Below are 118,995 nucleotides of genomic sequence, written 5' to 3'. Positions count from 1 at the left end.
AGGGAACAGATTAAAGGATGTGAATTTCGTTAAAAGCAGACTTTACTGTTCTACCACAAGACTCACCGACATGTAAAAACCACTGCTAATACCAATACACTAGTTTTGTAGAGACAGCACGGTGGCTGTTAGCGCCGAAGTGATGATGTGGAAGTATTTAGTACGTACAGTACGAGGACTGATGACCCTCAGCGAACGGACTTTCTGTGCCCAGAGTCGTGCACACACACACACACACACACACACACACACACACACACACACACACACACACACACACACACACATATATATATATATATATATATATATATATATGCTACAGTACATACATCCACACATACATACATACTTTATCAATCTTACTAGAGACCAAAGGCCTTGTTCTACATACCCACATCACTTATTAATATTATTGTTCTCGAGATGTTCAGATAAGAGCCATGCCAATAAATGAATTTGAATCACATCCTTCATGTCTTTGGTTTTGCTCCAGATGTCACCAGATCGCATATGGCAGCAGTGAAATTCATAAAAATTCTCGTGTCAAATACTACGAGAAATCGCATTCCCCATTCTCCAAATACTGGACCTAGCCCTGCATTCTGAACCCGTTCCTTCTCAATACCGATGCATCATTTGCTTCTAAGTATTAAGTAACTTATAAATAATATACTCATGGTCACTTCAGTTCCATAAACCCTGGGCCCTTATATTTATCTTACCGACCCTGGATGCTGTAATTTAATTTGCATTTATCAATGAGTGTACTAAATTGCATAAGACATTTATAACCATTGTTCAAGAACAACACAAACACAGACAAAGAGAAAAAGAGGAAGGAGGGGAAAATGAGATGTTCTTTCCCCCAACCCCTTCCCTCTCATTTTCTCCGCACACACACCCTATCCCTCATTTCCGCTTCCCTTACCCACACACGAGGTGGGGGGGGGGGTGTCCCGAACTACTAATTCACACACACACACACACACACACACACACGCACTTCGGGCGGTGTCGACAGCCATCCCCTTCCTATTTACCTATCTGTCTATTGCCAGACGCCATAATCTCATAAGGGGTGGCCATTTGACTTTGAGTTATTTGTTTTACGGGGAGGGGCACAAACCCTCCACCGACCCACTTGTTGACACGTAGGGAGCACGTATGGTTTGGTTATATGGTTACCACCCAGCGTTGTAAGTGGTTTCTTAGCTTACAGGAAACCATTTGCCTTGTCACTCAATGTAAAGCCATCTGTAAAGGAAAGAAAAGCAATAGGACGTGACAGGAAAGATAAGAGAAATATTCTAGGCACGGAAAAAGAATGATAAAGGCTAAGGAAGAAGTAGGAGGCACTATATCAAGTGAGTGGATGATGGTCGCCTTCTTACTTTCAATTAATTACACCTCTAACTGCAATGACTGTTTGTACACTCTGGGATGACAACCGTATCTTACTAGCGTTATACCCAGACGAGTTGTATTCAAATGCGATGTCAACAGCGCTGCTCTTCCCATTTCCAGTTATACATTTCCTTACCTGAAAACTTTTCTTTATCTTATTCACGCTGGGGATGGTGGTGTGGTGGTGTGGCATTTTCCTTATTCAGTCGTGCTACCGCCTTACGATACTCTTCAACTTACGGGGCATTGTGTTGACAGTTCTTTCTGTTTCCCAAGCATACTCACTCTGTGCTTTAGCGCAGGATGCCTAGCCAGCGGTCCGTAGGCCGTAACCTATTTCGTCTGCTGCAATCTCTGCCCGGTCTCTCCACTAGCATCCAAATCTTATTTGATAATAGGGAGTAATATATACTTCACTGCTGTTGAAATGTTCAGTGACTAGAGCAATATGTTAGCTGTTGCAGTCATGTTGGTAACCATAACTAAAAGAACAGTGTAACAGCTTATAGCAAATATAGGTTTCATTGGCCTTGGCAGGGATATTAAGTATACACCAGTGTTCATCGAAGATGTCTCACGTCACCTCACAATTTTATTATTGTCGTTCGGCTGCCCAGTCATTCGTAATGTACGGTATTTTTCGGTCCTGTTGGGCACCCCTGCTTTTGGCGGCAAGTAGGATCTAGGACGAGGATGGTCGTGAGGAGGAGGATGAAGCGGCGTCTATTAAAGTCGGGTATTCTACCGCCATTTAAAGGACAGATTATAAAATTAATGTCGACAAAATTCTTATCTCTTATACTGTTGCAACCACCATGTGATTTTATTCAGATTGGGATTAGAATGTCATCTAAGGGTGGCTGATAGCCTACTCCCCAGAAATCCCGTAACGACGACAGAAATCTTAAGCATTATAGTTTAGTCACCGCCAAGCGATTTATGAAACTAATGAATAACCTTTCACCCTTTGAAGGGCTTGTCTCTTCACTCTAATATTATAATTCTTAAAACTTTTGCTACTTTCAGACGATACTCTTCAGCTTCAGAGACAGTTTTCGATTAGGGAGAAGCTAGATATACAGTAGCCTTCATTATCCACTTTATTACGAGAAGCCTTTCCTGAGTTAATTAAAAGCGTCTGGTGAAGTAAATTTCAGTCCGATGACGTAATTTTTTGTTTTATTCTTGCTATCTCCAGACGACTTGCTCAGTTTAAAAGATATATCTGGAAATGGAGGAGATAGATAACCTTCATTAAGCTTGATAATACAAAATGATTCCCTCGAGCTAAATAAAATTGTCTAGGGGTAGCAAGAATAAAACACGCAACACAGTCTCCGGTTGAAGTGTTTAACATCATGAATCCGGTAACGCATAACCTTAATTTAGTCTTGCTACATCCAGACAGTTTTATTCACTTTGGGGAGATCTTTAGCAAGGAAGGTCAGTGAAAGCAATATCAAACTTTCCTAGTTCCAAAAATCTCTCCTAAACAAAATCGTCTGAAAATAGAATAATGTATGAAATAAATCACCAGAGTGACGTGGAATCGACCACTGTTGCCCCATCGTGATTTCTCCCACACGGCAAGTATTCTCCCTGTCACGATAAATATTCTTCTTCGGTGCTCAGGGAATCTCCTGATATTTTGGCAGTCATGTGAATCGAAATTGTATATACGTGGTGCTTCTGACTGTCGATACGTTTTGTGGCCACGGGGAAAGAGAGGAGGGGTGGAGCTGGTGACAGATTTCTTCACATCCCTTCCTGCCACTTCCCACTTCGCTGCCGGCTCTCTCTCTCTCTCTCTCTCTCTCTCTCTCTCTCTCTCTCTCTCTCTCTCTCCAGCATGATGACATCTTGTATATTTTATTCTTGCTAGTGCCCAGATGGTTTATTTAGCTTAGCAGAGAACCATTTACCCCTTCACCCCCGTCGCGCCACTTCCCAAGACGTCTTCCTTCCTACTGAGACGGGGAAACACTCCTGATCCAAGTAAAATTATCTGGCGGCAATAGGGATTAAATTGATAAGCTATTTGCTATCGTCAGATGGGTAAATTTCTGTGATTAGCAGGTATGGTAAATCTTTATATTACTATTAAGGCCCAACCATCCATAGTTTATTCACCTTACGAGTACCTTAGCGATTTTCGCCCATTTGTGGCTTTCCCCCCGTAGTTCAGTGGCAGAATCGGACAAGGCTGTGGCCCTGCTTTCTTTTCAAAGCGCTTCCTCATGACTATACCATATTCTAGTGTTAATCTCTTCTTGTAGTACAACATTCAAGATGGAGATATGGCAATTCTATGCCTAATTAAAATTTAGAGTATAGGATGTACTGTACCTCTCTCTCTCTCTCTCTCTCTCTCTCTCCATCTGTGTGTGTGTGTGTGTGTGTGTGTGTGTGTGTGTGTGTGTGTGTGTTTGGAGTGGTGTGATAAGGTGGAGGTGTGGTTGCGGTGTAGCAGAGATCGTGGTGTAGTTTGGTAGTGGGATGGTGTGAAGGATGGTGTGTTGTTATGTGGTATCTTAGAGTGGATGTGTGGTTAGGAAAATGGTATTGTGGGTGTGGTGGTATGAATGGTATGGTGTGACGGGTAGCGGTATGAGTGGTGATGTGGTGGTGTGATGGTATGTAGTTGTGGTGGTGTAGTAGGGATGGTGGTATGGCAAAGATGTTGGTTTGATATTGGTGTGTTAAAGTGGTAAGTGTGGTGATGTATTAGATGCTGGTGTGGTAGTGTGAAGGTGTGGTAATATAGTGACTTGGTAGGATGGTGGTTTGTCGTAGAGGTGGTGGTGGCTTAATGGTATGGAAGAGGTACAGCAGCGTGTAATAGAGGTAGTGGTATGGTACTAGAGTGGTGGCATGATATATACTGTGGTACGGTAATATGGTGGTATTTGGTGGAGGGGTGGGGTGGTAGTTGTTTAGTGGGGGTGGTAGGGAGGTTTGGTTTGGTGGTAGAGGTGGTAATGGTGAGAGGAAAGGTTACGGTGAGAATATAAACTGGAAAGGTAACCACATGGACCATTTTACCTGCATCCCAAGATCCCAGGTATAGGAGCGCGAGACGTGCTATCAGTCCTGTTCGTTTTATTATTGTTTACCGCCCCTTTCCTCCCTCCCTCTTATCTTCCTCTTCCCTGCATCTTAATCTTCCTCTTCTTGCTTGCCTGCCAGCCTTGTGATATTCTATCTGTCTATTTCCTGTCTCCCTGTCTGTCACCTAATCATTCTCTGCCTGTCTGTGAATCTTCCTCTGCCTTCCTCCTGATCTTCTGCCTGCCTGCTTGACCGTCTACCTGTGCCTGCCAATCGGCGTACCGTACCTTCCTTCCTTCTGTTCTTCCTTTGCCTGCTTGCCATCCTTTTGATCTTCATCTGCCTGCCTTCTCGCCTTCCTCTTGATCTTTCTATGCCTGTCTTCCTCCTGATCTTCCTCAACTTTCCTGCCTGCCTTCCTTCCGATTTTCTTCCGCCTGTCTGTTTTCAAATATTTTCTGTCTGCCTGTCAGCCTCCTGATCTTCCTCTGTGGACGCGCCCCTTTTCATTTTCAGTTTTCGTTGTTGTTGGTTCCACTGCATACCAAATACTGTAAGCTCTTATTTTTCTGCAGGTCTTTCACAGTCAGCCATTTCATCTATTGCTGCCGTAATCATCCCTAATTATACTGGATATCTATCATTACCTGCCATTTCTTCTTGCTCCAGACAAGATTCATATTCACCTATTACTATCTACTATTTCTCATAAGTCATTCTCTCTCACGTTTCCTCCTCCACCCCGGCTGTCTGTCTGTCTGTCTGCATGTCTCTCTGTTTTTCTTTCTCTGTCTACCTGTCTCTATCTGTGTGTCTCTACTCTGTCTGTCTGTCTACTTGTCTGTGTCTGTCTGTCACACACACACACACACACACACACACACACACACACACACACACACACACACACACACACACACACACACACACACACACACACACACACACACACACAGCTTGTTCCCACTCCTGTCGCCACCCTTATTTCTACTGTCCCTGAGGAGTTTCCCACCAGTTCCCACATTTCCCATTCCCTCAATTTACCGACAAGTTTTAGCTGATTTATCAGCTAGTTTTAGCTCAAACTTGCATTTTCCCCCGCATTGTACAGCCCATTTTTAGCAAATACTCATAAATGTCAACCTTGGAGTGCTACATTTCCCTGCCAGATATGAACTGAATTCGCCCAGTTTATCCCATTCCCGCAGCCACTGATTCCCGCGCATCCTGCCGTTCTCCCTCTCAGCTCCTTCCCGCTCCTGTTCCCACCCTTGTTTCCCACGCTGTATTTGGAAGTTCCCGCGTTCTCAGACGTAGTTGGATATATTAGCTCGTACGCATTTTCACGCTGTTAGTTTATTACCATAAATTTGCGCCAATAGCAGATTTTTCAGTCTAATACTCGTATTAGGTGATTCCCGCACTTTCTGCCAATGCTGTGCATATTCCCGCCATTCAGGGTACCCTTGCTACCATTGTTCCCGCTCCCCTCCTCTCTCTTGTTTCCCGCTCTGTCACTTCTTTCAGTCTGAGTACGTAAGATTGATTTTTTTTCTTACTGCCACTAGATTCACCTTAAGGGAGATCTCTTGCCCTGAAGAGGTTAATGATGGCTGTATCTAATCCTTCATAAAAAAAAAAAAACTAATAGTCTGAGAGAAATCGTCTATAATAACCAAGGCTAACAGAAAAAAAAATGCACGTCCTACGTTTAAACTTTTTTTTTTTTTTTTTTTTAGCTAGCCAGTTTCCACATTTCCCACCAAATTTAAGTCGATTCCCACATCTACCTTTACCCAATTTCTACATTTTTCTACCAAATTAGCAGCTGATTTCGGCATCATCCTATCAAATTCTAGTTGATCCCACAATTTCTCATCAAATTTTGGCAGATTCCCACATTTCACAGCCACAACTTCAGCTGGTCTCCTCATTTTCCAGGCAGCAGCCTGCATCTTTCTGCCAAAAGTTTAGCTGACCCCCGCATTGATCCATCAAATTTTAGTTGAATCCAGTATTTCCCACAAGTTTTTAGCTTATTCTGCGTCTCTTCATCAACTAATTAGTCGAATCCCTAATTTTTCTGTCATATTGTTATTTCCGCTAGTTTTACCTGATTCTCTTGCATTCCCAACTTGTCATCCTCTTGATTCCCACTCTTACTTACGAGGTAGTAGAGGGTTACAGTATTTTAGCAAATTCCTATCTTTATTATGATTAGTTGATAACAGCATTTTCCCGCCAATATTGGATGATCCCCACGCAATCTGTACCACTTGTGCATGCAGCTTGTTCACACTTTTGCCTCCTTCCTCTCCCCCACCCTAATTTCCCACGCTGTCCCTCAAAGAATTTCTTGCCATAATTAGTGGTAGAATACATTCAATACTCGCCCATTATAGTTGATTATAGTCAATTTCAGCTAATTCACGTGAGTTTCAGTTGATTCCCACACGTTTCTGACCGCGCCTTCTCTCCATCCTCTCCACCCCTTTGCTTGTCCCCTCTCCTCCTCTCCCCATCCCCTACCCACTAGGGCTCTTCCACTACAGTCACCTTGTATTTCTCATATTTCTCGCTTCTTACCAGTTCCTTCCTGTTCCCACGTATTCCCAGCCACCTCAGCTGCCATTCCTCTGCACCAGCCTTGCGTGCCCGCTCTGGGCTCTCTCCTATCGTCCCTCACCTCCCCCCCCCCCAACACACTCGCGCGCGGTTTCCCACAATCACGTAAGTGCTTACTATTATAGTGAGTTATAATATTTCAGAAGTAAGTATCCGTATTTTCCTGCTCAGTTACAGGTGATTCTTTGCTTTTTTTTTTTTTTTTTTTTTTTTTTTTTAAGGATGTCACACTAGCATAGGCCAATTGGCCTACTGCAGTTATTCTTTCTTCTTATTGTCCTATATGATCTGATTCCTTTGTATACCCGACCACTCCCAGCTATCCCTCATTCCTTTCACACAAAGCCATCTCCCTCATGTCCCCTTTACCCCCTCCCCATTTATGCTTTCTCAGTAGCAGTGAAGTATGGTATGGTAACGGCAGTTATCAGCATTCTTTCGCCCTAATTCTATTCTCTTGACCTAGCTTTCGCCAATCTGAACCGATTCCCGCGCATTCCCAATCACCTACAACTGTCACCACTCCTTCCCCACTCCCGCCCATCCCTTGGGTCCAACCATGTTGCTGAAAAGGTTTTCGCGTTCTTAGTATTAGTGCAACGCACACAATGTTTAGCCGATTTCCGCATTTTCCCGCAAACTTATAGCTGATTCCCGTCAATTTTTGATGATTTCCGCGCATTCCTGACCAGATAGCTGTGTCTTCTCTCCAGTCACTTGTTTGTTCCCGCTTCAGTCTCACCTTAGCACCACCCTGCCAATTTTAGATGATTTCCCTACATTATCTTCCACCCTCAGATGCCCCTTCTCTCCACCCCATGGCTTGTCCCCTTTCTTCTCTGCCCATCAACCCTCTCCCCGCTAGGTTTCCCACTGTTTAAAATGTTCCCGTGCTCACGGTAACACTGAGCGTGGGCAGAGTATTCTCCCTCACTTTCTCCTTCCTTCATTATTGCATTAAGATATACAGTAGTTTTGTTTACGTCATATATTTTTAGGCGGACGTTTAAGAATTTTGTGCGTTCGTTTACTCTGACACTTATTTTTTATGCTCATATCCTCTTCACTGCTAGAGATATAAGATGGATAAAATCGTCTTTCCCATAGGAGTAAAATTTAAGATGTTCTCGTATTAGTGGCCAGAGTAAGGTATATTCCCCCTCAGCTTTCCCCCTCCTTCACGATATATATAAATTGTTTCCATTATTTATTGTCATTTATTTTTGTACACACGTTTGCGTTGATTAGTGACTATCCATTTCAATTATATTTACAGGTATACTTTATTCTTTTTTATAATTATTTTTCTACAACGAAGGAAGGACTCTTAGTGGTTGGGTCAGGAAGTCTCCTGTTAGTCCTTTCACTAGAATGATAATGGTACCTTAGTCTTAGACAATTGTTTTTAATTACTGTAATAAATTCATTTAGTTATTTTCCATAGCTTAAAAATGACCTCTTGTAGCGACAGGATTAAGAAATTTTTATTTTATTATTATTTTTTTTTTCTCTCTCCCAGGCTTTCCTTATGCTCGGAACAGTCTGGTCATAACCAACACCATTTTACAGAGCTTCACTGCAGACTACACTGCACCAGTACATTGAACCACCATGCTACAATAGACATCATAGTACACCATGCACAAGACATACACCATGCTTCACCAGAAATACATCACATTACTGTATACCCGACCTCAGTTTTTTCTTTAAACAGACATCAATAGCAGTGACAAATATACCAGCAATAACAAAAAGCGCGTGGCGAGAGAGGGCCTTCTTTGGCATCCTTCTCTTCTATTAGTGATCTATAGTCCCTCTCTTCCAGGAGTTACCTAGCATGGAACAACCCTCTTGTTGCAGTTATCTTTTTTTCTAACCCTTTTGTTGCAGTTATCATCTTTTCTCTCTTTTCTAACCCTCCTGTTGCAGTTGTCATCTTTTTTCTCTTTTCTAGTGTTATTAAAATGTCCGGCAAGGATGAATGACATGAATCAAGGACAATTACCAAGTCCAAGTAATAGCTGGAACCCCGAGCGAAGATGAACGACACTGACGACAAAAACAAAAACCCTGTGACCGTTGAAAGCCCGGAAAAAGATGAATGACATTGACAGTAGCAAAAACCACGTAATAGTAAAAAACCCACACAAAGATGGAGACAACAATAACAAAAAGCACGTGATAGTTAAAAGCCCGAGCGAAAGCGAAGGACATTGGCAACAATAACTAAAACACGTGATAGTTAATAGCTCGCACAAAGGTGAATGGCATTGAAATCAGTAACAGAAACACGTGCTTATTAAAAGTCCGTGCAAAAATCAGGGAGCTCTTATAGAAAATTAATACCACATAACAGTTAAAAGCCTGAGTAAAGATGAACGACACTTATTTTGAATACTAACAGAAAGCACGTGGTAGTGTAAAGCCTTCACTGAGATGAGTGACATTAATTAGAAACAACATAACCGCAGTGTCTAGAAAAGCTCGCACAAACGTGAATGGGAAAGCGGGGAAGATGGCCGGTGTCAGTGAAAAACGCGCGGGAGATGTGTGACGATAGCCTGCATTTATTTACTACTGATATTCATTGTCTTCTTTGACTATCTTCATTCTCTGTGTATAACTGATTTTCAACAGCTGTCTTGATTTGTATGAATATCATTTTTGTGTTTTCTTGCAATTGCAGGAGAGAGAGAGAGAGAGAGAGAGAGAGAGAGAGAGAGAGAGAGAGAGAGAGAGGAAGGGGTGAGAGCTGAGGGAGGTTTAGGGGGGTAAAGGAGGGAGATGAGGATGGGTAACGAAAGGGGGGTGGGGGGGAAGAGGAGGAGGCTGTGTGAGTTTGAGCCGCACTGACAGCCACTGAGGTTTTCACAAGCTATCTAACCAAACCTGTACCATACCACTGCCTATTGCTGTCTTCTGCTTCACCGTCTGTGCCTTATCTCTATTCTTCCCTTCTCCATACCCCCTCTGACTTTACCCCTTGAGATGGAGGGTGATAAAAAGTGGTAGGTTGGAATGACAAGGGAGGGAAGGGAGGGGGGATGAGGAGGGAGGGACGGGAAGGGGCTAGAAGTGAGGAGCGTTAGAAACGGATTAGTGCCATTTACACACGTACACGCACACTCAAGCACACACACACACACACACACACGTCACGCTCAAGCACACACGCCCCAAAAGGATCACACACCTACTCACCCACCCACACACAAACACCATGTCTAGATATGTAAAGAATGTCAGATTATACGAGTACAACAAACCCTTCCGTCTACATGTCGACTTAGTACCAAGACTGGTCAAATAGAATCGTATCCAAATGCAAAAACTGAGGATTGGGAAAATAAGCTTCAACCCACCCTGGCCTTGTTGTTTCTTCACATTAAAAGTTTTCCTTCACGTCTGCATCCATCATGGCATTAAACAAATCAAACAGAATTTATGGTAGCAGAAAAAAGGGAACAAAAACAAAACAATTAACGACAGCAAATCATACTAGAAATAAACAACCGGATCCGTAATCATTATCATGGGACACAGTAATAAAAAAAAAGGTGGTGGTGGTGATGGTGGAGCGTAATGATGGTGGTGATTGTGGTAGTGTGCGCGGTGACAGTGGTGGAGAATGGTGATAATAATGATGAAGTGTGGTATGTTGGAGGGTGGTGATGGGAAGTATCAGCGGTGGTGAATGTGATGGAACATGGTGGTGGTGGAAGTGATAGAGAATTGTGATGATGATAGTGGAAGTGATAGGGCATGATGGTGATGGTGGAGCGTTGTGGTGGAATGGTGGAAGTGATTATAGAGCGTAGTGGTGAGGGTGGATGTGATGGAGTATGATGATGGAGATGGTGAGTGATGACGCGTAGTGTGGTGGAGACGATGGTAGTGATGGAGCATGGCGAAGATGGTGGAAGCAATAGAGCGCAGTGATGAAGATGTTGGAGGAGATAGAGCCTGGTGGTGGAGATGGTGGAAGTGATGGAGCGTTGTTGTGGAAATGACAGATAGAGCGTTGTGGTGGAGATGGTGGAAGTGAAGGAGCGTAGTGGTGGAGGTGGTGAAAGTGAAGGAGCGTAGTGGTGGAGGTGGTGGAAGTGAAGGAGCGTAGTGGTGGAGGTGGTGGAAGTGATGGAGCGTAGTAGTGGAGGTGGTGGAAGTGATGGAGCGTAGTGGTGGAGGTGGTGGAAGTGAAGGAGCGTAGTGGTGGAGGTGGTGGAAGTGATGGAGCGTAGTGGTGGAGGTGGTGGAAGTGATGGAGCGTAGTGGTGGAGGTGGTGGAAGTGATGGAGCGTAGTGGTGGAGGTGGTGGAAGTGATGGAGCGTAGTGGTGGAGGTGGTGGAAGTGATGGAGCGTAGTGGTGGAGGTGGTGGAAGTGATGGAGCTTGGTGTCGTGACGGTTGAGCGTACAGTAGTAGTGCTGCGTCATCTCACCCTAGCCGCGCTGTTCCCCCCCCCCTCCCTCCCACACCCTATCCTTCCCTCTCCCCTCTCCCTACCCTTTCCCTCTCCTGCCTTCTCCCTCCCCTCTACCCTTCCCTCTCCTCCCTGCCCTGCCCTTTTTCTACCTTACTTTCATCCTGCTCTAACCCTTCCCTCCCCTGCACGGTTCTTTCAAATTCAACTTCTTTCTCTCTGCCTCCCTTACCCTCCCATGCCCCTTCTCTCCTATCCTCTCTCCTACTTCTCCCTCCCCTCCCCTCCCTTGCGTTCTCCCTACCCCTCCCCTTCCCTCCCCTCTCCTACTTCTCTTTCTCCTCCCCTGCGTTCTCACTGCCCCTCTCCTGCGTTCTCCCTACCCCTCCCCTTCCCTCCCCTCTCCTACTCCTCTTTCTCCGGCCCTGCGTTCTCTCTATCCCTCTCCTGCGTTCCCCCTACCCCTCTCCTTCCCTCCCCTCTCCTACTCCTCTTCCTCCGCCCTTGCGTTCTCTCTACCCCTCCCCTCCCCTCAGTATCCCACCCTTTCCTTCCCGACTTCCCATTCCCTGCTTTTTCTCTTCTTTGCCTTTCTGTTGCTTGCCCATTCTTTGCTCTTCTACCCTGCTTTGAATCTCTCTCTCTCTCTCTCTCTCTCTCTCTCTCCTTGCTCTGACATTTCCTACCGTGTTTTACCCCTGATTTGGCATTTCCTCCTTTCATCCTGTTATTTTCTATCCTCATCATATACAGTATTTGTTTACCCTCGTCCTTCCGTTTCCTACTATACCCTGCCCTTTCTCAGTCTCGATCCGTCCTAACCCTACTGTTTTATCTGCCATTTCGTGTCTCTGTTTATCCTTATCCTATCAATAACCTTTCCCTATCACTGGCCTTGTTCTGCCCTTTCCTACCATAGGCTACCCTTTCCCCACCCCCATTTGCCCTCGTCCTGACTTATAGCTGCTGTTTCCCTGCCCTTTTTATCACTGTCCTATCCTTTACCCCTTCCGTGTTTCTGCCTATTCTTGTCTTATCCTTTTCTCCTTTCATATCGGTCTATCCTTGTCAAACTCTACAGTTTTCATTCCCTGTCCCGATCTATCCCTGTCTTACCCTCTCCATTTTTGTCTTTTATTTGTCACTCGTCTCAATCTATCCTTGTCATTCACTATCCTTGTCCTGTCTTCTACCTGTTATTTCCTATCCCTGTCTGTCTTTGTCGTCATTCCACGTTCTCTTCTTTATCTGCCATGCTCTATCCGTGTCTATCCTTGTCCCTACCTTGACCTCTTATCTGCCCCGTGCTTTCTTTCCTCTGCCTTCCTGTCTCTTTTCTATCATATTCCTTTTCCTCTCCCACATTATCACTCCTGTTTTTCTGTTCCCCTTTCCATTTTCTCACTTCATCAGTCATCTTTCTTTTCCATCCCTTTTTTCTTTCTCTCACCCTGTCTCTCCCGCTTTCCCTCCCTTTTCTCGTTTTCCCTTTTCGTTCCCTCCCTCATTGTTCATCTCTTTTTGCATAAGAAATAAATGGATAAATACTTAAGAGAATATCGTTAGGCAGAAAAAATCGCTAAGATAATGGTGCTACGAAGCCTATACTAGCGATAAATACGCCCATTTGTCTTGTCCGTCTCCCGTCCTTTGTTCTCATGCTTGCGACCTATAGTCTAGTTTGTCCTCTCTGTCTGTCTGTCTGTCTCTTCGCAATTGTTGTTGTCCTGTACAGTACATGATCATACCCATTTTTTTTTTTTTTTTTTTTTTAATGCTACCCACTCGTTAACTCTCCATTCCTTCCGTACCCCATCTACCATACTCTCCTTTTCTACTTGCGACCCTCCTGTCTTCCATCCTGTCCTACCATGCCTCTTACTCCTCTGCTCATTATTATTTTTTTTCCTCTTGTTTCTTATGCACTTCTCTTCATTCTGATCACTTCCCTTTTTTTCCTTTTCAGTAACTACTTTTCCCTGCTTTACTTCTCTACGGCAGCTTGTTAAAAATTTTCTAACCCAGCAATATCCCCGGCCAATAATAATAATAATAATAATAATAATAATAATAACGGTGATGATGATGATGATGATGATGATGATAATGATGAGGCTATATTTTAGAAGTCTGCGCCTTCTAACCAGCACACATGTTCTGTTCAACTTGCCTCGAATGAAATCAACCACTAATTTACTGCAATTCAATCACACCTCCAGTTGTGAAATATGGGTCGGGCAGCTCTCCATGCAACACACACACACACACACACACACACACACACACACACACACAATCTTGAACGCGTAATAGGCCATGTGTTGCAAAGTTCATTAGGCTATGGATATTTATCATATACGCACATATTTAAGTACCTCAAACACGAAACTAACTCGGTTTGGACAATCTAGCACAGAAAAATTATAAGTCAGATGAATCATGAATTAGCAAAGTAAAAAAAAAAAAAAAGAAAAGAGGGAGAGGAGAATTTGTTGCTAAGCGGAGCCTCAGGAAGCATAATTGTTATTACAAGTCGATATTTAAACAACGGCAACACTTAATAATCAGAAAAACAGTAAAAATAGACAATTTGGAGAGAAGATAAAATCAATACTAGTCTGCCTTTGTACGTGCTTGGTGGCCACATCGTTTTCTCTTGCATTTAAAACTATGCAATTTCCTATTAGCACCTTCCACTGTCACCACACAAATCGTGGATCATGGACATTTACGTTAGGTATGAATTGTTAAGAAACTGAATGACTTTAGCCAGATGTATGAGACTGAAAGTTCAAGGGCACTAATGGTATTCAGACTGGGTGTGGGGCCAAGGGCGGTATTTATAGATTCCAGCTGTGTATAAAATTGCTGGTATATATGCATTTGACTTCACTCGTACAGTCAACTACCAGGCAATTCATAATTAAATTATAGTGAATATTAAAGCAACGCAACGGCACACGAGAAATAAACACGTTACTACAGTCTAATTTCACTGTTACGAAGAACTGTTTATCGTAAAAATTAGACTATAAATACATGTTTAGATAAGGGTGCGAATTGTCAAGCGCAACTCGTTTATCGACGTCAGGGTTCATGATTTATGAAGGAACTTGATATTATTGAAGTAAGACGTTGCAGAAATAAGACCACAACTGCTCTTTTTCGTACTTTTTTGTTTTTAATATTAACTCTGCTTTGGTTGTGAATCGAATTGTTGCTGTACAAGTGAAGAATCAAGTATAGACTATTACTCAATCCTAAGAAATTTCGTAATATAGTTCTAGAGGCACTGAGTCGTTGACCGGATGCTCGTGGTGTTTAAGTGGATAGATCAGTGCACTTATTTTATCGTTAAATATCCTATTTATTAATAAATAGGTCGTGGTAGGATTAATGAAAATTATTTGTTGCATCAACCAGCTCATCAGTATTCTCTTAAAACAATTTTAGGGGGAGTACATGGCGTAATAATAATATTAAATAATAATAATAGTAATAATAATAATAATATTAAATGTATTCCTATATTTCTGATTATTTTTCAGCTATAGTAGCCTACGAAGTTGAGTGAGAACGCTACAAATATTTGCATGATTTTTACGTTACTTAATTTATCATAAACTACGAACTCTCTGTTGGTAGAACTTCGATTTAAGGGCAACTGCACTTACCATCGTTGTCAAAAACACAGGTCCTTTTAGGGAACAAAGAAACAAAAACCGCGAACTTAATATATATTTACTCTCGAGACGGCAACACATACGGTGTTGCCAGATCTCTGACGATTTGTTATTTCTCCAAACCCAGCTTCCTGGATTTGATGTCGGTAGAAACTGAATCTGTATACTTCAATCTACATGGTTAACTGACTAATAAAAACTGCCATAGCGACAGACTGTGTTAAGAAAATAATTGTTTGCAAACTGGCTAGCTTCGAGCACAAAGGGCGTATGCATCAGTGGATCGAGGTGGACGCCCACCCGCATACACAAACCCACGCACATACGCACTCACTAACCGTCACAGGCACAACACACGCATAGTTGCAAGCACACCCACTGGTGTGGATAACAAGGTCAAAGTACGCAGAGAAGATCCAGCACGTATTATAGATGGCTGGAAATGACATGCTCGCTTGAGATATTACCCTTCATATCCATAGTATTACCCGTATGTGTAACATTACTGTTACAAACAGTACTGTGCCGTCTGTCAACTATAAGTCTGTTTTCGTTAATATTATCTCGTATTATGATTGTTATTATTACATATAGGAACTCTTATCGTAAGAACTACCTTTAGTACATGAGTAGTACAAGTAAAATATTATTTTGCCACAAGTACTTCAGTAACATTTTTGCAGATCAGAATATAACTGGCTTAGATAATTGTTGTAATTCAATCATCACCATTGTTATCTTAATCCAGCCTGTTCCGCTTGTTTTGTCACTCGTGAAAAGGAATATTAATCTTAGCGAAGTGTCTTGTACTGAATTGATGGAGGTTTTGTCCAAATCTTTGTTTGAAAAATCACTCCAGAACTAAATAATAAAATTCATGGAGGTGCCAGTAAATGTCAAACGTCCTCGAGCTGAAGGGTAAAGAACATGGACGTCATACAAAAAAATACGTAAATCTGTTGGAGGCCTATAGAAGTGTTGTGGGGATGAATATTTACTCAGCCAGCTGTTGCCTTGGGCTTGAATACACAAAATTGCAACAGTTTTTCAGTAGTAACGATGATGAGTTTGCATTTGTACGGGCAAGGAAATGATAGTGCAGACTCTCCCTGTCTTGCCAAATTCTTCATAAACAAATATTAACCATGAGAGGGAATTGATTTCGTTTGCGAATCTGGGCGATAATCTAGACCATAAGTGTTAGATATTACAGACCTGCAGAGGCGAGAACAAAAATAACAAGCACTAAGTCACTCGTTAGCCTTGCTTTTTTGAACAGATGTTGGAAACCTAAGCCCGAATTCTCATTGGTTAAGGAAGTTCCTTCAATGCATCTTCCCCACAACAAACAGCCACGAAAAGGCCAACACGTATACTACTGTTTGCTTTCCTTTGTACTTTCTGAACTGCTCTTCCATACCTGCTATTTTTGTACGTTAATGTATTCTTATGTTACTTATGCCATCTGTGATAATAAATAAGATACCCTCTAAGTAAGATGTGTTAAGAGCGCCTAGTAATCGAACAAGAATACAGCTTATGGACACTAATGCAGTACCAGCTATATATTTTTTCCTACTCCCAACACAGGAAGCGAAGTGATGCTTTCTCTTCTTGTCTGTAGAAATACTGTCTGTATAATGTTATTCCTCTCAGTGCCACGGCAAAGCCCTTTATGGCATCAAGGTCATGTCAAGTGTGGCTCTGAAACATGCATGCATTTACACGTAATTTAACGCATCAAGTACCATGGTTAATTTGGGATGCGACGTCAGTGACAGTAATACGAAATGACAATGATCTTACGATTTGCCACTTCTCAGCTTCAGTTGTTTGGAATTTATCAGTCAGGCTCCTATAAATTACTCAGCTATTCAGTGCTAATACTGTACTTCTGGATTAGCTAATGACATACAATTCTGCTTCAGTTAATCCAAGACAATCTTAGCTGAGAATGAATTATAAGTTAAGCACATGCAGTAGTACTTATAACACTCATATAACTCACCTAAGTTCCTACCTGTAAGTTCCTTCCTGTTCGATAGCAGTGATGGAATAAAATGCTTGTCTGGAGTGTCAAACTCATCCTGCGTAGGCCTGTACAGTATTGCTATTTTTTATCTTTATCAATGCTAATGATTTACTAATATTATTTTTAAGTGACATTAACCCTTCCTTTATCGGCATGTCTAGTATTTAATTCCAGATAACACCAGACGATTATATTCAGCTGAGAGTGAGTCATAGGAGCCTGGGAGTTGATACTGTAACCACTAAACCTCTCATGATCGGGGTAACTATGGTAGCCTTTTCCATTCCAACTACCACCATATGAATATATTCAGTTGAATGAGTCATAGGAAATTTAGTGTTAATTTCTAACATACAAACACGCACATGCATAGTAGTAGAAAAATAGTAATGCAAATATTTCTTCATACCTAAAACCCATACATATGGGTGGGACGCATTTTGCAGTCCCAGTCTACCTCCATAGTGCAATGTATAGTAATAACGCCCTTTTCTATGTACCCAAATTTCTTGCCAGATAGATGTCTATGCACGTTATTGTATGAGTACGTGATATGCAGGTGAACAGAATATTAAAAATGCTTTCATTAGTCGTCAAGGAAGTTATCAAGTGCAACACGCCTAACCTATAACGTGGCAGGGGAACTTGGTCTCTAAGACAAACGCCCCTTTCTCATTGCACAGACTGTTTTCTCGTTCTTTGTTAATGTTTAAATGTAACTTTTATAACTAATAGCTAGAGCGATTTTTTACAGACATTATGACTGAAAGAAACTGTGAAGCCATTCATAAAAAGAGAGAAAAGCAACGGCAAATATCTTTGAAAAATGCAGGTCGTGCTTCTCATACTGCTGTCGAGCGCTTCCTACTGAGGGCCCCGAAAATCAAGCTATTTTTTTCAGCTATCAAGTTTATTTACAAGCTCTAAATATATATAAGAGCCAAAATTGACCTTTCCCTTCTCCTTGTAGGTAAATAGACCAGTAATTCAATAAATTAATTACACAGTAGGGAGTAGCATAGACATATCTTGGTTGTGTCTGACGACACACGGAGCTCTGAGTCACGGGGAGCAGGCCATAGAGACAAGAATTATTTGATGAAAATATAAATAATTCATACATATTTAGACTTACTTATACTTTATATAAGTGTCAGTGCATATACTCTAGTTTAATATCAAGTAAAAACAGCTGTCATGTCTTAATTAATGTAATAATAGGGACAATATAACCAAGGATCGTGGGTGATGTCGACATGGCGAAGAGCCAGGAGCTTGTGTTAGTTCCGTTTACTTTGATTGCTTTATATGAAAGTCCAAGATTTTGATATCTTACAATGATTGCCCTGTTGAAAGAGTAATTATTACTCTTCAAGGTGATACAATAAACAAATCAATTGAGCGTATGATACGAGAATTATATATTTTTTACTCAACATAGGTAGTGCACTCAAGACGCACATTCTGCAGAAATCTTTCATTTATTTCGGTGTTATAGATCGCACGTGATTGATACCACTGCATATAGAAAGCTGAACCTGTTGTTGTTAAGCCCTCAACACTGTAACGTCATATAAGAAAAGACAAGATGGTAAATCTATTGACAAAGTAATCGTAACAAACACAGATGCCTTAGTGCGGCCCGTGAAACTCACCGAAAACGGGCGCGAGAACTGTCATGATACTTTTGCGTCCGCATCGCTCTCATATATACCCCGAGGCCCCAAATAACAACACCAATCGTTCTCAGGCCGCGGCAGGCGTTGTAGGTCACTGATCATCGTTCCTGCAAAACACCTGTTACAATGGCTGACTCTGCACCTGCTACACCTGCCAAGAAGTCCAAGAAGGGTCCTAAGAAGGCTGCGTCCCATCCCAAGTGGTCTGTGATGATCAACGCTGCTATCAATGGGCTGAAAGAACGCAATGGTTCTTCACGCCAAGCAATCTTGAAGTACATCGTGTCTCACTACAAGGTGGAAGAGAAGTACGCTGGGACCCAGTTGAAGCTTGCCCTGAGGCGTCTTGTTGCAGCCAAAGCCCTAAAGCAGGTTAAGGGCTCGGGTGCTTCCGGCTCCTTCAGAATTAACAAGCCTGACGATGCTCCCAAGAAGGTTGCAAAGAAGGTACCTAAGAAGGCCGCAAAGAAGCCTGCCGCTAAGAAGTCTCCCAAGAAGCCAGCAGTCAAGAAAGCAAAGAAACCTGCTGCCAAGAAGACTCCGAAGAAGCCCGCTGCTAAGAAGGCGCCCAAAAAGCCCGCCGCTAAGAAAGCTGCCAAGAAGCCCGCCGCCAAGAAAGCGAAGAAACCAGCAGCAAAGAAGGCCGCGAAGAAGTAGTGCACAAGTGATCTGACAGCTAATATTAATCTGACGTCCAAAGATGGAATTTTATATTTAACTCCGTTGGAGTGTTTGTATAGGTAGATTAATATTTTATATGTACCTGACAAGCTCTTTTATGTAGAGCAGGAGACTCTTGTATATGAAAAATTTTTTAGTAAATTTTTTTTTAATGCACGGTTGTATCATTATCTTTTCAGCTTAAGTGAATGGAAATGAAGGTTTATGAGTTGGAGGTCTGGGAAACTGATTAACATAAAGGGAGGGTATGGAGGTTTTACATTGGGGAACTTGTAGTGATGGTAGTAAGGATTATAACTTTATTTTTTCGAGGCGAAGGTGATAGGTTGGTGATTATTGGCTACATTGTAATTGCTGCTTGACATTATAGACGACACATCTAAGGGAAATTTTGGGTTAATAGATGACTTTGCATTCAGCCGATTATCACCAACCTGCCAAATGCATCTCCGCCTCCAAAAAAACAAAAAATGGTATGGAATGAAATGCCGAGTTGAATATTGGTTATAATGTTAAACCTGGCAATGGTTGACAGGCAAGTGGGTGAAGTTTGACGTAATGGGAAATTCAAATTTTTCTTGGAAAACCAATGAACCACACAGTGCGGCATACATCCACGTCATGTGCGAAGTATAATTGACGTTACATAAACGTTGGGTGTACCTTAAAGCATAGTGCTGTAGATATTAATTTTCAGCATTACGCTGACTTTGTGAACGACGCCCAGAATTCTTAAATGTTTTGCCAGCACTTGTAAGCGTTTATAAAATGTTCCATGTTAAATTGAGTAAGCCTCTAATCCAAGTGGTGGTTGGAAGTGTTTAAAAGATACACCTGCACTAGAATAAGCAGATGGTTAAATTGTTTTAGGTTATAAAGGGGAAGTGTCTTGACCAGGTTGCTGGCGAATAATTCGGCTCATCGGATTTGTATGCTGATGTAGTCGTTTAATGCTTTCAGAATTGATTCTCGCACCCATTAAAAAATAACGACAGTATCTTAATACATGAATTTCGAAAAAAGTGAACACAAAATAAAATGTGATCCGGATCGATTGTTAGCCGGATTAACCTTTTCAAATAAAGCAGCGCAGTCTGTAATGTCAACACTCAACACAGCCTAATAACTACGAGTTTGGGTAGGTTAGTTATTCCGATGAAGTCTAACGATGCTCTGCAGTTTGCGTACTTTGTTGATTTGTAGCGGTAATTGTTTATATAGGGCAATGTTAGTCTTGATCGGAGAATTTTGTATTGACCGTAGAATGGATATGTCTTCAGGTCAGTTCCAGACTCCCAAGAGTCAGCTGTGAGTTTTAAAAGAATTTTCAAGTTATCGACTTTTAAAGGATTTCTTGTTGCCAGCCATTGTTTCACATTGTACTAACATATCCCCTGAAACATGGTAACAAAATGAGTTTAACTAGGTCAGTTACAGAGTTAGCTGTGACAAAAGATTTTTCGATATAATGTTGCCATGGAACAGTTATCAACACTGGGAATGCCCTTTTGCAAGTCATTGTTTTACAGTGTATTAGCTTATCCCCTGAAACATGGCCACAAGTTAATATTAAACTGTAGTGAATCTTTTGTTGAAAAAATCCGTTGAAACTTCCGACGGTGTATGGTAGTAAAGCACAAATTGACCAGTTTTTCAATAGGAAATCCTACCAAGTAACCAGTAGGAGTGTTATATGTATTATCTTGATACGTCAAGGAAAACATGTTAAACTTGGGAGGGAGGACACTGTGAGTGAAAAACACTGCATCTTTTCATGTATTTGGTCAGTACAATACTGTGTTGATAATAGATCCTCTTTTTTTTGCTTGTTACTCTATGGATTTGTGTTTTTGTGGGTACGTTACATGATACCGTACTGATAACCTCATTTTACAATTGGAATGTGCTACAGGAAAACTTTATTGAATAAATCTATCATAAGTCAGGCTCATTATAGTAGGGGTTAAATAGAGGGCAACCACACAACATAACGGTATGCATAAAGATAAGTTTCCAGCTTGCATAACGGTGGCATAAAGTAGTAGTTACTGTTTTTCATATTACTACACTTCAGTTGGTGCTTCATCTCCATCACCACACTATTGTTGAATCACTGACACTGACACATCTGAGCAAGTTCAAAGGCCATCTTGGAACAGATAAATGACTGTAGGCTGGCAACCACTGAAGCATCGTAGTGATCGTATAAATGAAAGGAGTGACTGTACTTCGAAGAAAATTGTACTAAGATTGTAAGATCACACAGTATAAACGAATAATTATTTATTGGTTGGTTGTAAAACAAAGTCTGCATGTACTATCTATCTATCTATTGCCAGACGCCTCAATCCCGTTTGGGGTGGCCACAAACAAATCGCCTCCAAGTCGCCCTGTCCCCCGCCATTTCACTGCCCTGCTCCCAACTCACACCCCCCTCTCTCATATACCTCTTCAATTTTTCGCTTCAATTTTTCGCATCCATGCATAATACATATTACAAGATGGGAGAAGTGTTTTGGTTGGGGATGTAGATTGCTGTTTCTGAGTATGATCTTTATTAATGACAGTAATTATCTTCAGCTCTAATCTGTAGGGTGGGTTAGAGTAGGATAGTGGTTCCCAACCATTTCCTCTCTATGGGAGCTCAGACAAAATTCCGTAACATGTATGGCCACTGGCCCCATCTACATCTTTTTCCGAGTAAGTAGACAAAGCAGCAGCACTAGAATGAAAAAGCAGAATGTGAAATTACTGTATAACAATTCGGGTGATTAAAAACAGATATGTGTACACTCAGAATGCTCAAACTAAATTGAAAATTAGTAACACTGTATAGCTCATGTTACAATTTTGCTGCCACTTTAGGTACCGGTATCAGTGGTTGGTCATCATATACATGGGCATAGAAGAGGTCACTTTTCAGTTAAATGGGTAAAATTATCGATTCAACTCCTAACAATTACGAGATTTTTTTTTTTTTTTTTTTTTTTTTTTTTTTTTTTTTAGACAATTCTAAGACACTTTTCTTCTATGGCATTTTTGTTGCAAATTATTTTTATTTTACTCTTGAACATAACCTAACCTAACCTAACCCAACCTAACCTTCAGGAGTGAAATAAAAATAATTTGTAACAAAAATTTCATAGAAAAGTTCCCCAGAATTTTCTAAAATACCAAAAAAATGGATCAAAAACTTGTAATTCTGTTAGGGGTTGAAATGATACTAGAACCGTTAAATGCTTAACAGCTTGGAAAATTCAACTTCACAGGCATAGTTTGATGAAATTGATATAAACACCCAAGCAGCCAATTTCATAATGCTGTACAGTAATAGGATTACATCTCATTCCCACAAATCATCCATGAAGCTCATCTCTGCATTTGTGACTTTGGAAAAAGGTTTGGTGAATGAATTTGGGACAGTGTGTAGGAGGAGGAAGCTGAAAGTTAATGTAAACAAAAGTAAAGTTATGGTGTTTAAGAGGAATGAAGTCACAGAGTGTGCAATGAGGTTGGATGGTGAGGATATGGATAATGTGAGTGCATTCAAGTACTTGGGTAGTGTGATGAGTAAGGATGGAACTTTGGGGGATAAGTACGTGAAAGGGTACAGCAGGGAAGAAAGGTTGTTGGTACACTGAAAGCAGTGATGAGAAATAGGGAGGTGAGTATGGAAGTTAAGAAGTCACTGCATGATGGTATTGTGATCCCTACCCTGACGTATGGAAGCGAGGCGTGGACCTTGCAAGAGGGGAACAAGTCAAGAGTGAGAGCAGTGGAAATGAGTTACTTGAGAGGAGCATGTGGAGTGACATGGAGGGACAGGTTGACGAATGAAGAAGTGAAGGAACGTTGTGGGGTAGATGTGGATGTGGTTGAAAAGATTAGGAGAAATACACTGAGGTGGTTTGGACATGTGGAGAGAATGGAGAATGAAAGACTGACTAAGAGGGTGTATGTAGGTGAGGTGGAGGGAGGGAGAGGGAGGGGTAGACCGAGGATGAGGTGGAGGGAGGGGTAGACCGAGGATGAGGTGGAGGGAGGGAGAGGGAGGGGTAGACCGAGGATGAGGTGGAGGGATGGAGTTGAGAGGTATATGAGGGAGGGGGGGGTGAGTTGGGAGGAGGGGAGTCAAATGGTGGGTGACAGAGTGACTTGGAGGCTTTTTGTCTGCGGCCACCCTTTGCGGGATTAGGGTGTCGGGCTATAGGTAGATAGATAGATAGGAAAAAGAAATAATTTGTGGTGTGACAAAATACTGAATCAACGGTCATTTACTGAATTGGCACTTTTAATAGGAAAATATAATTTTTATCACCATATAGGTTCATGCATCAAGTGAGTGGATGATGCCAGCTTTTTCCTTCATCTTATCATTCTTTTTCTGCATCTGCCCACCTCTCCTCCAATTTCTCCCATCTTTCCTGTTACTTTTTATTACTCTGCTTTCCTTTTCAGGTGGCTTTACATTGAGCGACAAGGCTAATGGTTTCCAGAAGCCAGGAAACCATTTAAAATGTCAGGTGGCAACCGTTTAACTGTTAATGAAAAATCAGGATTCAGAGCACAAAAGAGCTAATGTTAGTGGGTCTTTCCGTTTTAGATTGCCAACATGCCTTGACAGACTTCTGTTTTGCATAAATGTTGGTTTACAGCACAAATAAATGTACCATACATAGCTTCATGCTAAGTCAATATTTATACAGTACATACAACAAGTCTGTCAAGGCAGGTTGTTGAGCTAAAGGCGAAAAACTTCCTCCAACATTAACTATTTTTCGCTCTGAATCTTGATTTTTTTTTTTTTTTTTTTTTTTTTTTTTTAATGAACAGTTAAACAAAATTTTGACTGGATTTCAGATAATTGGGTATGTATGGTGATAAAAATTATAAAACCGAATATTTTCCAGTTAAAAGTGCAGATTTGGCAAATGACTGTCGATTCAGTATTTCGTTGCATCTGTTACTTTGACGTACAGTACTGTATCAGGAGTTCAACAACCATTCCCTGTAGGTATGGTAGTTTATGCTTTGTATGATATGGTTGACAAACACAATTCCACAAATTTTTAGTCTACAATATGTGTACAGATATACAGTACTGTACAGTACAGTACAGGTGTTTTAATCATTGTCCTCTGCCATCTGGCTGCCCTCTTTCCATCTCACACCTCATCTCTTAACTCTGTCTCTCCATCACACCCTTGCTCTTCTACTCTCCCTCACCACTTCACTCATTCACTCATATGCACTTCCCTAGTCAGCCTTTTGTATTCCATTCTCTCCACATGGCCAAATCATGTCAAACATTGTCTTTTCATGTCTCCTAGCATAACCTAGCTGATGTTGATTCTCAGTCGGTGGCTCATTTTGCATGTAGTAGAGACTGTCCACTTATAATTTCTCGCAGGAATAGATTAATGGAAAACACCTACACTGTCTACTCAAAAAAACTGATACCGATAAACCTCCCCCTTGAGTCAGTCAGAACTCTGTCTACTAAACATTCATTCCATTTAAAATAAGATCAACTGTATTAATGAACTTTTAAATCAGCGTGAGGTTGACATTTTGTGTATGACTGAAACTGGGTTGTGTGAATCTGATGTTAATGTTTGCAGTGCTTTGTCTAAGATACATTCCATAATATGTGTTCCTAGGCCTGCTGCTGACCATTCAGGTGGAGTTCTAGCACTCACCTGCTCCATGATGCTCACAAATGTTGCTTATAAAAATTTTTACTTGATTCCATCCTTCTATGTATATATAAGTACTGTATTTAATAACTTTTGGGGAAGGTGGTGGCTGAATCGGTAGAGAGGCGGCCTGCGGTTCTAATGGACCCAGGTTCGAATCCCGGCTGGAGCAGGGAACAGTTAGAGGATTTGAATTTCATAAAAGCAGACTTTCCTGATCTACCAGAAGACCCGTTGACGTGTCGTAAATGAATCCCTGCTAATACCAATACACCAGTCCTGAATGAGACAGTCCTAGCTTGTATTCAATATGGACAGTGGGTGTTAGTGCCGAAGTGGTGACATGTGGAGGTGCAGGAGGACTACTGGGCCTCGGGATAGGCCACTGCCCCCGAGAAATAGGCCCTGAAGCCTTTGCCCAGAGTCGGATACATTAAAAAAAAAAAAAAAAAAAAAAAAAGTAAACTACCGGTATTAGAATTGAATTTGATTATATGACCAGGCCCCATCCTGGTACAGATATGGTTTTATGGAGGAGTTTGGCCAGTTTCTGGAGGCTGTTTCTCCTGAATCTGATGGACTGATTATTTTGTGGTGATTTAAGTTATGGGATTGATAACCCACAGTTAAAACGTTTTTCATAAGAATTCCTTGAATTGATTAACAAGAATAACTTTTTCAGTCACATGTATTGGTAGACTACTAGACTCACATCTTGAGACATGTTCTTGATTTGATTTATCCACTTTGATTGCAGTTGCATATTAGATATGGAGGTTGATTCATTTGATCCCATCATCTCTGACCATGCTTTGATTACTTATGGGTTTGAAATCCTATTATTCTCATCTTATAAAAAGACCGTCAGGCTTAGAAATTGCTGGACTATTGACCATCATCTGATGTGAAGTTGACCAGCATTTAAACAATATATATATATATTTTTTCTGATGATTTGGTGAATACTGTGTATATAATAATGAGCTTGAGTCCATCTTTGACCATCATATTCCTGAAATAGTAAGAAGAATCATTTTAGCTACATGATAATTCTCAGTGGTATGGTTCATCTGTCACTTCGTCACATACAGTAAAGCCCCAAGTTTCGCGCCTAATTGTTTCCGTGAAAAGTACCACAACCCATGAAACTGCTAGTGTTGGGATCATATGGGAAATTGGCTAATTGGTTCTGGTTCCCATGCCAGCTCCCTCTAAAACCCATTTATGCAATGTAAAATTTACTTATCACACCTGAGGAGAAACTAGTATTAATACAAAGTACATAATAGGCATTTAAGCAACGTTGGGCCTGGTTAGTACTTGGATAGGTGACCGCCTGGGAACACCAGATGCTGTTGGCATCCCTACGTGTCAAGTGGGGTTGGTGGAGGATTAGTGCCCCTCCCTGTAAAACAATTAACTCTAAGCCATTGGCCACCCCGTCTGGGATACATGGCATCTGGCAATGAATAAAAAAAAAAAAAAACATAATAGGCAGGGAAACGCACTTGGAAGGCTGGAGTGAGGTGCTTAATAGAAGGGATGGGGGTGTAATTTCCGAGGCAAGTGATGAAGCCTCTGTGCCATGCCACCTCTGGCACCTCCACCCTCCTCGGCCTTAACTGCCTCCGCCTCTTCACGCAACTCATCCTTCCAGTGCTGCATCTCTTATGAGGCAATTGTGGCGAACAAGTGAAGATTGCTTTCCGTGCACGCGGTTTGTTTATGTTTTCTCACAGCAAACGGAGGGGTTTTTGCAAAAAACCTGTGTTTGGGAATATTTGCAGGCCACCGCTAACCATGAAACCGCGAATGAAGATGTTGCTAAACTTGGGGCTTTACTGGGAAAGCAGAACGTGAATGGTGCTTGCATCTGACCGAACAGAGTCATTTGCGTTGTTTGTTGGCGAGAAGGGTGGTTGTCCTTACTGTAAAAACCCAGAAGGCAAAGTATTACAGTATCAAGATAAAGTTGACATGTGGTAGTGATGAAAAAATAAGAGCTGGCTTCAGCTATGAATAATCTGCTTGGTTAGCATAATATAACTGATAAACTTTATCTGTATCTGATGCCCAGCTGATTTCTGACTTTGTTTCATTTGACACAGGTAAGACATTACACATACAAAATGAATTAGACAGTGCGTTTGTCAGTGAGGAATTCTTAGTTGAATTCCAGTCGTGTTGCAAAAGAAGCCATGCACTTTCATCATTTCATCCATTGGATGTGAATAAAGTTAAATGTTATATCAGAGATCTTAATAAAACATTGCCCACTTGATCCTTTCACTGTGTCAGAATTGTCAGGTGTCGGAAAAGATGCGGCAGACTATTTGTGATATAGTTAACATGTGCTGCCTCCAGCCCCAACTCAAGAAGCTTTGTGTCGATGTTGAGAGCATCGACTTGTGTTTCTTGTCCAAGATTATTGAGTTGTCTGTAGATCAACTTTTACCATTACCTAAATGTAACAAAGTTCTCCCTCCTTGTCAGTCAGTATATAGGAAACACCACTCAGCTGAAACTGCACTATCAAAGATTCACAAGAGCTTGGTGCTGAACACCAGCAATAGGATGTCCTCTCTCTTGGTTCTTTTAGAGCAGTCTGCGGCTTTCAGCTTAGTAGATAATGAGCTGCTGCTAATGGCCAACATTTTTATGGTGTCTCTGATGATATTCTTTCGCTCCTTAAGTGATATGTGTCTGACAGATCTCAAAGATTAGTTGTGGACAACACTATTTCTTGTGCTTCTGTTTTAAAGTTCATCAAGGATCTGTTTTAGGTCCCATTCTATTCACAGTTTATTTGAGTAGTTTATCATATTTATTTGATGTTGTATATGTGATGTGTCCTGTTATATTTATGATGCTGACATTCAGCTTAATGTATGTTAAGATGGCAAATATTAATGATTCCAAGAATAAGCTAGCATCCTTGATGACTTATGTTAAAACTGGACGGTAAATACTGTAGGAAAGTTAAGCTAAATAATGGTAAAATGCTGCCTACTTCTTCCTTGGCCTTTATCATTCTTTTTCTGTGCCTGCCCTCCTCTCTTCCTACATCTCCCATCTTTCCTGTCACTTCGTATTACTTTTCTTTCCTTTACAGGTGGCTTTACATTGAGTGACAAGGCAAATGGTTTCCTGTAAGCCTAGAAACCATTTATAACGCTGGGTGGTAACCATACTGTATAACCAAACCATACGTGCTCCCTTTGTGTCAACAAGTGGGTTGGTAGAGGGTTAGTGTCCCTCCCCGTAAAAGAAATAACTCAAAGTCAAATGGCTACCCCTTACGGGATTATGGCATCTGGCAGTAGATAGATAGATAGGAATTCATCATTATTCAAGGAAAAGGGAGGGATGATGATGCTGAAGATTGTCAAGTCACAACACCTTCCAGTTTGATTTGTCTGAAACATGGGTTTATAATTTCAAAAGTAAATTGCAATATAAAGAAAATATTAATCAAGTTGTGAGAGTTGTAATCTGCACCCAAGAAACCTGTTCAGTCAGGCCTATGTATATGTCAGTTTGGTATGGGATGGATCATTAGAACAGTGAATTGAAACTTATACTGCATTCAGTTTTGTGATAATGATGGTGAAATTCTTGCGTATGATAATTGTGGTGGCTGTGTACAACAATCACGTTCATACGTAGTACCTCCCACTCAAGCTGATAGTCTGAAGTTTGAGCTAAGATGGCTGCCCATTGTTTATAATCACTGTGATTGTTGTCCTTTCATTCCATTTCATGTGAGCAAGGCCATTGAAACACCACTGATGTCGGCAGAGAACAGTGTAAGTATGCAGTGTGTGAAATACATACAGTTGTGACTTGGAAACCATGTCTGTCAAGGATTTTACCCCTAGTGGAATTCGTGGTGCTACTGAGGGTGCTGAGGGCCCCATCTCTATTCCCATTGTGCCCATGTTACATCGACCTTGGTACTGTGTACGATATATCGTTGTATGATGAGTTTTCACTCGACATAACCTCATTGTAAACTGAGGCGTGACTGTACCATCTGAGACGGGTGCTGAATAGACGTTGTCTTTTAACACAGGTATATGCTATGGTCTTGTCTTGTGTTGATTATAGAATTGTTATTTGTTTTACACTGACCTTCCAGTTAATTTTTTGGTTCAGTCTGTGTTGAACAGCATACCAAGGCTTATCTTTGGCCACCCCCAAGAACCCTGACCACCTCATTTCTAATTGAGTTGCACTGGTTGCCAGTAAAAGGCTAGAATTGAACGTAAACTGTCATATTACTTTCAAGGTTCTAAAGTTCGGCAAACCAGAGTATCTTGCTGAACTGTTAAAACTTCAGCCAGCATGCTCAGGTGTGATATTAAGAAGTGAAAATGATCCCTTCTACCATAATGAGCCAGCAACCGTTCTTCAGTTTCCTTTCTCTGATCAGTCTTTCACCTATACGGCCGCATGTTTATACATGACAATAAATATCCATTATTCATGAAAAATTGAGTTTTGTTGAATCAGTTAAAGGGCAGTTCAAAGCCTCTCCCTTCTGAAGAAGCAGTGGGGAGAGGTGTTGTGATAGAAGATTATAGGGTTTAATTGCTGTCACTTTATTGTTTTTTCCGATGCAGTTTATATTGAATATGAGTGATACTGTATTGAAATTCTTGTGATTGTATTATTATTATTATTATTATTATTGGTAGGGGGCATTCACCATCCACTTATTTGATGTAGTGCTGCTTTGGGTGTGTGCCCTTTCCTCTCTTCCTTTCTTCCTCGTCTGTCTTTCCCTTGTTCTTTCCTCTTCCTTCTGCTTATGAGTGACATTACACTCCCTCTTCTTCTTTCATTCCTTCATTCTTTCTTCTTCCATCTGCCTGTGGGTAACTGTACATTGAGCGACAAGCCATATGGTTCCCTATACACCGGGAAACCATTTACTGTGCTGGGTGGTAACCACATAACCAAAATATGGCACCTAGTGGTTTAGTGGGTAATTAAGGTTCTCCAGTTGGATTGAGCCTGTTTAGGTATCCGTGGGGTGGTTGGGGTTTATTGCTCTCATAATGCCACTCAGGGATGAGTGAGACTGGTCACTCAGATAAATGTCAGGACCAACTTGCCTAGCCCCGGGCTCCTGCGCTTCTTATGGGGCAGTGTAGAATTGGATGATGGATGAATGGATGGCTAATTAATATTATTATTATTATTATTTTTTTTTTTACTTATTATTTTTATTTTTATTATAATTAATATTATTGTTATTGTTATTATTCATGGTATGGTGTGTTACGGTACAGTGTAGGAGAAAAGTGCATTACCTTTACTTGTATGTCATGAATTGGTTGGCTCTTTTCAGATGATTGTCTTGTCTCAACACATCAACTGTGAGCAGTGAGATAAGACTACAGAAGTATGAGAAAGCAAGGTCTGGAGTTATGTTAATACGTACTGCTGCAACCTAGTATGTTGATGACCATGGACAAAGAAGATGTTTATGAAGTGAAGGAAGGTTCATGGACTGGACACCAAGCAGAATTATCCCAGAGCAGTGGTGTACTCTCCCTTCCTTCTGGAAACAGGCTTGCAGATATAAGTCTTACCTCAGACATGACTGATTCAGATATTGAACATGAGGACACAGTCTTAGGACATAATAGACATGCACAGTTGGAAGATTCAGATATATTGGTTAATAATTACAGCATCAACAGTACTACAGGTGATCATAAAATTTCTGCAGTGAATGGACAGTGGGTAAATGATAAAATTTCTTCAGTGAATGGACAGTGGGTAAATGATAAAAATGTTGAAGTTAAACCAACTTCCAATAACCCTGCATCAGATTGCAGTATGCCGTCAGTCAGTCAGAGTCATATGTTCCCATCAGGGATAAAAAATGCCACTCGGTCTGGGAAAGAAAGAGAACTTAGTGTATCTAGTCTCTCGCTTGGGGATGTGAAAGAGACGCTTCAAGAAAATGGGGACTTATTTACTGACCAGCATTTCCTGGATGATCTCCTCAGATCTTTGGATAAGATAATGCACCAAGAGTTGGTTTTAGATTCAAAGAACTTTATTGGTAGAAATAACAGTTGTGCTTTGCCAAATGTTGAACCCAACAGGGACCCTGGTCTCAGTGTGGATTTTAAACAGGGTCTAAAAAAAAGCATTGGTAAGGTGATGGGCACTGAACATGATGCCTCAGATGTACAAATAGTCAAAGAGCCATTTTCATTTGGCCGGCTTCCCATTTCAAATAGTTCTAGTATCATGCATGAGTGTGAAGATTCAGATGGCATTGAGCAAGATGTGAAGAAAAGTGCTATTCACTGTGACACATCCGGGTTACATGTAGTTAATGCTGAAGACATACCATCTTGTATTTCAGCTGAAGAGAAACATGTAAAGTTTGAGGATTCCACAGATGATTTGCCTGTGCAGGATAAAGCAAATGACCATGAGAAGCTGCAGTTTCTTCCCATGTATTCTGCACTGAGCCATAATATTATAAGGTATGTTCTGTTGATAGATCCGTTTTCATGCTTTTCCTTGTTGTATGGACCCTACCTCACTGTCTTCTGATGGGACAAAGGTTAGGGTAATGAAGATAAAATTGAGTCTAGTACAGAGTATGAAATGTACCATGTGATAAAGTGATGAAATTAATTTACATTAGTAGAGACAGTTGATAAGTTTATTTACAAATGCATGATGGCACTGCCATTGATGTTGTGTTAGTATTCACCATTCATTGGAACGTTTTTCAGCTCCACTGTTTGGGAGTTTAGTTTTAAAACAGAATTTTGTTGCTGGTACTGTACAGTAATATAATGCTGAAGTTGACTTCTATCTATCTATCTATCTATCTATTGCCAGACGCCTCAATCCTGTACGGGGTGGCCGCAAACAAATCGCCTCCACGTTGTCCTGTCCCTTGCCATTTCACTGCCCTGTTCCCAACTCACACCCCCCTCTCTCATATACCTCTCCACCCCATCCCTCCATCTCATTCTCAGCCTCCCCCTCCCTCTCCCCCCCCTCACCTCACTCACATACACTCTCCTCGTCAGTCTCTCTCTCTCTCCATCCTCTCCACATGGCCAAACCACCTCAGTGTGTTCCTCCTAATGCTTCCTATCACATCCACATCCACATCACAACACTTCTTTATATCCTCATTTGTCAGCCTGGCTCTCCATGTGGCTCCACAGGCTCCTCTTAAATAACTCATTTCCACTGCTCTCACTCTTGACTTGTGTCCTTCAGCAATGTCCAAGCTTCACTTCCATAAGTTAGAGTTGGTATCACAATACTGTCATGTAATAACTTTTTCACTTCCATGCTCACTTCTCTGTTTCTTATCACTGCTTTTAAGGAACCAGCAACCTTTCTTCCCTGTTGTACCCTTTCAATCACTTCACCCTCCAAACTTCTATCCTTACTCATCACACTACCCAAGTACTTAAACGTACTCACATTTTCCATTTCCTTACCATCCAACCTCACTGTACATTCACTGACTTCACCTCTCTCAAAGACCATCTCTTGACTCTTCCCTGCATTCACCTTTAGATTCCGTTTCTTACATACTCTCCCAGACTCATCCACCAAGCCTTGCAGCTCCCCTTCATCTTCACTCAACAACACAGTGTCATCTGCAAACAACAGTACAGGGAGTTTCCAAACACTACCCTCTCACCAGGGCCACTCCAACACCCACTGCCCTACCTTGTACTTCTTTTATTACCCATCCATGTACAAATTGAGCAACCATGGAGACATGACACATCCCTGTTTCAACCCAACTTTCAAAGAGAAAAATTCACTCAGTTCACCATCCACACGCACTGCAGCCTTAGCACCATCATACATACTCTTCACAGCATTCAACAACTTCCCATCTACTCCATATATTCTTAATACTTTCCACAATCCTTGTCTATCCACCCTGTCATATGCTTTCTCCAAATCCATGAAAGCCGCATACAACTTCATTCTCTTCTCTAGAAACTTTTCCATTAAAGATCTAAGAATGAATATCTGATCTACACAACCTCTTCCCTTCCTAAAGCCTCCCTGTTCTTCTCCAACTAATTCCTCTGTTCTTTCCTTAACTCTGTCAATGAGAATCCTACCATACACTTTTCCTATTACACTAAGAAGACAAATGCCCCCATGATTACCACACACTTCTTTTTCCCCTTTTTCTTTGTACAAGGGAATAATTATACCTGACTTACAATCCTTCGGGACTCTACTTTCCTCCCAGGCCAATCTGCACATCCTCCACAACCATTCTACTACTATCTCTCCCCCATGCTTCAGCATTTCACCACACACTCCATCAATTCCTGGGGCTTTCCCCAATTTGACTTTCTTCATTGCTTCCACAACATCTATCCTACTGATTTCTTCCTGTCTTCTCACCTTCCTCCTTCTCCCAGCCATTCCCCAGCCACTTATACTCGCATTCCTTCCATCCTATATGTTCAACAATTCCTTAAAGTGTTCTCTCCATCTGCTCACTTTTTCTCCCTTGTCCACTAGTAATCTACCATTTTTATCTTTCACTCCCCTCCTAACTTCACTACCACCCTGACTACTGTGTTTGATAAATGCAGTACAGTACAGTACAGTTTTGCAGTGTGTTGGATGTTCTGAACCATTAGTTTACAATACATTAAGTCCTTATTGTAAACTGCTGTTTTCATTTTCTTTTTGCTATTGAATTCACAGTAAATTACAAAATACCTACCTACTCAGGATCTGTAGGTAGCTGTAAAGTTGATACTGTATACCAATTGCCGTGATAAATAGTAGCTACCAGTTTTATAGAAAAAGGTGAAATATTTTAGAGTACATCCAGGACTTAGGCTGCAATGAAGACTGCCACTTCCAAACTCGTAATCTTTCAGACAACTCTCTGGTGTGCGCTGGCGGTTGGAGGGTTGGGAGGAGGTGGCCGCCAACCCTCCGGCTGAAGGCACTAGCCCTCTCCCCATCCTCCACCAGCTACTACAGAGGCTGAAAGTTCTCCAGCTGGAAAAGAAGGTAAGAGTTGGCACAAGATTTTGCTTTGGTAATTTTAGCCCAGCCCTGTTCCAGATTCAGTACACCCTTGATATGACAAACTAATTGGTACCAGACCCTTGACATTAAAGCTGAACATCATGCTGTTTGGTAATTTCCAAGGCGTTGTGGCTTGTATCGAACAAAGGCTGTTAAATATAGAGCGTCATTTGGCCTTACAGTCGTACATAGTAACATACAGCAAGATCTAAATAGCTCTTTTTCTCAATAAATGCTCCATTAATGGCTCCTCTCATGATGCTGATCACCCAGAGACTGATGCAGCATTCTGTGGGATGCAGAGGAGGATGGGTGTGTATGTTTGTGCATGCATGTGTGTGTGTATGGGTGCTGGTTCACCCAAACGCTGGTGCGGCATTTTGCAGGATGGGGAGGAGCACATGTGTGTGTGTGTGTGTAGGGATGCAGGTCATCCAGAGGCTGATGCGATGTTTTGGGGGATGTGGAGGAGCACGTGTGTGTGTGTGTAAGGAAGTCAAGCTGGTTGGTGTTTCCTGCGTGTCCATTCGTTTTCGTAGGCCGCAGCATGCTTGCATGTGTTGGCCTTGGTCACCTAATGGCAGTCCATTCTTTTCCTGAATGAAAATTCATTAAATGAACATAATGTTTGGCCAACTTAAGGTGGTCGTTAAAGCAAAAATTTGTTAAAAGAAGGTTCTGTATACTGAGGGTTTTCTGTATTGTACTGTACTGATTCTCTGTTTTCCTTTGTACTGGACTATATTGTGTTTTCTCTCCACTGTAGGTAGGTGCTACAGGTCATCCACTCACTGGATCCATTGCTGCCCTCAGGTTGACTGTTCACTGAGTGATAAGCCATGTATTGCTACTGAATTACCTAGTCGTTACATTAAATATTTCTGTGTAAAAATACACTGAAGATTTTCTTAGTTCATGTTATCATTAGGTAGACCATTGATAAAATATTGTTGTATGCCTTTGTTTTTTTTTCCAGTCTTTAGAACAGGAAAGAATGCTACTCAGACAATGTGTTTTGCAGTAATAGTAATGAAGGGAGAAACCTGTACTGTACACAGGAAAAATCATCTGGTAAATTACCAATATGCTGGGAATCGAACCAGGGACTCTCAGATAAGAGCCAGGCAGCATACCACTACACCACGACCAGGTAAAAGTTAACTCACGTTGTCACAATCTTGTAACCAACGTCCCTCCGCCCCCACTGTGGGCATCAAGAGGATGAGTTAACCCCCTGGCACTCGGGCAAGTAGATGCTTTTAATCTATCCCAAGCACTTACGGCAAGTCAGAATGAAGGGAGAAACCTGTACTGTACACAGGAAAAATCATCTGGTAAATTACCAATATGCTGGGAATCGAACCAGGGACTCTCAGATAAGAGCCAGGCAGCATACCACTACACCACGACCAGGTAAAAGTTAACTCACGTTGTCACAATCTTGTAACCAACGTCCCTCCGCCCCCACTGTGGGCATCAAGAGGATGAGTTAACCCCCTGGCACTCGGGCAAGTAGATGCTTTTAATCTATCCCAAGCACTTACGGCAAGTCAGAATGAAGGGAGAAACCTGTACTGTACACAGGAAAAATCATCTGTGTACAGTACAGGTTTCTCCCTTCATTCTGACTTGCTGTAAGTGCTTGGGATAGATTAAAAGCATCTACTTGCCCGAGTGCCAGGGGGTTAACTCATCCTCTTGATGCCCACAGTGGGGGCGGAGGGACGTTGGTTACAAGATTGTGACAACGTGAGTTAACTTTTACCTGGTCGTGGTGTAGTGGTATGCTGCCTGGCTCTTATCTGAGAGTCCCTGGTTCGATTCCCAGCATATTGGTAATTTACCAGATGATTTTTCCTGTGTACAGTACAGGTTTCTCCCTTCATTCTGACTTGCCGTAAGTGCTTGGGATAGATTAAAAGCATCTACTTGCCCGAGTGCCAGGGGGTTAACTCATCCTCTTGATGCCCACAGTGGGGGCGGAGGGACGTTGGTTACAAGATTGTGACAACGTGAGTTAACTTTTACCTGGTCGTGGTGTAGTGGTATGCTGCCTGGCTCTTATCTGAGAGTCCCTGGTTCGATTCCCAGCATATTGGTAATTTACCAGAAGAAAGTAATAGTAATATTGCAACCTCAGGCTCATCTAGATATGAACCCAGTGGACACAGGAAACTAAAGATGCTGTTTACCATCCTCCATTTGAGAGGTGCGGGAGTGGGAGTTGTGGGGTGTGTTTTCCTGGGTGCATCATTGCCACTGCTGGAATGCATCTTTCTCTTGCGCAAGTGTGTCTTGTGAAGTGAGCATATGAGATGGGAGTGGGGACTACCCAGATGCCATTTTGTCTTAGCAGAAGGATGTGGTGACCCTGCAGTCCTGTGCTGTTAAGTAGGTTCTTATCTCTTGCAGCACAGGAGGTTGGGAAATGGTACCCAGTGCTTCTGTTCTTCAGTGATGCATATTCCCAGAGATTCTGACTCATTCACCACAATGGCATATTAGTTTAGTTTATATGTGCTATACCTGGTAGCACTTTCAGACTGTTATATTCAGCTTATGAAAAGCATCCTAAGCTAAATATAATTGTCTGGAAGTTATATTGATAAAGTAAAGAATATGTCATTTGATCGAAGGGGTTAAAGAGCTGCGCCATGTATATGCTTCTCCATGCAAAATTGGATAAGGGTGACGTTGTAGATATATTGATGATGGTATTTCTGGTGGTGGTGATGATGATGATGATAATGATGCTGATGATGATTGTAATTATTATTATTATTATTATTATTATTATTATTATTATCGTGATTATCATTATTATTATTATTATTGCAGCACTTGGAGAATGAGGTGGCTGCATGCAAAGCAGCACTGCAGGAGTTGCATAATGCAAGTGCAGTAGAACGTGGGCTACATGGACAGAGAGAGGCAAGGCTAGTAGCAGTGAGCCGGGAGCTTGGGGACCTACAAAAGGAATGGGTTGTGGCTCAGAATACAGCTTTTGCTCAGCTCGCCACACTCAAGGACCAGTGTCAGCGACTGAGGGAGGTAATTGTCAAGGGGTATAATTTTTTCCCATCTTTCAGTCTCACCACCTTAGAATATGGTGGTTAGTAAGTGGTGGTGACCACCATCCACTCATTTGGTGCACTGCTGCCTACTTCGTACTTTCCTCTTTCTCCTTCTGTTTCTGTGTCTGTCCTCCTCTTCTATTTCTTCCTTTGTTTCCTTTCACTTTCTATTCCTCACATCACTTTCGGTGGCTCTGCACGATGTGACACACCTGAGAGTTTCCTGTAACCCAATAAACCATTTACAATGCTGGGTGGCAACCACATAACCAGATAATGGGCTGAAGTAGAGCTTGCTATGATGCCCTTGTTAACTGGGTGGAAAGGCACAAATGTAATATCCATTCAGGAACCAAGCCTTCACATTACTGTGAAGCCTTACTATGGCGAGGTGTTATCAGCCGCAAGAGAACATCAGTTCACTGCACAGGATGGCCCATCAGGGGCAGTTGCTTGCATGCAATTGATAGGTCTGGTTGGCCAGACAGACTGGGGTTGATTGCCAGCATCAGCAGCTTTAGATTATTTTGTAGCCAGTTGCAGAATGCTACTGTAAGTCTTGCAAGTTTGCAGTTAACAGTGGAGAATTGAGTCAATAAAATTGTATTTGTCAGTGTTATGGTGAGAGATTTCAGTGCAAAAGTAGATTTTGTAATTGCTTAAGGTCTCTGAAATAAGTACTCTGAACGTAGAATAGGAAAAAAAATTTGAAACAAGGAATGAAAGATATCATCCTCTGACATCATCATCATTGTCATTATCATGATATATTTCCAATGCCAGTTGTCTTCTTGGAAACCTTGAAACAGGATCATTGTGACAGCTGTCTCTAATTACCTATTCCAAGGAGGTTATGTTTTTGCCGGCATTATTTTGTTTGTTTGTTCATCTGTCTGTCTGTCTGTTATCAGGATTACTCAAGTTGTGAACAGATTTTGGTGAAATTTTGTGGAAGGGTGGGCCATGGGCCAAGGAAGAAATGATTGAATCCATATCTGGAGTATCCCACACAATATTTCCAAAAGTTCTCAGTGAATTTCAATGAAACTTTGTGGAGAGGTGGGCCATGGACCAAGAAAAAATTTTATTAAATTTTGGGGCAGATCCGGACCCTAATCCAGATCCTGTATCCACGAATCTGTTAGCAAAATTACTCAAAAAGTTATGAATGGATTTTGATGAAATTTTGTGCAAGGGTGAGCCATGGGCCAAGGAAGAAATTATAAAATTTTGGAGTGGATCCGGATCCAAAGTATCCCACACAATATCTCCAAAAGTTCCCTGAGAATTTCAATGAAATTTTGTGGAAAGTTGGGCCATACACCATGAAAGAATTGATTTAATTTGGGGGCAGATCTGGATCTAGATCCTTTTTTATGGCAATGACATTTGTGGAGGTATGTGCTTTCTGAGTACTTTGAAGTTTACATTGTCTATACTTCTCTCACCCTTTCAGTCTCTCCTTTTCCCCAATGTACCAGAACACTGATGTGCCCTCTTTCTTTCTTTTTTTTTTTTTTTTTTTTTTTTTTTTTTTGTGTCCGACTCTGGGCAAAGGCTTCAGGGCCTATATCTTGGGGGCAGTAGCCTATCCCAAGGCCCAGTAGTCCTCCTACACCTCCACATGTCACCACTTCGGCGCTAACACCCACCGTCCATATTGAATACATGCTAGGGCTGTCTCATACAGGACTGGTGTATTGGTATTAGCGGGGGTATTTTTACGACATGTCGGCGGGTCATCTGGTAGATCAGGAAAGTCTGCTTTTTATGAAATTCAAATCCTTAAACTGTCCCCTGCCCCAGCCAGGATTCGAACCTGGGTCCATCAGGACTGCAAGCCGCCTCTCTACCGATTCAGCCACTGTTCTCTTCCATTGGCACCTGGCATCATGTCTCACTTTACTAGACTTTAGCCTCCTTGTGTGTACTTTCTTTGAATATTTTCATGTCACCTGAATGTAAACTTCCTTTTTCAGTTCATCAGTGCCACATGCCGTATCTAGAGCATTTTTTTCACTTCATTGTTATATTTTCTGGTGTTGTACATATGCCATCCATACTACTTATTCCTGCAGCTGTAACCTGAAAATTGTCAGTTGTTCATAGTCTCTATTTCATTTGCGTGTGTCAACAACAGCACACTCTTGCATGGTCCTCTTCACCTAGAAAGTAAGAATTTTGTATTCTAGATTCTCTAGTTACTTATGACCTTTTGCTATTGCTCTTCTGCTTTCCTCTGGTGATGGGGGGGAGGGGGGAAGAACACTTAGCCAGGATCCCTGCTTGTTATAAGAGATGTCTAAAAGTGGCCTTTTAGTCTCCAGTCTTTCCATACTGTCCTCTTCTCTTCTCTGCAACCTTTCTTGATATTTCCCTGTTTCTTCTGGTCTTTATAATGTCTCTACTCCTGTCATTAAAGACATTTGATTTCATGGCATGAATAAGTAAAGGTCTTCCCATTGATGTCATGTCAACCAATCCTCCCTTCCTGGGTCAAGCCTCTCAACCAACTGACCAGTCAGACCACATCATCATCCAAGTCACATTTTCGCCCAACCACATGGTTGCCAAGTCACTTCAGTGTCAAGACCACTTCAGTGCCAAGACCACTTCAGTGCCAAGACCACATCAATGTCAAGACCACTTCAATGCCAAGACCACTTCAGTGCCAAGACCACCTTAATACCAAGACCACTTCAATACCAAGACCACTTAATCACTAAGACCACTTCAGTGCCAAGACTACATCAGTGCCAAGACCACTTCTGTGCCAAGACCAGTTCAATGCCTAGATCACTTTAATGCCAAATGTAAATCAATGCCAAGGCCACTTTTACCCCAGGATTACTTTTACACCAACACCACTTTTACACCAAGATCACTTCAATGCCAAGACAACTTCAGTGCCAAGACAACTTCAACACCAAGACCACTTCAATGCTATGACCACTTCTACACAAAGCCCACTTCAATGCCAAAACAATTTCTACACCTCCCTCCCCATTTCTTTTCCAATACTAGTCACATACTTGCTTTTGAATTATTACAATATGGTCTTTGATACCAGACACTAGGAATCCATTATTCAGTTTAATTCCAGGTCTGTTTTTATGTACCAGTGTGTGGTAGGTGGGGGCACTCACCATCCACTCACCCAATGTAGTTTTTTTTTTTTTTTATGTGAGGAAGAAGGAACCACAGGCCACAAGCCTGCAATAACTGTTCCCTCCTACAGAGAAACAAAATACAAGAGACAGCCAAATTCAATATCCAATAATTTCGAGATGCCTGGACACACTGCGTTTGAAAGACTGAAGATCATAGGAAGCCGGAAATACAGACAGAGGGAGACAGTTCCAGAGTTGACCTGTTGCATAAATGAAGGACTGGGAGTAACAGTTAACTCTTGCATTAGAGAGTTGGACAGAAAAGGGATGAGAGTTTGCTGTTAGGAAGGTGCTACGCGTCCGTCATAGAGGTGGAGGAATGCATGCAGACAGTTCAGAGGAGCAGTGACCATTGAAGTAGCGATAGAAAAGAGATAAAGATGCAACAGTGTGGTGAAGAGACAGAGGTTGAAGGGAGTCAGTAAGAGGAGGAGAGTTAATGAGATGAAAAGCCTTTGACTCCACCCTATTGAGAAGAGCTGTATGTGGGGAACCTCCCCACACATGAGAGTTGTACTCCACACAGGGGCGGATAAAACCCAGGTATAGAGTCAACAATTGTGCAGGGGTAAAGAAGGAACGGAGTTGGCTTAGCACACCTAATCTCTTAGAAGCAGATTTTACAAGAGATGTAATATGATCTTTCCAAGACAAGTCCCGAGTAAATGAAACCCCAAGCAAGTTCAAGGATGATGCAGGATTAAGCTGAATATTATTAAACACTAGTGGGTACACCTGTGGAAGATTTTGTCGGGTTGATAGGTGTAAGAACTGAGTCTTTGATGCATTAAAAACAGCAAGATTATTTTTGCCCCAGTCAGAGATACAAGCCAAGTCAGACACTAGGTGTGCCATAGCCTCACCCCCTGTTTGTTGAAGTAACTGCTGAGATGGATGTTGCAGGAACCGAATGGAAAGGTGAAGGGTGGAGTCATCAGCGTATGAGTGGATAGGGTTAGATGTACAGCTTAGAAGGTCATTGATGAATAAAAGGAAGAGAGTTGGTGATAGGACAGAGCCCTGAGGAACACCACTGTTGAAAGATCTAGGAGAAGAACGATGGCCGTCTACAGCAGCGGCTATAGAACGACCAGAAAGGAAGCTAGAGATGAAGGCACAGATAGAAGGATAGAAACTGTAAGAGGGCAGTTTGGAAATTAAAGATTTATGCCAGACTCGATTGAAAGCCTTTGAGATGTCAAGTGCAATGGCAAAGCTTTCGCCAAAGTCCCGAAATGAGGATGACCAGGAGTCTGAAAGGTAGGTGAGAAGATCGCCAATGGAGCATCCCTGACAGAACTCGTACTGACGATCAGGTTGTGAAAGGAAAGAATTGACTCAAAAACTTTTGAGATACGGGATGTTAAAGCAATTGGACGATAGTTAGAGGGTTGGGAATGGTCACTCGTCTTTGGAACTGGCTGAATGAGAGCAAACTTCCAGCAAGAAGGAAAGGTACAAGTTGGTAGACAAAAGTGAGAGTTTGCCTAGGCAGGGTGTAAACACAGAAGCACAGTTCTTGAGGACAACAGGAGGGACTCCATCAGGCCCATATGCCTTGTTAGTATTGAGGCCTGTGATGGCAGAAAATACACCAGGTGAAGAAATTTTAATGACAGCCATGAGGAAGTCAGAGGGGGGAAGTGATGGAGGAACAGTACCGGAATCGTCTAAGGTAGAACTGGAGGAGAAAGTCTGAGCAAAGAGATCTGCTTTATCAGTAGAAGAAATAGTTACAGAGCCATCAGAGTAGAAAAGAGGAGGGAAGGATGTTGAGGTAAAGTTGTTAGAAAGGTTTTTGGCAAGGTGCCCGAAGGAGCGAGAAGAATTCGAGTTGGAGAGTTGAGAGCATTTAGTGTGGATGAAATTATTTTTAGCAGAGCGAAGAACAGACTTAGCACGATTCCGGGCAGAAACATATAAAAGATGTGATTCAGGGGTGGGTTGGCTCCGATACCTTTATAGGTCCTCTCCTTGTTGTGGACAGCATTAGAACAAGCGTGATTAAACCAAGGCTTTCTTGCATTAGTCAAAGGATTTGAGAAAGGATTGTATGCTTCCATGCCCGAGAGAATAACCTCCGTAATGCACAAGGCACACTCAGATGGCTCCCGGCCATGGAAGCAATAATCATTCCAGGGAAAATCAAAGAGGTACTGCTTTCGGGTGTCTGCCCTTTCCTCTCCTCCATCCTTCTTTCCTTCCGTCCTCTTCTGTCTTTCTTTCCTTCATTCTTTCCTCGCCCTTCTGCCCACGAGTGACTTAACACTGCTTCTTCTGTCTTTCTTTCCTTCATTCTTTCCTCTTCCTTCCACTTGTGGGTGACTCTACTCTGAGTGACAAGCCAAATGGTTTCCTGTACACCAGGAAATTATTTACTACGCTGGGTGGTAACCATATAGCCAGATTTTGGCGCATGGTGGTCTAGTGGGTAATTACGGCGCTCCAGTCGGATTAAGTTAGTAAGGGTTTATAATGAGGGGGTTGTTGGGGTTTATTGCTCACATGATGCCACACAGGGATGAGTGAGGCTGGTCACTCTCATCTTAAATGTCAGGACCAACTTACCTAGCCCCGGGCTTCTATGCTTCTCATGGGGCAACGTAGGATCAGATGGATGGATGGCCAGTCTGTATCCAGTTATAGTACTCTTCCATTCAAATCATATCCTGTTATGCTTCATTTAACATACTGTATGTGATCATTCCCTAGACCACGCAGTTTGCTTAACCATGTTTACACATGATTTTCAGTTGTATCTAGAACCATAAATCATCTCAAACATTTCACTTTCACTTGTACTGTGTGAGTTCAATTGCTTTATCTATAATTTACTTTCTATTAGCAGATATTCAGTAAAAATGGACGAGTTGCATTATTTAAAGCCGATGTATATTTCTATAGGCCTGTTTCTTTTGAAATTAATAATAAAGGCAATTAGTGTACTGTACTTTGTGTGTTTGTAATTCGAGGCAGATAAAAAATGAAGCAATGCCATTTGTAATCTGATAGTTCTCAGATTAGTTTGGTAATATGAAATGCATATACTGTATGTGAATTGTTATGCCTCTGAGGTGGAGTCAGGATTCCAAGATTCTGAATGGTTAGTTAATAAGTATGTTGCTCATTTATTTGGGAATCCTGTTGATTAGTTCTCGCTCTGTCGGGTTTTCTCCTTTCTTGCTTTCTGATCCCTGCCTTACCTATTTGTAGGTGGTAAAAGGGGCAGGATGATGATGATGATGATGATGAACTAAATTATTGTGGCTGCTGTTAATTGATCAGGTTAGTATCCTTGTCCCAGATAGTGATTATGGGACAGGGATAGTGCATGCAGTTTAGATTTTGTAAAGTTACTTGTATATGAGTAGAAAAGACATCAAAGGCAGAAAGCTTTGGGAAGAAATGTACTTTTCATTGAAGGTTCTTTTGACTGATGCAACATCAGTAAGTGCATATTACTGTTGTTTCAGTTATGCTTTTTGTAATAGTATGCTGTGTGTAATAAATTCATAGACATTTTTCCCTTTACCCCATTTTTTGTGTGACTGACATACCTAAACTCTTTCCTGCAGGTCCTGGTTCTAGCCGGCAGTGCACTACATTATTTATGCACGTCATGGTGCTTTGAAATGTATTGTATATTTAGCCTTAGTAAATCTTTACTGATTCTTTGTAGAATTAAGTACAGTATAGCATTATTATTTTATGTAAAATATTTTTTTAGTAAAAGTTTTAACCAACAGGAGAAGGGAATCAGGCAGAAGGAAGTATTATCCTTGAAAAGTGAAGTGGCAAGGCTGAGAGAAACTGTTAAGGATTATGACAAGCTAAAGGTAAGATGTGGCTGATATTGTTATAATACCTTATGAGTGGTACTACCATTTATCATTGTTATCCAAACTATAATTTTTAAAACTTAAATCAGAGATGGATGTCTCCTTTGCATCCTGCCTTGTGTACTGTATTGTTGGAGCTGCAGTAATGTGACTGCCCTCACCAAAAGTTGCAGTATACAGAAGGGAAGTTGCCAGTCCCTTGTTCTTGCCAATTCGTCTCACATTCATTGTTTCTAAAGAAAATGGTTAGCAGTTATTGTGGTTGCTCTGTAGCTTTATCTGCATACCTCAAATCACAGATTTAAAATAATTACTCTAAACACTTAATCATCTTTGCCCTCTTTCCATCATGCCCATTATGCACTGAACAACCATGAGAATGTCACACATAATTTTCTCATTGTAACCATAAGAACATGACACATACCCTTGCCTCATGTAAAAAATCACAGTAGGAAATGATGGACATTATGTATTTTCTGCTAGAGTATCCTTGAACAGATTGGTAACAGCAAGAATGAGTTATTGAAATTGTCTTGAATGATGGATTTAAAGAAGATTATTAAGCCCTTCAGCCGGAGAACATGTACAGTTTTCCCAGTTTATTGCTAGATAAAGGATGTTCCTAAAAAATGTAGTATAATGGAAATTGTTTTAAGTGAGGGTAGATTCAAGCAAGAAGTACTAGCCTCTTAAATGTTTAGAAACTCATATTCAGGGCCACAAATAAACATTGAGGTTTATATTAAGTCGTGACTTGTTATGTATGTATGCATTAAAAGCCAAAGTTCATAATGAGTGTAAAGAAAAAAGTTCCAGATTTAGATGAATATTACTGAAATCTGTATTAACCCTGACCATTCATTGCACATCTTGACTGCTTATTAATGAACAGTCACTCTGTATGTGAAAAGCATTCCTATTTTGAAACTGTACAATGCTTTGTAGTAAAAAAAAAAAAAAAAGTAAAAGCATGCCAGATGAGGAGTTCCTGTACTGGGGATTTTTATTTTTATTTTTATAATTTACAACAGACAGTTTTATTCAGATTAGGGAGGACTTTTAAAACTGGAGAGGTTAGATGTAGCTCATGTAAACCCCTCTGCTACAAGATATCTCTTGTCCATGGATCGTCTGGTGTTCACCTGGGAAAAAGGAAAATTAGCAGTGTTATTGGATTGAAGGGGTTAATGCTTTCTGCAAGGGTGGGCCATTTTGAGCTGAATATAAGTGTCTAATGGTACCTAGCATAAACCATTTGTGCTGTCATTGCTCAAGGGGTTAAATGTCTTAAGAGCTGTTGTAGCAGTTTATATGGAATTTTGATCCTAAAAGCCATAGTCAGTACAGTATACAGTAGGTGAGTCCTGTCATTCTGCTGTACTTGTGCATAAATCCTGATATAGTGATTATTCTCATCCTTAATGTTACTTTTGTAAGTACAGATGTTAAATTATATAGCAGAGCAAAGTTAGTGGCTGTTTTATTTCTTTCAGGGCATTAACAGGGAGTAGTAGTGGAAGTACAGTAGAGTAGTTGTAACCCTAAGTTCATCTGATTGTGAAATCAGTAGACTGCATGCTGAAGTTGCTCCCCTCCTACAGTTCATCATCCCCTTTTAAGGGGATAGGGAAGGAGTTGAGGGATGTTTGTATATCCAGGCAATGGAGCTGCCCAGCTGTATCAGTACCACTGCACAAAGACACCCCTCTCCAGCTGTAAGAAAAAGAAAATACAAGTTGATCTCTTTCTGAGGTCACTGGAGCAATTACTGTACTTTGCATGCCTCACAGATAGTGAACATTGAAGTTGTCACATCGAGCACAAACAGAGATATATGTAGTTGTCTTTCAGTTATCCGTCGTATTCGTAGTGGCCAAGGAAGTAATGGAAATCGATGTACTGATAGAGATTGATGTGGTACTCCCAAAACCTTCCCAAAGGAGGTCTAGCCCCTTATAAAACCCCATACAGGTAGGTCCTGTCATATGACCACTCAATATACGAGAAACTGATGATATGACCTGAGCAAATTAGGGACTATTTTCGATATACAATCTCGAAAATCCAATGATATGACATTCAGTCTGGAGCGAGGTGTGAGGATTCTAACTCAGTCATCCCAGCAAACGCAGTCACTGCCGTTTTCTCTCAACCTTGGAGAAAAGTAGCGGGACTGGTCAGCTGCAGCGTTGCCAGACGTGCTATAATTATCACAATGCGATATTTTGGCAGACATTGCTATGTGCAATAGCGTGCATGTAATAATGCGATAACTTTCATAATTTCATAATCAGAAAAATAAATCGGGGATTGCAATATTAACTAGTCTACTGTAAGACTGGTCCAACAGTAGGATTTAGTAACTCTTACGATAACCAGTATTATAATCCGGTAGGTACTTAATAGCTAACAAATTCAGTAACGTTAATTAATCACTCCACGTATAAATATGTTAATTCCACAGTAATTACCAATTTATGTGAAGAAATGCCGTTGTTTATGAGTGCGATAATTTTGATAAAAAAGCGATAAAGGTATGATAATATGGGTTTGGGAATCTGGCAGTGCTGCTCCGCTGGTGACCACCAAGCCAACTTCCCACCTTCAACACAACATTGCGACCTATAGATGAGTGTTATGCATGTTTTTTATGTTTAATTAATGTGCAGGCATGTTATTTGCATACTATTTGCTCTTTTAGGTTGCTTTCTCTAAAGTTCAGTTATATACTGTACGTATGTTTGTTGCATTTGGTATCGTATATTTTAGCTTGGAAACATACCTTTGATGTGGTCCTTGAACCCAACCAATATTTTACCACTAGTTACGTGTTTCGTCATACGAGAATTCATTATACAACTATGCCAAATGGAACCTAACTGCTCGAATCTTCGGAACCTCCCTGTATAACTGTTCAGACGTAGAAAAACACCCTCATATCTATCTGTCTATGTGTCTATTGCCAGATGCCATAATCCTGTAAGGGGTGGCCACTTGACTTTTGAGTTATATTGTTTTATGGGGAGGGGCACTAACCCTCCACCAACCCAATTGTTGACATGTAGGGAGCACGTGTGGTTTGGTTATATGGTTACCACCCAGCATTGTAAATGGTTTCTAGGCTTACAGGAAACCATGTGGATTGTCACTCAATGTAAATCTACCTGTTCAGGGAAGAAAAGCAATAAGAAGTGATAGGAAAGATGGGAGAAATAGGAAGAGAGGAGGGCAGGCAACAAATGATAAAGGCTAAGGAAGATGTAGGCAGCACTATATCAAGTGAGTGGATGATGGTTGTGACCACCTACACCCTCATATACTGTGCTGTAAAAAAGATAATAAAATGTCATTGTACTGTAGTGTATGTTGTACATCCACTCTATGCCCGACTCCTGGGGACAGTTCTAGCAGGGTGAGGCAGATTAGCAAGGCAGACAGAAAGAGGATAACTAGACCTAGGTGAGGCATGAGTGACAGAAATAAAACAGAAGACGGGGAATATTCTCACCGAGGAGTAGCAAGATAGGTCTTGATAAATCTTGTGTAGGTAGTGGCAGGACATGCATAAGCACAGGGATTACAACAAAAGTGAGGAACTCCATCATTAGCAGAGCCACATCGTGATAGTATGGCTGCTATGTAATGTGTTGGTTAGAGAGTTGGGCCCTATAGGGGAGGGGGTGGGAGACCAACACTTTGTCAACCATTTTGCAACAAGATGCATGAGGGGAAAAACAGTATGAAATTAATGTGGAGGCAGGATATGCACATTTATTACACTGTAACCAATTTTGAAGAAAGATTTAGTTAATCAAGATTTTATTATGGTTTTGGTGAATTTTGACTCGCTGATTAAGAAAATGCTCTTTCTTTGTCTGTAGTGTCAGTTTTAACCTGAGTGCGTCAGTTTTTTACCTGAATGCAACGTTACATAACCGAACTTGTACATTTATCAAGTTTCTGTGGCACCATCCCATTGTTTCTTGAATGTTACATAGAGCTTGAACTGTATCCACATATCGTGATATTTATTATTCATACAAACAATACATCAACATCACATCTGATGGGTAAGTGACATTCAGAAATGCACGGTCTTTATAGCTTTTCGCTTACGTTCGCCATCATCTTCTCAGCAAATTCCATACCGTATGTAATCTCCGATCATGTTTGCTCCCAACGTCCCCTGATACCTCTGTTCCATCTCAAGAATATCTTGGTGAAACCTTTCACCATGCTTGTCGCTTACAGCTTCCATGTTGTCATTAAAGAAGTCCAAATGTGAGTGCGGCATGTGCATTTTCAGGGACATTCTACATTCAAATTCCTTATAATGCTTCATCAGCTTGATGATCAGGTCTTCGTAGTCTGCACCCCTCATGTTGCCTAGAAAATTCTCGACCACGTCACGGAATGAAGTCTAGGCATTCTTCTCCTTTTCTGTAATTTTTGCGTGGAGCTGTCCAGATTTGAGGAGTTCACGTATCTGCGGTCCGTTGAAGATTCTGCCATTCACTTTGGCTTCTGACAAATGTGGAAACATTTCACGAATGTATTTCAGAGGCTCAACATGAATATCCAAAGCTTTTATGAGCTGCATTGCCAAACCAAGCTTTATGTGCAATGGAGGCATGAGGACTTTCTCCGACTCAACAAGAGGAGTATTCTTAATGTTCAGCTGGCCGGGAGTGAAGTCGCTTTGAGGGGACTACTTTCGCCTGCTGTAATGTTAAGTTGTTGCTTGACTCTCCTATAGACATATAAAGGATGAGTACTTTGTGTAACCAGCCTGCAAACCCTTAAAAAACGCGATCGTTTGAAGTCTCCGCAGACCTGCCACCGATATTCGTTGTACCTGATGGCGAAAAGCAAGTCCTTCACAAATTCGTAATCCTCCTTCATATGCAGCGAGTGCACAATCGGTATGGAGAGGAATCTGTTTCTGTTGTGTAGGAGAACACCCGTCAAACTTCTTGACGAACGCAGTGAACAAACGCCAATCTTCTGGGGTGTGTGTGACATTCATTGCATCGAATAGTCCTGTTATGTCGTGACAGTAGCATAATGAACCAATGTTGGAAAAATACACTGAAAATCTCTCATGTCTCTTCCTTGAGAGGGTTGACTGACAGCTGGCATCCAGTAAGTTCCATTGTTTCATCCTAGATATCAACAGTTCATCGTTTGATTTCGAAAGTCTGAGGTCTCTGATCAAATAATTCATTTCTTCCTGATTCAGGAAATGCGGAGACATCATCATCTTGACACACGTAACCCTCATCCACTCCCATGTTGCTCTCTTCACTTTCTGACTGAGCTTCTTGTGGAAGAAGTGACAGCTTGGGTATCAGAAGCTCATCGCTATGTTCAACTGGAGCAGTGGATGATGGAATATTCGGATACACAATGTCACGCCTGTTCTTCACTTTCTTGAACCCGGATATGTCAACCATACAAAAATAGCGGTCTGTGGAATAATTTGTTGGCTTCCTCCAGATGCAGGGTATGGCGAATGGCATGGATTTGCTCTCTCCACTCATCCATCCCTCCAAGTTTGATCAGGTACCACAGATCACATGGGGTGCCCAAGCCTTGTCTCGGTTGCCTGTTTTCATGCCGAAGTACATCTTGTTGGCTACTGAAGAACCTGGACTAATTTTATTCTGTATCTCTTTAGGACCAATGTAGAAGCCACAGACATAGCAGAAGGAATCAGAAGCGTGTCTGTACTTTCTAGAAGTCATTACACATCAATACCAGTCTGAAACAGAACAAGCCATCTGTGAGAAGGATCCAGTGCATACATACATCCTATACCAGTGGTTTAGAATGTGTACATATGTGAGACATATATGATATTTATGTGTGGCATATGCCACATTGTACTTTGTGGCATGTGGCTTGAACAAAACACATTTATGCACGAGTGTAATATGATGCATGATTGTGCATATTGTGCGCATGTGTCAAACCTATGTAAGACATGTGATCTGGGTATTAGCCAGTGAACATTACTGTTAGGATTTTGACATTTAGGAAAAAATATTGCCACGTCATAGTATCAAATAACTAGATAACATCGAAATGAGCAAAAAAAGCACTTAACTAATTTCTGTGTTATTTAATGTGAGCAAGTGAAAGATAGGGACATACAATTAAGAATTTACAAAAAGTAAAGCCATCTGCAGTGAGATAAACTGCAGGCTATGATAGGCTGCCAAATTTGGCAACATCAAAAGCAGTGTTTTGGTCGCGAGATTGATTCTTCAGCTTTCAGTACTGCACTGTACTTTTTATTGAATATTCAGCTTCAAACATAAAAAATAAAAGGAAGGATGATACAAGTAAGAAATTAGAACAAAACTAAGCCATTTTTTGCGAGTCAGAATTCCAAGTTACAAGTAGAGCTGCCAGGAAATTGTGTTTGGTGACAAGATGAATGGTATGGATTTCGATTTTTGGTCTTTCCAGGAAATTTTATTGATCTCAGTTGTTCGTTGTAATGGATAATGATGTACCGTATGCTGTATAATGTGCTGACGGATAATTGAGAGTTAACTGTATGTGGTTTGTACTTTATTCTTTCTTACTGCATCACGGGGAATTAATGTTGAGAGAAAATATAAAATAAGCTGGTAGTTTTCCTAATAAGGTGGAGCCAGGATTTTGTGGACTTTAGTGATATTGTGACCCATTCCACTGAGAATGCTGTTTGATTGTTCTCCTACTTTTGTGTTTTCTCTTTGTTTTGGGATCTTATTCCACCTTATCTTGTAGGTGGGAACTAGCATTGGGATGTTGATGTGCAGTGTTTTCATGACAATTACAGTATACTTTATATTACCAAGAATTTGTTTTGACTTTCAGCCAGACAAACCCAGTCAAATGAATGCAGAAATCAAGATGAAGTTGTAAAAAGGATATTTTAATTAAAGTCATTATAGCTTGAGTTAAATCAAACTCATCTTGACATTTGCTCTTGACTTTCAGTTTGTAATCAAGCCTCAAGTTGCCAGATCCATGTGCTATGTTGTATATTATGTAACATTAATAATGGTCATCATCATCATCACCATCATCCAAACCTCCTTTCCCACCCTAGGTCAGGGTGAGGAGTAGCAACGTCCAGACAGTCCAAATTAGCCCAGTCCAATGGGTCATGCTTCCATTCACTCATTATTCAAGCCCCTGGAATGCTGGCTCTATCTATCTATCTATCTATCTATAGCCCGACGCCCTAATCCCGCAAAGGGTGGCCGCAGACAAAACGCCTCCAAGTCACTCTGTCACCCACCATTTGACTCCCCTCCCCCCAACTCACTCCCCCCTCCCTCATATACCTCTCATCTCCTTCCCTCCACCTCATCCTCGGTCTACCCCTCCCTCTCCCTCCCTCCACCTCACCTACATACACCCTCTTAGTCAGTCTTTCATTCTCCATCCTCTCCACATGTCCAAACCACCTCAGTGTATTTCTCCTAATCTTTTCAACCACATCCACATCTACCCCACAACGTTCCTTCACTTCTTCATTCGTCAACCTGTCCCTCCATGTCACTCCACATGCTCCTCTCAAGTAACTCATTTCCACTGCTCTCACTCTTGACTTGTTCCCCTCTTGCAAGGTCCACGCCTCGCTTCCATACATCAGGGTAGGGATCACAATACCATCATGCAGTGACTTCTTAACTTCCATACTCACCTCCCTATTTCTCATCACTGCTTTCAGTGTGCCAACAACCTTCCTTCCCTGCTGTACCCTTTCACGTACTTCATCCCCCAAAGTTCCATCCTTACTCATCACACTACCCAAGTACTTGAATGCACTCACATTCTCCATATCCTCACCATCCAACCTCACTGCACACTCTGTGACTTCATTCCTCTCAAACACCATAACTTTACTTTTGTTTACATTAACTTTCAGCTTCCTCCTCCTACACACTGTCCCAAATTCATTCTATCTGATACGTCAAAAACATTCACCACATTCTGTAGCTCCTCATAAACGTACCCGATATAGCCAGTCAGGATGCTTTCACGTTAAAAAGTGGTGCCAAATCCCTTATCATGCACCATTCAACATTCATCCAGCCAGTCCTATCTCTTGTCAGTCCCCAGGCATCACCAACTTCCATTCCTCTCTTCCTCACACATTCACCCACCATATCCCTCCACCTTCTCCTTGGCCTACCTCGCCTCCCCCCTCCTTCAAATTCGCTCAGATGTACCTTTTTCACCACTCTATTGTTATCCATTCTCTCCACATGACCATACCATCTCAATACACTCTCTTCGATTCTGGTATCCACAGACTTCCTCACTCCACATCTTTCACAAATCACATTATATCGTATCCTATCCACCCTCTGTACTCCACGTACATTCCCCAGCAGTCCCATCTCCACTGCTGTCACTTTTGACTTTTCATTTTCATGCCACACCTTAGTCTCACATCCAAATGTTAAAGTTGGCACTAACACTTCTTTATGTAGGCCTTGTGCAGCTGCAACACTCAAGCCTCCGTTTCTTATCAAGGCCTTCATAGCACCAACTACTTTCCTTCCTTGTGTCTCTACTTTCCACTTCTTTTGCACATTTTCCTCTCTTTTGTATCATTGTACCCAGGTATTTGAACTCTCTCACCAATTCCAGTCTCCGTCCATTCACTGTAACATTACACTGGGAGTCACCTTCTCTCTCAACGGCCATCACTTTACTCTTTTCTACATTGACTATCAAGGCACGACGCTAACAGGCATCAGCAAAACTCTGCACTAGTCTACTAAATTCTTGTCAGGTATTTGCAAGTAGTACTGTATCATCAGCATACAATAAATTTGAGATATTCCATCCATCACCACATAGCACATGGATCTGGCAACTTGAGGCTTGATTACAAACTGAAAGTCAAGAGCAAATGTCAAGATGAGTTTGATTTAACTCAAGCTATAATGACTTTAATTAAAATATCCTTTTTACAACTTCATCTTGATTTCTGCATTCATTTGACTGGGTTTGTCTGGCTGAAAGTCAAAACAAATTCATGGTAATATAAAGTATACTGTAATTGTCATGAAAACACTGCACATCAACATCCCAATGCTAGTTCCCACCTACAAGATAAGGTGGAATAAGATCCCAAAACAAAGAGAAAACACAAAAGTAGGAGAACAATCAAACAGCATTCTCAGTGGAATGGGTCACAATATCACTAAAGTCCACAAAATCCTGGCTCCACCTTATTAGGAAAACTACCAGCTTATTTTATATTTTCTCTCAACATTAATTCCCCGTGATGCAGTAAGAAAGAATAAAATACAAACCACATACAGTAAACTCTCAATTATCCGTCAGCTCATTATACAGCATACGGTACATCATTATCCATTACAACGAACAACTGAGATCAATAAAATTTCCTGGAAAGACCAAGAATCGAAAATCCATACCATTCATCTTGTCACCAAACACAATTTCCTGGCAGCTCTACTTGTAACTTGGAATTCTGACTCACAAAAAATGGCTTAGTTTTGTTCTAATTTCTTACTTGTATCATCCTTCCTTTTATTTTTTATGTTTGAAGCTGAATATTCAATAAACAGTACAGTGCAGTACTGAAAGCTGAAGAATCAATCTCGCGACCAAAACACTGCTTTTGATGTTGCCAAATTTGGCAGCCTATCATAGCCTGCAGTTTATCTCACTGCAGATGGCTTTACTTTTTGTAAATTCTTAATTGTATGTCCCTATCTTTCACTTGCTCACATTAAATAACAGAAATTAGTTAAGTGCTTTTTTTGCTCATTTCGATGTTATCTAGTTATTTGATACTATGACGTGGCAATATTTTTTCCTAAATGTCAAAATCCTAACAGTAATGTTCACTGGCTAATACCCAGATCACATGTCTTACATAGGTTTGACACATGTGCACAATATGCACAATCATGCATCATATTACACTCGTGCACAAATGTGTTTTGTTCAAGCCACATGCCACAAAGTACAATGTGGCATATGCCACACATAAATATCATATATGTCTCACATATGTACACATTCTAAACCACTGGTATAGGATGTATGTATGCACTGGATCCTTCTCACAGATGGCTTGTTCTGTTTCAGACTGGTATTGATGTGTAATGACTTCTAGAAAGTACAGACACGCTTCTGATTCCTTCTGCTATGTCTGTGGCTTCTACGTTGGTCCTAAAGAGATACAGAATAAAATTAGTCCAGGTTCTTCAGTAGCCAACAAGATGTACTTCGGCATGAAAACAGGCAACCGAGACAAGGCTTGGGCACCCCATGTGATCTGTGGTACCTGATCAAACTTGGAGGGATGGATGAGTGGAGAGAGCAAATCCATGCCATTCGCCATACCCTGCATCTGGAGGAAGCCAACAAATTATTCCACAGACCGCTATTTTTGTATGGTTGACATATCCGGGTTCAAGAAAGTGAAGAACAGGCATGACATTGTGTATCCGAATATTCCATCATCCACTGCTCCAGTTGAACATAGCGATGAGCTTCTGATACCCAAGCTGTCACTTCTTCCACAAGAAGCTCAGTCAGAAAGTGAAGAGAGCAACATGGGAGTGGATGAGGGTTACGTGTGTCAAGATGATGATGTCTCCGCATTTCCTGAATCAGGAAGAAATGAACTATTTGATCAGAGACCTCAGACTTTCGAAATCAAACGATGAACTGTTGATATCTTCCTATGATCTCCAGTCTTTCAAACGCTGTGTGTTTGGGCATCGCAAAATGAACAGATCTTGAACCATTTTTTTTTTCTTTTTTTTTTTTTTTTTTTTTTTTTTAAGGAATGGTTTGTGGGCTCCTGGCCTTTGGTTCCTTCATGATCATCATCTGGACCTCCTTTCCCACCTTAGGGGAGGGTGAGGAGTAGCAATATCCAGATAGCCCAAATTTGCCCAGTCCAGTGGGCCATGCTTCCATTCACTCACCATTCAAGCCCCCTGGATCCTGGCTTTATTAGATATGCCAAAAACATTCTCATTCTGTAGCTTGACATACACGTATCTGAATGAGTCAGTCCTTGCATTTAAAAAAAAAAAAAAAAAAAAAAAAAAAAAAATATCGGTATTAATAATACCGTAACATCAGGCAACATAACAATATACATTGATCCATTTTAGCAGGGCCTCCCTGGACCTCCAATGCATGTGATGATGAACGTAACCAGAAAAAGCAGTACTGTACATATTTTCAAGCCTACATCCTGAGTGCATAGTAAACCTTCACCATTTCAGATCTGCATGGAAGAAACTGAGGAGCAAATTGCTGCCAGTAGGAGGCAGGTAACAGAGATAGCTGAGGAAAATTCCCGAGTGAACCTGTCCCTTCAGGAGAGAGAGCAACGATTGAAACAGTTGGAAGAGGTAGGCCACCTTGTTTTCTGACTTACATGTTCATCATCATCATCATCATCATCCGGACGTCCATTCCCACCTTAGGGCAGGGTGAGGAATAGCATTGTCCAGACAGCCAAAATTTGCCCAGTCCAATGGGCCACACATCCATTCATTCACCATTCAAGCCCCCGGAATCCTCGCTGTATCTGATACGCCAATAACATTCACCATGTTCTGTAGCTTCACATACACATATCCGACAGAGTCATTGTCATTGCACTCACATTCTCCATATCCTCACCATCCAACCTCACAATATACATATATATATATATATATATATATATATATATATATATATATATATATATATTCATATATATATATATATTCATATATATATATATATATATATATATATATATATATATATATATTCATATATATATATATATTCATATATTATATTCGTATATATGTATATATTTATATATATATATATATATATATATATATATATATATATATATATAATATATATGTATATTGTTTTCGTTTTTAAAGGCTCCAACATGCTTGCATGTGTTGGCCTTGGTCACCTAATGGCGGCTCTTCACGCCGCACGATCCATTGCAGCCTCCCTGTTCAGTCCCTTAACCCTGAGGTCACACAATGACCTCGTCCCATGTCTTTCTCGGTCTACTCCTCATAACCCCACCCCCAATATTAACACTTCTCACCTTTCTCACCCAACTATCATCCCCCATCCTCTTCACATGTACAAACTATCTCAATCTACCTCTCCTCATCACAACACCAATACAATCCAGTCCCATCCTACCTCTCAACTCTTCCATCATAAACCCAGCCCCTCCAGGCCTTGGACGCAGGGACGCACTGCACATCCACCTAATCATTGTCATTTCTTTACGTCTGAGCCGGCGAATATCTTCCTCCTTCACTGCCCAGGTCTTACTACCATACAGCATTACACTGCTAACATGCTGCAAACAAAGACCCCTTAGCACGTACGGAGAGTCCTCTCAATGTCAGGAGAGGCAAGAGCTCCCTGAACTTCTTCCAACCATTTCTCACCCTAGCCACAAAGCTAGCTCCAGCCCCACCTCTGGCACACAACATGTCTCCCAAATAACAAAACTCTTCCACACACTCAAGAGAATCACCAACAAGTTCAATCCTTTCACGTCTGACAATCTCCATCTGCTCACCCCGACACGCTGTACACATAAAATCAGCATTATCTCGCAGTCTACCTCTGATACCACTACATTTCTTATGCACCCATTTATCACACACCCTGCACAAGATGGAATTACTTCCCACGCCCTTGTGGCAAACTGCACATGGCCACTCTCTCACATCTTTGACAGTCCCGCCACCAACCCTAGATATCATCACTTTTGTTTTATCTGCATTTACCCTTAAACCCTAGTGCCCCATACCATCTCTCCACTTCCTAAACCTTTCCTCCGCCTCCCTTTCGTTCTCTGCAGTCAACACCAAATCATCAGCATACAACAACTCCCACGGGAGTCCGTTTCTAAAGTCACGTGAAAGGGCTTCAAGTACCATGATAAACAACATGGGACTCAAGACTGACCCCTGATGCACACCAACATTCACGGAAAACTCATCACTCAAATCTCCATGCACTCTTACCTGGGTGTGAGCACCCACATACATAGCCATAACCACCCTAACCAGCCACTCCTCCAACCCAAGCTTTCTCATTCCCCACTTCACCACCTCCCTAGGGACTCTGTCAAAGGCCTTTTCCAAATCAACAAAAACAAAATAAAGATCCCTTCTCCTACCAATATATTTTTCCTGAAACTGTCAAACAATGAATATAGCATCAATGGTCCCCCTACCTGGCATAAACCCAAACTGCATCTCATCAATATTCACTCTTTCTCTAATCATACCTTCTAAAACTCTCTCCATTACCTTCATTAACTGATCTGAAAGCTTTATACCTTTATAATTTCCTCTTTCCAGGGCATCACCCTTCCCTTTATACACATTTACAATTACACTCTTCAGCTAATCATCTGAGACAACACACTCATAAGTAATGCTATTTATTAGGTCAGTGACTAAACTCACCCCTATATCGCCTGAGGTCTTCAACATTTCGGCAGTCAACTCAGACACACCTGCTGCCTTCCCCACCCTCATCCTGCCTATTGCCTCACTCACAGTAGCAGTATCAATCAAAGGCCAAGGGCCAGACACTGGATCTGCTGGCTCCAAACCTTCCCTGTCCCAGTCAAACTCCTCATTCAACAACCAGTTATAATGCTCTCTCCATGCATCTTTAATATCCTCACTGTTCACCACTACCCTTCCTTCATCATTCTTCACACACTGCTCACCTATAATAATATCTTGATTATCCCTCTTCACTTGACCTGCCACCCTAAATATCATATTTTTCCTTTCCCCATGATTTAGGTTATCAAGTAATAGTCTCTGTGACTCAGACTTTGCCCTGTATACCTCTCTTCTAGCCCTACGCTTGGCAGCCAAATATTCCTCTTTGCTACCACCCTTCTTCCATTCCTGGAAATTCCTTCTTTTCTCCTTAACTGCAGCTTCTACACCCTCATCCCACCACCAAGTTACTTTATGTCTTGGTGGTCCTCTTGTCCAACAGCATGTTACATCAGTAACTCTCAAGAAATTGTTCTATAGGGCTCTGTACTGTTCATTAACGCCTCTGTCTACAGCTCCCTGTTCAGCCACCACTCTCCTCAACTCACTATAGAAGGCATCTCTTACTACTTGGTTTTTCAGCTTCCATATTTTCCTCCTAGGTTCATAAGTCCTCTTTTTCATCACTTGTTCTTTAAGCACCATATCACAAATCAGTAGTTTGTGCTGCTGCACACACTCCTCACTTCCTATAACTTTAACATCCCTCACTAACCTCCCATCGGCCATCCTAACCAGAAAATAAGCTATCTGACTGCTATTTCCCCCAGACTCATACGTAATTAACCTACTGTCTCTTTTCCTAAAATAGGTGTTGCACACAATCATGTCTGTTGCCTCTCCAAACTCGAGAATCCTTTCCCCTTCTGCATTCCTTAGACATTACACACATCCCCCATGCACTCCTTCATAACCTTGTGCTGCTTCACTTACATGACCATTTAATTCCCCTCCCAAAATCACTATCTCATCATCCCGCATACCACCCACTACATGTATTAAATCATCCCAAAATATATATATATATATATATATATATATATATGTATGTATGTATGTATATATACAGTATATATATATGTATGTATGTATGTATATATATATATATATATATATATATATATATATATATATAAGTAATCCCTCTAATATCCGAACGCCCAATATCCGAACATCCCCACTAACCGGACATAATCATCCTGGGATCCAATATTCCCAAAATAGGCCAAAAAACGCAAAAAATTCGAAAAAAATCTGACTTTTTTCCCACCCGTAATTTGAAATTGCCGCCTGGCGCTGAACAGCTGTTACACCATGGTCCCTTCACCCCTTCCTTCCTCCCCCCTCCCCTGTCAGGGTTGGCATTTGGTATTTTTCATTACCAAGTGTGGGCCAATTTGGTAATGAAAAATTCGTTTGGTAATGAATCAGAATAATGCATTACCAGATGGATTTTTCACATGTATGAGGATACACAGGATGGAGATGGTGGATCGTTTGCTCTCTCTGATTAATCTGCTACCCTACATAGCGTGAAAATAATCAACATGGTGTTAATTATAAGGAGAGTGATTACATGTATTTCCACTTGTACATATATTTAGTGAAGAATAAATGCTAGCTTTATAAATTTGGTAATGAAAAGTTAAATTTGGTAATGAAAGTTGAGGAGATTGGTAATGTGGCCATTGCGATCTGGCAACTCTGTTACCCCGCCATCATCAACAGTCACAGCTTAACTCAGTTCGAGAGCAGATGCTCATAGCAGTGCAAGCCACAGGTGCTTGTTTTTTGTGAATAAACAGTGAATAAACTGCAATACCTCGCCACTAGAACACACAGGAATTTACAGTGTTGTGCAGTGTTAAGAAATTAGAATTTAGAGTGCAGAGGATTAACTGTGGACTGCAAACTGGCGGTTCAAACCAGTCCAGTAGCCAGGGACTTGTAAGTACCCAGAATGTTTAATATTGTATAAACTCACCTCTAAAACCTCATTTTATGGTTCTTTTGCATTTATTTCAGTCTTTTATGTCCCTTATTGGTGTGATTTGGGTCTTAAATAGGTGCTATGCATGTCCAGAGGGAGTTGTATAGGTGTTTCTCTGAGTCAGGGTCCATAAGTACAAGTCCATAAGCTGGGGCCCAATATCCGGACAGGACCACTATCCGGACCTGCCTATGGCCCTATTACGTCGGATATTGGAGGGATTACTGTATATAATATATCACATCACTCAGCCTCTCTCCTCTCTCCACTCTCGTAATTATGTCCACTTTGGATTCCATTGTAATTGCATGCCGTTATCTCCTGTTACAATCACCACTTTCACTACTTTTCCATTTCTGAGACATTTTTGGGGATATAATTAAGTCTAAATGACAAAAATCGCAGCTAATCCTGCTTGTGTTGATAACAACAATGCTCTGGGCTTCCAAGCAGGAGGTAGGCAGGAGCGCACGTTTGGCATCTGTTGGGGGCCACGGACTTGTACTTGGTGCCCAGTTTGAATCGGTAAAGTACGTTTTTCTTACTATTTTACCCCTGCAAATTATTATACTGTACAGTATATATATATATATATATATATATATATACAGTATATCTATCTATCTATCTACTGTATATACCTAGGCTGCTTCCCCCAAGGAAAGGGAGGTAGCCGAGACAGGACGACACACTCCCCATTTATTCATTCATTCAAACACATTCATTCGTATCTTAGCCCCAAAGGGGAGAATGGACAGATCCTCACCGCACCACACCGCGCAAGGGTCAACTGTGCAATGCAATCAGTGACATCCGCAGCAGGGCCCAACAGCAGAGCTGGTTTACCCCTGCCACATCATAACAGACCCATCCCCTTACCCGCACCTGACCTGATCAGCTAATCAGACCATATACATATATATATATATATATATATATATATATATATATATATATATATATATTTGTGGTAAGTGGGGGCACTCACCATCCACTCACTCAGTGTAGTGCAGCTGTCAGGTGTCTGCCCTTTCCTCTCCTCTCTCCATTCCTTCCATCCTCTTCCGTCTTCCTTTACTTCATTCTTTTCCTGTCCTTCTGCCTACGGGTAACTTTACATTTCCTCTTCTGTCTTTCTTTCCTTCATTCTTTCCTCTTCCTTCTGCCAGTGGGTGACTCTACACTGAGTGACAAGCCAAATGGTTTCCTATACACCAGGAACCCATTTACTACACTGGGTGGTAACCATATAACCAAATTTTGGCGCCTGGTGGTTTAGTGAGTAATTATTGCGCTCCAATCGGATTGAGCCGGTGAAGGTTTATATCCAAGGGGTGGTTGGGGTTGATTGCTCATGTAAAGCCACTCAGGGATGAGTGAGGTTGGGCACTCTTATCTTAAATGTCAGGACCAATTGCCTAGCCCCGGGCCCCTGCGCTCCTCATGGGGCAACGTAGCATTGGATGATGGATGGATTTTTCATGTTTGTATGAGTAATGAATATTGAACAGAACGGAATGACAACCTTGTGCATTTGCACTACTGTACTGTAAGAGTGCTAGGATGTGTGCTGTGTCCATTGGGCATGTTCAAGAGGAGGTAGTGTTTCAAGTGAAACTTGTGCAGCTCCGGATATGAGTGGTGAGTACTGTACGTACTGTACAGTAGACTAGCATTATAACGGACCATGATATAATGGATGTAGGATTTAACGAATACCTTAAAGCCCACCACGTTTTGTTGACTATAATGAACATTTGCTGTTAAATTGGGTGCGATGGGGGTGCACTACATGTGCTTCCTACTCTTTTTACTCTGACCTGGCCTGAGATTGCCCTCTACCCAATGTGATTTCTGAGTTGTACACTAATAACAGATTATAGTAATGCTTCACTAGTCATGAAGAAGTGCTATAACAAGGATGTGAAATAAGCTGCAAAAGGGTGAAATTATGGACCAGGTTAGTGTAAAATGGGTATAGTTTTCATTTGCAGTACTAGAATATGATATTTTACTCATTTATTTTCAGACATGTGCATGAGTTCCCATTTGAAAGGTAGACTGTTGGATTTAATGAACTTTCACCTTTAATAAACCTGACTTCCCCTCAGTTAGTCTGTTACAGAGAGGGTCTGCTGTACTGAAGTGATATGGCATATGTACTGTACATAAGAGTATGGCGTGTCAGATATCTAGGAAAAATCAGTAACTGAGAAGGTAAATTCTCCAAGCTTTCCAGTTAACTGGGATTGTACATTATATGGAAGCTATCAGTCTCATCGTATTATTGCTGCTTTGTAAGGAGTGGTAGATCAGTACCTGTACTGACCATTTTCATTGCAGGTTAGAGTGCCTGAACTTGTGCGAGGGGTGGAAGATGCAAGGCAGGAAGTTAGGAAGTTGGATGATGCTAATAATCAGCTGGTCCGAGCCAAACGGGTTGTGGTTGATGAGCTACGAATACTCAAGCTGCAGCACCAGGCTCTTCTTGCCAGAGTGGTTGCAGAGGAGCAGGAGAAGGAGACAGTTGGCAAGCAGAAAGTTAGTACTTTATACATCTTGGTTTGAATTTTCCAGAGAATCAGTATATGTACAGTATTTTTTTTTTTTTTTTTTTTTTTTTTTTTTTTTATAAATCAGCTTCAGTAGTGGTAGGTGGGGGCACTCACCATCTACTCACTCGATGTAGTGCTGTTCTTGGGTGTCTGCCCTTTCCTCTCCTCCATCCTATGTTCCTTCTATCCTCTTCTGTCTTTCTTGCCTTCATTCATTCCTCATCCTTCTACTTAGGGGTGACTTTACGCTCCCTCTTCTGTCTTTCTTTCCTTCATTTTTTCCTCTTCATTCTGCCTGTGGGTGACTCTACACTGAGTGACAAGCCAAATGGTTTCCTGTACAGCAAGAAACCAATTACTACGCTGGATGGTAACCATATAACCAAATTTTGGGGCCTGGTGGTTTAGTGGGTAATTAGGGTGCTCCAATCGGATTGAGCCAGTGAAGGTCTATATCCAAGGGGTGGTTGGGGTTTATTGCTCACGTAATGCCACTCAGGGATGAGTGAGGCTGGTCACTTTCATCTTAAATGTCAGGACAGACTTGCCTAGCCCCGGGCTTCTACGCTTCGCATGGGGCAATGTAGGATTAGGTGATGGATGGATGGATGGATCAGCTTCAGTATACTGTATAATAAATGCAAACTGAACAGCTTCATTGTATAATTAATGCAAACTTTAGAGCTTCAGTACAGTATATAATAAATGCATTTAGACAGCCTCATATAGGTGTGTGTTCAGTGTGAAAGTTGTGAATATCAGTGAGAGGTACTTTTCTGAATGTGTCCAAAGATTATGAGATAGTACTGGGTAAGACCAAGACAGAATGGGTTGCAGTGGATAAATAGGAAGGTATGATATATGTAAGGTCAGTTGTGAATATGCATAGGCATACTAAAGAGGGTTGCTTTGTTGGTGAACTGAATAGCAGAGAGGAATGAAAAATTAAAAATTTATCATCTTGAGGAGGGCATATGTCAAGTTTAAGGTGGTGGCAGTGGCAGTGAACATTGCATTTGTACCTTGAAATGGAAGGGATGACGAAGAAAGAGGTAGCTTCTGGGACCGGTTTTATTTTGTCCATCTTCCTTTGGGAGAGATTTTTGCCATTTTGCAGCAAGTATCTTGTAATTCAGTGGTGGAAATACCGATACTATGGTTCTATATCCTCTCTATAATAATTTTTATGATTTGCACCCTACTTAATTAATCTCTTGTTACAGTTCAGCATTCAAGATGAAAGAACAGTAATTTTAGTCCGTATAAGAGGATGGAATATGGATGAAGTGAATGGTGATGTGCCAGTGAATGGGAGAAGCACTAAAGACTGTAGTGAAGAAATTCTGAATGGATGAACATATACATCATTTTTGTTTTCGTTTTTGAAGACTCCATCATGCTTGCATGCATTGGCCTTGGTCATCTAATGGCGGCTCTCCTTGCTGCATGATATGTTGCAGCCTCCCTGTTCAGTCCCTTAACCCTGAGGTCACACTTAATGACCTCGTCCCATGTCTTTCTTGGTCTGCCCCTCACAACCCCACCTCCAATATTAACACTTCTCACCTTCTGCACCCAAGTATCATCCTCCATCCTCTCCACATGCCCAAACCATCTCAACTCTTCCATTGTAAACCCAGCCCCCCCAGGCCTTGCACACAAGGATGCACTGCACATCCACCTAATCATTGTCATTTCTGTACGTCTGAGCCTGCGAATATCCTCCTCCTTCACTGCCCAGGTCTCACTACCATACAGCATTACACTCCTAACACATGCTGCATACAAAGACCCCTTAGCACATAGGGAGAGTCCTCTCAGTGTCAGGAGAGACAACAGCTTCCTGAACTTCTTCCAACCACTTCTCACCCTAGCCACAGAGCTAGCTCCAGCCTCACCTTCAGCATACAACATGTCTCCCAAATAACAAAACTCTTTCACACACTCAAGAGACTCACCAGCAAGTTCAATCCTTTCACGCCTGACAATCTCCACCTGCTCTCCCCGACACACTGCGCACATAAAATCAGCATTATCTCGCAGTGTACCTCTGATACCACTACATCTCTTGTGCATCCATTTATCACAAACACTGCACAAGATGGAATTACTTCCCATGCCCTTGTGGCAAACTGCATATGGCCACTCTCCCTCGTCTTTGACAGTACCGCCACCAACCCTAGATATCATCACTTTTGATTTATCTGCATTTACCCTGAAGTCCTTGTGCTCCATACCATCTCTCCACTTCCTAAATCTTTCCTCTGCCTCCCTTTCATTCTCTGCAATCAACACCAAATCATCAGCATACAACAACTCCCACTGGAGTCCATTTCTGAAGTCACGTGAGAGGGCTTCAGGTATCATGATAAACAACATGGGACTCAAAACTGACCCATGATGCACACCAATGTTTACAGAAAACTCATCACTCAAATCTCCGTTCACTCTGACATGGGTGTGAGCACACACATACATAGCCATAACCACCCTAACCAGCTACTCCTCCAACCCAAGCTTTCTCATTGCCCACTTCACCTCTCTAGGGACTCTGTAAAAGGCATTTTCCAAATCAACAAAAATAAAATACAGATCCCTTTTCTTCCCAATATAGTTTTCCTGAAGCTGTCGAACAGTGAATATGACATCAGTGGTCCACCTGCCTGGCATAAAACCCAAACTGCATCTCATCAATATTCACTCTTTCTCTAATCATACCTTCTAGAACTCTCTCCATTACATGACACTATTAAAACATGGATATGGTTGTCACTGCTGAGGCTGCTGGAATATCATTTGTATTGAAAAAAAAATAATAATATTTTTCTCTTGGCTGATGGTAGTTTCCCTGTGAAATATTATCTTGGTGTGTGTGTGTGTGTGTTTTTTTTTTGGGGGGGGGGGTGATATAAGAAGGCATAATTGACATTGCTTGAATATTGAGATTGAATTGACTGAGAGTCAGTTAGCATGGCACACCATGCATTATTTCTTAACACTGTAAATCTGATCCTAAAAACTACGTCCATACCCTGTTATCCAGGGCATTGATAACCAGTGCTTCGCTAGACCGGACACAAGAAATAGGGGAACGTTACCGCTATCTGAACAATTTGAATGTCCGTCGCCTTGCTAGTCCGACACCCCGCGTCTCCCTAGTTTTGAAACGACACTCTCCTGGTCCTCCGTCTTCCTTCCATCCCCTCTCTTCTCCCCTCCTCCATGTCCCTTCTCTATCCCCCACCATGCTCAGCACTGCCAGGCTTGTCTCCCTTCCTGTCCCCCTGCCCTCCCACAGCCCTGGCTGTCTCCCTCTCCATCCCCCCACCCTTCACCAACCCCGCTTGTCTCCCGTGTGTGTGTGTGTGTTCTTACCTAATTGTATCTTTACAGGATTGAGTCAAGCTCGTACTGTCCCGTGTCTTAAACCATATTTATCGTACATATCCTTAAAATTGTGAATTGTTTTGGCACACACTATTTCATTCGGTAGTGCATTCCATTGATCAATTGCTCTGTTTGGGAAACTGAATTTCCTTATGTCTTTATCACCTCTCTTCTTATGCAGTTTTTTGCAGTGTCCTCTTGCTGATGCTTCTCCATATGTTAAGTAATCATTTATGTCTATTTTCTCCTTCCCTGATATGCACTTATATAGCATTATCATGTCACCTCTTTTCCTTCTCTCCTGTAGTGTTGGTAGATTCAGTTTATTTAGTCTTTCTTCGTAGCTTAGGTCCCTTAAGCTTGATATCCATCTTGTAGCGGCCCTTTGAACTTTTTCAATCTTGTCTATGTGCTTTTTGAGATGAGGACTCCAGACTACTGACGCATATTCCAGGGTTGGTCTAATGAATGATGTTATTATCCTTCTTAGCATGTCTTCATTTATGTATGTGAATGCTATTCTCATATTTGCAAGCAGTGTATACATGTTCTGTACCTTCTCGCTGATGTGGTCAGCCGGAGATAGTCTGTTATTGATAATCGCACCTAGGTCTGTCTCACTTTCTGATGTGAATAGGGTTTTATTTCCTAACTTATAATCCCAATCAGGTCTTTTTCCACTTTTACCAAACTTGATTACATGACACTTGTCCACATTGAATTCCATTTGCCATGTACTACTCCATTCTTGAAGTTTATTTAATTCTTCTTGTAGCTCTTTACAAGAGTCTGTGTTAGTAATTCTCCTTTGTATTTTTGCATCATCTGCAAACATATTCAGATAGCTCTCATTTCCAGTGTTACTGTTTATATCATTTATATACACTAAAAACATGATTGGTGCCAGCACTGAACCTTGTGGTACTCCACTAGTCACTTCTTTCCATGATGAGTAGTTTCCTCTTAGTACTGTTCTCATTTCTCATTTTATGAGAAAGTCTTGCATCCAACAAAACAGTTTGCCTCGAATTCCTCCTTGATGGTACAGTTTCCATAAAAGTCTTTGGTGTGGTACTGTGTCAAAAGCTTTCTTGAAATCTAAATAGATACTGTCCAGTCCACCCATCCTTCCCTTTCCTGTATTGTGTTTGTTGCTCTGTCATAGTAGCTCAACAGATTAGTAACACATGATTTTCCTTTTCTGAAACCAAACTGTCTTTCTGTTATCATACTGTGTTCTTCTAGATGATTTACCCAAGCTTTTCTTATAAGCTTTTCTAATACCTTGCTTACAACACTGGTCAGTGATACTGGTCGGTAGTTGAGTGGATTTTGTCTGTTTCCTTTCTTGAATAAGGGGACAATATTTGCTTTTTTCCAAATATCAGGTAGTTTACCTTGACTCAAGGATTTCTTGAAAATTAAAAATAATGATTTACTTAACTCCTTTGCACATTCTCGTAGTACCCAACATGAAATTTCATCAGGACCACTTGCTTTTCCTCTGTCTAATCTACTTAACTCCTCCTGTATTACTTTTTCTGCTATTTGTATATCTGGTAGTATGTGTGGACATGCATGTTCCACATAGTCCCTCTCAAAATTTTTTTCTCCTGTAAAAACTAATTGGAAATTCTTATTTAGTGCTTCACAAATATCTTTCTCCTGTGTATAAGTGATTCCCTCATCCGTAATTGATTGTATTATATCTTTTACTTTGGTTTTGCTTCTGATATAGCTGTAAAACAGCTTTGGTTGATCACTACTTTTATTTATTATATCCTCCTCAAACTGTTTTTGGGCTTCCCTCCTTATTCTTGTATAATCGTTTCTTGCCTGTTTGTAATTATTATACGCCCTTTCACTATTATGTCTTCTGTATCTATTCCACAACAAATCTCTTCTTTCTTTTGATTTTTTACATTCTGTATTAAACCATTTCTGTATTTTCTTATCTGCTTCTTTGTGCGGTGGGATGTACTTCTGGACTCCTATTTCATAAAATTCACGGAATTTTTTATATACAGCATTTAAATCTTGTCCTCTAAGTTCATTTTCCCAATCACCTTCTAAGAAATACTTCTTTAGGTCTTGATAATTTCCCTTTTTATAGTTTAGGCTGTTTTTGTAACTGTCATTGCTGTTTACTATGTCATATGCTATCCTGAAGTTATAATTTAGTACTGCATGATCGCTTTTGCCGAGTGGGGGGTGATATATTAAACTGTCAATATCATTTTCTTGCCTAGTAAATATTAGATCTAGCACTGAAGGTACATCAAGTCCTCTTTTTCTGGTGGTTTCCCTCACATGTTGCGTTAGGAAGAACTCTTGTACGAGATCCAGGAGCTTTTGGTCCCAACTGCTTTCTTGGCTAATTATATCTAGTGTATTCCAATTTATATTTGTATTGAAATCCCCAGTTAGTATAATTCTTTCTGATTTCTCTTCCATTTTATATAGTAATGATCTTAAACTCTGAATTGTACTCTCTGCCAGGTCCTCATATTCATCTCTTTCCCATGTGTTTGATCTGGGTGGCATGTGTGTGTGTGTGTGTGTGTGTGTGTGTGTGTGTGTGTGTGTGTGTGTGTGAGAGAGAGTGAGTGAGAATGGTGAGTGTGAGTGAGTGAGAGTGGTGAGTGAGTGGCTGAGAGTGAGTGAATGAGTGAGAGAGTAGGAGGGGGGTATAGGACTGTTTGGCTTTCTTGTCTCCTTCTGTGTGAGGAGTGGGGTATAGGGCTGTTTGGCTTTCTTGTCTCCTTCTGTGTGCCCCTGACCTCCCTTCCCCATCCTTGCTTGTCTCCCTCCCCATCCCGCCGCCCTCCCCCACCCCCGCTTGGTGCACTGTCAGCTGCCAGCCTGGCTGTTTAGTTGCCCTGAAGCATTTCAACACCACATGTCACACCGCCCTACCCTCCTGCATGTGATGTTTGATGTGCCTTTTTTGAACGGTGGTGTTGTTTATGAGGATACATTACCTGTGGTGTTTCTGTGTCAGTCTTTATTGATTAAGGTATATGAGAGTTTGAGTTTGGGTCTGGAACACATCTCTGGCTTTTCTTCAGTATCTTATGGGAATAATTGCTTCGATATCCGACATACTCGCTGACTGAACACTCCCATTGGTACACAACACTGCCAGATATCAGGGTATGGGTGTACTGTGTTAAGTGAAATTCATTTTCAGTGAGGGTCAGGTTCCTACAGTCTGTAAAAGGTTTAAAGAAACAAGTAATATGCTGAAATTGCTTAATATATATAATGTTTATTATTTTTATATATTCCAACTTTAGGTGACTTTGCACTGAGTGACAAGCTCAGGAAACCATTTACTGTGCTAGGTGGTAACCATATAACCAAAAAGACTGTAAGTGGTCAAGTGAGTTAAGGTGCTTCAGCTGGACATGGCCTATAATAGTTTGCATTTGTCCTACAGTTGGGGGTTATTTCTCATGTAATGTCACTTGGGCGAGCAACTGGTCACTATCTATCTATCTATCCATTCCCACACGCCTTTATCCCATACGAGATGGCCACAAGCAAATCGCCTCCACATCACCCCGTCCCCCGCCATTTCACTGCCCTGCTCCCAGCTCACACCCCTGTCTCTCATATACCTCTCCACTCCAACCCTTCATCTCTTCATTTCATCCTGGTCACCCTTACCTCAAATGTCAGGACCGAGTAGTCATGGGCTCCTATAGTTCTTATGGAACTGTAAAGGATTGGCTGATAGATAAACAGATAGATAGATAGATGGCATATTGTAGAAGCTAGAGCACTTTACAGTACCCAAAAGTAACAGTACAGTACCAATGAAGAGATTAAGCAGTATTTCTACTTTTTGGTTGTGATATATACAATGTGTACTTCACTTTTTTCTTTTTTTTCCCCCCCCCACCTTTCTTTTGCTGAACTCATAGATTAACTGCATATCACAACAACCTCAGGCAGTGCTGGAGAGTGAGGTGAAGCAGGCTAGAGAGGAGGTGGTTACACTGAAGAAAGAGATCCACCAACACTATCAGAGTCAGATGGAGGTTCTGGTGGCTCAGAAAACTGCCCAACTCCAGGTACAGTTTTTGTCTCCATTGATTCTGTCTTCTTTTATTTAGTGAGGTTCATGTGGGTTCACTGTGAAACTTATAATATCATGTTAACCACTCTGTGGCCGAAGGCTCGGAATTTTCCGTGCATGCCAGGCCAACACCAAAGTTTCAAAAATTGATTTTTTTTTCTTGCCATATTGAAGAGAAAGTTCAGATGCACCTAACAGTGCAAATCCCAGCTTCCTAGACATTCTGTGGCTTGCAATGGAGCGCGAAAGTTGCAGAAATATCGGCAACCAATATCCGCCACCCAGGGGCACTGCCGCAACGCAACTGGGCAGGTGTTGTTGTTGTTGTTGTTTTTTTTTACCTCCCAAAACAATGCAAATGGTGCTGAAATGTGTATATATGAGATATGATGATATTGAATGATTTCAGTACATAATCTGTTATGAATACTTTTTCACCTTTTGGATATAAAATATGATTATGGTACTTTTGAGTTATTTTTTAAGTTATCGTTGTGCCCATGCTTGGAAAAGGGAGCAAAAGAGTTGAATTTTCAGTCCTAAATGAGAAAACTGCATGTCCTCCAAGGCTAGACTGCTATGGGAGAATAAAGTGGAGGGTCAGATCCGATTAGCAATATGGAAGTTGAGTCGCAACTTCGAGCCCCCACACCACGAGCATAGCTAAAAATAGAATCGTAATGTAGTTTTAGAACTAAGAATAAGTCTAATTATTACGAATACAGATACAAAACAGAAATAAATACGTTTACAGAAGGGGGAAAACGTATTTTTTGCGTAATAACATGTTCATCTTTATCATTTTACCTTGATATTTTCACAATATATATTGCTGTCTCGTAAACAGGGTGGTTGTGTGTGTTTTGCGAGGGAGGCAAAAGATTGTATTATCTGTCTGGGTCGAGATAATGGGTGTAACTATGTGTTTTTAGGCATGGCCACGAGCAAAAAAATGTACATCCACTCATCACGACAGCAGGTGGTGAACTGACAGATGATATGTTTGAGGGTGAAGTCAAGGTCAGTCTCATGTCCCAGATTTTCGTTCACTTCCCGAAAGTTTTCACAGTTTTCTACAAGTTGCACCGCGTCAAATGATCCAAACCATTACAGCAAACCTGATCAAATAGGTAAAGATACCAAGACAAAAATGTATTTTTCACTTATTATCATGTCTTTTTTGTATGTGCCGGTATTACTTCATAATTGTAAACAGATGGTGGTTTGTGTTTTGCAAGAGAGGACAAAAATTATATGTTCTGCCTTGGTCGAGATAATGGGTGTAGTTGTGCTTGTTTAGGCATGGCCAGGAGTGAAATAATAAAAAATCCACTCATCACAGCAGCAGGCTCTGAACTGCTTGATGAGGTGTATGGGTGTGTAGTGTAGGTCAGTGTGAAGACGTTCAGAACGTTCATTCACTTCCCAAAAATTTTTGCAGTTTTTTATAGGCTGCGCTCAAACGACGCCTGCGGCCACGAAGGGGTTAAAGACACTAGTAGGCAGTTTTTGTGGCTAAGTTTTTTCTCCTGGATAATATTTATGGTAATGAGTTTAGTAGCTAAGGTGTGCCATGTATTTTGGATTTCAGTTATAAAAATTGGTGTTGAAATTAACTAATCTGTCCTGTGAATGATTTTGAATGCTCTTGTAACAGGAACAGCTGACTCATTTGGAACAGCAAATGAACACCAGTTTGGAGGAGCAGCTAAGTGCTCAGCGTCAAAGCCATCACCATGCCTGTGCTACCATGCAGCAAAGGTAAGTACTCTTAGGTGAAGCACTGTGATCTGTCCCTCTTTCCCCAGTACAGTATTGTATTAGTCACTTTGCTGTTATTTCTGCTGGTAAGATGAAGCAAGTTATGTAGTGCTGTCCAGCATTTAGCATCTGTCTTGTTTTGTTCTCAGTTGATTTATGAAGTTTATCATCATCATCCGGACCTCCTTTCCCACCCTGAGGCAGGGTTAGGAGTAACAATGTCCAGACAGCCCAAGTTTGCCCAGTCCAATGGGACGTGCTACCATTCACTGATCATTCAAGCCCCCGGAATTCTGGCTCTGTCTGATACGCCAAAAACATTCACTACATTCTGTAACTTCACGTAAACATATCTGACAGAGTCAGTCATTATCATCATTATTATTGTTGTCATTCAGTTAAGTTCCTTGCAAGACCAGCAGAGTAAAATATTCTGTCAGCTGCCAAAGTAAAAAAGGGGATTTTAACACACATTTTACCCCCATGCTATATGGGCATCTGGTAGTGCTCATGTCTTGACTGTCACATTGCCATACTGCAGAACTTCTGCCTATCTGAAATCCTTCATTCCCCAAACCATTTCTCTTTGGAACTCACTTCCCCCAGATTAGTTTCTCCTCAAACTTCAACCCCCATTGGTTCAGGTCCATTTGTTACAGATTTTTTGACTGGAAGACACCTGTAATTAGTCTATCTATCTGTCAATTGCCAGATGCCTTAATCCCATAAGGGGTGGCCACAAACAAATTGCCTCCATATTGCCCTGTCCCCCGCTGTTTCACTGCCCTGTCCCAACTCACACCCCCCTCTCATATACCTCTCCATCTCATCCTTGGCCTCCCCCTCCTCCTTTGCCCTACCTTCTCACTCACATACACACTCCTCCTCAGTCTCTTGCTCTCCATCCTCTCTGCATGGCCAAACCACCTCAGTGTGTTTCTCCTAATGCTTCCTGTCCCATCCACATCCACACCACAATGCTCCTTCACTTCCTCATTTGTCAGTCTGTCTCTCCATATGACTCCACAGGCTTCTCTCACATAACTCATTTTCTGCTGCCCTTACTCTTGACTTGTCCCTCCAACAAGGTCCAAGCTTCACTTCCATACGTTAGAGTTGGTATCGCAGTACTGTCATGCAGTAACTTCTTCACTTCCATGCTCATTTCCCTATATCTTATCACTGCTTTTGAAGAACCAGCAACCTTTCTTCCTTGCTGTACTCTTTCAAGCACTTCATCCTCTAAACTTCGATCCTTACTCATCACACTATCCAAGTAAACTATCTATCTATCTATCTATAGCCTGACGCCCTAATCCCGCAAAGGGTGGCCAAGTACTTAAACGCACTCCATTTTCCATTTCCTCCTCATCCAACCTCACTGTACATTCAGTGACTTCATTTTTCTCAAAGACCATAACTTTACTTTTCCTTACATTCACCTTTAGATTCCATTTCTTACACACTTTCCGAAACTCATTCACCAAGCCTTGCGGCTCCCCTTCTTCATTTAACACAGTATCATATGCAAACAACAGTACAGGGAGTTTCCACACACTGCCCTCTCTCATTAGGGCTGCTCCTAGATGCACTGCCCTACCTTGTATCTCTTTTATAACCCCATCTACTGTATATACAGATTGAACAACCATGGGCACATGACACATCGCTGTTTTGATCCAACCTTCATATAGAAAAATTCACTCATCTCACTGTCGGCAGGCACTGCAGCCTTAACACCCTCATACATACTCTTCACAGCATTCAACAACTTCTTATTTACCCCGTAGATTCTTAACCCCTACACGCTGGTTGACTGGTATAGCCATCACAATTTTGGGCGTGGAGCAACGCCAGTTGATGTGTATTGCCGCAAGCGTCTTCCCACCACCCTTTGAACTTTAACTTATCTTTACTCATTGATGGGACCACATGGAGATGTTGAGATACTTTCATTTGAAAGAGGAAGAGTTGTTGATTCTTATGTATCTTTAATTTTTTCTTTAGCTCTTATAGTTTGGCAGATATTAGGGTTTGAAATAAGGGTATTTTTTCCAAAATCACGGAAATTCCCTGTAGGGAGGAGTGTGCGACATTGGAAAATCCCCGACGTGTAGGGGTTAATACTTTCCACAGTCCTTGTCTATCCACCCTGCCATATGCTTTGTCCAAACCCATGAAGGCTGCATACAACTTCTTTCCCTTCTCTAGAAACTTTTGCACTAAAGACTTAAGTATGAATATCTGATCTACACAATCTCTTCCCATCCTAAAACCTCCCTGTTCTTCTCCAACTAATTCCTCTGTTATTTCCCTAACTCTGTCAATAAGTATCCTGCCATATACTTTTTCTGTTACATTAAGAAGACAAATGCCCATAATAATTATCACACACTTCTTTTTCCCCATTTCCTTTGTGCAGGGGAATAATTATACCTGACTTCCAATCCTCCGGGACTTTACCTTCCTCCCCCTTCCTCCCTGGCCAATCTGCACATCTTCCACATCCGTTCTGCTGCTCTCTCTCCCCCATGCTTCAGCATTTCACCAGACACTCCATCATTTCCTGGGGCTTTCCCCATTGTGACTTTCTTCATTGCATCCACAACTTCCATCCTACTGATTTCTTCCTCTCTTCTCACATCCCTCCTTCTCGCAGCCATTCTCCGCCACTCATACTCGCATTACTTTCATTCTCTATGTTTAACAATTCCATAAAGTGTTCTCTCCATCTGCTCACCTTTTCTTCCTTCTTCACTAGTAATCTTCCATTTTTACCTTTCGCTTCCTGACTAGCTTTAACACCTTGTGTATCTCTCTTTACCACTTTCCAGAACATTTTCTTACATTCCCTCCACTTTACCCTCAAATTCCTTCCAAATTCCTTATCCACTCCCTGCTTACTCAGTCTTACTAATCTTTTCGCCTCTCTCTTTCTCTCTACAAAACTCTCTCTTCCTTCTCTCAGCTTCCTGTAATCAAATGTATGGATTAAAAAAATATATATATCTCCATGTACTAAAATTCATATCCATGTGCAGATTTGTATATTCACTACATCAGTTAGTTCTCTTGTAGCCTTTTTTGGGATGTGTAAGGCTGGTCACTCATCTTAAATGCCAGGACCAACATGTTTAGCCCCACACTCCTACACTGCTCATGGGGCAACACAGGATTGGATGATGATGATGATGATAATGATGATGATGATGATGTAGCCTTTTTATTTAATTGTTCAGTACAGTGTGTTTTTAATCAGGACCTTCATAGCATCAGTTACTTTTTTATTGAGCCATTCTCCTATCCCCCTCCTCTTCACGCTCATTTTTTTCTGTCCCTGCTCTTACTTACTGAACGTATACTCATTCACCAATTTAAATCTTCTTCCATTGGTGAACTAACTTCTCTTTTAACAGCTATCACTACTGTTATTTACATTAACTGTAGATATTCTCATTCACAAATTTTGATCCACTGTGCAAAGATATCTCACACTGTTAGCTGGCATCTCAGCATCATTTGTGTAAATCAGTTTTGAAATACATTATTTCCTTCCTCAGCAATTTCATTCTTATTTCCTTAACACTTTGTTTTGATGACAACAGCCAGTCTCATTACTGTATTCCCTTTAATATGTAGGAACTTGAGAATGGACAACTGTATCCTACATCATCACATATAAGGAAAGATGGCTAGTCTCTTCCCTTATTGCCATTGTTCGTGACTGAAAAACCTCAAGTCCCCTTTTGAGGATTGAACTCGTGTATGGCAAGACCATTATTCCAGCTGGACTCTTAATAAGATCACTAGACCACCAGGTGCCTGTTATGTATATACTGGGTTATTACCCACCCTTGTCTGACTGCTGTGCTATTACTGAACCATTCACTCAAACATCCATTTTAAACTTACTCTGACACCATGATAAAATGTCTTTACAGTGATGTTCTTCAGCAGGCATCAGAACACACATTCGTGTACTTTTGTTTATTTTGTTTATAAAGGCTCCAACATCTTTGCATGCATCAGCTTGGTCACGTAATGGTGGTTCTCCATGCTGCTTAACCTCAGGCCGCCTCCCTAGTCCCTTATCTCTGAGGTCACACTCTCTGACCTTGTCCCAGGTCCTTTTTGGTCTGCCTCTTGCAACCCTATCCCCAGCGTTCACACTTCTCACTTTCTCCACCCACTTATCCCCCATCCTCTCCACATGCCCAAACCATCTCAGTCTACCTCTTCTCATCACACCAATACACTGCAGTCCCATCCTTTCTCTTAATTCTTCCATCGTAAACCTAACCCCGTGAAGTCTCGACCTAAAAATTCTCATTTCTGTATATATGAGTCTGCAGATATCCTCTTGCTCTGCTGCTCAGGTCTCACAGTCATGCAGCATTACACTCCTAACACATGCTACATACAAAGATGCCTCACCATGGAGGGATATCTCTCTCAATCTCAGGCTGGGGATCAGCTCCCTGAACTTCTTCCAGCCACTCCTCACTAGCCACAGAGCAAGCTTCATCCGTACCTCGAGCACATAACATGTCTCCAAAATAACAGAACTTTTCCACACAGTCAAGAGACTCACAAAACATTATTACGGTGGTCATGGCACAGCCTGCTTTCTCATGTATGAGTTACTTGAACAAGATCATATCCCTATTATTTCAGTCACCTGTCATGGATAGAGTAGCATGAGGAATTACACACACACACACACACACACACACACACACAAAATCACAAACTGATTTAAAAAAAAAAAAATTAATCCAGTGTTGCCCCAAGAGGAGTGTTGGAGCCCAGGACAAGGCAAGTTGGTCCTGACATTTAAGGTGAGAGTGACCAGCCTCACACATCACAGAGTGGCATTACATGAGCAATGACCCCAGTCACCCCTTGGATATAAACATGCACAGGCTCAATCTGATTGGAGCATCTTAATTGCCCACTAACTGTTAATGGTAGGTGGGGGCACTCACCATCCACTCACTTATTAACTGAAAATTTAATGACAGCAGGCATTGAAATATCTGTAGTTTATTTTCAGGCAGGATTGATGTTACATGAAGCATTTTGTATTGTAGACATGAAGAGCAAATCCAAGAGCTAAAGGAAAGCCATATGGAGGTGATGGAAGGGTTGAAGCAAGCACTAAGGAAAGTAGAAGAGGAAAACGGGAAGCTGAAAGAGCAGCAGCAAGGAGTCCTCTCAGCTGTCACCTCCATCATGGGCCATTCGCACCAGGTTACTTTATACAGTATTCTGTATATATATATATATATATATATATATATATATATATATATATATATATATATATATGTAGTGTGTGTGTGTGTGTGTGTGTGTTTCAAGTGGACATGCTGCTGATAGTTCTCCCACCTTCCTGGTTTCTCATTTTGTTTTGGGAACCCAGCTAAGTTTACCCTATGTTTAGGTAGGAAAAGAAGGTATGATGATTATTTTTAAAATTAATGTATCTGAATTTGTACTTAAACTTTGTAGACTTATCTTTGAGACCAGCAGTTCTCTTAAGTGCCACACCTTCACATGTCATGACTTTGGCACTAGTGCCCACAGTATATATTTAATACATGGTAGGGCTGTCTCATTCAGGACTGGTGTAATGATATGACTGTATTTCTCGGACATATTGTTGGGTCATGTGAAAGATCAGTAGAGGTCATTTTAGTGGAATTCATATTCAGCACTGTAATCAGACCTTTCCCTACCCCAGCCAGAGACTGAATGCGGATTCTTTTTGACAGTGGTCAACATCTTTAACTACTTGATCACCTGCTCCCCTCTTGATACTATGGGCTGAAGTTGTTGCATTCTTGTAGAGTTGATTGTAAAATCACAGGTGTAAGGTAACATGGTTAGTAGGCTAACATATTGTGTCGCATAAATATGTCATCAGGTTGAAGGAGTTAAAGGAGGTTACTTAACCAAAAAGTACCAGATATCTGGGACGTAAATGTAATAGTCTGGTGTTAGTAAGAATGGAATAAAAACAGTAATCTTGAGAAGAAGTTTTTGTGAGGTATTCTAGTAATGAGTGTATTTGACTGGCCACCACTGATGCTCAGCTGGTATTTTGTGGTATCACAGGATCCATCTGTGTTGGATTCAGAAGTTACCAGGGATGTTGGCACCAGTGTGAAGGTGGCAGGAGACCGTCAGACTTCAGGTAGCACTACTCAGCAGGAAAAGACATCCTATAATGGCAGTCGACCAGGCAGGTGGGTATAAAATCATATTCATTATCGTCCTCATAATAATCTATCTATATTCCTAGGCTGTATCTATATACCTAGGCTGCATCCTCCAAAGAAAGGGAGGTAGCTAAGACAGGAAGACACACGTCCAATTTACTCATCCACACACACACATTTATTCGTATCTTAGCCCCAAGGGGAGGAAGGACAGATCCTTACTGCACCACACAACACGAGGGTCAACTGCGCAGCGCAGTCAGTGACATCCGCAGCAGGGCCTGATGGCAGAGCTGGTTTACCCCTGCCAGATCATAATGAACCCATCCCCTTACCTGCACCTGACTTGATCAGACCAAATGCAGGAGAATATCCCCTTAGGGGTGTATCACCATTTATTCATTCTTAATTTCACTCAAGTCATTCCTATCACATGGAGCCACTCTTCCTTGCTCAACATCCATCCATCTTGCATCTAATGCCCTCTTCGCACTGTCCATCCATCCTACTTGTGGTCATCCTCTCAGCTTTACATCTCTCACATCCAATCCAGTTCTTTTTCACCAATTGCTCTTCTTAATAATAATCATCATCATCATCCAGACCTCCTTTTCCCACCCTAGGGCAGGGTGAGGAGTAGCAATGTCCAGACAGCCCAAATTTGCCCAGTCCAATGGGCCACACTTCCACTCACTCACCATTCAAGCCTCAGGAATCTTGGCTTTATCTGATACGCCAGAATCATTCACCACGTTCTGTAGCTAGAATCAGTCCGGATGCTGTCATGTTAAAAGGGGTGCCAGATCCCTGACCCTGCGTTTTTCCTCACAATATTCATCCAGCCAGCTCGATCTCTTGTCAGTCCCCTCGCCTCACCGACTTCCAAACCTCTCTTCCTCACACATTCACGCACCATATCCCGCCACCTTCTCCTTGGTTAACCTCACCTCCTCCCTCCTTCAGATTTGCTCAGATATACCTTTTTTACCACTATTGTTATCCATTCTCTCCACATGACTATACCATCCCAGTGCACTTTCTTCAGTTCTGGTGTCCACAGACTTCCTCACTTCACATCTTTCACAAATCATATTAACTCGTATTCTATCCACTCTCTGTACTCCACGTACATTCCTCAGCAGTCCCATCTCCACTGCTCATACTCTTGACTTTTCATTTTCATGCCACACCATAGTCTCACATCCACATGTTAAAGTTGGCACTAACACATCTTCATGTAAGCCTTGTGCAGCTGCATCACTCAAGCCTTTGTTTCCTATGAAGACCTTCATTTCACCAACTACTTTCCTTCTTTGTGTCACTACTTTCCACTTCTTTTGCACATTTTCCTCTTTTTTTCTATCACTGTATCCAGGTATTTGAACTCTCACAAATTCCAGTCTCCCTCCATTCACTGTAATGTCACACTGGGAGTCACCTCTCAGTAACCATCACTTTACTCTTTTCTACATTTACTATCAAGGTATGATGCTCACAGACATCAGCAAAACTCTTCATTAGTCTACCAAGTTCTTGTCTGGTATTTGCAAGTAGTACAGCATCATCAGCATACAACAAATTTGAGATATTCAGTCCATCGGCATTCATTACTAACGCCATCCCCCTCTCCAATACAGGTGTTTTCTCTCATCACCCCATCCATATATATATATTGAATAACCATGGGGACATCACACAAACTTGTCACACACCCATACCGACTGTGAACCATTCACTGAGATGCCCATTAACTGTTACACATGCTTCACTACCATCGTATAAACTCTTGAAGGCATCTAGCAGCTTATCATCTACACCGTACATATGCAAAACCTTCCACAGTCCTTCTCTGTCTACTTTATCGTATGCTTTTTCCAGATCCATGAATGCCATAAACACCTTATAGTCCTACTCACAAGCCTTCTCCACTATCTGTTTCACTGCAGATATTTGATCCACACATCCTTTGCCAACTTCTAAAGCCACCCCATTCATCACTCACCAGGACTTCTGATATCTTTCATACTTTCTCTGTAATAATTCTTCCATATACCTTCCCTGCCACACTCAATAAACTTATGCCATGATAATTCTTATACTCACTTTGCTCTCTCCCTCTCTCTCTCTCTCTCTCTCTCTCTCTCTCTCTCTCTTTTTTTTTTTTTTTTTTTTTTTTTTTTTTATAACAGGGGTATAATCACAGCATTTTCCACTCTGCTTGCATAGTTTCACTCATCCATGCCTTCTTATATATCCAACAAGCTCTTCATTCCACTTTCTCCATAATAATAATAATCATGACTTCCTTTCTTCCCCTTTTGTCTTTCTTTCCTTCATTCTTTCCTCTTCCTTCTGCCTATGGGCGACTCTACACTGAGTGACAAGCCAAATGGTTTTCTGAACACCAGGAAAGCATTTACTATGCTGGGTGGTAACCATATAACCAAATTATGGAACCTGGTGGGTTAGTGAGTAATTAAGGCACTCCAATTGGGGTGAGCCAGTGAAAGTTTATATCCATGGGGTGGTTGGAGTTTATTGCTCATGTAATGCCACTCAGGGATGAGTGAGACTGGTCACTCATATCTTAAATGTCAGGACCAACCTTCTTAGCTCCGGACTCCTACGCTTCTCATAGGGCAACATAGGCTTGGATGGTGGATGGATTATTAGATGATGAATGAATGAATGAACGAATGATCATACACCCCTAATTCCCACCAAGATTATGGAACCAAGCTGTAGTTGTTGTTGTTGTCCCCAGGTTTTTTGGATCAGGAAAAGTAGCTGCTTCATATTTATATGGGAGTCATTTAGAGGTGGTGATTTTTTAAGATGTCGACAGGTTCAAGGTGCTTTAGTATGGGAGCCACTCTGCTGTCCTGTGAGTATGTATTCATAAGGGATCTTTTGCATTGTGATGTCATTGGCTGTTTTTAGGTTGGAAATGTTCTTGAGCATGATGTATATGGTGATATGTCACTGTTGAATTTGTTGTGTGTACTTTGTGTATAGTGCTCCCTTAACATCCACAGGGGTTAGGTAACAAAGACATCCGCGTATGTTACAAATCCGCGGATATCTGCTGCCCCTCTTAAAACCCCCCCTGAACCCCCCCTTAACCTTTTGTCTGCAGTGGCTGTGATAACAACGTACTGACTTTGCTCATTGTGGAGAAATAGGAGAAAAATTGTGTTTTCAACTCGTGTTTTAACCCACTTATCGTTAATCTTGAGAGCTAAGATTTTTGTCAGACAAACATCAATCTTTCTACTATCGTTTTCTACAAACTGCATGTCCATAGGCACTCCAAGCGTGGAGAACAATTTGAGAGAATATAAGGTGTGTTTTGACTGTCTGACACAGGAAATATTTCAAGGAGGCGGAAATTTCCACCAAACCACAAGATTTTTTCCATACAAAATAGGGTTAAAGCCGCGTAACATCACAGTAATTGCAATAATAATAAAAATAAAACACTTCTAGCCAGTCTGCTATGATTTTGTTACGATATTCCAGTGTTTACGTTAGAGTTTAGCAAAACAATAATGATGTGAGGAAAATCATTACAAACTTTTATCAAACTTCATGAATGGCTTTTATTACCACTTACTTTTATAAAGCTTAGTTATATAATGTCATGAGTCATTTCATTGCATAGCAGCACAGTTTGCAACTGCAAAAATGTTCGCTAGCTGATGCGCTTAGCATCATGACTACTCTGATTATTGCAAAAATATCACTAAATCACTTGTATTTTATCACAGTCTATCTATCTATCTATCTATCTATAGCCCGAAGCCCTAATCCTGCAAAGGGTGGCCGCAGACAAAACGCCTCCCAGTCGCTCTGTCACCCACCATTTGACTACCCTCCCCCCAACTCACCCCCCCCTCCCTCATATACCTCTCAACTCCATCCCTCCACCTCATCCTCGGTCTACCCCTCCCTCCACCTCATCCTCGGTCTACCCCTCCCTCTCCCTCCCTCCACCTCACCTACATACACCCTCTTAGTCAGTCTTTCATTCTCCATTCTCTCCACATGTCCGAACCTCAGTGTATTTCTCCTGATCTTCTCAACCACATCCACATCCACCCCACAATGTTCCTTCACTTCTTCATTCGTCAACCTGTCCCTCCATGTCACTCCACATGCTCCTCTCAAGTAGCCTAACTCATTTCTACTGCTCTCACTCTTGACTTGTTCCCCTCTTGCAGGGTCCACAGTTCGCTTCCATACGTCAGGGTAGGGATCACAATACTATCATGCAGTGACTTCTTAACTTCCATACTCACCTTCCTATTCCTCATCACTGTTTTCAGTGAACCAACAACCTTCCTTCCCTGCTGTACCCTTTCACACACTTCATCCCCCAAAGTTCCATCCTTACTCATCACACTACCCAAGTACAGTACTTGAATGCACTCACATTCTCCATATCCTCACCATCCAACCTTACTGTACATTCACAATATAATATAAAATAACATATTCAGCCACTCTCGTATGATTTCTGTGCACTTTGGGTGCATATTGCTTCGTATTATTTACGCGAGGGGGGGAGGGCAGCAAACCAGTTTAGACCAGCTCATTGAGGGGTATGAGAGAGAGGGGGGGGAGGGCAGCAGACTGGTTTAGACCAGCTCATCGAAGGTGTACATGTGTGCGTGTATGTATGTATTCTGTTATTTAGTACTAGGGCAACTCTCAGTGTTTAAAAGTTTAACCCCTAAAGTTGGAGTCACTCATTCACCATTTTCCCCTATAAGTTGTGAGTATTAATTAGTGCGATATCAAATAGTACTCGCTTGCACATCCACCATATAGGCACGTTAATTGGGACCAAGGTGTTTTTACAAATAATACAGGGCAAGAAAAGCTATAAAACAGTTAAAATTTTCACTTTACCAGTTCTCGACGATGAGTGGAGGGTCATCAGGTTCATCAGATGTTTCAACCATTACCAGCTGATTTCCGATTAGCCATTGACGGAGGCTCTTAAATACAAAGCTTTGGTATGACCAACCAATCACGGAGCTTTCGCCTTCTATCAGCTGCCAAGATTGCAAAGGAGAACATGGAAGAAAAGAAATACTCCCAGCCCATCCTAACTTTTCCCCTGATGAATTAATGGCATTAATAAATGAAGTGGCCAAAAGGAAGAGTGTTATATTTGATTCACTGGATAATGCCATCACTAAAACAGCCATGAACTGTGCCTGGGATAATGTTACACATGCATTGAACAGTGTCAGCAGAGTTCAACGAGATAAAATGCTGTAGAGAATCAGGCCCCGGCATTGTATCCACCTGTGGATATTTAAATCCATGTACAGTATGTTATATCCACCTGCCGATATTTAAAACTGTGTATGTTTAAAAATGCAGATGTTAAGGGATGACTATGTTGTGTTTAGCACGGATGTTGGATCATCAGAAGATAATTTGGTGAGTGGGAAGTGAATCTTTGTGCCTCCACCAGCAGTCGCAAGGCCCCATTCTTCAAATGTCTGACCTCTAACCCAACCAGGATCCACTTGAGAGAAGCCATGGTACATGGCTGAACAGTTGGGTGCACACCTTATTTTGTCCCTTAACTCCATCCCACCCCTGTCCCCAGCCCCTAGGGTTCTTCTTCAAACTGATCCACAAACTGGATTCCTATTCATAATGTTTTTGTGACCCTGGACTTATCAGAATGTGGACCCAGTGGACTGCAGGCTAAAGTGGCCTGTCTGGAGTTGAGGGATGTTTGTATAACCAGGCATCATGACAGTGCTGTTATATTGGTGACACCACATGAAGGCATCCCTCTTCTGCATCAACTGTATTCCTCCTCCTCCTCCGCCTTATCATCGTCATCCAGGCCTCATTTCCCACCGTAGGGCAGGGTGAGGAGTAGCAGTGTCCAGACAGCCCAAATTTTCCCAGTGCAGTGGGCCACACTTCCATTCACTGAACCATTCAAGCCCCTGGAATCCTGCTGTATCTGATACACCAAAAATATTCACCACGTTCTGTGGCTTCACGTAAATGTAACCGGTAGTCAGTCTGGATGCTGTCGTGTTAAAAACGGGTGCCAAATCCCTGATCATGGGAGAAATGGAAGAGTGAACCTAGGATTACTTCTGCCTCCTGCTTTGACAGTCTTTATGTAGATGTAGGAATGGCATAACTAACAAGGGAATGATGAAACAGGCCTTTGTTTTTCCAAAACCCATTTAAACATGGGACCAGGGATCATGAGAGTACATAACCAGGTTTCATACCTGAGGAGTTACTGATGCTCTCCCCCTCCCAGTTGCACTCTTTGGTATGTGCGCACACGTAATTTGTAGAATAACTATTTGGCATATGACAAGGAATTGTATTGTGCTAGTTCTGGTGAATTGCAGCTCTGGGTGTAGTGTCTCCTGCGCACGCACACACACACACACACACACACACACACACACACACACACACACACACACACACACACACACACACACACACACAGTGCCAGACTGTAAGAAACTGTTGGGGTATATTCTATATTGTTCAGGCTTTTTTTTTTTTTTTTTTTTTTTTTTTTACTGGCTTTGTCAGGAGCAATTCTCACTAAAATTCTGACAGTAAATGACTGTAGCTATACCAGCTTCCTTTATGTGCCATATTGATCCCCAGATAGAAGAAAAATGATTTGGGGACATACTGTATTTATCTGCATATTCATACCATTTGCTTTGTGGTATTCATAGCTTGTTTCTTCTTTATTTACTTTTGTGTAGAGGTTCATATTCTTTCTACATTCTCATTAATCATTTTATGACAGTATATTCACCTCTTATTGTACATTACCAGAATTAGATATTCATCCATGCATCATCTAGTTGATCTATCAGGAAGGTACAGGAACAGGGCTAGGCATTCCAGTACGGACAGTTCTGTAGAGAACGACCAGTTGCTCACCCTTTGTCAACATTACATAGCAATAAACCCCAGCCTTTCCTTGCAATGAGACCATTATGGACCACAACTGGTGGGAGTGCCTTGCCTAAATAGAACACGATGTGTCTAAAACTTGCATGAGGGTAACAGGACTAATGCACTACATCATTACACAGCTCAAAGGCCCACCCATGTTCTCCTTATGTGCAACAGAGAACTATCTCATAAAAACGTAAGGTACTTAAGAGCAACACGGAATTAGGTATTAGTATGTAAAATTTCAATTGTAGATAGTAACCCTTTGAGGACAGGATGTAAGTACAGAATCCCCCAGCTGAATAATATTACTGTAGCTTAAATGGTAGTACAATAATATCTTTCTGACAACCTTCAGGGGCTGTGTAGAAAACTGCTCTTCTTAAACAAGACCATGTAATATTTCTGAAATTTAGTCATCAAAATAGTAGGAAATTAGTAATCACCTTGATAAATGTTGAAAGTCGTGAATTAGTACTGTATATGAGTACCTTTTCAGATTATCACATTATTATTTGTTCTCCACAGTGGTCGTGAGATGAGAGGCATACCTACATTGGGTCTGAAGAGTAGTTCCTCAAGTGACTCAGAAGGTAGTGTATTCCCAGATGGAGGGCAGACAGTGAGACACCATTCAGGGGGCCAGTCACACACCGCCTCTAACTCCTTTGCTTCTTCCAAGTTCGGTCAGCCACAAGGTGTTGGTACAGATGGATTTGTAAATTTTAAGCAGTATTGTGAAAACCCCCAGACATGTAATTCTGGGAAGCGGTTTCTCTCTATGCCAGATCTCCAGAGTGAAGCAAGTTCTGACAGCAGAAGAAGGACCAAAGGTTCATCTCTGTCTTTGTGGAAGACAGGTATTAGTGATAGTGGTAACAGCCAACAGTATGACTGCAGAGGACTAAGTGGATGTGATGGTCCTTATTCTGCCTTTAAAAGAACTGATAATAATGGTGCACCCATTTTCATAGAAAGATTATTCACAGCATCTGATATACTTGCTAGTGATCTAACTGAGGATGAACAAGAGCCGGGAGTGGCATCATTTGCCCATTGCCAAGAAGACCTACATATTGCACAAGCAATGGAGCAAATTAAACAGGTCTGTAAATAGATTATGAGTCTAGAAGTGTATGGATATCCATTTCCCTAACCATGTCACAGTTTGAGAATTCTTAAGTTGTTTTATTCTGGTTGGTTTAGATTATTTTAAGGGGTTGTACAGTATAACCTCCAAGGGTTAAAAAGTCTCCATTAACTGGTAACATGTTGAGGAAAGTACTGGATATTTTATTATAGCAAACACCATATGGTACTGGTCACAATAGGAATGACTTCCCATTTTCCAAGTTAATATTACAGTAGTTTTTGTAATCGTTTCGTTTTTAAAGGCTCCAACATGCTTGCATGTGTAGGCCTTGGTCACCTAATGGCGGCTCTCCACGCTGCACGATCCATTGCAGCCTCCCTGTTCAGTCCCTTAACCCTAAGGTCACACATAATGACCTCGTCCCATGTCTTTCTCTGTCTACCCCTCATAACCCCACCCCCAATATTAACACTTCTCACCTTCCTCACCCAATTATCATCCTCCATCCTCTCCACATGTCCAAACCACCTCAATCTACCTCTCCTCATCACAACACCAATACACTCCAGTCCCATCCTACCTCTCAACTCATCCATTGTAAACCAACCCCTCCAGGCCTTGGACGCAGGGACGCACTGCACATCCACCTAATCATTGTCATTTCTGTACGTCTGAGCTGGCGAATGTCTTCCTCCCTCACTGCCCAGGTCTCACTGCCATACAGCATTACACTCCTAACACATGCTGCATACAAAGACCCCTTAGCACGTAGGGAGAGCCCTCTCAATGTCAGGAGAGGCAAGAGCTCCCTGAACTTCTTCCAACCACTTCTCACCCTAGCCCCACCTCCATCACACAACATGTCTCCCAAATAACAAAACTCTTCCACACACTCAAGAGATTCACCAGCAAGTTCAATCCTTTCACGTCTGACGATCTCCACCTGCTCACCCCGGCACGCCGTACACATAAAATCAGCATTATCTCGCAGTCTACCTCTGATACCACTACATCTCTTATGCACCCATTTATCACACACACCGCACAAGATGGAATTACTTCCCACGCCCTTGTGGCAAACTGCACATGGCCATTCTCCCTCGTCTTTGACAGTACCGCCACCAACCCTAGATGTAATGTACACTGCAAAAGTTCCCAGTACAACATACAGTCCGTAGTAGTATTTTTACAGCATCATTTTATATTGGCCATTCATGTGAAGCATATAAGCTGTGTCATTCGCAGAAGAAATATTTAAGTAACAAGAATAATGATGATAAAAGGAAAATCTAGAATGCTTTCATGTTAATGTTTCTGAATTCTGCCCACCCCATTTGTTATTAGGATTTGTTTAAGTGTAGAATAATGATGAGTACAGAAAGTCCTCTTTATACTTTGCTTTTTTGACAATGTTTTTTGCTGTAAAGTTCACATTGGGTTACACAGATATTACCCTTGAGTTCCATTTCCATTGCAGAGAATAGCTTATTTCCCAATTTCTCTTAGTTCACAGTACCAGTTGTGTAATGAAAATCATATTTTGTAACATATCCCTGACTAATAATGGGAACTGATAATACTGGTAGCTTCTGATTTTGACATGTTTTGTAATGCAGGAGTGTGGTGCAAAGGTGGAGTTGGTTCCAGGAAACTTCCAAGGGGACCAGGACCCAGCCAGCATCACACTACAAAAACTGGATCGTGTGTCCAGCCTCCTTTCACAGTACGTCACGCAGGCACGGTGATGTCTCTTTGGGAATTGCAAAAGGGAGTTAGTGTAACATTCTGTTAGTTAACATAGCTATCATATATGTAAGATATATATATGTATATATATATATATATATATATATCATCAGCCATTTGAGTATCCACTGCAGGACCGGCCTATCCCGACCAAAGTCTGGACAATACAGCCAATGTATCTCTACCAAGTGGCTTAGGCTGTCTGGCAGAGGTTGTATGTAGGGTGGGAAGTGCTTGTAAGTGTAAATGTAGTGTTGGAGTGGCTTTGGATGTGTGTGTAGTCTGTGAACCAAGTGTAATCGGCCTGCGCAAGCCGACTGGCTGCAAGCATACTTTATAGTGAGCGACACTGGTTCAATCACAGCACCCTTTGTGTCTGCCAATGCAACACGTGGCCAGATGAACACTCTCAAAGTTTATGACCCTGGCGGGGCGCGAACCCTGGCTTACCTGTGTACGAAACGCACACTCTACCACTGTACCACAGAGGCTCCACATATATATATATATATATATATATATATATATATATACAGTAGAACCTCTTTGGTGTGGACCCCTTTAATCCGGACTTGTTAATTCGGACAAAATTTAAAAATAATAAGCTCCAGAAATATGTTGAAAGTAATTCTAAAGTCATTTTCAGTATCGGCGCGGAAAGCGATCGTCATTCATTTAGTCTCGGATCACGCTAGGTCACAACGTGGGCGCCTGTTTAAACACACGCTAGCATTCATTCCATCAACTAGTTCACCAACCATTTATACTTTTACGCTGTATTTCAAAAGTTAATCCTCCTTACCATGCCCCTTAATGCAAGTGTAGCTTCTGCAATGAATAAAGGTGTTAAAAGGAGGAATTTGCTTACACAAAAATGGGTCAGAATATTCTGCAGTGTTTAATGATTACTGTAGGTTATTTTTTGTACTTAAATATGCTTTACTTGTACATCAAACATTAGCTTCTTGCCCAGATGGGCATTATCAATATGCCAAAGATGACAATGTATTTTTTGCCTACATAAGTTTTATTTTATTCCAAATATTACAGTTAATTAATTAATTTATTTTTTTGCCTACAAGGGCCTTAGTCACTTACTACAATTTAAAATGTAGGCTAGTTTCTTGTCATGGCCTTACCTGTAAATTATGCAATACAAAACTATCGTACATGATTAGTTTGGTTATTTTAGTATCCTTTCATCTTTTGCAGCTATGTAGGGTTGACATATGCCATATATGTTAATAATTAACAAACATACCATGTGTAGACAGTTTTTGGTATGAACTGGAGATTACCCTGATGGTCCGGACAATCTGCTAATTCGGACAACCCTTCCCCCCATATAGTCCGATTGAGAGAGGTTCTACTGTATATATATATATATATATATATATATATATATATATATATATATATATAGTATATATATATATATATATATATATATATATATATATATATATATATATATATATATATATATATATATATATATATATATATATATATATATATATATATATATATATATATATATATATATATATATATAAAATAAGAACAAACGCACTCAGAGCGTTAGCTGGCAGAGGAGTGGGAGCAACGCATCAAGTACTAAGACTCTTCTACATCCAAGCTATCCGTTCCCTAATAGACTACGCCACCCCTGCACTAATAACCCTAGAACCACAACTAATAGAAAAGCTAGAGGTAATCCAGAACAATGCACTACATGCGATAACAAATGCCCCACCTTGGACTCGGCTCGTCAACCTACGCATGGAGTGCGCTACCGAATCATTACAGAACAGAATACAAGCACGAGTAGTATGCATAGCTGCTAAGCTAGCTCACAGTGCTTCAGACCTTACCCCTATAAAACAAATCAAAGCCGAACTAATCAGACACCCCACTCCCCTAAACAAAAGCTGGACACACTGCACAATTCGGGCCATTAGGAAATACAATGCCACAAACAAAATCACACAACAGCCCGACACCCCTATACCGGAATATAAAGAACCTCCTCCATGGACCCCCCCACCATACAGACTCCTCACCCCAAAAATCACAGGGAAAAAAACCACACTCCCACAACTACTACGCCAAGAAGCGCTATAAAGAATCGCAACAATCACTGACCGAAACACAGTAAACTACTATACAGATGGTTCTGTAGAACAACCGAAAGCTGCAGCTGCATTCATCAGTAATGAAAAAGAATTCGCTGCAAGAATCTCTGACGGAGCATCCACCCTGCAAGCAGAACTAGTAGCCATTGCTGAGGCGCTATCAGACGCTAACACAACAAATACACAGACGCACATAAACATACACACAGACTCTCTCTCCGCCATACAAACACTACGCAAACATAAACACTGCAACAACAGACACATCATCTCCACAATAAACAACACAGCACACAACATCGCACAATCAGGCAGAACAATCACGATAAACTGGATCCCCAGCCATGTAAACATACTCGGCAATGAACGAGCAGACCGTGCAGCCAAACACGCCCTTACGCACCCACAGATAAATATACACATACCACCGACCATAACACAAACAAAACACGACATAAAAACGATAACACCCACTCTCACAAAACAAGAACATGAATACCATGTCAACCAAGGCTCCACTTCCGCCATCTGGTACGCCAGTGCAACTAAATATAAACAAATACCGCTAGCCACACATACACCCAACAGACTTCTCACCTACATACACCACCTCCGCCTCGGCTACTTATCACATGATCTAGTAATCAGTAACATCAGAAACGCAATCTGCAGCTACTGCAGAACAGACGCCCCCTTCCCCCTCCTACACTACATTATTAAATGCAGAGCAACAGCCACCATCAGAGGTGGCGCCGCTTACCCAGACCCCGATATAACACCCACCTCCCCTCTCGCCACACCCGTTCAAACACTAAGCAACATAGCCACATCCATCATCCATAACACCACATCCAACACCCCGCATCTTTTAATCAACCTAGTTAAGTCAAAACCCCCTCCGATGTAACTACCAAACAAACATTACCGCACTGGGCTACAAGATGGCCCAGCCCCCTCCCCCACCTTCTCTAACAGGGGGGGGGGGAAATCAACTCACTCACTCACTCCTACCACCTCAAGCTCATTACCACTTGCGGATACTAACCTTCGTTCTTGATACGGTCTGAGCTCAGGCTTGGTCTCACCCAAATTCTCATAGGTTCCTTGATTAATGAGTGATCGACATGCTCCGGTATCCAAGAGCATGGGGCAATCCCTCATTTCACCACATGCTCCCATAATCATCACCAGATCCGTCCCGTTCCCCAAGATCATGATTTTTAGTCGATCTTTTTTTTTTTTCCTCAGGACGTGCCGAACGTTGGTCAGTACAATAAGTTCTATTTTTACAGTGATCACACCATGGTCTTTGACCTGGGTTTTCTACTTTAGCAAAACAGCGTTTCGCCAAGTGCCCTTGTCTGCCACAACGGAAGCAACGGAACTTCTTTCATTCCTCTGGTGTTAACGTATGGTACTGGCCTTTTGAGAGTGGGTTAGGCGCGCGACAGGTACGTGCTCAGTGGCCCGCCTCACTGCACCTATAACAGTTGGTTGGGGCATCCCCCGTGGATTTTCCAGTGCCTGTTTTTTCTTTTGGAACCTTGGCCTCTTTTGACTCTACACTTACATGCGCAACTACATCCCTTCTCTTTTCTTTTGCTACATTTACATCTGCCAACGACGAGTGACTTCGTTGTGCCCACTCAATGGCTTTACTCACAACTTTATCAAGGGCATCGACAGGGCCTGTAAACTCTTGCTGGTCAAGTGTTGCTCTATACTGGGCAGGGAATACGTCGAGAAAGTTGTCCAAAGCATGGTATGGTACAAGGAACAGTCATAGTACCGAGGCTGCAGAGTTCCAATGCGTTTAGCTATACTAGTCAATCGCAGCCAGTATTCAACCAACCGTTCGCCAGGATTATGACGCGCATGTTTTAACACATGAAATGTAGGTTGGAGAGTTTGTTCTGGGGACAGCAGCATTGTGAGAATAGATTTAAACCGGTCCCAATCATCATTGACCCTGATAATAAGGTCCTCAATGCTGTCATGTACCCCACTTAGAGTGTACTCCCGGACCACATCAAAGCGACCGGCAATGATCCACCTAGGTCCGGTAGTCTTACTCTCTATGTCCTGAAGCCATTTGCTAAGGTCTGTTTCTAAGATGACACCAGGATATTCAGGTAATGTGGCAGTTCTACTTGCAGCAAAGCTCTTTAACCCTTTAACGCGGTAGACAGCATCCTTAGCATTATCGGCAATAGCCTGCGATAGTTGGTCAGACAGGGTAGCGATCCCTGCTGCAGCTGCAGCATCAGCCATTTCGAACAGTACTTCGTCTGAGTCTGTGTCTGAATCAAAGTAATGAGCAAAGGAAATTTCGTCTGAACCACTGTAAAAACTAGAGTCGCTACTGAATTCCATACACGAATGTAAGAACCTAGGTGTGGAACCGCTTAACTCAAAAGTTTAATTAAGCCTTAAATATCCCATTAAGCTGCCAACATTGTCGTGTCCTCCACTCTCTACTTACCCGAGGTATGTTTCGTACTCAGTCTCGCCAAGTACGGTGAATGGCCGCCACTAATGAGTATTGGTAGCGTGTGACAGTAGCAGCGGAGAGTGTGGAGACAAGCCCAGAAGGGACCTGTAACCTCGTAGGTTAGGGCAACAAGATATTAAATACCCCTTTCTGCCCCAGACACCCTCCTTGACTTCCCAAAAATTAACAGTTCCACACTAAGGTTACAAAACACAGAAACAATTTTTACTTTAATTTTTAACAATCTGCTACAAAGTATTTACACTACTTCAGAACAAATTACACAGTTATAACATTAACTTACTATCCCGAGTCTCATCTTGACACAAGGGAAATTTCAATCACTTTTTTACGACTTGACAGCAAGTAAGTACTTGACTTGATAGCCATATAAGGCTTCAGTCTACTTATTAAAGACTAGACGTCCATCCATGAGTGACAGAGGTTCACTTAAACGTTATAGTTCTTACTCTAAGTTAACTCTACTACTTAATTAATATTCGCCATGACCTGGAGCATACGCGTCAAATAATATTGCTGGTTTTTCCGAGTAGAGACTGCCGGTACTTTACTTTACTCTAACGGCACTTATATACCTTGCGTTACTTTCCCGCAAGACTATTCTTCACTGCTTCTACTCACCAGTACCGCGAAGCCCATGGTCGTGGCTGTTCTGGCCGTCTGTCCCAGCTGAACACAAGACAATCATGTCTGACTGCCAAACCTTCTCTAGCCCCATCTCTCATGAGCGTGCTTATAAACACCTCTCATACACACTGAGTCACTAATACACCATACTCCATCCCCGTATACATCCAGCATACACCCTTGTTCTTACGCACTGGCACACCATTACGAGTGAGGATTCACAGATGACAACCACCCCGGGGACCCCCCAGGGTACCTTGAGTACCGGTACATTAGCCTCTGACCCCTGGATCCTCGAGAGCTATGATTAATGTGCATCTTGGGTGTTTTTCCCCACCTAGCCACTCTCCTTACGTAGTCACCCTCCTTTTCTCATCAGTCCTTTATTCACTTTGTTTATTCTTGTATTTCATCTTCCCCTTCCTCCGCAATTCTCTCCAGCCCTTGCTGTCCCCCAGTTCCCTGTGCTCTTTTCCACTCCTGCTGGGCACATGCCAAAACCTCAGCACCATGCTTACGTTGTAGCGTTCTATATGCTGCTTTCAGGTACTTCTGGCGTTCGCGACCCATTCTCCTATCGTCCCTCGCTCCATATTCGTCTGCCCCACATTCGTCTTCTTCCCTACTCCTCCTTTCTCCGCCTTCCTCCTCTCCCCCTCTACTCCCACTTGACCCAGGCCTCGGTCTGAAGGGGCCGTGTGAGTAAGAGGTGGAGATGACGTCAGGAGCAGCGGTATCTGGGTGGGCGGCAAGTACATGATCATTGCAAGCCCGACATACGGCCTAATAAAGTGTACGGGGGTAAGGTGACCCAAGGCTCCGGCCTTAGTACACCCCAGAGAGAGAGTTGCCCCAGTGCATCCCTCTCCTGCTGTTCTCCCCTACAGGAGCAACACTGCGCCGACAGTCTCTATATGTGGCGGGGAAGGAGTGGCCTTGTACGCCCTTCAGTTGCTTCTGGTCGGAAAGATCAGCTCCCGGCTACGGCCAGAGTACGTACCAGGGTAAAGAGCCCCTGCTATCGTACGTGTAGCTTTTCCCTACTACGGGAGCAACACCGCTTCAACTGTCTCTATACGTGGCGGGGAAGGAGCAGCCTTGTACGCCCTTCAGTTGCTCTCTGTAAGACGGGTAGGCATCCGGCTCCGGCTGTGGCATTTACCAGGGTAGAGAAGCCCCTGAAGGTAGCCTCAGTACGTACTGGAGAGAGTGTGGCCTCTGTGCCCCTCACTCCGGCTTGTCCCCTACTACGGGAGCAACACCACGCCGACGGTCTCTATACGTGGCGAGGAAGGAGCGGCCTTGTACGCCCTTCAGTTGCTCCTTGTACGCCGGGTAAGCTCACGGCCACAGCCAACGTACGTACCAGGGTAAGGCAATCCAAGGCTCCGGCCTCAGGACGTACCGGAGAGGACACAAGTGACGTGAGTCCTTCTCCAGCCTCTTCCTCCCTGTGGGAGCCCTTCGTCACCACCCGGGAATATAGCCCCGGAGGTGACACTAGAGTGGTGGCAAGGCCCAATATCGGACCTACCTCCCACGCCTGGGAGATCCTTGTTCCCGCCCGAGTCCCGAAGGAGAAGCTGCCGCAGCCCTGCCCTGTCGGCGCCTCTCCCCCTAGGTGCCCACAGTCCCAGGACACCCAGGCCAGACCCACCGGCTCCCGATGAAGGCGATCCCGGCTCCCTCACTCCACGGAGCCAGAGACGACAGGCCCGACTACTCAGGCTGTTCAGCCCCAGTCCCGAGGGCCACCTCTCAGGTCGAGGCCCCCAGACAGGAGGGCCTCCCTGCGCCACACCGACGAGTGTGACCCGGGCAGTGACTCCCCTGCGAGTAATCCCTTGCCCTCTGCAGACCGGGTCCCCCTAGGGCTCTACCCTCACGCCCTTGTCACGGAGTGAACATTACCTAGAAGATACAGGTAAATAGTGACTCCCCTTGTGTCGAGAACAAATCGGGGAAAAGAACAGTGAACAGTGACTAAGTGAAGAACAGTGCAGTTACCAATAGCCCAAAAGAACTCAGTGTCGGCAGGACAGAGAATGAACCTTAGAGTAATTATCCAAGTCCCCCCAATAAAAGAACTTTCTGTGAACGCATAAGGCTAGGGTGCGCGGGCCGGTGTGTTTTTTTCTTTCTTTTTTTTTTCTTTTTTTTTTTTTTTTTTTTGCCTATCGACCATTGAGGCCGGAGCCCCTGGTCATTAAGGCAAAATTATATATATGTATATACATTGACATATATATACATATATATACGAACATATATATACATACATACATACATACACACACATCCATGCATATGAACACACACTTTCATGCACACGTACATATATATATATATATATATATATATATATATATATATATATATATAATAATTTTTATTTTATTATTTTTTTGTAGTTTTATTTTTATTTTTTATTTAGTTTTTTTATATTTTTAACCTTATATTACTTATAATCAAAAATACCTAATCTAAATACCCTAAAACTAACCACCTAACAGACAAATCGCTAACCTATACTAAATCCTAAGAGACAAATAACTAGACCTACACTAATGGTAAAAAAGCCTCGACCAAGAGAACACCATCGACTACAGATATGTAATGCCTTTCTACATTTCATACCTGCATTCATCACCTGGTGACTGTCAGTCGAGGCACAACCTAATATAGGGGACATCAATATATGAAAGGGAACCAGACGAGTCAGGAACATTTCCATATACGTCAGCTGTCGGCCCTAATTAGAATAACTTAAGCAAGATGGTGTAATGTGTCTACATAATTTATACAAAAAGTGAAGAACCTCGCCCAGCAGACCACCATCGACTGCAAGTGCCCAATACCTTCCTGTATTGCACACTTGCACTCATCAGCTGGTGACTGTCAGGCGAGGAACTTGCCTTAATGTAGGGGACATCTATATTAGAAATAGATCAGTGGGAGGAGGAACTATTTAAAATATGTCAACTGTTAACCCTAATTAATATTACAGTATATACATATTTACCGTTGATAAAAACCATAACCACACAGTAAAAAAGTCACATCACTCTGATTAGTCCGGTCTCTCTCAAGAAAGCCATCAATTTATCAGTCATAACAATGTCCCCATCACCCAGGATGGTGGAAAGTGTGAAGGGGACGTCTACTGCGCCGCAGTAAATTATAAGTGAAGCACGTTCACGAATAAATCGCCGACAGCGCAGGATGATATGACTGATAGATAACACCGCATCACAGATGTCACAGTGCGGTGGGAAGCGTCTTTCCATATAAGGTTTCATATGTGTTAAAATGGTGGCATTGAGCCGTAACCGTGCCAACACTTTTTCTTCCAGGCGACTGGGGCGGTTGGCGGTGTCCCAGTCGCCCAGGTACGGCTTACAGGTCGGAATATTTAGTCTGGTCCACTGACCTTGCCACAGAAGATTTATTGATTTCTTTCCGAGAGAGAGACTTGACCGTAGATCACGAGGAACGTCCCAAGTCTCCTCGAGCTCTACAGCCGACTTTGCAAGTAAGTCAGCCTTCTCATTGCCGTAGATACGACAATGACCAGGCACCCAGATCAGCGTGAATGACTTGTTGCATGAATGCAACTTATTAACGATGCGGCTCTGGATCTCGTGAGAGTCCATAGTACAAGATGCAATTGCCTGAAGGGCTGATTTTGAATCTGAAAATATGACAAATGAGTAATTGAGAGCATAGTCTATGGCTTTGTCAATAGCAAAAAGTTCGGCGGTAAACACAGATGTACGAGTCGGCAACCGATACCTAAGTGCACATTCAGTCGACCACACACTTGCACCCACACATTCACTCGACTTGGAGCCGTCGGTGTACAATTGATGGGACCCCAAGTGACGAACACTGATGTTACGAAACAAGTGGTGGACCTCCGCCTCCGGCGCCTTGGCCTTTGGTGCTGGGAGCCATGAGACATCCACTGTAAAGCCGGGTGGCTCCCAAGGCACTATATTTTTAAACACCAACTTGTCACAGTCACTGGGGTCCACACCAAGCTCCTGAGTCAGTAAGTGGAGGCGAGCGGCAAGTGGCCGACGCACCCCCCGCAGAAGGTGGTAGTATTGACGCAGGGGGGTACAGGCCACATTGCCGATATTACTTTTCCTTAATGTCCTTACGCCGTAGGACAAGGCCAGGTGGTCACGGCGAATACAGAGGGGAGGCACATTCGCCTCTACTTCCATACGAGCCACACGTGTACACCGGACGGCTCCAAGACACATTTCGCAAACATTTATTCTGTACCACATCCATTCCTTTCAGCGTGGCATCAGATGCCGAGCCATACACCTGTGCGCCATAGTCTAGCTTCGATTGAATAAGGGACTTATACACCATTAATAAAGATTTTCTGTCGGCACCCCAGGTAGTTCCCGCTAGGTACTTAAGGACATTTAACGGTTTATCACAACTAGCAAGCAAAGTTTTAACGTGAAGTTTAAAATTCATTCTTCGATCAAAATGTATTCCTAGAAATTTTACAGAAATTTGAAAAAGTACCGCCTGATTATCCAAAGTTAAGCACAAATTAGGTACGTTACGATTAGTGAAGACTACAGCGGCACACTTACGGACGGAAAACTTAAATCCCCACTGCGAGGCACATAGGTGGACGGAGTTAAGGGCTACCTGAATCCGGCCGCCGAAAATTGTGCATTACGGGAGGAGTGCCATATTGCACAATCGTCAGCATAGAGCGAGTATTTAAGATTCCTGGAGATGGGAGCTGATGACAGAATATCATTGATCATAATACTGAATAAAGTAGGACTAAGAACACTTCTCTGTGGCATCCCGTTTTCCTGGATAAATATATCCGATGTTACGTTACGGGGCAATTTGACAGAAAGTCCTGTCCCTTAAGAAATTTGAAATAAAAATTGGCAAATTTCCTCTTAAACCATAAGCATAGAGCTTCATTAGTATACCATGTCGCCATGTCATGTCATAGGCTTTATGGATGTCCAAGAACACCCCTATCATGAATTCTTTATTGGCAAATGCCTCTGCAGTACAGTGCTCCAAATTCATTAAATGATCTAGTGAACTTCTGTATTTACGGAAGCCACATTGTTGATCATTTAACAAATTCTTCGACTCTAAAACAAAACGAAGTCTATTGTTTACCATTTTTTCCATGACCTTACATAGACAAGAAGTCAACACAATAGGACGAAATGATGTGGGATTCATACGACGACCAGCCTCTTTGGGTATCAGTATGACGAGCGCAAAGTGCCATGAGTTTGGGAACGTTCGAGACGCCCAAATCTCATCGTACAATGCTAACATCTTAATCAGGTTGTCCTGATTAAGATGCTGGATCATACCATACGTGATGGTGTCTGGTTCAGGGCTGGTGTCTTTACAGGATTTTAGGGCAAGGAGCAGTTCATCTAGCGTAAACTCTTGGTTGTACGGGAAGTCTACGTCTTCTGTGGCAAAGTCTAATATCTGTAGCTCAGCCGTGCGTTTATGATGTTGAAAACGCGGATCATAATTGGCTGAGCTACTTACACGAGAAAAACTCCTGGTGAGGATGTTAGCAACGTCCACGGGCTCGTCATAGATGTTATTATTAACCCGCAGGGTGGTGATACGTATGTATGGGCCTTTATTATTTAATATTCTTATAGTGGACCAGACTTTACGTAATGGTGTTGTACGAGTCACCGTGGACACAAAGGACCGCCAGGAGTCACGTTTGGCCCTTCTTATTATTCTCCTTGCCTCAGCCCGTGCCTGTTTGTATGCAATAAAATTTTTCTCAGTGGGCTGACTATCAATAATCCTGTATCTCCTAATGCGTTTTCTTAATGCTTGTCGGCAATCCGGCGTCCACCAATGTGCTCTATGCTTCGCCTGAACTGTAGAAGTCTTGGGAATAGCAGCCTCAGCTGCGTGTAATATGGAAGTAGGTATATTTTCGACCTTAACATCTATGGTCTCCCCAGATATATCTAAATTGGCGATCCTTGAGAAGGATCCCCAATCTGCTTTCTTATAGTTAAATTTTGGAGGTGGAGTGTCCGAAATGATGTCGCGTGTATAAGAAAGACAGATGGGTAAATGATCACTTCCCAAGGAGTCGTCGTAAGGGTCCCATGAGAAATCTTGATATATACCAGGGGAGGCCAAAGATAAGTCAATGGCCGAAAAGTTACCAGTACGATCATCTACACGAGTCGCTCTACCATCGTTCAGAAGACAGAGGTTGGACTGTAATATTAGGTCGGCTACTTGCTCCCCACGACCATCAATCCTCAAGCTACCCCATTGATAGTGATGGGCGTTAAATTCGCCCAACACTAACTTATTCCCAGGTAGATGTTCAACTAGTGAATTTAAAGCATCACTATCAATGGGGCCATGTGGAGTACAGTACAGAGAGCAAATAGACAGATGCGTGTTATTAAATTTTACTCTGCACGCGACCGCTTCCAGAGCAGAATTTAGAATCACTTCCGTTTGTGGGTGTGATTTGTGGGTGTATATGGCGACTCCGTGACCTTCATATCTTCTATACGAGTGGTAGTGTTTTAACTGTGGAGGATCAGGGTGATCCTCCAGGCGCGTCTCCTGTAAACAAATAACGTCTGGCCTGTGTATTGACAGCTAGATTGCTATATTTGGTAACTTATTCCCGACACCTCTACAATTCCACTGTAATACAGTGAAAGCGACGGTTTAAGATTTACGAGGGTGGCCAGTGCTCTTAGTTTTTTTTATGCCGCCCGCCACCAGGCGAGTGGCTACCGGGGGACCTTTCCCGGTGCTTGCTCGTGGAGATCTCCATATTCTCGTCAATAACAAGGCTCCCAGAATCCATCGAGGAAGAGCTATTCTTTCTCTCGCTCGCTGGACTAGGAACAGGAAGGACATGAGGACGTGACTGTTTGGTGAGGGTGGTCAAGTTAATTTTATCTGACTTGTCAGGCTTCTGTTTTGGCCGCACTGACTGCGAAGGAGCAGCGGCAGCCTGAGAGTATGAAGTGGCAACAGGGATGTCTGTCAGAGAGTTGGAACGTACAGGAGGCTTAGACCGAGAGGTAGGGCGTGGGGCATGAGGAGCGAATGTAAGGCCAGTCTGTGTCTCAACGGTGCACATCACGGGACGGGACACAACCGCCGATGCATAGGAGATATTAGGCTTGGGAGTTGCATGCAACTCCTTCACCTTCTTCCTTGCATCGTAAAAGGAAATGCCCTCAGTTGCCTTCACTGTGCAGACCTCTTTCTCCTCCTTCCACTTGGGACAAGCCCTCGAGGAAGTGGAGTGAGCATCCTTGCAGTGAAAGCAGCACTCAGTCTCGGATGTACAGTTGTCAGCAGAGTGACCTACAGTCGCGCACTTGCCACACACAATGTTGGAAGCCCAACAAGCCTTTTCGTGGTGTCCATAGAGTTGACACTGCACAACGAAGGGGGTTCGGGATGTATGGTCTGACATTTACTATTTCATATCCAACTTTCACATTGGTTGGGAGAGATACCTTTCCAAAAGTCAAAACAACTGTTGCGGTCTTCGTCCTTATGCCTTCCGAAAATCTTGTGATGAATCTGGCCTCTATTACATCTTGCTAAGCAAGTTCCTGTACGATTTCTTCCTCCTCCATAAGCACAAGATCCCTGCAGGTGATAACACCCTTGCAGGAATTCATGGCGTTGCGGGATCGTTTTTTGGACATCGTGACAGTGGAACTTCCTCATTTTAAGCAAATCCTTGACCTGAGCTGAATTCTTGGTTTTTACGAGAAGGTCTCCACTCGCAAGTTTTTTTACTTGTTCCACCTCTCCTGCACACTCATCAGTCACCTTCTTGATGATGAAGGGATTGAGGCTGGACAGGGGAGTGAAACTAACCGCATGAATCATGACAAACTCGGCGTTGTGTATGTTAATGTCAAGACGGGTACGTGTCTGGGGCCGTTCAGTCTGGGGGCAGTCCGTCCGTGCAGTAGTCGGAGGTCGGTCAGGACTTCAGGGGGGAGGCAGTAGTGGCGTCCCGAAGTGGGAAGAGAGAGAAAAACAACCAAGGGAGAAATTGCCCGGGGAAAACACACCTAGTCTGAGATTACCCTCTCAAACCACGCTCGGGAGGACGCGCCTGTGTGTCACTCACCCCAGAGCGATCAGTGGGGGGTACACTCCAGAGGTGAGTAAGCAAAGGCAATCTCAGTAATTAGATATAGACACCTACTATATCTACTAAGGCCAGGGAGGAAAATGAGGTCTAGCTAACCTAACTTTATTGAAAAACGCCCTAGTGGCGAGTAAAAGGAAAAAGCTAACGCCGGTGAGGCAACCCTGCAGCTAGAGGAGAGCTCAGAAACACGTCTTCCTTCTCCACGACCATTCATCAAAGTCGCCTGAGTGTGAGTGTCGCCGTGACCAGGTGACTGTGTCAAGTGTTGCTATCCGCACCCTGTCTTATTTATAGTAATATTTCCCCTACAAACTCCCAATCTTGTTTATCCTCTTTGTGATCAGTTCAGTGTATATCCTGCCTAAAAGTGACACATAGACAATACCATATATAATTCAAGATATCCCTGTATGAGCATTGTAGTGTGCACTGAGTGTAACTATATTTTGTGGTGCTGAATGTTAACTCTGTGTCTCTGTTCCCCTGTATCTCAAATATCACTCTGTGTTGTATTGTAACGTTAGAATTAAGGTAATAGATGTGTTAAGGTGTACTGCCTGGTTTTTATGTCCTGTTCCTTTGTTGGTGCTTTACTTCCGGTCTAGAAAGAGGACCCCGCTTCAGTCGCTAGTGTTTTTAGGACGAGAAGTCGCCTTGAAAACACCAGCATAACACTGGTGGCAAGCGGTGGTTCTGGATCCGAGTAAAAGCACGGAGGAACGATAAAAGGAAACTTGTACAATGGCAGCCAAACATCACATTCAATTGCCGAAATTCAACTCGGACCAATGTAACATTGATGAGTACTTGGATATGGTTAAACCCCTCTTAGACATAGGGTTCGACTCAAAGAAAAGATTGCAGTCACATTACCTAACCTGGGTAAAATAATCGCCACTGTCACTCCGAAAATCGTCCCGAGACTAAAATGGGATCAATTCAAACAAATTGTGAAACAGGCAGCGACGCCATCTCTGGGCACAGTTGTAGCCTTATCGCAACTAGACGCCCTCACATACGACGGAAGCCTCGATGACATCTTCATCCAGACTAGGCGGCTCGTCACCGCTGCGTACCCGGGCACAGACGCAAAAACCCGGGAACAACTCATATTCCACAAACTCCTCAGGACCCTCCCCGGTTTCATTAAAAACCACTTCATAATACATGAACCGACGGGAGACCTGTATAAAGAAGTCAACCTAATTAGGCGCCTTCTAGCCGTCCACTCCTCCCCCAAACGCATCGGGAACATCAAGCAATTCTCCACGGATCTCATCCCTGTAAATCCGTGGGAATTTTCTCCTTGCTGCCCTGAGTGCCCAATCCACGACATTCGTGAACAGCTAAAAGTTGCCCGGCGCAGCAAAACAACACAAGAGCGCTTACAAGCCTCCCCACCATACGCCGATTGCCGCAAGCCTCAAAGCAGGAATGCAAGACGAAGAAGGCACAGAAGGCGACCCCCACTGCCCCCGCATCCCACCGTAATGACGAGGGCCACCTCACATCTCCCCCAGTCCACGACAGGGGGAAACGTCATCTTTCCTTTTCCTTTCCTTTCACTCTCTCTTCTATTTTGCCCTCCCCTATTCCTAACCTTCCCACCTCACACACCACTTTCACCACTACTACCGTCTCCCCCCTTCCTATTCCTCCCCAACACAAAGCCTGCCTCCCCCTTCACAGACCTCCTAGAACCCTTACCTCATCTTCCCCTAACCTACTTCCCAAAACCGCCTCCTCCTGTCTACTCCCTCCCACCTACCACCCCACACCACCCGCCACCATCACTTCCCCGCCACTCATTTTTCCCGCCAACACAGCCAACTCATTCGCCTTCCCTATCACACCATCCTCCTCCTCACTCTCACCTGCTTCTCTTTCCTCGCTCACCTCCCCCACCCCACCCTCAACCTCACCATACCCACAAACCCCTTCCCCCACTTCACCCTTACCTGACCCACCACCACCTTCCTCCGATTCTGATTCTTCACCAAACTTACCTCCGCCTGCATCTCCTCCGGCTACCCCACGTCCTCCAACCCACCACTCTCAATCACCGCCCGCTACGCCCACCACCAACACTGCACCACACCACCCATCACCAACTCCCGCCTTCACCGCCGCGGAAACAACCACCACCATCGTACCACCACAACCAGAGACGAAAATTGAGAGGGTGCTATAGCGCCACCACGACCGCCCACCTGTCAGAATCCGAGGGACCCCCCACCTTCTCCGCCTCCTACGCCGGACTGACCACCCATCCTCCCTCCGGCTCACTGTCAACCCCCATCAGGAGCCTAACACCTTCACCACCCACTGGGTCAGCCTCCTCCAACACCTCACCCCGGCCCACCAGACATCCACCTCCACCACCTACCACCTCCAGTCACGGGGTCGTGACTTTTACAAAGCGGAGGGTGGTAAAATGCCCGCCGTGCCTGCCGCCGGACCTCCCACCTCACCAACCCCCACCCCACCACCGGGCCGCCAACGCACAACCACCCCAGGAGGATACAACATTGGGGTTAGTGACCCCGATCAAGAGGGTCACCAGGACAGTACAGTCCTGAGCCCCTGTTCCCCGCAACTGCCCCAACACCAGGTGACCAGGGAAAGGCAACTACCTTGCGGGCGGGACAACCATCATCAGAAAAGGGGTGAGACTGAACTAGCTTCAGTCCCAGGTAACACCGTATTGACGGCAATTGTTACACCCTCTAGGGCTGGAGGCCCAAGACTATGGCCTAATAAAGTGTACGAGGATAAGGCGACCCGAGGCTCCGGCCTTAGTACACCCCAGAGAGAGAGTTGCCCCAGTGCATCCCTCTCCTGCTGTTCTTCCCTACAGGAGCAACACCGCGCCGACAGTCTCTATATGTGGCGGGGAAGGAGCGTCCTTGTACGCCCTTCAATTGCTTCTGGTCAGAAAGATCAGCTCCCGGCTACGGCCAGAGTACGTACCAGGGAAAAGAGCCCCTGCTATCGTACGTGTAGCTTTTCCCTGCTACGGGAGCAACACCGCGCCACATTAACACTTTTTTCGATTTTCATCTTTCTTCCTCCAGACGATTTTCTTCACCTCTGGAGAGAAATTTCGTACTGGAGGGGTTAGATAGAGTCACCATCAACCCCTTCACTACGAGGGGATCTCCTAAGCTGAATAAAATCGTCCGGTTACCTAGAACAAAGTAACTAAGTCATTCTCTGTCTGAAGGGGTTATTGTGTCTGTCCCATCATCCCGAGAGGGTTTCTTTAAGCTCCAGGAAATCGTCTAAAGGTAGCCAAATGTAAACATGACGTCAGCACTTGTTCTAGGTGCCGCAGATCGAGTCCCGGAGGTGAACAAAGGTTTTTATATCATATAGACGTTTTATATTTTATATTTTGCAACTTTCAGAGGCATTTACTCAGCTTTAGGAGTCTTATGGATAGGCTTAATCAAACGTATCAAACCTCCCATGTTAGAAAAAATAGCTTACAGAAATGCGTCCTCGTACTGAAGGGGCGGAATGGACAGATCGAGTGACTAAGATATTGAATTATGTATATGACTGGTTTTGTTGTTATTTCTATTATTATTATTATTTCAGGCAAATGTCCCAGGCTTCTAGACTGGCTGACTAGCGAATATTATTAAGTCTCCCGTGGCTCCGTGCTCCTTCCACTCAAGAGCCTGCACTTCACGCATTCCACGCACAAGATGGCGTCACCGCTGCATTCCTGCGAAGACGAGAGGTCAAGAGGACGACACTTGCTTTTTGTTTGTTTGTTTACTGTAATTGCTTAATGTTGTGATCCCTCCAACTTGAATGCTCAGTTGTAACTATAGATAACTAGAATACGATGCTAGTCACGAAGAAGGGCTATGAAAAGATACAGAGCTCGTAGTATTGGCTGGATGAATCACTCTTGCGTGATAATCAAAGACGGTGAATAAAACCCACACTTGTAGACGAAGAATATAATTACCAAACTGTTTCGGTGGACACTGCCACCATCTTCAGTGGTCAAGATAGTGAGAGGGAGTGACATACTGACCATGCAAGGGTTCCTTTTTATGTGTGTGTGTGTGTGTGTGTGGAAGGGTTGGGTAAAGGTGAGGTGGGGTGGGGTAGATTGTAAGCGGGGATTAACCCAAGGGGGATTTTGGGGGGGACATTACCAGACAGGTCAGGTGACATCCCTTCCTGCTACGACACAGGTAAGGTCAGATAGGAATTACACCTGACCTGTCCGGTAATGTCCCCCCCAAAATCCCCCTTGGGTTAATCCCCGCTTACAATCTACCCCACCCCACCTCACCTTTACCCCACCCTTCCACACACACACACACATAAAAAGGAACCCTTGTATGGTCAGTATGTCACTCCCTCTCACTATCTTGACCACTGAAGATGGTGGCAGTGTCCACCGAAACTGTTTGGTAATTATATTCTTCGTCTACAAGTGTGGGTTTTATTCACCGGCTCGTAGTATTTTTTTCTTTTAACTAAGATACATGAAATAAGCTGCAAAAATACGAAAATACGAGCTTACTTAATGTAAATGAATTATAGTACGTTCAAGATGGAGGGAAGGCATTTTGTATTTTGTTTGTGATGTTATAGTGTCTCTCAGGATCCTCTCTCGGCTGAACCAAATTGTCTGGCGTCAGCTGGAACATGATGCTAGCGTTATGTCGGTCGTGAGGGGGTTAATGGTGACGGTATTGACACTGTCGGGCTCCTATGACTCACTCAGTCGAATAAAATCGTCTGAGTCAGCTGAAATGGGGTACTAGAGTTGTCCCAAGCACAAGAGGGTTAAGATTCTTAACCCTCTGGTGCTTGGGACAACTCTAGTATTCCATTCCAGCTGACAGACGATTTTGTTCGGCTGAGTGAGTCATAGGAGCCTGACAGTTACTACACTCACCATTAACCCCCACATGACCGGCATAACTCTGGTATATCATGTTCCAGCTGACGCCAGACAATTTGGTTCAGTCAGCTGAAATGGGGTACTAGAGTTGTTCCAAGCACAAGAGGGTTAAGAATCTTAACCCCCTGAGTGATGCTTGGGACAAGCATCACTCAGGGGCTTAAGATTCTCAACCCTCTGGTGCTTGGGACAACTCTAGTATTCCATTCCAGCTGACAGACGATTTTGTTCGGCTGAGTGAGTCATAGGAGCCTGACAGTTACTACACTCACCATTAATCCCCACATGACTGGCATAACTCTGGTGTATCATGTTCCAGCTGACGCCAGACAATTTGGTTCAGCCGAGTGGGTCTGGGGCCTGGGGGGGCACTAAATGAAATCCAAAAAATATTAAAGGGGGGGCTATATCAATTTTTGCCACAGGAGGTATACCAAAATTGGACTTTTTAATAAAACCCCCTCCTCTCTCACTCCCTGTGTTTTGTATATACTCTTCTCTGTCTGCCTGTCAGTGTCTCACCCTCTGTGTGTATGGTGTATCTACTGTGTGAAGGTGGCTGTGTACGTGTCTTGGTGTGTGTGTGTGTAGTAGTGTGTGTGTCTTCATGTGTGTGAGAAGGTGGCTGTGGTTTTGTACGTGTCTTGTGTGTATGTAGTAGTGTGTGTGTCTACTGTGTGAAGGTGGCTGTGGCTATGTACGTGTCGTGTGTGTCTTGATGTGTGTATGTATGTAGTAGTGTGTGTGTCTTGGTGTGTGTGAGCTGAAGTGTAAGTACGGGGCCTTGTGGTTTTAAGGAAAGCCTGCTACGCAAAGTTCCCTCAGCCACATTTTAAAGAAACCTCTATCACACCGAGATTTGAACCCGGGTCCTCCTGACCAGCAAGCCAGCATCATGCTGACCATGCTACCGCGCCCCCATAAGAACAGCGGCTAAAACTTCTACTGTATTTTATTTCTTTACGTTACAAAAAAAATGGGAAATTGAATTATCATGCACAGACTAAACTAAATTGTCATGTACCTATTAATGTCGCTTTAGGAGGAGATATTTCGAAATTTCCTGAGCTACTTGGAATACCTAAGCCTGCAGTTTAATGCTAATCATGAACAAGTGCTATGGAAAGAATATAGAGCAGTTGCTACTTATATAAAGTGAGAAAGTAAAAACTGGAACTTAGACTGCTATCCAACGGCAGGACTTAAACGATTAACCATATATTACATAAACTTAACACACTGAGTGACACAGAAACTAAACATATGATACAAATTCTTTAATGAAACTTATAATGAGAGTACAAATGATAAAATATACACTGCACAGGAAGACAGTACAGTACTCAGTGGTCATACTCTGAGAATGAAAGCCTATCTGTTGTACCGATTTATAAACGGAAGAGATGAATCGCTAAATTTGATCCACAGTAAAAAAAAAAAATAATAATAATAATGAATACATAAAACAATAAAGACAAACCATATAGACTACATGTCCACCCTAACGTGACAAAAACCTGGCATCTCTCCACCTTGAATGCTGAGCTGTTTCTAGAGATAAAGACTAGATTATCATGCAAATCACAATGAAGATCTATGGGGAGGATGCAAAACCATAATACTGTCTTATTCTGCCACTTAGATACAGGAACTAAGCAGCAGAAGGACTAAAATTTGTCAAGGTAAGCCAACTACAATGACACAGATGAAGTCTGAGATTATATAATATGTAATCATGAACTGACTGCATCATTCAGTAAAGATTACAAAAGGAAAAGCTATCAAATCTGAAAGTGTAAGTACTATACAAGATATGATTAACCTTGTACATCCATATTCTGAGATATGCTTCCTATATCATAGCCTACACACAAATTCATCCCCCTCAACAGTAAAGGTATATTCCTGCTGTCTCCTGACTTCCAATCAACTTATGAAACCTCTCTCCTAATCATAGTACAGTAATATGTTAATGAAGTCTGCTAGTAATTACCTTCAGTATGATAATTCTTATTTAACGGTAGCAGCAATGGTTAATGAAGGATGTAAGGTATGCAGTCCTTCCAGTTCAATATACTATATCTCCAATCAGGCTTTATCCAGTCTCTCTCCTACACATGTTAAAGAATGTCATATGGGACTCTAAGTTTGAAAAGTCTCTCCTATGCTGATTAACATAGTTTAAAGGTAACAAGAATGGCTTAATGAAACCTGTCCCTAACCCCTTCAGTCCAAAAGCTCTCCTATCAACCTTTAATTACTTTCCTATTGAACAGGTTCCTGAAGGTTGTAATGTGACCCTTCCAGTTTGAAAAGTCTTACCCAAGCTGAATAACAGTCTTAAATTAGCAAGAATAAAGGCTAATCATTGGAGCAGTCTGTGCCCTGTAATCCAAAAGATGTAATTATATTCTCATTTTACTATCTATTTCTACCACCAGACCATCATATCTAACTTGAGACAGACATATAGTACTGTATAAAAGGGATTAATGGAGGAAGAACATGACTGAAGAGTATTGTATTGGTGCTGTAATAAGAAGGGGTAGATTGAATGACGGGGCATGTTGAAAGGATGGAGGATGGCAACTGGACACAGAAAATGGCTTGGAACAAGGTCATAGAGTGTGACATCAGGGATAGGAGGCTGATCACAGAGGTTGCCAGAGGACTAATCCCAACCAGCTAGGACCAATGGACCACATAGCTCTGAAGGGCAAGGAGAGACCTCGTATACGCTACCCTGGTGGGGGCTCGAACTGTCAACTTTATGGTTGTGAAGAGCAAGCGCTACTATTGAGCTACTGCAATCGAGCAGCATGGAAACTCGCCATTAGGTGACCAAAGCCAATGCATGCAAGGATGTTGGAACCTTCATAAATGATACGATATAACCCCTCCAGTTCAAAGTCTTTCCCATGCTGAATATCATCTGAAGGAAGCATGAATAAAATCAGCTCATCTTTCAAGTGTGTGGTTAAAACTGAAATCCATCCATCCATCCATCATCCAATCCTACGTTGCCCCATGAGACGCGTAGGAGCCCGGGGCTAGGCAGTTGGTCCTGACATTTAAGATGAGAGAGACCAACCTCACTCATCCCTGAGAGACATTACGTGAGCAATAAACCCCAATCATCCCTTGGATATGAACCTTCACCGGCTTATGGTTTCCTGGTGTACAGGAAACCACTTGGCTTGTCACTCAGTATAAAGTCACCCACAGGCAGAAGGAAGAGGAAAGAATGAAGGAATGCAAGACAGAATTGGGAGTGTAAAGTCACCCGTAGGCAGAAAGACGAGGAAAGAACGAAGGGGAAAAAACTGAAATAAAATACTTAATCCATGGGTCTTTGCATCTGGTATTGTATTTTAATCCTGTTAATTCTAAGTAATATCATTCAGCTTAGGAAAGAGTACATGAACTGGAGTGGCTAAAGCCTTGATCACCTTCTTTACTACTTGGAGACTCTTCCAAAGATTAAACTTGCTTACTGGCCTAGTTCTACCAGAGGAAACAATAGCTAATGGGGTCTCTGAAGATTATTAAAACTGTCTACAAGTTATTTTTTCTAGCCTGAGAGATCTCCAACCCTTTCAGATTAGTTGATGGCAAGTGTGGCAAGACTGCACAGATGATAAGACTAGTAACCAAGGAGATGTCATATAAAGAGAGACAGTCTGAAGGGAACTCCTAAGGTGATCAAAATTGCCTACAGAGCATTAATTCTATCCTAACATAAATTCCTAATCTCTTGTAATTGAGCTGATGGCCAATTGTTGTTAGACTGGGTGTCAGTATGAATGGTAACCCAGGAGACTTACTCCTTCCTTACAACTATGACTCATTCTAAGCAACCACAAACTGGTATTTGAATTGTATGAGTGACCCAGGTCCCTCATATTAAAACAAGTTATGTAATTACAACCGTCTGAATGTATATGTGTGGGCCATTTCACTAACCATGATGTACTGTTGATAGTCCTTTTATATTTTTTCATTTTTATTTATTTATTTGTTCTTACCTGTTGCTGAATCATACCTCACCCTTCTTTGTATTAAGAATTAGGTTCTGGTTGATACTGGAGAGGGATGCCTTCACATGGTGGCACCAATATCACCAGGCAATAGAGCTGGCTATATTCTATCTATCTATCTATCTATTGCCAGACGCCTCAATCCCGTTTGGGGTGGCCACAAACAAATCGCCTCCAACAATAAAACTGTCTTCTCTCCATATCGACTATTGAGCCAGAAGGGTCATATCAACCACACATAACCTTTGAGGTAAAACAGGGTGAATTTCATGAATATTAGTAACTCATACAGTACTATGATTATCTTATTAAATGCTGGAAGTTTTAGGCAGGGGTTCATTGGCAAATTTTGAGGTGCAAGATTTTCAGGAAAAATGATGGCCAATATCATATTTAATCTACCATTATTAAATTATGCCATGGCCCAAAAAAAATGAACTACATAACAAACTCCAATTGCCAAGTAATACAGGCCATGACACTGAATTATATAATGAAATGGCATCAAGAAGAAATGGCAATAAAAAGGAAACAGCAGCATGAAGAAATGTTACATAAAAGACATTACTAAAAGACCTTAAAATTGAACAGTAAGTGAAATACAGTCAGGAGGTAGAATGATTGCCTCAAAAATGTCAAAACTTCTGAAAATTGATATAGCTACATAATACAGTAATTCTGAAGGGCTTATGAGAAAATTCTCTTGTGGCCACAGGGAATGGGGTCCATGATTTATTTAACTCCTTCAGTATGATGGGAACCTCACTCTGATGGGTCAAGTCTCAAAGCCAATGCCTGGCAGATCTGATCTTCTGAATCACAGTGGCTTAATGAACTCTGACTTGATTTAACATAATAGAATTAATATACTCATTCTAACTTATTTGCTTTAACCTACAACACTCAACTTCCTGTACTTAGTTGAACCTACTAGATTTAACTTACTACATATAACATTTAATTTAACCAGCTCAATATTACCTCAGTTAAACCAATTCCAACTTACTTTAATTCTTATGGGGTACATGGGGTTAAGGGCTATAAATCTTATAAGGGATTCACAACAGCCTTAGGATCAATTTCATCTCATAACTAAGAGACAGGTTAAATTCAGTTCTCTCTTCTCCTCGTCCAACTTTACATTTGCTTTTATCATTTTGAGGGACTTGGCTATGCATCCACATGCAAGCCTTTAATAACCTGTTGATGGCACCTACAGTATACATGTACTGTAATGTGTTTAACCTAACAAAGATCCCTAAACCTTTTCAGCTCAGTTGATGCTTGAATGTTGTCTCTCCCCAAACTATGACAACTGCATAAATTTGGTTGAGTTCCTATAGTGTGTTTACTCTAGCCTAACAAAGATCTCTCAACCTTTTCAGCTCAGCTGATGCCTAACTGTTGTCTCTGCCTAAACTACGACAACTGCGTACATTTGGTTGAGTTTCCTGCCTGAGTGTCGTGTTCAATTAACAAATCCAACCTATCCCTAATGAACAGATTTTAGTTTTGTACAAGAGATATACATGTATAGCAGTCTTATCAAGTACTCTGACAACTGTGTAACTGTGGCTGAGGTCTCCATCTGGGATTGTTGTGCAAGGCCAGGTACCAGGATTCTGTTCCCACACCACTCACATGGTAGCACCTACCAGGGATAATGTTTCCAACCATCTACCACCTAACAAACTACTAAGTGGATGTCTAGTGGAACGGAACTATTATTCAAGCATTCAAAATCTTAGCTTCATCTTACAGTACAAAAACCTATAACAAAGATCTAACTGAACAACACTTATTAACTATCAACATCATGCCCAGTACAATGGGACAATTATTCAAGCATCCAAACTCCTAACTTCACCATACAATGCAAAAACCTATAACTCAACCTAACCCCTTCACCATCAGGCTATTCTTCTAAGATGAATTAAATAGTTTGGAAGCAGTAAGAAAAAATAAAATAGTAAATTTTACAAATGAATATACCTTTCAAGTACAGTATAAAGGTTGTGGAGATTTCCTAACACCTCTTCTTTAGCAATTTATTCTATACACCTTAACACCCTCTTAAATTAGTTGATAAATTTTGTGGAAAAAAAAAATAATATAAAATATACATAAGAATGTTTATATGTACTGTACCATCATCCACTCACTTGATGTAGTGCTGCCTACTTCTTCCTTAGCCTTTATCATTCTTTTTCTGTGCCTCCCCTCCTCTCTTCCTATTTCTCCCATCTTTCCTGTCACTTCTTATTGTGTTTCTTTCCTTTACAGGTGGCTTTACATTGAGTGACAAGCCAAATGGATTCCTTCCAGGGATAAGAGACTGAATAGGGAGGCTTCCAGACATTGAGAAGTGTGGAGAGCCACCATTAATTGGCCAAGGACAATGCATGCAAGCATGTTGTAGCCTTAATGTATGATATGAAAGGACCAGGCGCCTGGTGGTTTAGTGGGTAATTATTGTGCTCCAGTCGGATTGAGCCAGTGAAGGTTTATATCCTAGGGGTGGTTGGGGTTGATTACTCATGTAATGCCACTCAGGGATGAGTGAGGCTGGTCACTCTCATCTTAAATGTCAGGACCAACTGCCTAGCCCCAGGCTCCTATGCTCCTTATTGGGCAATGTAGGACTGGATGATAGATGGATGGATGAAAGGACTTTGGGCTATGTTTGGTGTCCACTGTTTAGTAACTCTGCAAGTGTATTCTGATCATTACTTGTTCGCTTTAACACAAGTCTGCCTAAGGAGTCTTTCGTACTGTACACATGATGCTAAGAGGGACTCCTTCGTGTGGTGGGACTGATATAATCATGTGGCTTAACTACAGTACAAGGTAATACAAAATTATGTCCCTCACCACCCTCTTTTTCCCCCAGACCAGTTTTGGCGCCAGCAGTCCACCAAATTCACATTCAGATAAGCCTACGGTTACTACTGCTGGTTCAGTACAACCTGCCAAATCCGAACATCCAATTTCCAAAATATTTTTTCAAGATATAGAGGGGTGTTGATATCATGTCCTCACACATTCAAGGCATAACTGAAGACTGAGTTCTTTTGTGGACATGTGTAAGAGCAGATGATAAGTTACTAATGCAAGTGCTTCAGTTTACTTATTGTTCTCAATTGCCTTGACTACAGTATTTGTTTCACAAGTCAATTCTCACAGCTGCCATTATGATTCCACTTTCCAAAATGTTCCATTTTGCATAATGCCTTTGGACCTACGCATTTTGGATCTGAAAGGTTGTACTGTACACCTACTACTACTGTTCTTCTTAGATGGATACAATAGTTTACATATCTATTATCATTATCATAAAAAATACAATCTCATCATACTTCTTTCACAGTGTAGGATCCTGTGGCTAGGCTAACCTAGTCCAATACATGTAAGGGTAGATGACCTGTCTACATCCCTTGGTGGTGTTATTATTAAAAAAAAAAAAAAAAAAAAAAAAAAAAAAAAAAAAAAAAACCAATTGCTTCTCGGGGACAAAGCCATGCATGGATGTCATTCTGACTGGGCGTTCTAACCCCTAGATGTCCTTTTCCAGCCACATGCCCTTACTGGCACCAACCTGTGTCATTGTAGGGTATGGGGTATGATGCATAAAGTGCATGTATAGCAGTGAAGAGCAGGTAGTTATAAAAATGTTTGGCAGGGTATGCTGGCCTACCCTCTATGTTAGTGACACTGAAAAATGTCAAGGGGGAGCTCCAGCTCTCCCTATCACCAGCTTTTCCACCTTCCTTGAGAGTACAGTACTGCCCTCACAAGCTGGTACCACACTACAGCCTGCTCCCGATAATAATTATTTAATAATAATACAGTAATTATAATACTAATACTAATACTAATACTAATAATAATAATAATAATGCAGGTGGAGAAGGCACCAGGTGTGTCTGGGTTGACTGTTGAAACACTGAAAGCCTCAGGAGATACAGAAGCAAGGTTAGTAACTGACCTGATAAATACGATTATAACCGAGTATGTTGTCCCAGAGGATTAGCTGAAGAGTGTACAGTAATTGTAAATGTCTACAAGGGGAAGGGTGATGCCCTGGAAAGAAGAAATTATAGAGGCATAAAGTTTTAGACCAGAAAATGAAGGTAATGGAGAGAGTTCTAGAAGGTATGTACTGTCACCTCTGCGATCCAGACTTTTACGTGGTCAAAAGGGGTAGAAAACAAGTCACTATTGATGACCAATCTGTGCTGAAACGGTCAGGAACTCAGACTGATGGAGACTCTCTCCCATTAACGGCCTCTTCAGTTGCGTTTATTACATTTCAAGCGGCCAAGTTAAGAGTGGTAGCATGCCAAAATGACTGGGCCAGTCTCCAACTAGGCCAACCCAAGCCCAACCTTCGCAGTTTCCCAGAATGCTTCTAGGTTGTACATTAATAAACTATTAGGTAAGCTCTACATGACCAGTTCTCAAGGGTTATACAAACAATAAGGTTCGAGTGGGAGGGAATGTGTATTAACAAGACCAAAAAGTAGAAATCTTCCCCAGCTACTTGCTTTACAGATTAAACATGAATCAGTTGGCACATTGTTCAAAAAATATATACCTATATGGTCCTAATATCAAATGCACAAAACTTAGCTCCTCTGTCTCAGTCCAATGTGTTTATTCATAATTGTCCCTCTGAGCACAAATTTCACTGGTCCAGTCCTCTGCCACTGCCGACCTTGACCTCCACACTTGGGACCTTGACTCACTCACTGGTGCTTAGACCTCCACACTAGAACTTTGACTCCCTCAGGTACTTCGACCTCCACACTGGGACCCACTAGAAGTTAATATGAATAATGAATAACTATTCCTCCCAATGCAAGTAATCCCTTCACATGATCAGGAAGGTCTCATAATAAAGAAACATGAGTTACAACACTCAGCATCTCAAGTAATAACAGAATAACACATGGCACTACAGACACATAGGTCTGCTCAAAATAATACTTATTGTAGGGATAACATGGAAGAAAAAGTACTGTAACAAATACAGTAAGCATGAATAACTGTAACTCTAACCATGAAAATCATCACTGCATCAACATCATTGTGCCTCACAAAGCAACTTCAGAAATGGACTCCCGTGGGAGATTATTTATGCTAATGATCTGGTGTTGATTACAGAGAATGAAAGGAAGGCGGAGGAAAGATTTGGGAAGTGCAGAGATGGTATGAAACACAAGGGCTCAAAGTAAATGCAGATATTACTAAAGTGATGGTGTATAGGGCTGGTGGCAGTACTGTCAAAGGAGAGGGAGAGTGGCCATGTGAGATCTGCCACAAGGGCGTGGAAAGTAGATCCATCTTGTGCAGTCTGTGATAAGCGAGTGCATAAGATACGTGGTGGTACTAGAGGTAGACGCGAGATAATGCTGATTTCATGTGTGCCGTGTGTCGGGGAGAGCAGGTGAAGCTTGTCAGGCATGGAGGGACTGACCTTGTTGGTGAGTCTCTCGAGTATGTGGAAGAGTTTTGTTATTTGGAAGACATGTTATGTGCTGGAGGTGGGGCTGAAGCTAACTCTGTGGCTAGAGTGAGGAGTTGTTGGAAGAAATTCAGTGAGCTGTTGCCTCTCCTGACACTGAGAGAGCTTTCCCTCTGTGCTAAGGACCTCTGTATGTGTCATGTGCCAGGAGTGCAATACTGTATGGTAGTGATACTTGGGCAGCAAAGGAAGAGGATATTTGCAGGCTTAAACATACAGAAATGACAATGAGTGGGTGGATGTGCAGTGCGTCCTTGAACGCGAGGCCTTGGGGGGCTAGGTTTATGACTGAAGAGTTGAGAGCAAGGATGGGACTGGAGTGTGTTGTTGTGATGAGGAGGTGCTGACTGAGATTGGCTGGACATGTGGAAAGCATAGGAGCTGACAACTGGGCGCAGAAAGGGATATGTAAACGTCGGGGGTAGGGTTGCGAGAGGCAGACCAAAGAAGAGCTGGGATGAGGTCAAAGAGTGTGACCTCAGGGACAGGGGACTGCATAGGGAAGTTGCCAAAGATCTAGCAGCATGGATATCACTAGCATTCAGAAATTTTATGCTATCCTTAACCATGCTATACCTAGATCTAGGTTTGGCTGCAATTATTTGGAGAGGGAACAAAATGATGAAAATTCCAAACCTGAACACTGACAGAAGAGCCAAACCCTCCTGTTTTGTGCCCATTTTGGGCCTGTCTGAACCTGAATCCCAGGGTTACACACAGCACATCCTACCAACTCAGTTGCCTGGCCAAAGCTACAATTCCCTACATCGTCATCTGGGATCCACTGGCACATGGTCTGGTACACCACCTGCTCCAATGTGCCATTTCACTCAACCTGTGAAAAAAAATATCATTAATACCATCATCACCATTTGGGATTCATCTGCTTAAGGTTTTGGAATAACAGGTACTCCTAACGTGCCACAGCAACAATAATAATAACTATCAGGTACTGACATCCTTGTAATAAGGTTTGCTAAAATTACAAGCAAATTCATCAGCAACAACAAATGATAAAGCGAAAGGAAGTTGTGGTGCTAATGATGATATGCATGAAAGCATTTTGAGATGGTCTGGCCATGTGGAGGAGCAGAAAGTAAGAGACTGGCTGGAAATGTGCATGTGTGGGAGGGGAAGGGGGAGACTGATGATGAGATGGAAGGAGGGAATGGAGAGAGATTTCAGAAAAGGTGTACACTGGATGAAGGGCAACCAAATGGCAGAGGATATGGTAACACAGAGGTGATCCATTTGTGGTGATCATTTACAGTATTAAGATATCTCCAGACAGACAAATAGATAAACAGCTAGACTGATAAATAAACAGAGAGACAGACTGACAGGCATAAAGATTCAGTCTTGCTTACCTCACCTAAACTATGTACATTTGGTGCCCTCTCCCCCACCCATCCCACAGCCTACTGATGATTTCTCCAGCACTGCACTATGCTCACTTTAACCTGACCCAAAATTGCCCTCTCCCCACTCTCAATGCTGTTTTAACAATAAGAGGAAACTTCAAAATTACACTAGTCATGAAGAAATGCTGTGAGAGAGAGTGTGGGGTTGTAACAATCTCCTACTTTGCCACTTAGCTTCACAAAACAGGCCCAGGGCTAGGCTACTGTAGTCCAGTATATTTAAGGGTAGATAACCAGCCAGCTTCCCTTGGTGGCATTACATGACTAAAAAGCTTCCAGTCACCACTTGGGGATAGAACTTATGCAATTCTGTCACTCCATATGGGGCATTCTAACCTCTAAACCACCAAATACCATAACTACAAATAAACCATGCTTAACCCGTTGATTACGCATTTACCTTTATCCCACCCATGGCGTGAAAAAAAAAAAAAAATTGTTTATTACAAACTTGGAGATGAACATCCAGGGCATCATCTGGTGAAAAAAAAATCTCTCTCTCTCTCTCTCTTTCCATTTTTGCGTAGCACCATGCATAAGTTTGCATAGGGGGAGTGCAGTGAAAAATTTTTTAAAAAAATTGTTAGTTTTTGTTTATTATAAACTTGAAGAGAAACATCCAGGCCATCATCCGGTGAAAAAGAAAAACTCTCTCTCTCTTCGTCTTTGCATAGCGCCATGCGCAAGTCTGCATGGGGGTGGAGTAGTTAGCATTGATGCACGGCCACTGGAAGGTTAGCACAGCCTGAGCTGTGGCTCGCAATCCATGGGTTAATTATACTATACCCTTTTACTCTAACTCAGTCTAAAATTTCCATCATTCCATCTTAAGCACTGACCTGTAACAAGATATCAATACTAAAAGATGATGCTAGTCACAAAGAAGTGCTATGGAAAGGATGCAAAGCTGTAACATTGTCTTACTGTGCTGGTATGTTATGTGAAGTAAGCTGCAAAAGGACAAAAATCTGGGCCAAGCTATGGTAAAAGGACTGGCTTTAATACAGGTCAATACATTTTAAAGGCAATTTATAAAGACCACAATACCTTCCTGATCTGATGCTTGAAGAGAAGATGAATAATGTGCATGTCTTTGTATTCCAGTGAAGGGATGGACCTCTCCAATTTACTGGGTTGCACTTTGGAAACCAACACTAGTCTCACACAGCACACTGGTACTGTCCTCTAACCCTCTTATCCTCAAGCTTTAACATCCAAGTACAGATCTGTAAGGAAAAATACCATATGGTACTTAAACCCTTTCACCTCTATGACATATTTCAATTTGAGATTATTTTATTCAGCACGATTAATATAGCCTTCATCAATACAGTCCCTCATACCACCTCAGCATAGTCCTGTAATCCTCAGGTTTTAGCTTCTGATATGATGTCAACATGGAAAGGTAACAAACTTTAACTCTTTCTGTTTTACCAAATATTTAAATTTGTCTTGAGAGACTGGTACAACCCTGCACAATAGTCTCCCACAGGACACTAATACAATCCTCTAACCCTCTTCTCAAGCTTTAACATTCACCCTCAGATCAGTAAACAAAAGACAGCAAATCAAACCTAACCCTATCAGCTCCACCACATCTTTTGATTCAGCAAGATTTTATTCAGCTTGATTCGTATACCCATCAACAATGCAGTCTCTCAACAGCTTCTTATTCAATCCTCTAACCCTCTAATCCTCAGACTTTACCTCTGAAGCTTCACACACGTAGAAAAATCATTCAAATTTAACCCTATCAACTCCATT

The 118,995-nt window shown here is 42.2% G+C and overlaps 2 protein-coding genes across 2 annotated transcripts; both read left to right on the top strand.

The window, feature by feature from the left end:
* Positions 1-18,974: 18,974 nt before the first annotated feature.
* Positions 18,975-19,730, top strand: LOC145398917 (histone H1.0-B-like). The gene has a single exon (XM_080271646.1). It carries the CDS (start codon positions 19,027-19,029, stop codon positions 19,555-19,557), a length of 531 nt encoding a protein of 176 aa, XP_080127772.1. The 5' UTR covers positions 18,975-19,026; the 3' UTR covers positions 19,558-19,730.
* Positions 19,731-30,749: 11,019 nt separating this feature from the next.
* Positions 30,750-87,853, top strand: LOC145398996 (uncharacterized). The gene is made up of 13 exons (XM_080271724.1): positions 30,750-31,786; positions 34,190-34,325; positions 37,182-37,394; positions 44,334-44,423; positions 55,715-55,843; positions 62,385-62,582; positions 69,937-70,059; positions 71,722-71,825; positions 76,916-77,075; positions 77,943-78,073; positions 85,544-85,719; positions 85,990-86,120; positions 87,725-87,853. Exons 1-13 carry the CDS (start codon positions 30,750-30,752, stop codon positions 87,851-87,853), a joined length of 2,757 nt encoding a protein of 918 aa, XP_080127850.1.
* Positions 87,854-118,995: the final 31,142 nt, after the last annotated feature.

This window comes from Coenobita brevimanus, chromosome 47 (genome assembly GCF_032717465.1).
Source record: "Coenobita brevimanus isolate Jiangsu-jjx chromosome 47, ASM3271746v2, whole genome shotgun sequence".
In the NCBI taxonomy this organism is placed as follows: Eukaryota; Metazoa; Arthropoda; class Malacostraca; order Decapoda; family Coenobitidae; genus Coenobita; species Coenobita brevimanus.
The sequence above is the reverse complement of the archived record's forward strand: the minus strand, read 5'-3'. Positions and strand labels throughout refer to the sequence as shown.

Bases quoted from the DNA above. Each gene is read 5' to 3' on its own strand.
- LOC145398996 (XM_080271724.1), top strand. From the start codon at position 30,750: ATGGACAAAGAAGATGTTTATGAAGTGAAGGAAGGTTCATGGACTGGA. The intron at 34,326-37,181 runs GTAAGAGTTGGC...TTATTATTGCAG, and splicing joins TTCTCCAGCTGGAAAAGAAG to CACTTGGAGAATGAGGTGGC. The intron at 71,826-76,915 runs GTAAGTACTCTT...TTTGTATTGTAG, and splicing joins TGTGCTACCATGCAGCAAAG to ACATGAAGAGCAAATCCAAG.
- LOC145398917 (XM_080271646.1), top strand. From the start codon at position 19,027: ATGGCTGACTCTGCACCTGCTACACCTGCCAAGAAGTCCAAGAAGGGT.